Consider the following 142578-nt stretch of genomic DNA (forward strand, 5'->3'; position numbering starts at 1 on the left):
GTAACCTCTGAGCAATGCTGGGTGTGGCCCAAAAAAACAAAAAACAAAACAAAAACAAAAACTACTACATTATCTCATGGCTATGAGAATCAGGATATCAGGAGAATAACAAAGGGCTAGAGAAATAGTACAGCAGATAGGTATTTGCCTTGCAAACAGCTGACCTGGATTCAATCCCCAGTATCCCATATAGTTCCTCCCCCACCCCAAATATCACCAAGAGTAATTCCTGAGTATAGAGTCAGGAGTAACTCCTTAATGTTGTCAAATGTGTTGCCACCCACAACCAAATAAAACACAAGAGAATCACAGGGACCTAATTATAAACATCTTTGAGTTCCTCAACCATTGCTAACAACTACCTTCAGGTTTCTAATTTGACAAATTATATGAGAAGGTAAACCTAATTTAGTGGGAACTTCTTTTGGAGGATGGGAGGGTCACAATCAAAATGTAAAAATTTAAATCATCTATTTCAGTTTCCTCTAATGAGTATTTTGTTCGGTTTTGGGGCCAATGTGTTATTCCTGCTGGTATCTGGAAAACCAGGTGATGTCGGGGATCAAACCTGAGCCTCCTCCATGTAAAGCATGTGCTCCAGTCCACTAAGTTATCTCTCTAGTCTCATAGAAGCATTTTTACCAGGTAAGATTCAATAAATAAGACAAGTGGAGAGGTTGTAACAATACATTACAGGTAGGGTGTTTGCTTTGCATGGGTGGACACAAGTTCGATCCCCAGCAACCCAAGTGGTCCTCTGACCACCACCACCAATAATTCCTGAGTGTAGAGTCAGGGGTAACCCCTGAGTGTTCTCAGATGTAAACAAACAAACAAAAAAGTGCTAAGTATTAATTTGCATATAGTAAGATAATTTAATGTTTGAAGAACCTTGATGGAAACAAAAAGCATTTTTTTAATTTTTTTAATTTTTATTTTGACCAAAGTGGATTACAAATCTTTTCATAGTAATATTTTAGGTACATACTGACATTGAATCAGGGGCATTCCCACCACCAATGTTGTCCTCCCTACAACCTTGTTCCCAGCATGCATCCCATATCCCCCTCTTTTACCCCCAGGCTGCTAGTATAAGTGGTCCCTCTGTGTCTAGCATGTTGTAGATTGGTATCAATTCTGTTGTCACTAACTTTGGATTTGGTGTTTAAGTCTGATCATTTTTTTATTTCTACATAATGTTCATATGACTGTTTGGTCTTAGTACCTTCCATTATTTCCTCCTCAATTTGTGAGGCAGAACAAGATGATTCAAGTTATGTGGTTCTGTTTGAAGGAAAGAAAAATGAGAGAAGTTCTTTTAGAGGCTATAAATATCAATTTAAGAGAAGAAAGGGGAAAAAGAAGAAAAACATAACAATACTAAAAAAAAAAAATTAAAAAAAAAAATCAAACAAAAACTCGAAAAGCACCACAGCAATAAAGACAACAACCACACAATAACCACGGTCCTGAAATAAAAACAAAACAAAGCACAAAAAAAAACCCATGGAAAAACAAACAACAACAAAACTAAAAAAAAAAATTTTTTTTTTGTGCTTCTCTTTTTTTGCATAGGTAAATATTAGGGAGATGAGAAAGGGATGCCCTTGACAAGAGATACAGGGTTTCTCCACCCTTGAAGTATACAGTTATGGGAATAACTACAGGCTCTGTACATGTTCTTTTTCTCTCCCCTTGTTCCTTTTGTGGTGTCTGGAAACTTTCCGCTCCAACAAAAAGCATTTCGTAACTGAGTAAGATGGAAGGTTGAGTTCCCACTCACTACCATACAATTTACCCATTGTATAGCCTTTTCCTCTATACACACCCCTGAAAAGTAAAAATAAAATAAACATAATGAAAAAGGTAAATACTCTAGAGAATTTGTTAATTAGGATATGTAATGTAAACTGCTATTAACACTCCAGAAACTTACTAACCTAATACAACGGTTTACTTTGAATTCAAAGCCCGATGTATATGTTCTTGGCCAAGCAGTGACTCAGATGCCTCAAATTCCTCTATGCTGACCCTATCAGCTACCAAAAATGTGCTTCCAGGTCACCAAGGCAGGTAGAATAGGATAATATGGTAGAGTGCATTATTTTTAATGTCTTGGCCTACTAATAAAATATCATTTCTGACTTTCCAGGAATGAGGACTCCTTTCCCAACCCTACATGGAGCTGGAAAGCAGTTTAACTGTATGTCTAGTTTGTTGTTTCTGTTTTTGTTTTATTGGGCCACACTTGGTGAAGCTCAGGGGTTACTCCTGGCTAAGTGCTCAGAAATTGTTCCTGGCTTGAGGGGACATAAGGAATGCCAGAGGATCGAACCTCTAGCACCACTGCTCGAGCCCCATTTGTTATTTCTAATCACTTTTTTTTTTTTTTTTTTTTTGTGGTTTTTGGGTCACACCCGGCAGTGCTCAGGGGTTACTCCTGACTTCATGCTCAGAAATTGCTCCTGGCAGGCACGGGGGACCATATGGGATGCCGGGATTTGAACCGATGACCTTCTGCATGAAAGGCAAACGCCTTACCTCCATGCTATCTCTCCGGCCCCATCTAATCACTTTCTTACACACACACACACACACACACACACACACACACACACACGCACGCACACACGCACGCACGCACGCACACACGCACGCATGCACGGACGCACGCACGGTGTTGGTGTGTGGCGATTTGGAGATGAAGCAGCACATAGATACATCCAGAAATAGAAATAACTTGGAATACTTATGGGGTGAAAAGAAAGCCTATGATAGGTATTTCCTGATAAAAGGAATCAAATCAGTTAATATATAGTTGATGGGAGGGGCAAAGAACAAGTTTGTCTCTATTCTGAGGAATGAGAATCCATTGAAGGATTTTAACCAGAGAAGTGACATTTGATTTACTTTTTTTTTTTGGGGGGGGGGGGTTGGGCCACAATCAACAGTGCTCAGGGTTACTCCTAGCTCTGTGCTCAAAAATTGCTCCTTGAAAGCTCGGGGGACCACATGGGATGCCGGGGATCAAACCCGGGTTGACACAAAAAACCATGCATTGACACCATGCAAGGCAAACAGCCTACCTGCTGTGCTATTGCTCCAGCCCTGATTTACATTTTAATAACAGGTGCTTCATTTTATAAAAAAAAAAAAATTAACTGTTTTGAGGGGCCGGAGCGATAGCACAGTGGGAGGGTGTAAGTGCCTTGCACGCAGTTGATCCAGGACGGACCTCCATTCGATCCCCAGCGTCCCATATAATCCCTCAAGCCAGCAGCGATTTCTGAGCACATAGCCAGGAGTAACCCCTGAGCATCATTGGGTGTGCCCCTCCCCAAACAAACAAAAAATCCAAAACTGTTTTGAGGGTAAGAGTGGAAGCAATTAGATCAGTTGAGGTAGTTAATGCAGTAGCTAAAAATCCAAGAACCAGGTGGTCAATCTGAAATTGTCCTGGGATGGAGAACCTGGAGGTAACAATCTCTAATTATGGGATTCTGTCTACGAAAAGCTGTAAAGGGCTTTGTACAATTATGTAAATGGTGTAGGGTGTTGGGAACTGAATTGTCTCTGCCAAGAGCAGGCTGTTTCTTTTGGAACTGCTCCCTCTGGACTATGTTATTGAAACAAAAGCAAGAACACACCATTAACTACAGAGGCACTAAGCATCTAAAAGAGATGACGAACAAGCCTGAAGCACATTGCTCTCCAAACTCAACTTTATTCTGTCTCTCACCATCAATCTATGCATTTTTCTTTGAGGATACTCTAGTTGCTGTGAAGTTTGCAGCAATTCTATAATTTTTCACTTTTAGTTAATAGTTTTATGATCACAAACAGAATCTCAATTAATTAGAATGTCTAATTTTGCCTGTTGTAGCTTTGACTATTTCCTTCTTCCTAGCTCTGCCCCACTTAACAAGCCTGCATTGGGAGGGGGGTGGGGGTGATTTGTATGCTCTAAAGCTCTTCTCCACCCAATAGCTACTGGTACAAAACAGTTTTTGTAGAGTAGGCAGATTCATGCTCAATGAACCTCGGAGATATTTAAAAAGGGCATCTCCACTGCTGCCCTAACACTGGGAGATTGTTTTACTTTCGTCACTTTCCTACAACTCCCTTTTCACACATGTAGCAGACTTCTAGCTTCTTCATACTGAATTTTCCTTGCCTATTCAAATGATCCCACTGGACAGAACCTTAAGCACCCCCATCCTCACACCAGTTCCCAGAATGCAATCTCTCTTGCAAGGGACACAGGAAACACTTATGAATTATGTTTCATGCAAATACTAGGAAAACAGGCCAATGGCAAAGTATGGAACAGCATTGCCCCAGCTCTGCCACAGAAACAGTAGGTGCTTGTTTGCTTCTATAGGTCTAGGACAAGATTTAGACTCCAAAATCATCACTTCCCTTGCTCTAGTAACAAATATTACAAGCCTTCCAAATGGTTCCATTAGAGTTTCAATTATAACTGAGGTAAGAAAAGGAGAGGAACCAGTCCCACAAAAGGGTTGAATTCTGAGAATTTAGTTGTACTGTCTTGCAAGAATAGGCTCTTTATAAAACAATCTTATGAGTCTCCTCTCCTCTTTCTTTCTGACCTCAAATCAATTTGTGCTACTAATAAGAGCAATCAGACTCCTTCTCAAGTTTATTCATTCCCCTGCATATTCTTCTGTTTTATTATTTTTGTTTTGGTTTTTGGGCCACATCCGGTGACGCTCAGGAGTTACTCCTGACTCTGCGCTCAGAAATTGCTCGTGGCTTGGGGAACCATATGGGACACCGGAAGATTGAACCACTGTCCTAGATCAGCCGTGTGCAAGGCAAATGTCCTACTGCTGAGCCACCACTCTGGCCCCTCTTCTCCATTTCTTAAACAACCGTTTATTGGTCTTTTAGGAAATACATACTCTGACCTCTTTAGAAAAGACTCTCAACATTGGACAATGAAGCCCAGTCATATACTTAAACAAGAGCTTGTTCTGAAGTTAATGATTGAGCAGGGAGGATCAGTTCAGACTCAGAAGAACCCTGTTTTCAGAATCAGTGTGGCTGAGTTAGGAGGAATCTAAGGCTTGAGAGAGATCTAGAGAAATTATTCAGGTAGCTGGAAACCTAATAGTTAAACTGAGAATCTAACTTGTAAGGAAAGAAGCCCCACTGTTCTGCTGAGCACGCTAAGAAAATGAGAGGCTCGGGCAGATAGTACAGTGTTTAAGGGTCTTACCTTGCACATGGCAAACCTAGGTTTGATACCTGGCATCTCATATGGTCCCTGTGTACTGTCAGGAGTGATTCTGAGTACAGAGTCAAAATAACCCCTGAGCACCACTGGGTGTGGCCCACAAAGCAAAGGAAAAAGGCAAAAGAAAAAAATCAAGAAAGGCCAGGGAGGGAGCTCAAAGTGCCAGGTCACATGCTCTGCATGCTGGAACCTCAGGCTTCAGAGCAGGTGCTGCACAATACTTTGAGGATCAACATAATGCCCCTTCCCCTCAGCTTCCCCTTAACAAAGAAAACAGGGATGATCAATCAAAATTTAGAAATACAAGTAACATTTAAAGAACATGGACAGAGATACAAAAGATGATATATATCACACAGTGAGAAGCCTTGTTCCTCTCATAAATTCCTTGAATTTTGCAGTTTGCCTCTTTATTCCATTAGTAAGCTCTAGCCCCATGGACCTACAATAGCCATTTCCCCCCAAAACCAGAATACTGATAAGCTAGGAAAAATTATCTGGATATTTTATCTTGGCTGTGTGGTAGCAAACTTCACTTACAAGCCTACATCATCCCCCAAAAGAAGTCTAATTAATAGGCTATGCCATCCACTCTTCTTTTTCAACTTATGCCATCTAGTCTTTTTCTCTGCCTATTTACCTTCCTGGATTTATTACTATACTTAGGGTTCATACCTGCTTCACTGCCAATTTTTATATCATCATCCTATATAATTTTAGAGTCTATGCAGACCACCCTCGCCTTTATATCTGAGCCCTCAACCTATCAACCAATATTGAGGAATCCTTTCTTTTTTTTTTTTTTTTTTTGGTTTTTGGGCCACACCCATTTGACGCTCAGGGGTTACTCCTGGCTATGTGCTCAGAAATCGCCCCTGGCTTGGGGGGACCATATGGGACGCCGGGGGATCGAACCGCGGTCCTTCCTTGGCTAGCGCTTGCAAGGCAGACACCTTACCTCCAGCGCCACCTACCCGGCCCCATGGTGATTTCTTTTTTCTTTTTCTTTTTTTTTTTTTGTTTTTTTTTGGGCCACACCCGTTTGATGCTCAGGGGTTACTCCTGGCTAAGTGCTCAGAAATTGCCCCTGGCTTGGGGGGACCATATGGGACGCCGGGGGATCGAACCACAGTCCGTTCCTTGGCTAGCGCTTACAAGGCAGACACCTTATCTCTAGCGCCACCTTCCCGGCCCCGGAATCCTTTCTTATACATCTCTCATGATCCCATTTTGGCTACACTCTGGACTTTGCTAACACTTGGAAATACCCTGCTTCCAATATTAATAATTAAACATTCCAGTTTTTTTTTTTTTTTTTTTTGGTTTTTGGGCCACACCCGGTGGTGCTCTGGGGTTACTCCTGGCTGTCTGCTCAGAAATAGCTCCTGGCAGGCACAGGGGACCATATGGGACACCAGGATTCGAACCAACCACCTTTGGTCCTGGATCGGCTGCTTGCAAGGCAAATGCCACTGTGCTATCTCTCCGGGTCCACATTCCAGTTTCTGACTATGGTCCTCTACCCTCTCAGGTCCTTAGTTCAATTAATGTTTTTTTTTTAATTTAAAGAAAATGCATCATGGGGCCGGCGAGGTGGCGCTAGAGGTAAGGTGTCTGCCTTGAAAGTGCTAGCCAAGGAAAGATCTCGACAGTGGTTCAATCCCCTGGCGTCCCATATGGTCCCCCCAAGCCAGGGGCAATTTCTGAGCACTTAGCCAGGAGTAACCCCTGAGCATCAAATGGGTGTGGCCCAAAAAACCAAAAAAAAAAAAAAAAAAGCATCACATAGTTGACATAGTTGATCATAATACATTTGTTTCCAGATAAGTGAAAGTAAAGTTATTGAAAATATTTTTAAAAATGAGAGAAGAAAAAAAAATAAAGAAAAAGAGAAAAAAAAAACTGAGAGAAGAAAAAAACGTACAGTAGCAAGCATGCATGCAAATCTGTGAGTTATTTATTTCCAAGGAAGTCATTAACACAATGGCAGAAGTTCTATTTGTTAGCTGTTCATTCTGTTAAATTGGAGATTCTTTTAGGGATGATAGCATCAAACAAATAAAGTTGTCCAGAAATTCAAAGCGTTATTACTGATACTACAACTTTTAAGGGTATGTACTCATCTGCCAGATCTCTCAAAAGGAGGGAGATTTGGGGGAAGGGTGCCCACACTAACCCCAAAAAACCTGGGTGATATCATCCCCAAAATCAGCATACCCCAAGTGTGTTCAGATTGAAGATAATTATAGAGGGCCAGTGATGCAGCAAGGCCATCAGGGAAATGGTGATTCTGGAAGATGAAGGCAAAAGCATGGCTTTGGCAAGGCGGAGGGTTGGCCTACTCTTTCCTCCTGAGATGATCAGCTTTCTGCTGCATGGGCCCGTGCACCCATAATCTTTCAAAGCTTGTTTTACATCTTGTTCAAGAAAAGATTAAGTCTATAGAGTTGGCCCAGTTCAAACATGGTGACTGCCTCAATTAACTGTTAAGTGCAACAATCTACTATCTTCACCTTACCTGTTATAAAAAATTCCACACTACAGTACAGCAATCACTTATTTGTGAATAGTCTGAAATCCCTTTGAGCACTTTTGTTTTGATTGCAAGGTTCAATTGTTTTGTTGTTGTTGTTATTTTGGGTCACATCCTTCGGCACTCAGAGGTTACTCCTGGCTTTGAGCTCAGAAATCACTTCTGGCAAGTACGGGGAACCATATGGGATGCTGGGATTTGAGCCCTCTGTCCTGAATTGGCTTCGTGGAAGGCAAAAGCCCTACTACTGTGCTATCTCTCCAGCCCCAGCAAGGTTCAATTCTGGATGTTTCCTAACTCCTTTTCCACATCTAAGTCTAGATTTCAGAGCAGACAGATAACCACATACTTGGCTATTAAGCCTAACAATAAACCTATGAATAACACCATTGTAACTCAAATAGGTACTCAACATTATTCAGCAATCTATACCCTACTGACTGCAAGGTGACTTATCTGTCTTCTCAGACCTCTCAACAGTTGCCAGCTGACCACCTCCCCATTCCTTCCATGTTCAACTTCCTTTCCTGGTTTAACTTTTTATCTTTGGCAAATATTTGTCATTTTATAACCTTTATAGGCTCACTTTCCACTACTTTGGTCTTCTGTACTAATCCACTGTTTTCATTATGTTTACCTTACTATTTTTCTTTATAAAAGAGTAAGGGTTGAACAACAACTCAAGAGCTAGCTAGAAGACTATGGGGAAACTAGGGTGGACTACATGCAAATGTCTTTAACCTCTGTAGTATTTCTGGCTTATCTCTACTCTTGCCTCTTAAGGCTTCTAGATTCTGATTCTCAAATTCCTAGCACAGATCTCTCTGAGTCTTTTTAAACTCCACTTTCAAATGAGCATCTAAATAGGCACCTAAAATCCAATGTTTTGAACAGCATCACCAGTTTATCTAATTGCTTAAGCCAGAAACAAGAGACTTCATATTCCTCTCACTAACAGTCAACATTCTAATTCTACCTATTAAAATTCTGCTATCCTCCTTCTCCATTATCATTATTCTACAGTGCCTGGGTTCCTGCAACACCCCTCCTCTCATCAATCCCATTCAGCTAGACCCAGTCACTCCTTATCAAAGGAAGATATATAAAGAATAAGGCTTACAATATATATTAGCCATGGCCAAGTTTATTGAGCACCATCTATATTCCCAGCCTTGGCAGAGATATACCCAGTTAATATGCATAATTTCAAGGCAAAAAATTCACCATTTTTCTAAAGGAGGAGTGTGATATTAAATGATAGCATACCCTAGGAAAACAAAAACAATGCAAAAATGCCTTCTGCACACCTATATTCATTGCAGCACTATTTATAATAGCCAGAATCTGGAAACAACCCAGATGTTCTTCAACAGATGAATGGCTAAACTGTGGTACATATACACAGTGGCATACTATGCAGCTGTCAGGAGAGATGAAGTTATGAAATTTTTCTATACATGGACAGACATGGAAATTATTATGCTGAGTGAAATAAGTCAGAGGGAGAGAAAAACAGAATAGTCCCACTCATCTATGGTATTTAAAAAAATAAAAGACATTAAAAAAAAAAAACACAGCAGTAAGTGGCAGGTCAAGAATTAAATCCAGGTCTACTTGATTCCAGAATCTGTGATCTTAGCCATACACATACCAAAGGCCTACAAGTCAAGAGGTAATAAGTGGGAGTGGTGTAGGCCACAAGGCTCATAAGAAAATGAAAATAGGGGCTGGAGTGGTAGCATAGTGGTAGGGCATTTGCCTTGCACATATCTGACCCAAGATGGACATGGGTTCAATCCCCAGCATTCCATATGGTCCACTAAGATAGGAGTGATTTTTGAGCGCAGAGTCTGAAGTAACCCCTGAGCACCACCAGATGTGGCCCCCAAAAAATCACACACAAAAAAAAAAGGGAAAAAGAAAATAAAAATAGAAGAAAATAAGAGGTCAATACCGGGAGAATGCAGAATATATGATCCAAGACATTAATTAGCAAACTACCAGATACTATACAGGCAAGAAGCAAGAGCTACGTATCTGAGGCCTTGAAGGCCTAGAGAGGACAAAGTTAAAAAGCAAAATCTGGGACCAGAGAGATAGTACAGTGGGCAAGGTGCTTGCTTTGTATGTGCAGACCCAGGTTCAATCCCCGACATCCCATAGAGACCCCTGAGCATGCCAGGAATAATTCCTGAGCGTAGAGCCAGGAGTCTTCCATTGGCACAGCCTATTAGGTATGGCAAAAAAAAAAGGGGGGGGGGGAGCGGAACTATGGGAAGCTCATTTCTAGACAGGATCAGAAAAGGGTTATGAAGAGGTTATGATAGAAAGCCCATGTGGCCAGTAACATAGAGATACCAAATCTAGAGGTACCTTAAATTCCAACCATCACATTCCCATAACACCTAAAGGAATGTAAGATCCCAAGACACCCTTCCTATGTTCTTAGAATAAACTCCTTTTTCTTTATCTAGCTTAAATGTTCTTGTGAAGAAAGGTGATGGTAGGTCCTGCTTCCGCTTGCCTGGATAGATTTCAATGTTCTGAGACTCAAGTTCAATATGTGCTTCCCCTTTCACAGGGGTTCTAGAGGTCACCTACGCTTGTAGAGACACGGCTGAAGCTTTAGGCCTGCGAGTTGAGCCTTGGGTCCTACCCGAGGGGGTCCAGTCTTTTGAAAATCAAACAAGAAGAAGTAACTGTTGGTCAGATCCTAGGGACAGAAAAGACCCAATGAGTTCTAATATTTATTCCAGCTCCTTAAAATTATCATCAGAACACTTTCTAGAGCTCTTACCTGAGTTGTGTCTTCAAGGATCATATCACTATACTTATGCTAAGATCTCCTTCCTGAACACACCATCATCATATATTACATATAAGACAAAAATAGGGACAAATGTCTTGAACCCTCACCTTGAAGATGATCTTGAAACCCAATTTGGTTACAGCCCCAAGAAAAGATCGAACATCTTCAAAGCGGCTGCTGACCTCAGCCACTTTAAGGAGACCCCTAAAAAGGTTAAAAATTCTGTGTAAAGAAAAACATTTGCATGTGCACATAAACATGAACTGTATGTTAAGGGCACTTACCCTAGCTTCAGTACTCGATTTGCCTCCTCTAGGAAATCCCTGATATTGGTTCCCATCAGTGAAAGACAGAACACAGCCACATCTATAGACTCATCCTCCAGAGGCACCTGTTGAAGGTGGAAGGAAAATGAAAGAAAAAGGTTTTTTGTTTTGATTTGTTTTTGGGTCACACCCGGCAGTACTCAGGGGTTACTCCTGGCTCTATGCTCAGAAATAGCCCCTGGCAGGCACAGGGGAGCATATGGAATGCCGGGATTCGAACCACCATTCTTCTGTATGAAAGGCAAACACCTTACCTCCATGCTGTATCTCTGGCCCTGAAAAAAATTTTTTTAAGGAGAAACCAATCCTAAGTGTGAGGTCTGGACATCAGAATGGCAGACGGGAAGGGAGGATAGAGTGTTAAGATATAAGAGCATGGAGGTTGGAACTAAAACTCAAGTCAGATACAAAATCAAGAGGGACATACCTCAGCCATGTCACACACAGTAACCCTGGGGTCTAGAGCAGCCAAGTCAAAACAGTGAACAGGATTCCGGACACTAGAAGCCAGACGACAGTCTCCGCAGCCAAAGTCAGCCACCACCAGGGATGCAGGCCTAGTAGTAGAAAAGAAGGGTCATTCATTATCTTCTCTAAATCCCACAATTGACCTATGATCGATGCTTTTCATAGTGCCCAATTCCCATTTACCGTTGGCGAAGATCCCTAGCAATGCGGTCCACAGGATGTAGTGGCCACTTCTTGACTTGGTTCTGAAAGCCTCGGTGGTAGAGAAGAAAAGCTTCAGGGTCTTCCTGAAAGAGGCTTTGGGCAGCACTACTGGGTGTTGAATAGAGCTGTTCATTGAGGTAGCGAAATCGGGCACCATCCAGCCGCTGTGTCATGCGGGCTCGCAAAGCCCCTGCCCGAGCATCATGGTTATCTGAACTGGGGACAGGAGGGACCTCTGTCTGCTCTGCGGAAGCTGTGGCTGAAGCCTGGTCAGTTGACTGTGGCAGTCGAAACTTGTTTTTCTGTCTCCGCTTATTCTTCTGTCGGTTCCGCCACTGTTTTCTACTCAAAGTGTGAGGCGTATCAGGGGAAGTGGTCTCAGAATTTGGTTTGGATGTGGATGGGTCACTTGTAGCACTATTCTTCAAAGTTTTGGGTCCTGCAGAGAAGAAAACAGAATTTCTTATTTTATTTTATTCCCCCCCACCCCACCCCTGAAAAGGGATTTCTTATCTCCCAAATTCAGAGGCAAATCAACTAGGTAATAACCTAGTACATGACACAGAAACTGTGTCTTGGATGAAAGTATTTCTTATTGCTTAATTTCATTCCAAGGTTGATAGGTAACCTGTTAAATTTAAAATGTGCCACCCAACTTCCTGTCCCCATATAAATATACCTGTTTGGTTAACATTATTCAGGGGCTGAACTGAATCTGACAGGGGCTGTTTCTTGTATCTCTTCTCTTTTTTCTCTTCAGCAGAATCACTGATAAGAGCACTTTTTCGACACCTCTTCCTTTCCCCTTCCTCTTCCTCAGTGACCCTGTCAGGTGGACCCAGTTTCTGACGTTTCTTTTTTTTCTTCCTCTCAACTGCAGTGGAAGGGCTGGCACACTGGGAGCTTTTATGGTGTTTCTTCTTGCCTACCTCCTCTTCTTCCTCAGAGTCACTGCAAGATAGGCCGGGGGACTGCTGGGGAAGAGATGCTGCCTTTAGGGCCTGTAATGTAGCCAAGAGTTGCCGTCGCCTGGCGCCCTAAGGAGAAAAAAAAAAAAAAAAGAATGAGAACACAAAGAGAATGGATGGGACTTTGGGGTCTAAGGGGGTGACTCTGGACAGTGATGGGATGACAGACATAAAAGGGGTCACTGAGTATCAGTTCTACCATTTGAACCATATCGGGGGCACCTTGCTCCAGTTGGCTTTCTCTAGAAGGGGGAAAATAATGGACAATAAGACCGACAGGATCACAGGATCAGTGTGTGTTCACACTCTCTACTGTAGAACAAATCGAAGGACATGAACTTCAGAGGGGCCAGAGGCTTGGGTGGTAGTCAGAGCTGAGAAAATGAACAGAAGGGAAGAAGAAAGCAGATACGTTCCAAGTGAGAGGTTGGGGTAGGGAGAGTCTGAGAAAGCATCAGCAAGGGCTTAAAATAAAGTTTACATTCTGGGAAATTCTCCAGCGCGGTCTTAGCTCTGCCATTCACCTTGGAAGTGCTCAGGTGGACCTGAGCACCTGCTTGCACCCATTACCTTCCGTGGTCACTCTTCTTCCCTTCAATCCCATTTCCACACAAGCAACCACAGACGTTTGCAAAATGCAAGTTTAGTTGAACATGTCCCAGTCTCTCACACGTTTTAAAAACATTGAAAAACCCCTGTCCACCTTGCAGGCGATTCTCTGCAGAACTTCCTCCTTACTCCTCCACGATCTCTCCCCGACAAGCGTTCCGCGTGCAACTCACCTTGACGGGCCGCGCTGCCGCGATCTGAGGCCGCGAGGCGACGGAGCCGAGGCGCGCGGCTTCGGGGACCTCCTCGGCCCATTCCGGCTCCTCAAACATGCGAGCCCGGCGGAGGCTCCCACTCGCCGCTGCACGTGCGAGACTCTCGTCTGATGGGGAACCGCCAGCTCCGAGGCAGCTGGAAACCCGAAACCAACGAGTAAAAATATTCCGGATGGCTAGAGCGGCCCGCGCGGTGCCGGAAGAACCATCGAGTTGAGCCACTGGCGGGCTAGACGAGCCGGGGAGGAGGGCGGGGGGAGCGAAGGAGGCCCGCGGCGGCCGGAGACGGCCAGGGGCGGGGCGGGGCCGGGCAGCGGGGCGCGGCCGGACGGGAGTTCCCCGGAGAAGGCTCCTGCAGCCCGAGTCCCGGTGAGTGCTCGGAGGACCCGCGCCCCCTCCCCGTAATTCAAAGCAGCTGTTCCGTCAATCTTCTGCGGGAGTTTGGGGAGGGACGGCGGGCTTCCCTAGCCAAGGATCCCCCAGTTCCCTCTTCCAGGCTTTGGGGCGCGGGAACTTTCCCCTCCCCCAGCTCTCTTCTTGGTTTGGGGTTCCTGTATTTGCTCTCTGGCATCCCTCCCTTCTGGAGCTGTATGCAACCCCCTAACTTACCTGGGCCACCTTTCCCTCGCACCTCGAACCCCAGGCGGGATCCCCATCCCGCTATCTCCAACTCCTTCCTTCCCGGCGTCCAGTCCCCGTTATAACCCCAATAGAAACACTTCTCAAGGTGCCAGAGCTTGGGACTCCAACCCCCTTCCCTGGTGCCCCCCTCCCCGTCCCCAAGTCTAGGGGACCCAGTCTGGGACGCTGCTATGGACGACATTTTCACTCAGTGCCGAGAGGGCAATGCGGTTGCCGTTCGCTTGTGGCTGGACAACACCGAGAACGACCTCAACCAGGGGTGAGCCGCGGGGGTAGTTTGCTAGCTGGGGGTTAAGAGGAAGAAGGGTGAACACTTGCCCCCCTCCTCTTTGCTGGACACTCAAGTCTGATGATGGGGCGGCTGACTTTTCCTATACTATAGACGTGGGAGGCAGAGGGTCTCCACCGAGCAAACTGGCTGGAAGTCTCACGACAGGAGGCTGTAGGGAGCTTCCCAGACTTAGTATATTAGTTGCATGGGTGAAAAGGGGAGAAAGCTAGTGGAGGAAATTGTTCAAGAGTTCCATATGGCCGGAGGATAAGAAAAAAGAAAAGACTTTGAGCTTTTGTGGGTTGAAGCATTACATGCAAGTGCAGGAAATCAGACTGGAAAGTTCAGCTAGTGTCAGCCGGATTATGCATGGATATTTAGGCTCTAATGCGATCTTTATTCTAAGAACAAGAGTTTAAAACCCCAAGTAAAGAGATGTTGTTATTGTCCATTTTTAAGTGTCATCTTGGATGTTTTGTGAAGAGCAGGTGGTGATGTGAAGAGAGGCAATTGCCCGATGCATTCCAGAAATGTCAATGATTTGGACTAGAATAGAAGCAGGACTAGAAAGAAAATATTGATCTGATTCAGAACTCTTTAGAATGAAAAATTAGTGACATATTGCTTCTAAAAGATGTTTGGGGGAAAAATAGAGGATAATGACTGTGTTTCTGGCTTCAGCACTTGGCTAGATGCTGATTCGTTTCACTGAGATAGACAAGAGTTTAGTCTTTAGATGATGAGTTCAACTCTGTTTTGTTTTTATTTGGGGGCCACACCCAGCAGTGCTCAGGGATTACTTCTGACTATTCACTCAGAAATTACTCCTGTCAGCTCAGGGAACAATATGGAATGCCTGGGATCAAACCAGGTCAACCATGTGCAGGGCAAGCACCTTATCTGCTGTACTATCACTCTGGACACTTTGAAGTGACAGTACTTCATTTCAGTGAGATGGAAATGTCAGTAGGTTATTCAGATGCCAAATTGAATTTCAGGAGAAATTTCAGGAGAAAACAGACTTAGAGGGATATTAATATACAGACGATACCTGAAGATGCGTAAAATATAGGAAAATGAAAGAGAAGGGCAGGAGAGGAGAAGGCTGTAAGACCTAAGAAAAGCAAGTGAAGATTGAAGGAGAAACAGGAAAATGAGTTTAGTAAAGCATAGAGTAGTAAACAGAAGGGAGTGGCCAACAATAGCATATGTTGTTGAGAGGCCTTGGATCTACAATTAAGGATATATTTGATCTCTGTGAAGGCCTTTTCAGAGAAAACTGGCAAAGAAACCAGCTTATCCAAGGTTTCATTTACAGAACGATATTGAGCACCAGAGGTCCAGAATCAGACAGAATGTCTCCCCTCAAGGCAGCGGAACTGTGGCAGATTAAATGAAAGATGAGAAAAAAGAGTGAATGTTGACAAGTTTCTTAAGGCTGCTTGAGACAAAAAACAATCAAAATGATAGTAATACTGATTTAGGACGAATTTTAATATATTTTATTTTTGTAAGACTGGGAGAGTCGAAAAGGGTTTTGGGGGAAGGGTCACCTCATTTTTGTCCAGGATTCACTGGTTCCCATTAAGCTCTCTACTACATTTCTTTTAGAACTTGGGTCCTTCGTTCTATTTTTCATGTTGTTAAAACTGTTCTCTGATAAAGACAGTGAGAAACATTATAATGTGGGAGTAGATAACCTGTTGGCCTCATGGGATTAAAGTTTTGGCTCTGAGATGACCAGTAACCAGACTGGGCAGAGCTCTCCTGCCTACACTTGGGCCCTCAGGACTGCTTTGCAGAGTTATATGGACTGCATTTGCTGGTTAGTCAGGGTATAAATTAAAAAAACAGAAAGGCAAAACTGACTGATGAGCAGGGGAGAGGGAAACCCAATCCCCAAAAAAGCTGCTGGCTATCTCTGAAAGTAGATGAGGGCAACTGGAGGGAAATCATTCATTCATTAAAGGTTACACACCCGCAGCTTTCAACTGCTGTGGGGGCATATGGGTGGCCAAATCCCAGATTAGTTAGTTCTAGGTCCCTGCCTAGAACCCCCACACGGAAATGACCACAGCACTAAGGCATCCGGAGACTGCCAGTGGAGACTGTGGCCCGCCCTATGCTCCGCCCCTTGGATCTGTAGCCCTGGTCTTGGAGGGAATTTCCTTTTATGGCCCCAGGCAGTCAGGCAGGCCTTGCTCCTATCAAAGTGTTTTAGTTTTTTTTTTTAACCCTTTTTGTAATATTGGGAGAAGAAAAAAGGTAGTGTTCTTTCTAAAGAAACAACCTTTTATTTTTTGTTTTGTTAGATGCTCCGGGTTTCTGAATAGAAAAAAAAGCCTGTTTATGTGGTGATTTTTATTTATCTTAACGCTGACTTACCAAGTTTTTCATTATTATAAATATGTCTAAACCATGTTAGTTCCCTTCCATTTATTAATATTTTTGTAATATAACCAATCAATAGCTTACTCCTTCTACCATACCTCTCCCCCAAATACTCTCACATACACATTAAATACCTTGAACACTTGTCAGTACATTCTCTCTAGAAGCTTAAAATCTAATAGACAATAAATAGTCCATAGACAGTTTTACAGAGTGACAATTATTGTTAGAAGAGGGATGTACAAGATGCTCAAAAAAACCGGAAAGGACGGGGCCGGGTAGGTGGCGCTGGAGGTAAGGTGTCTGCCTTGCAAGCGCTAGCCAAGGAAGGACCGCGGTTCGATCCCCCGGCGTCCCATATGGTCCCCCCAAGCCAGGGGCGATTTCTGAGCACATAGCCAGGAGTAACCCCTGAGCGTCAAACGGGTGTGGCCCAAAAAACAAAACAAAACAAAAAAAACCGGAAAGGACCAACAAATCGACAGATGGTGCAAAGAAAGTACAGGGCTACAAGATAAAGAATGCTATCGTTTAATGACAGGGCATGTCAGGGAAGAAAGGCTAGTGGGAAATCAAGACAGGAATCATGGAGTTATTGGGATTTCAGATATAAGATGGTTGATTTGGAGCTCCTGGAGGTTCAAAAATTAGAAATATGTTGGAGTTGCTGGCATAAATAAGGAAACTCTGGAGATTTCCTGAGGAGAGCCATTACCTCACAATTGTCAGTTTTGTTGCACCAAACCCTTTGCCCCCTTCCCATCTTCAGCTCAGTGACCATTACCCTTTCCTCTAAGGGATGATCATGGTTTCTCCCCTTTGCACTGGGCCTGCCGAGAGGGACGCTCAGCTGTGGTTGAGATGCTGATCATGCGAGGGGCACGAATCAATGTGATGAACCGTGGGGATGACACTCCTCTGCATCTGGCAGCCAGTCATGGACACCGTGATATTGTACAGAAGGTATGTATCATACCTCCTCCCGTTCCTAACAAATAGATCCTTGTGAATGAATTGCTGGCATTGTAATATACTGACTTACAATGCTATATAGAAATAAGTTATCGTATATGTTGTGTTATACAGTACATTATTGTACCATATATTATATATGAAATTATATCATTGAATACACTTCTAATGTATTATAGAAAAGTATGTGTACTAGTCTCCCTTTGTGCTTCAATACCTAGTTTTCATTTGGAACTTACTGTACTTCTGTCTCTTCTCTTTGCCTATGTGAACCAGCTGCTACAGTACAAAGCTGATATCAATGCAGTGAATGAACATGGAAATGTGCCTTTACATTATGCCTGTTTTTGGGGTCAAGATCAAGTAGCAGAGGTGAGAACTCAGTATGGATGGGAAACACCTCAGTGACATTATTTTGGAACTTTTAAGTCAACCCAACGTGTGAGTTTTTGAGTGTATATGACACAGTAAGTGAACTGTGCCCATATGACAATCAAGCGGAGAGCTCATCGTGGCTACCTTTTCATTCCAGGACCTGGTGGCTAATGGGGCCCTCGTCAGCATCTGTAACAAATATGGAGAAATGCCTGTAGACAAAGCTAAGGCACCCTTGAGAGAGCTTCTCCGAGGTCTGTTCCCTACAACTTAAGTCGTCTTATTTTGTCCCCTTCCCCCTTTCTTCTCTTCATACCACAACTCAGGCTAAGACAGTGTCTTTCTTTCATAGAGCGGGCAGAGAAGATGGGCCAGAATCTCAATCGTATTCCATATAAGGACACATTTTGGAAGGGGACCACCCGCACTAGGCCTCGTGAGTCAGTCGTGAGAAGGGTGATATGGGAGCAATCTGGGGGCTCCTGGGCTGGTTTGGAGATGCTAGGTACCTGACCTGCCCACACTCTCAGGAAATGGGACTCTGAACAAACATTCCGGAATTGACTTCAAACAGCTCAACTTTGTGGCGAAACTCAACGAAAATCACTCTGGAGAGGTGACCCCTGCTTTTTGTACCCCTCCTGCCCCTAATCCCCAAGTATTCACTTGCCTGCTCTCATTTTAACTTTCTCCTCCAGTTAGTGGCAAAAGAGTGGTGGCCGAAATTAGACCTTCCTAACCCTTACCTATTTCCTCAGCTATGGAAGGGCCGCTGGCAGGGCAATGACATCGTGGTAAAGATGCTGAAGGTTCGAGACTGGAGTACAAGGAAGAGTAGAGATTTCAATGAGGAGTGTCCTCGGCTCAGGTGGGTAGTCTAACTTAGAACCTAGCTGCTGGATCCTAGAAACTAGCAACTAGTGGGAGTACTTTTATTTGGGGGTAGGCAAGTACTGGCTCCTAAAGTGTAAATCAGGCTACGGCAGTTCTCAACCAGTTGGGCTAATGATTTAGAGTGAGGGCCCAACATAGTGGTGATCCTTGGTTCCTGCACCCCAATTTTATCCAGGCAGTGCTGAGGGCTGCCAGGGTTACACCTAGTGGTGCTGGGAGGGGCATCTCCAGGACTGTACCTAATGGTGCTTGGGAAACTAATGATGCTGGGAATTTGAACCAGGGTCAGGTGCATGCTCCCAGTTCTTTTACACCATTACTCCCTTTCTCAGGATTTTCTCGCATCCAAATGTGCTTCCAGTGCTAGGTGCCTGTCAGTCTCCACCTGCTCCTCACCCTACCCTCATCACACACTGGATGCCATATGGATCCCTGTACAATGTGCTACATGAAGGCACCAGTGAGTAAAGTAAAATAAGTCTCATGGGAGTGGGGGTAATATAAGTATCTCCAAACTCTCTTTTGCCTCCTTTAGATTTTGTTGTGGACCAAAGCCAGGCTGTGAAATTTGCATTAGATATGGCAAGGGGAATGGCCTTCCTACACACCCTAGAGCCCCTCATCCCAAGACATGCACTCAACAGCCGCAGTGTAATGGTGAGGTCACAACTTAACTCCTGGCCCAGGTCCCCAGAAGCTCTTTCCCTATCTATAATGGTATTATATCCTTGCACCTATCTACCTTCTCAGATTGACGAGGACATGACTGCTCGAATCAGCATGGCTGATGTCAAGTTCTCCTTCCAGTGCCCTGGTCGCATGTATGCCCCTGCTTGGGTGGCTCCAGAAGGTGAGTGAGGGCATAGTATTGGGAATGAAGAAAGATAAGCTAAAGGTGATGGAAGGGGCCATAGGAGAGGAAACTGGAACAGATAAGTTTTATCTCTTCAGCTCTGCAGAAGAAGCCTGAAGACACAAACAGACGCTCAGCAGACATGTGGAGTTTTGCAGTGCTTCTGTGGGAACTTGTGACACGGGAGGTGCCCTTTGCTGACCTCTCCAACATGGAGATTGGAATGAAGGTGAAATCACAACTTCATACATGTGTTGGTGGAGGGCCAATAAATGTAGTATGCCTGGATCCTCCCTTGTGAAATATCCCATCCTTGAGGGCTGAAGGCCTCTTCCAACATGAAAACCAAATTCTGAGGCCCACCTTCTCTTCCTCTGTATTTGCAGGTAGCACTGGAAGGCCTTCGGCCTACTATCCCACCAGGCATTTCCCCACATGTTTGTAAGCTCATGAAGATCTGCATGAATGAAGACCCAGCTAAGCGACCCAAGTTTGACATGATAGTGCCTATCCTCGAGAAGATGCAGGACAAATAGGGCCTGTTCTCCAGAGGTGTCAGGACATGGTTAGGGGACTGTGCATCCCCAAAGCAGCAGTTCTCTGGTTGCATCCCCTGCCTCCAGTCATGGTACTACCCCAGCAATGGGGCCCATCCCCTGCCCCCATCTCTGCCACTGTGGCCCCAAGAGGGGCTGGGCTCAGAGCTTTGTCACTTGCCGCAAGGTGTCTCCCAGCATGGGAGGGATCAGCCCTGCCTGTCACAATAAAGTTTATTATAAAAACAGGCTTGTGTGGGAACAAGGAGACAAACAAGTACATTTAGGAAGCTAAATATTGGTGGCTCAGGTGAAGTAGTGCGGCTTCTTCACATTGATGCCGTACTCGCTGAGGGCAGGAGTCAAATCCTCCATAGTTAAAGTGTACTTGCGGTCCTGAGGGGAGAGGGGGAGAAAATCGGTTGAGCAGAAACCCAGCTTCCAATCCCAAGTGGGTGACTGAATGAATAGACCCTTCACCTCCCCCGCAGGGGGAAGGTAATGAGGGAGAGCCAACAAGCCTTCAGGCACACCTTGCTCTTGCTTCGGGAGCTGCCAGAGGCCGTGCCCTTCATTTTGCAGTGCTGCAGGGCATCGTTGGCAATATCGGAGATGAATTTCTGGGCAGCGAGGGAGATGAGCCGAATTCTAGAGAGGACAAAACCGGCATGAGGGAGGGAGAGGTAGACCCCCCCCCCCCCGAAAACTAGATCAGCCCCACACCAGCTCCGTGTTGATGACTTACATGCGCGGGTCTGAGGCTTCGAAGCCGGCTCTGTTCAGATAGTAACCGGTCACGGCGTCTGGGATCTGAAAAATGGAACGGGGGCGTCAGTTGGGGATGGGGGGCCGGGAAACGGAGCCGATTGGGCCGGCCCATCCTTGGGGCTCCGGATGGGCCCCGAGACCCAGGCGGCCAAGAGGAGGCGGGGAAAAGCCGGAGGAAGCCCACCGTCGGCGTGTAGTCCTCCAGCTGCATGAGGAAGTCCACGAGAGGGGTGCTGGAGACCACCGGCTTCACGTCTCCGTTGGCCGCGCTCGGCAGCACGTAAACCCCGTTCGACATGGCCCCCTCCGGGGGCGCCGCGCCTCCCGCCGCCACTGGAGCTGGAGGAGAAGCAGCGGAGCCGGGTGTGGGCGACGGGGCCGGGCCACGGGGAGCCCCACCTGCACGCCCAGTCGCCCTCGGCCCCTCACCCGCCCGGCCCGGCCCGGCCCTCACCCGCCCCGCGCCGCTCGGCCGGCTCTCCGGCACGCGCAGCCACGGCGCCCGCGCCCACGGCCGCGGCTCCGGCTCCGGGTCCCCCCGCAGTGCCCGCCGGACTGGCCTTGTTCTCCGCGGGCAAGGCGGAGCCGGCGGGCAGAGCGGCGGGGGCCGACACCAGGGGCGCAGAGACCGGGACCGAGGCGGCGGCAGCAGCGGAGGCCGGCGCCGCCTCGGGGTCCGCGCCGGAGCCGCTGCAGCTCATCGGACCGGTGGGCGAGGCGGCGAGCGGAGCCGCTTCCGCTTCCGCCCACGTTACGCACGCCGCGCTGACGTCACGCGCCCGACCACGGCCCGTCCCGGCCTAACCCGGGGCCTGCAGCCTCCTTTGGGGAACCAGGCGCCCAATGACAGGACTCAGATCAAGAGGGGTGGAGACGCGGTTCGATGGACCCTATAAATAGCGGACATTCCACTTCCCACGCCTCCATATTGCTAGGTTGAAAGATAATTAAGTATTTACTTTAATACTTTAAGTCATTTAAATTAGTATCTTTATTTAAACACCTTGATTACAAATATGAGGTAGTTGGGTTTCGCTCATGTGAAGAACACCCCCTTCACCGGTGCAACATTCCCATCTCCAATGTCCCAAATCTCCCTCCTCCCACCCCACCCCCGCCTATACTCTAGACAGGCTTTCTACTTCCCTCATTCATTCACATTGTTATGATAGTTTTTGGTTTGGGGACACCTGTGATGCTCAGGGGTTCTTTCCGGCTCTGCGTTCAGAATCATTCCTGACCTTTTGGAATGCTGCGTTCAAGTAACCTTCCCGCTGTATTCTCTGTCCTGTGTCGTTTAGGCAGTTCTGCCAGCAATGGAACCTTGAAAGCGGAGAACACTCTTCTGCTGTCCCGGACCCACTCATCCGAACGATTTAGTATATTGCATTAGGCCAGAGCGATAGTAGCGCCGGGGATCTGATTATAATCTTGCACCATTTATTGTTCCTGAGCACAGCGGGGTGTGGCCATAATTATTCAACCCTCAACCACCCACTCACCCACCCCCAAAAGATTTTTCTTTGGTGCCTGGGATTAAATTTAGGCTAGGACTCTTCCCTACCTAGCAAATCAAGGTAGGTCTAACACCACAGGTTTGGATGGGTCTAACAGCTCAGGGCTCCCAGAGCCTGTCCCAAGCTGTCTAGGTTCCCTCAGACAACTTCAGATACTCTGGAACACCAGTTGCCTACTCTGCATTTCTAGTTCTTTTTTTAGCCTTTTTAATGGTTTCTTGCAGCGTTGGAAAGTCCCTTTCCCTGCCAGCTGTCCATAAAAGCTAGGACAGCAGGAGGATTCACTCACAGTGTGTTATTATTACTGGGCAGCGATTTCAGTTCGGATAATAAACAACAGACACAAAAATTCAACGAATACAGAAATGCGTTTTCAATAAAACAAATATTTAATTGCTATTTGCTAATTCTGAACTAGACTATGGCCTGAAAACACAAAGTTTTTAGGAGGGCAGGATCCAGTATTATAGGCACCAATGGTCTTGGAAAGGGAGGTAAACAGTAAACATGTTATTTTAATATGTGAACAGAAGTAGAGGTGGAATGTCAGTGCAAAGGGATGTCAGGAACTAAAATTTTTCACCTACTTATGTTGTCAAACATATGAAAAAAAATAAAGAGATGGGATTGGAACGATCAATTGTACAGGAGATGCAGCCAACCCCTAGTTCGAACCATGGAATCCTATATGGTTCCTTCAGCCCACTAGGAGTGATTTCTGAGTGCTGAGTAACGACTAAGAACTGCCGGATGCGACACCAAAAATTAACTAAATAAAAAGATGATCAGCAGCTTACTTGCCCAGATTCTCTTAGTCTACAAGAACCAAAATCATTGACATATTTCAGAGTTCAATTATTTTTAGCTTTAGGAAATTAAGATTCACAAAAGGAAGTGCTATGTGAGCTAAGTAACTGAACATTAGGAATCAGGAACAGGGGTGTGGATAGTGTTAAGAGGACCCATCTTGAGCAAAGGAAAATGTAGACTGAGGGGAGGCAGAAAGTAGGAGGGTAAAGAATTTGGTACTTCAGCATATATAGTAAGGAAGGAAGCAGGTTATGAGTCATAATAAAAATCCAGAACATTATCAATAGTCTTTGAAGAGTCATAAGCAAATGACCCTATAACATTTTTATTTTATTATGAAAGTTAGGGAAGTAAAAAGTAGGAAGTTAGGAGACATTTTGCAAAGTCCTTCTACATTTCAGTGGAGAGAAAATAATATTGGAAATATTAAAAAGTAGGTAAATTTTAGGTATATTTATTGTGGATCAAGATAATATTTAAAAGGTAAAACCAGTAGAAATTGCTGATTAAAGATGTGGGTTGAGGGTGGGTGGGGAGGGAAGGAAATAAAAGTAGAGAATGACAGGCATAATCTGTCTTGATTAGAAGAAACGTTATAACTTTTACCAAGAAGAAACTATAAAGAACTCTTTGAAGTTACATAGGAGTTTTGAGACTGAGGATGCAGTTCAGTGGTAGAGCATTTAGCTTGCATGTATGAAGTCCTGGGTCTTACCCCTGATACTGCCACCCACCCTCTACTAAAAAAAGAAAAAGGAAAAAAGAAAAAAAGGAAGAAAAGGGAAGTGCTGAATATCACACATCTTGCATTTCTATTAGAAAGTCTAATTTCATGAGATGGTGATGGCTGGTGGATAGCAGCAATTGGTTTATTAGAGGGACAATGGGTAGAATGAAGAGGAACTTACTAAGGACAGAACACTAGAATAATATACACCAACATTCAACGATGCATTCAATGATAAAGCAGAGAAAGAGGAGAATTTAAGGTGGGGAGTTAGGCCTTGGAAAACAGGAAATAGACAGCTGATAGAATCCATATAACAAATATGGGAAGTATGGGGCTGGACTGGAGAGATAGCATGGAGGTAAGGTGTTTGCCTTTCATGCAGAAGGATGGTGGTTCGAATCCTGGCATTCCATATGGCTCCCTGTGCCTGCCAGGGCGATTTCTGAGCCTAGAGCCAGGAGTAACCCCTGAGTGCTGCCGGGTGTGACCCAAAAACCAAAACAAAAATAAAAAACAAATATGGGAAGTATAAGTATGTACTGGTGACTGAAAGGCTATTGTTTCTTAGAGGCAGGGGAAGAAAAATGGGGAAAGTGAGAGAGCAGAGTTATCAGTGCAATACAGTAATGAGCAGACATGAGGTGAAACAAAGAGATTGTAGACAAGCCTTGGGGGAAGTCTAGTTGAAATGAGAGAGGATAAATGAGGGAGAAGAATTGGAAGCTGTGGGCTCTCAAACAATATTGGTTAAAGCAGCTGCCAAAGATGAAGCAAGGATAGAGAAAGACCTGAGCATATGATGGAAAGATTGGCAGTCACATCAAATTTACAGCATTTTAGGGTATAGGATAGAAGCAATCAGCGGCAGTTACATTGAGGGATCTGTAGGGATTCAAACAGTGCAGATTCAGATACCAAGTCACTAGCTGTGGGGCAGGAGAGAGGCTCATTATCTCCTACCAAGACAGGATCAAGGGTTGACCAATGTTTTCAGCAGGGCTGGGAAATTGGGTGTTCCCCAGCCTGTCACAGGATCCCACCCAGGACCAGAGCAGAAGCCTTCACCTTGCACCTCTTCATTCAGACAGGACTGATGGCAGCCAATGGTTACCTAGGAAGAAGGAGGGCATTACAACTGGATCTGTTGGTAAAAGTGTTAACAGATTACACATCCGGTCTTGTAGTCCTACCCAATAGGTATTGTCCCATAACTGTCCTCAAGTTCGTCTTAGCACTCCCCAGAGTCATGAAAGCATCTTTATACACCAGCCACACTCACATCAAAGAGTCCTGCCCCATGCTGCTGGTAGAGCCTTGGGTTGAGGAAGCCAAGAGGGGGACGGCCACTGAGGAGTCTATGTTCATTTATCAGGGACAGCAATCCCCCAAACACTGGTGTAGAGGCCTGCAAAGAAGAAGCAGAAGAGGTAAGAGGCTCAGTCGGGCGTACTGACATTAAAAGGAATACCTAAAAGTAGCAGAGGTCTTTGAGGAGTTAGGTTTAGAGTTGTGCTAGGCTGATTCTCACCGAGGTGCCAGATACCCATGGAATGGGCACACCATTGCTGACCACCCAATAGCCATCAGAGAGCGCTGCCACATCTGGGTAAGCACGGCCACTGGCATTGAAGTAAGAGGATGGTGGCAAGTGGGGACTGGAACTCAGGAACTTGTTTACAGCTTCCTCCTAAAAGGTATTGTGGAGTATTCACTTGTAGACTGCTCAGCAAGCAGTCTGGAAGCCTATTAGCTCCCCAGCACTCATCATTTAATCTGCATAAACATATGCATACCTGGTATGAAGGACGTGGAAACACATTGCTGAAGCCACCACCGCTGATATAGTCAACAACCTCTTTTGTGACTAGGAAAGGATTCCCGAAGGCTGTGCCTCCCACTGTGGTGACATAGGGGCTGGGTGTGGAAGAAAATATTATGACTGCAGGGGGATCTCAGAAAACTTTCAACATGTGTGGGGGTGAATGAGTATGACTTGGATCTCACTGAAATAGACATATTCTATGTGAGAGATAGTACTTCGAGTGACAGAGAGGTTTGAGCACTCACAGCACAAACTGAGTTAATTGTGACAACTTTGCCCTGATGAATATCCACCAAATCTCTCCCCAAAAATGCCTGGGTCCTACTCATAAGACCTAGGATCTGATCTAAGGGAAGAAGAGGAGAATGCAGAAAACAGGGCAGGTTGCTGAGGGCTGAGCGGTGGAAGCATCTTGTGGATTGAAATCAAAAGTTCTAAACATTGAGTTCTCTGATGACTGCTGGTAGTCACAGGTAAGTGGTAAGGTAGGGTGCATACCTGGAAGCAGGGAAGGAGGGACGGAACTGTTGTCTTCCAGAGACAGACCAACATCCAGCTCCACTGTCACCTGCAAGAAGACCAATTTTAGCTCTCTGTTTAGTCAGCAGACCTCACGGTTCTGATATCAAAGAGGAAATTTCAGGACTAGTTTTATGACCAGAGTTCAGAATTTGGGAGGCCAGGTTAGCACATCCCTGATGAATTTGAATTTTGAGTTAGAAGTTGTGCTCAGGGGACTTTGGGAGTCAAAGCTCCCAAGATAAATGAGTGATGGTGTTTAGAGCAAAAAGTCACACCTGAGGCGAAGAGGAGGGTAAGGCCCCGAGCAGCAGCTTTCTGGAACTCGGTATTGACACGCTGGATGTAGACGCTGCTGAGTGAATCCTCATCATCACCGTAGCTCACAGTGTGCACATGTGGCAGAGAAGATTGGTTACTGAGCAGCAGGAGCCACTGCAGGAAGGGTTCCTGTGATTCATGACGGCCTGGATAGTTTTTGAAGGGGGAAACAGTGCCATCATTTGGGGGTTCCTGGAGCTTTTGGAGCTCCCTTCAGGAAGCAGGGCTCAACACTCATCCCATCTCAGCCTCCTCCACCAGTTCCTAGGCAGTACCAGGGCTACTGTAGACCCAGGTGGAGATGTTGGCACCAGCACTCATCAGGTACTCCACGTCAAGACTGGCCTCGATTCCAGCATGGCCCTGACCCTGTTTCCCGACCACACGGTCTACAGACGCCTGGTGTTCAAATTTCCCACCAAAGAGGCGCATGAACTCAGCCAGGTCTGACTCATGAAAATACTGTTCCAGGAACTGTGGAGAGAATCAGAGTGGATATAAGGAGTTGAAAGTCATGGTCCGAAAGGTCAGAGCAGGGGAAACCAAGGAAGCTCATATGCTAAGGTATAAGAGCCCAGGTGTTAGGTAGAGTCCAGAACTTTGGATAGAATGTGAGGCCCCTGAACTTGGGACTCACCTGGGCACAGGCTTGACTGTTGTTGGTTGTGCCAGAACCCACATCTTGTGCTGTCAAGTTGTATCGCTCACGAATCACAGATGGAGTGACCCCCAGGTGCAGGCCAAAATTCCCTGCCACCTGTGGCTTAGGGCGTTGCTTCAGTGATGATATGGGAGGAAAGCGATGCAACCCCCCCACTGTAGAAAGGGAGCAAGATTTGAGGAAGAGAACTTTGGGGCTCCAGTCTCCATTTTACCATTGCCACTGCCCTGTCCCAGGTTCTTCTCACTTTCCCCACCACCCTACCTCTCCTATCCCAACTTTCAACAACCCTGAGAATGTTACCAAAGTCCACATGGGAGGCCAAGGCCTTCGGGAGCTGATAGGGACTAGAGGATCGTAAAGCACGAGTCTCTGCAGGACCTCCCACATAGTGATGAAATTCAGCCCCAGACAGCAACAGCTCTGCCTGTCTGTAGGTAAAACATCCAAGAATGGGGGTCAGAAAGCATTGGCCTAAGCAGGAGGCTGCCAAAACATCTCTAAGCATCTCATTATGGTCTCCCATAGGCATAAGGCATAAGCTCTTCACCCAAAAAGCTCTTGGCTCCCTCACATTGGTGCATTTATCTCCTGGATGAATGATTGATTCCCTCAACAGGGCCATCATTCCCTCTCACCGGACACTCAGCTGGCAAGTTAGAAAGTCCTCTGTGGTCACTGAGTGGCAGTTTCGAGCTCCAGCCGCCAAGAGCCATTTTTGGACTGTGCGGAGAGTCAGTGATGATGGCCGCACTAGTTCAGCCACATCCTCCAGGGTCAGGTATTTTCCTGCAGAGATTCGGGAGATGCTCTTGCCTTCATTCATTCATTCTTTTTCCAAGTGGCCCTCTTTGAACCTTAACCCAGAGATATGAAGAATTCCCGGGGAGAGATGAAGTACTAGCACAAGGATTAAGGCTGCTCAGTTAAGGGCCCCCTATGTGAGGCTTCACTTGGGAGGACACATAAATCTCTCTAAAAAGATTTCCTAGGGTGCTTGGAGCAGGGTCTTGAAGGATCACTAGGACTTTTCTAACAAAAAGACAAGCTGTGCAGGTACAGGCTATATTTGGGAGGCCACAGAACAAAATCTCAAAGGTTTTGGAAATCTATGGCCAGGAATATAGATTTACTCTAACAACTAATAAACCAATAAACCACAGTATGCATCGCCATGGTAGTAAAAAAGATTGATAAATTTTCTATTTTGAGTATCTTCAGTCAGAACTTTCAGACCTTAAAAAGATAACCTCTAATTTGCTCATTTTTTTTCATACTTTGGGGTTTTGAACTTTATTTGATTTTATTTTTTGGCAGTGTTTCGGGTTTATTCCTACTTCTGTGCTCAGAAATCACTCTTGGTGGTCCTAAGGAACTGTTGGGGATTGAAATGGGGTCAGATGCATACAAGTGTCCTAACCCCATCCTATCACTTCAGCCCCAATTTTGAACTTTAAATATAGTAAAATATATAGTACAAAGGTTAAGATGCTTGCTTTGTGTTGTATATGTAAACATTTCAATGGGATTATTATGTTACTGACCCTACCCTGATTGGTGATTGTGCCCTGCCCTAGGGTGTGACCTGGCATTCTGCTCCCACCCCTTAAAGGGCAGTATTGCAACAGCTTTGTACATAGCTGATGCCTGTTTAATCGCCAGCACTGCAAATGGTCCCCAGAATAGCTTGGAGTGATCCCTGAGAAGAGCGAGGAGAAAGTTCTGAGTACATCCTGATGTGGCCCAACTCTCCTTCCCAAACTTTTATTTAAAGCCAAAACCAAAAACAATTGAGTTGGTAACAATAAGGGATAGTTGGACACTGAAAATAACTTCTAGGGTTATTTTCAGATTTAGAACCGAAAACTACAGGGCTGGAGAGATGGTATAGTGGGTAGCATGCTTGCCTACCATACAGCAGATTGGGGTCCAAAATCCCGCACCTCATACAGTTTCCTGATCCCTTAAAGGAATGACGCCTGAGTACAGAGCCAAGATTAAGTTCATTGTAGGGATTGACTTTGAATGGAATCCCAGGAGTTAAGGCTCAGAGGAGGCACATGAGAGGAACTGAGATGGGGAAGACTTACAGCTTGGGTACTGCAGCTAGCGAGGGTCTGGGGGAGGATAGTCAGTGGGTATGAGGCAGAATATCAGAGCATAAATCATTGGAAACTTTAATGCCAATATGAAGGAGGAAAAGGGAGTGGACTTGAGGTGGAGGTCCTCTGAAGACAAGGTGCTAGGTCCCCATTTGCTTGCTGGCTGCTAGGCTACAGTCATAATATGACTCTAGATCTGATTAATTACATACACATTTTTGGTTTCTACCTTGATGAATACAGATGGAAAGTTTCAGGGTAAAGAATGTGAATTAATTTTGGGTATTTTCATTCCAATTCACTTTATTTGGGGAGAGGGGTTCCTAACAATGCTCGGGAAATCTGGAGCAACTCCCAATGATATCTGGCCAACAAGGCTGGTTGCAGTGCTTGGGACTCCCCAGGGCTATTAACGGGGACTCTCCAGGCCGCAGGGGTCCTCAAACTTTTTAAACAGGGGGCCAGTTCACTGTCCCTCAGACCATTGGAGGGTCTGACTATAGTAAAAACAAAACTTATGAACGAATTCTTATGCACACTGCATATATCTTATTTTGCAATGAAGAAACAAAACAGATACAAATACAATATGTGGCCTGCGGGCCATAGTTTGAGAACCACTGCTCCAGGGCTATTATCAGGCAGTGTTCAAGACAACATGTGCTGCTGATTCTGAGTCCCTGTTCACTTTTCCATTCAGAGCCATTTTCACTCATCTGCCCTGACATCACCCCTTCCAGGAGCACTAAAGCACCACCTGACAGAATCTCCCAGCCCATGCCCAGTTGTGTCCCTCAACTGCAACCCACATGCCTCCTCCAGCCCTCCCCACCCCCAAGAGGCACCGTATTGAGGAGAGGCAGGGTCCGACACAGCCTGCACCAGTTCAGCAAGTCTCTCCAGGTTCTGTTGCCTCAAGGCAAATGTGAGACTCAGCTCTTCCTCCGGGGCTGCACGGCCCAAGCGCACCCAACCTGGGGGTATCCTGCGGACGGGGTTCAGGAACATGTGTTTCATTAAGGTGGTGGGATGGGAAATACTAGCCATGAAAATTCGGGGGAAGGACTGACTTTGGGGTCTGAGAAGGGGTGAAGGAACTGAGATGGAGAACTCGATTAGAGACTACAGCGTGAGTACAGCAGCTGGCGAGGGGCGAGAGGAGGCTAGGACTAAGCCAGTGGGTGCAGGGCAGAATACCGCAAAAAGGACAGTCAACTCACATCCACCACTGGTCAGGCTCTGGGCTGTAACTGCATTTGCAGGCCACCACGAGGGCAAGGAGCCCCAGAAAGCTGCGGGGGGAATTAGGGAGGCTTCAACGAGAGCGGATATATCCTTGTGATCCCACCCTCCAACCAGTGATCCCTCCAACGGGACCTCCTAAGACCCTCTTCTCACCACGCGCGGAGCCTCATGTCTCCTTCCTGCAGCTGAGATGTCATGTGAATGATCACGAGGCTTCCCTTTCACCTCCCCCGCTTCTGCTTAGAAACCGGAGCCGGCGCTGGCTCCTCCCTCCAGTGGGTGGTCCTGCCTGCTGGAGGCCTGAGGACTCTACCACTTGGGTCTCTGGGGCCTGCCAAATGGCACACAAGACGCTGGGGAAGGAGAGTGCCTGAAGGGCTCTGACACTCAGATTCGGGCTCATCCAGCTGTGTGCTAGCCGGACAGCACCCGTACTCAGAGCCTAGGCTTTTCCCATGTGTTCTGCCTAACAGAAAGTTGCTCAGGGAAGAGCCTAATCTGCCAAGGGAGCTTTGATTAAATATTCCGCTTGGCTGCCCTGGTATACATCCACACTCTACCTTTAAGATCTCAGGTGTTGAACTGGTTACTCCAAGATCTCTTCCCAGTAATCAACACCTTCCCTCCCCCACACACACTTGGACATTGCCACCAGTCTGCTTTCTCCCTCACTAAGGCAGAGAAGCCAAATGACAGTCATAGGGCAGAGAAAGACAATCCCATTCTGGATGCCTCCATGCCTACCACCACTCAGTGTCTGCTGAGGTTTCTGCAACATGCCAGGTTCCTCCCAATTATTCCCCCATCCCTAAGCCCACCCCCCCCCCCCATAAAACAAAGCTGGACGCTAGATACAAACTGCAGTTTATTAAGGCTCCAGAGTGAGAATTGGCACTTGGTTCTGGACAAGGGCAGGGGTATCAGTGGAACCCAAGGGAGCTGGGCGCCAACAGGCTGGAGGACTTTCCCCAACCCCCTACCCCCAATAAATAAAGTTTCAGCTCCATCTCAGGGTGCTGGTGCAGGGCAAGAAGCCCTTACTGAGGAGGACCCAGGGCTGCTGCCTCCATATTTCTCACCACACTGAACCTGGCCACAGGGCAGTGCCTGATTGAGGACTGTAGTGCTGGTGCTCTGGAGGGGCCAGGGTGAGCTGTGGGACCTGCCCCTAATGGAGGGACGGGGCACCGGCCTCCCCCATGGTCAATCATGGTCCGAAGCTGCCCGGGACAGGCTCAGATGGGGCCTGCATTGGGGACGCTGTGCACATCCCAGGTCAGGGCCCAGCCTGGGCCACAGCTAGATGTGTAGCTCTGTGTCGTCAGGGGGCTCCAGGCCAGACTCTGTGCTGAGTGCTGAGGCTGTGGGGCCCTGGGCTACCCCAAATGGTGAGACAACAGGAGAACGAGCAGCCAGCGGAGACAGTGATGGGGAGAAGCTGGGGGACATGGCTGCTGAGGACAGGGACCCTTCATGGCTGATAGGGGAGCGGTGGGAGGCTGGCGGGAAGATGGCCCGAGTGACAGCTGTGCTGGCTGGCTTGGGGGGCACAGATTTAGCTCCTGGGTGAGCCACGGCAGTGATGAGGGGTGGTGGATCAATACGGGGAGCCGGGGGACATGGACGCGCTTCATCCTTGAGACGGGCAATCTCAGTGAAAACGCTGGCCAGAGGCTGGAACTGAGGGCACCAGCTTAGCAGGTAGTCCCAGTTGTAGCTGCCACGAAGCTCCTCCTCTCCAGCCACAATGGCTGTCAGTGCACCTGCCACGCATGGCTTGCCATCTGCTGGGAAGCCATAGTCCCCAGAAGGTGCAGGGCTGAGGCCACAGCCCCCCAGGAAGGTGGTAGCTGTGGTTGGGGGCCCCTCTTCTCGGTAGAGAGTGGCTCCTGCTCCTGGCAGCAACAGCCCTGCCTTGCGGCCCTTATACCAGGTGTCAGGAGCAGCTGGCTCACAGGATGTATCACTTAGTCCATCTGCATCCTGCTGGATGCCCGAGTCGGGACCACGAGCAGCCAACGAGGAGGCTACGCTTGCCACTCGGGGAAACTCATTGATCATGCGAATCTCGTCATCCTCTGCAGCCTCTGCTGAGCCTCGGCCACTTGAATGTGAAGGGTCCAGGGAGCCACCCCGGGGATAGGGACCCCCAGCTCCTGGCCCGCCGTAGCTGGGGAGAGTCTGGTGATATAGGTGTTCTGAGGGTGGTGGGCTGGGTGGCTCTCGGCCCAGCTTTTGCAGAGTTCCACTAGCCAGAGGTGCTGCCTGTGACATTGGGCCAGGTGCTGCCTCAGCCTTACGGCTGCGGGCCCTCACCAGCCCAAGAACCAGGGCTGCCAGTGCAAGTACCACTACAACTCCTAGGGAGGCTGCTACGGCTCCCACCAAGAGCAGGTTGAGGTCAGGTGCCAAGCCCAGTGCGGTGTGGGTGATGTCCACAGTCACAGGCACTGTGGCACTCCGGGAGCCAGGGAGAGGCCCCCGTGCCATCACCTCTAACCTCAACTCCCGTGGTGCTTCACGGCGAGTCCGGCTCCCAGTCCCCGAGCTACCTGTTCCACTGCCTGGTGCCCGGCTGTCTACCCGTAGGTACAGGACACCTGTAGTCTGGTTGATTCCAAAATAGGGGGAAGAGGTGGCAAGGGAATAGAGTACCAGACCATCGGCACCTCCATCTTCATCTGTGGCCTGCACATGACCCAGGCTGTGACCACGTCGGGCACCTTCTGGCACCTGGAAGTGAAATGCTGGAGCCAGGAAAATGGGGTCATACTCATCCTCTCCGGTCACCAGCACTGACACAGTGACTGAGGCTGAGAGATTCCCAGCATCAGCAGCACCTACCAGTAGCTGGAAGTTTCCCGTGTGTTCATAGTCAAAGGCCACTCGGGCCCGCAGCTCCCCTGTTGAGCTGTTCAGTGCAAATGCCTCACGACCCTCAGGCCCTGGGCCAGCCTCTAGCAGGCTGTAACGAAGCTTCCCAAAAGAACCAGCATCCCTATCAATTGCATGCAGTGTGGTTACAAGAGTGCCTGGAGGCTGGTTCTCTGCCAGGCTGGTGCTGAGCAAGCTCAGGGGGAAGGTTGGGCCATGATCATTCACATCCTGAACCTCAACTGTCACTGGGACTAGAGCAAAGTGTGCCCCTGTAGGGTCAGCTGCCTGCACTACAAGCTGATGTCGAGCCTGAACCTCACAATCTAAGGAATGGGCCAGTCGCAGGGCACCTGAGCTCTCATCCAGCTCAAAGAGCCCCAGAGGGTCACCTGAGGTAAGTGTAAAACGTATGAGACCATGAGGGCCTGGGTCAGCATCTGAGGCCTCCACATGCAGCAGCTCAGCTCCAGTGGGTGTGTCCTCAGGCACTATCACATGGTAGGATGCTTGGGAGAAGATGGGTGGATTGTCATTGACATCTAATACGGTGATCATGATAGGCACTGCTGAGCTGCGAGGAGGCTGCCCCCGATCAGCTGCAGCCACTGTTAGGTTGTACTGGGTCAAGCTTTCAAAATCCAGAGGCTCAAGCAATACCAGGCAGCCCAGAACCCGGGGACCTAGTCCACTATCTTCCCCTGACTCGGCCAGCCTGGGTTCCAGTTGGAAGACTTTGCCCCTGTTGCCGCTAATGATGCTGTAGTCCACAATTGCATGGGTACGGCTCCCGTCAGCATCTGTGGCCTCCAGGGTGAGCAGGGTAGAACCTGGGGGCAGATCCTCAGTCACAGCCACCTGGTAGTTTGGCAATGTGAAGCTTGGGGCATGGTCGTTCTGGTCTTGTAGCTGCACGTGCACTGTGGCTCGAGATGCCCGGCCTGGCATCCCGTGATCTCGTGCTTCTAGCACCACATCCACCACTCCTGGCCCCTCCTGGCCCCAAATCATTGCTCCCACTGTTGTGAATAGAGTTCCTAAGAAGAGAATGGAGAGAAGCGTGCATTCAGCAAAGACTGTGGGTGAGCACAAGAAGGATCCTTTGTGGCCATGGAAATGGTCTCAAAGTTTAGGCCCCTAGGGAAGGGTTTGGTTCTGGGAAATGGTCTCCAGGATTCAGACAATGGCTTCCAGACATGCAGTGGTAACAGGAATAAAAAGGAGACAGAAGAAGGAAAGATCTTCCCTTGATCAGAGATCCAGTTCAGAGATCAGATAAGAGAGTTCAAAGTAGGTCAGAATCTAGAGCCCAATACGGAAAAGAGGAGGTCAGAGCACAAGAAGGACGCACCGTTGTTGGGGTCAACACTGAAGCCCTCAGTAGGGGAGGCCAGGTGGTAGGAGATGTGACCATTGGCCCCTGAGTCCTTGTCGGTGGCAGAGACAGAGAGAATGGCGCTGCCTGGGGGTGTGTGTTCAACCAGCATCACCTAAGATGGGAGGATAAGCAATTATGGCCAAATTTCCTGGAGGCCCCCTCAGACTATGTTCTGGAGTTTGAACTCTTAAACTCTATTTGCCATCCATTCCAGCCTGAAACTCATATTCACTATTAGAATTTCCCACCTTCCCCCATTTCCATCTTTCTATCCCCCTTTACACATCTCCAGGACATTCCCCCTAGTAGAGCTCTCTGTGATCGGTCTGACATCTAGCCCACACAGACCTCAAGCCTCACTGCTTCCCTCCAATGTGAACAATCCAAAGTTCAGATGTGGGGTTCTCAGTACCTGGTAGAGACTCTGAGAGAATACAGGTACATTGTCATTGACATCTTCCACAAGCACTGTGAGATTGGCATGGCCTTGGTGAGGCCCATCATGTGCCAATAGCTGCAGGTGGTAACGGTCATGTTGCTCAAAGTCCAAAGGGCCTGTGAGTGAGACACGGCCTCCATAGCGGCCTACACTGAAGGGATCCTGGGGTCCGGAGGGGCTCAGCACATACCACAACACTGGTCCAGAGTCCACATCATTCCCCGTTACCTGCGCAATCTCTGAGCCAAGGAGTGCATCTGCATCAGAGGGGACAAGTGTATTAAGAATGATCCCAGACCTACCAACCTTTGTATCTCTCACTTTACCCAGCTTTTACCTTCAGATACTCGGAGCTCCCAGGGCTGGGGGATGGTGGGACGATTGTCATTGGTATCGATGACCATCACTGTAAGGGTAGCTGAGCCCACCAGGGCTGGACTTCCTCTGTCTGTGGCCATCAATACTAACCTAGACACAAAGTACTATCAGTGGGTGGGTCCAGGGCTAAGCGGGGTTTGGAGGATTCATGACGGTGTGCATGACTTGGTGTGTATAAGATAGATGGAGGGGAGGAGGGATTCAAGGCAGGGCTTGAAAATAGGATGGACCCAAATGGGATCTATAGAGCTGGCCTCACCGTGTTTCAGCCCAGATCTCACGGTCCAGAATGGCTGTGGTGGTAATCGTGCCTGTAGTTGGGTCTATGTGGAACAATCCCCGGGCTGGCTGGGATGCAGCCAGACTATAGGAGATCTGTCCACTGGGACCTTGATCCAGGTCATCTGCCTCCACCTGGTGAGAAGAGAGGGCTGCTGCCACTAGCCTGGGCAGACAAATTTGACCAGCCCTTGTCCCCCATTTTCCTACCACATCTCATACCTGTAGCAGAGACCCCTCCAAGGGCCTGGACTCAGGCAGGAAGGCAACATAGTGGGGCTGCAGGAAGCGGGGAGCATTATCATTGGCATCTTGCAGGGTGAGTGTCAGCACGGAGAATGCAAAAGTGCCTCCACTTTCTGCCTGTAATACTAGTCGCAACCGTGGACTTGCCTCAAAGTCCAATCCCTCTGCGGAGCGAACTGTGATGACTCCTGGTGGAAATTAAAGTGCACTGATAGTGTCCTCTACTTCCCTTACTCAAGAGCAATCCTTTCCCTTCCAAAATATCCTCCAGTCCAAAGAGACTGTCCCCCTTACAGCCTGTCCCTTTACAAACCCCTACCCCTTACCAGTACTAGGCTGGATAGAGAATGTTCCTTTCTCGTTTCCACTGAGAATGCTGTAGGTGATTGGGCCACTGGAACCCCCAGCATGGGTGGCTTTGGGAGAGACAATAGGAGTGCCTGCACAGAGGATAGCATTAGTTGGACTGTGAGCACTAGTCCGAGGAAGTGTGGAACACCAGCCCATTCAGAAACCAAAGCTGAGATACGGTTGGGAACCCACCTGGGGGTGCATTCTCACGGAGCACAGCTTCGCTACTAGTCCGAGGAAAGCGGGGTCCACGTTCAGACTCCCCTTGCAGCCCAACAATGACCACGCCAGTAGCAGAGCGAGCTGGACGGCCCAGGTCAGTGGCCACAATGAAGAGAACACGATCCCGAGGGCCCAGGGCTGCAGGAGAGCGGGCCAAGCGAATTTCACCAGTGTAAGAGTCCACAGTGGTACCAGGTGGTGGCGTGCCTGCCAGACGGTAGAGGATTGATGCATTGGCACCAGCATCACGGTCTTCAGCTCGCAGAGTAGCCAGAGCCAGAGGTGGGGTACTGAGGCTGGGGCCTGGACGGGGCAGGCGCAGCCGCAAAGGACTGGTGGGGAAAGCAGGGGCATGATCATTGACATCTCGCACTGTGATGGTGACAGGCACTGTGGTGCTCAGAGGCCCAGCAGCCGCATTGTCCACTGCGCTCACAGAAAAGGCATAGCTGGGACACTGCTCTCTGTCCAGGGCTGTGGTCGTGCGCAGTTCCCCAGAGCTGGGTTCCAGCAGGAAGGCACCTGCAGCACCTGCACCCAGATAGTAGGTTACAAGACCATTGGCCCCAGCATCAGGGTCATGAGCCTTTAACTGCAGCAGCACGGTCCCTGCAGGTGCATCTTCAGATACCTCCACAGCGTAGGCAGGCACAGGGAAAGCTGGGGCATGATCATTGGCATCCAGCACTGTCACTGTCACAAGCAGAGTGGCACTGAGAGCTGGCTGGCCTCCATCCCGGGCCTCTATTCGCAGCTGGAATGCTGACTCCACCTCGCGGTCTAAAGGCCTCATGGTGCCAAACTCTCCAGAGGCAGAATCAAGAACAAAGGCTCCAGATGGATCTCCATCTGTAGAGAAGGCATGCACACATAAACAAATATGCATATTTGTGGGAGTGGGTGACTTACTGGCAACAGCAAAAATCGTGTGTGTTCTTTGTGGCAGAGCAGGAGGGGGGGCATAAGAGAAGCAAAATGAAGGTAAAGATGGTAGAAGGACCGTTGGGAGTCCCTGGAGATCCTTTTAGAGTCTTTAAATAAGATTAAAGCTGTTTTTGTGGCAATACTAAACCATCACACGCCCTTTGCATCCTCATTATCTCACAAATGTTCTATCTAGCCTAACACATGTGATAACATAAGCACTTGGTTGATGGAATGTGTGATAATGTATATATGTGCCTACTATTCTAGGTATAGAAAGTATACAACATAAATAGGTATTTTCAGAGATTCACTCAATTTTTGCTGACTTACCTTTAATAATTTCTGATACTATTTTGCACCCTCATTATCATATAGTGATTACTAAACAATAATAAATAACTTTATTTTAAACAATAACATTTCTTTGTGCTTAGCAATAGGGAAATATGAACTGTTCATACGAAAAGAATATATTTTGTAATATGGCTTATTTTATAGTATTAGATTCTCATCTAATCTAATACAATATTGTATTCTTGCCTAATCTAATATTGTATTAACTAAAACAATATTGTGTTTCTAAAAACTATGTAGTATCATTGATATTATATTAAACAGTGATATCATAAAAAGAAAAGCTTCTATAGTGTTCTTAAAAATTAAGAATTTGGGGCCGGGCGGTGGCGCTAAAGGTAAGGTGCCTGCCTTGCCTGCGCTAGCCTAGGACGGACCACGGTTCGATCCCCCGGCGTCCCATATGGTCCCCCAAGCCAGGAGCGACTTCTGAGCGCATAGCCAGGAGTAACCCCTGAGCGTCAAATGGGTGTGGCCCAAAAACCAAAAAAAAAAAAAAAAAAAAAAAAAAGAAATAAGAATATTAAGAATTCTTGGGGCCAAACAGTTTGAGGACAACTTCTCTGATGTAGAAAGCCAAACGTGAAAGAAAAGGAAAGTAAATGGGAAGATAGAAATAAATATAGAGGGGGGGCTGGAGAGATAGCATGGAGGTAAGGCGTTTGCCTTTCATGCAGGAGGTCATCGGTTCGAATCCTGGCGTCCCATATGGTCCCCCGTGCCTGCCAGGAGCAATTTCTGAGCCTGGAGCCAGGAATAATCCCTGAGCACTGCCGGGTGTGACCCAAAAACCAAAAAAAAAAAAAAAAAAAAGAAATAAATATAGAGGGAAATAAAAAATGGGGGTGACACAGTTTACCTGAAACACTGATATATGCATAAAGAGAAACTATGAATAACACAAAGTTCAGGAAAGAGGAGCAGACATATTAACTGAGTTTGACACAGGCCAACAGGAAATAAGAAATAGGCAAATAAGTCTGGCTTAGTGGATCCAGGTGGGTTCTTACCCAGGATGTGGTACTGTAGCTGCCCATTTGCTCCTTCATCTGGGTCAGAGGCCCGCAGTTTGGTAAGAATTTGAGGGTCTTGGCCCTCAGGTACCTCTAGGGTGAGGTGGGTGCTCCCAAAGGCTGGGGCATGGTCATTCTCATCCTCCACTGCCACTCGTACTGTGACATGCGTCAACAATGGGGGTGAGCCCCTGTCCCGGGCATACACTGTAAAGAAATACAACCAATGACATTCAGTCTGTTCCATGTTCATGGAGAAAAGCACTGAATGCTTACAAATATTCCCCCACAATCCACAAACACACATGTACCCACATAAAGATTCAAAGAAGACAAGTGTTGTCTCTCCACATGTTTGGTGCACATGAGAGATACTGTGTATTAGTAGTAGTATAATGGGAAGAAGTGAAATGAGGTAGCATAGGATTGGGCAAGACTTCCAATGCTGCCATCTGCAGTCTGTCAGCTTGAACAAATCAACTGATCTTTCTGGTACTCAATATCAAGGCACTACACTGTGAAAACTACTAGCTACAGATCAATACAGCTGTGGCACTGTGCATTTGAGTTTGGGGGGATCTGGCAGTTCAGTTTGCACTTTGCCAACTCTTGACTTTCCAAATATATGACAGAAGATAACTGTAATAGGCGGAAGTTTTTGGAAGGTACCTTGAGGGTTCTGCCTTATAACGCTGGTTTTTACCAAACACCAGATTTGAGGAGTCCAGTTTACACCTGCATACCTGTCAAGTTGATCTCCTCCTGTTCCTCCCGATCCAGGGCCTGAAGAGTTGTGAGAACTCCAGTGTCTGGGTCCAGGGTAAAGCTTTCTCCAGAGATGCCCCCATAAGTCACATGCCCATTGGGCCCTGAGGTACATTGAGTGTAAAAGAGCTCTTTCTAGCCCCAGTCCAAATCTCTCCCCTCCCAAACATCCCCACCCACAAGGTCTTACCCAGGTCAGGGTCAGTGGCCTGCAGAGTGAGGAGAGAAGTACCAGGAGGGCTATTCTCACGCAAAAGGACGCTGTATTCCTGCTGCTGGAAAGTGGGGGCCTCGTCATTCACGTCGGCGATACTGATAGTCAGCAGCTGTGTGGCTGAGCGAGGCGGGGAGCCATGGTCGGAGGCCACCACCGTCAGCACATGCTCAGCCTTCTGTTCACGGTCCAGAGGTCGCACCACGGACAGCGCTCCTAGGCGAAGCAGAGAGGGGTCAGATCATACCAGAGAGATAGCACGGAGGTAGAGCGTTTGCCTTGCATGCTGGACGGTGATTCGAATCCTGGCATCCCATAGGGTCCCCCGAGCCTGCCAGGAGCGATTTCTGAAGTAGAGCCAGGAGTAACCCCTGAGCACTGCCGGGTGTAATCTCCCACCCCCCACCCCCCAAAAAAGAGGTCAGATTGGCAAGAAATAACCAAGAGTCCCTTTACATCCCACTCCCCCGGGGGGGGGGGGCAGCTTCTCACCAGTACTGGAGTGTAATCGAAAGTAGCCGTCGCCTCCAGCTGCCAGGCGATAGGACACGCGCGCAGCCTCCCCCAGGTCGGGGTCCCGGGCCACCACATGCAGCGCCGCGGGCCCAGGCAGCTGGTCCTCCGGGAGGCGCACGCGAGAGGGCGAGGCGAAGACGGGCGCGTTGTCATTCTCGTCCGTGACAAAGACGCGCGCAGACACGCGCGCCGTGCGGCGGCGGCTGGCGTTGGTGGGCCGGTCGGTGGCTTCTACGAGCAGCAGCAGAGCGGGAGTGGTCTCCCGGTCCAGGCCTCGCGGGGCGCTCAGGGCCCCGGTGCGTGCATCCAGGCGAAGGGCGGGCACGGGCGGCTCCTGGCGCAGCAGGCGGTAGCGCACGTCGCTGTTGGGGCCCGGGCCGTCGGCGTCCGAGGCTCGGAAAGTGTAGAGCGCAGCGCCGGGCTCTGGGTTCTCGGGCAGCGCCAGTGCCAGCGGGTCGCGGGCGAAGGTGGGCGCGTGTTCGTTTTCGTCTTGCACACGCACCTGCACGCGCAGCAGCCGTGCGCCCGCGCCTCCCGGCCCCTCGGCGCGAACCGTGAGAGCGCGCCACGGCGGGCCCGCCTCGAAGTCCAGGGGCCGCGCCAAGTACAAGCGGCCCGAGGCCGCGTCGAGCGCGAAGGTGCCTTCGGGGTCCGCGCCACCCACCAGCGTGTAGGTGAGGGTGCCCGCCGCCGCTGACTCCGGGGGTGCCACCGAGCCCAGCAGGGAGCCCGGTTGCAGCCCTTCGGCGGCGGTCACCGTCAGCACCACGGGCACCGGCGTCGCCGGGTCCGGCTCGGAAGGATCGTGCGGAGTCTCCGGAGACCGAATGGAGGGCAGCACCTGTTGTGAATAGGGTGGGAGCTCAGAATCGGGGAGAACCGTTGGCCCCTCCAGGTATTGAGACAAGTAATCAGGAGTCTGCCTAGAGGGCGCCAGAACCCCATAGATATGCTGCTTCTCAAGCCCATCCCAGGGTGGCCCATGTTAAGTGCACAGATTGGAGGCATGGGTCGGGGGAGGAAGGGCAAGGGCGGCCAAACCTGCACCAGCAGCTGGAGGCTGGAGCTCCGAGGAGGGGTGCCTTGATCGCGAGCGCTCAGCGTCAGCACGTAATGGGGCCGCTCTGCTCTGATCAGGGGCGCCGCTGTGAACAGCTCCCCAGAGTGAGAGTGCAGAGAGAAGAGCTCTGAGCCAGGTCCTGAGGGCAGACACAGGAAGGGTGAGGACTTGGGGTTCAGGAGCTGAGGCGGGCAGAACTTCATGGCAGCACCCTCTTCCTCCCTTCTCTCCACCCCATACCAGTTAGAGAATAGAGAATGGTCCCATTCTCCCCCTCATCCGGATCCTTGGCTTGGAGCGTTGTCACTAGGGTTCCTGGAGGTACCCGATCTGGCACCTGTTGGGGCGAGAACACAACTCCTATTCTTGCAACAACTTAGGATTGAAATTCCTTCACCATGTGCAAGTAGGGTCCCTCTTTTTCCAACTCTTGCTTCAAAAAGTGCACTTAGCTTCACTTACAGGTCTCTGGGAAGACACCCCACCACCACCACCACCATTTGCCACTCTGCAGAGCAAGGGCCTGATGCTTCCATACCTGGATCGGAAGACCACCGCCAGCAGCCCCTGAGGCCTGCACGAAGGTGGGGCTGTGGTCGTTGAGGTCTAGCACTGCAATGTGCACAGTGCCTGTGGTACTTCGGGAAGGGCTCCCCCCATCCTGCACTTGCACTAGGAGCTGGTAGCTGCTCTGCCGCTCACGATCGAGGCTTTGGAGCGTGGTCACCTCACCTAGGATTGTAGGACAGGGACTATGTGTGAGGTAGCTAGAGGTGTTGACCTGAGGCCTGCAGATTGGGTTTGGGAGCATGAGAGTAAATGTCAGGGTGAACAATTCTAGACTCAGTCCTGATCCTCAAAGATAAGACTTTGGTGGGGTCTGGTCTGGGTGATCAATGATCTGAGGATAAAACTATAGGGTCTCAGAACATAGGTCCCAGTGCTCACCAGTCTGAGGGTGGATGCGGAAGGCCTTGCTGTCTTCAGAGAGATGTCGCAGACTGTAGGTCAGTCGTCCATTGGGTCCTGGGTCTCGGTCAGTGGCAAATATTCGGCCCACACTGGTCCCTGGTGGCTGGTTCTCAGCCACAGTCAGGAAGGTGGGTTCCTCAGATAAGCGGGGACTGTGGTCATTCTGGTTGAGGATGCTGACCCTGACGGTGGCTGTCCCTGTCTGTTGCCCTAGCTCAACTTTAGACCCAGACACAGCCATTACCTTCAGAGTATACAGTTCCTGGTCCAGGGCTGCCCGTACCCACAGCCACCCACTTTGTGTTTCCAGGCTAAAGGGGCTACTTAGCCCATCTGCTGCAAGGTGGTAGATAACAGGGATCCCATCTGGTGCTCGAGCTTGTACTTGCAGGACCCGAGTCCCAGGGGTAGTGCCTGAAGGCAAATCTATGTGGTACGTAGGGCTGCTGAAGTGGGGAGCCAGTCCACGAGTCCCCATATCCTGTACCACCACCCTCAAGCGAAAATGGCTGGTGCGGGGTGGGGAGCCCCCATCTCTAGCCTCCACTTCCAATTCATAGGCTGGTCCGCCTGGGGGACCTAGAGGTCCCATAAGTCGTATTTGGCCTGTAGTTGGATCCACAGTGAAAGTCCCAACATCCCCTGCAAGCAGTGTAAAGGTGACTCGACTATTAACGCCTGAGTCAGGATCTAGAGCCCTAAGTGTGTAGATGAGGGTTCCTGGGGCAGTGCTGGGTGGCAGCAACACCGTGTCTTCGGGTGCTGGGAAGGCAGGGGAATTGTCATTTACATCATCCAGCAGCACACGTACACGGGCTACTGCAAAAGCTGGGGGTATGCCACTGCCTGCCCGCACCTCCAGCTCCAATACTGGTCCCAAAAGCTCCCGGTCTAGAGGGCGAAGTGTTTTTAATAGCCCTGAGACCCCATCTATGGAGAAGAGTCCTCGGGGATCCCCATCTGACAGAGCAAGAGTCACAGGCCCCAAGCGACCTATAGAGAAAGAGAGAGGGGTCAAGAAAAAGAGAGGTGTTACTGAGTTGGGGCCAAGCTTCTGTTCCCAATGAGTAATCAATGCTCAGGCCTGAGACTTTCAAGGTACTAGGGGTAAGCAATGTGGGAGGATGACTGGGTGGCAGCAGAATGATATCCACATGCCTGGGAAAGAGCAAAGGGCTAGTGTCATGTCCAGATGTTGGGAATGAAACCGAAGTGTTTCATATATGCATATCTGAAAGTGTTTGACACTTTAGGGTAGTGTTTCTTGAACTTTTTTCTATGGTGGCTTTCTTTCAACTTTGTTTCCTTTCTATAGCATTCTTGTCCTACCAGCTGGCCTCCTAGTCTCATGCCATGGCACCCCATTTATGTTAATTTTGTTGTGTCCCCCTTGGAATATCCTGAGGGTTCCAAATTGAGAAATGCTGTTGCCTAGTACTTGTATATAGAGCTAAAGCACCTTACTGAGGCCTTTGGATATGGCATCAAGTGGCGAAATGCTCAGCAATACCTGGTGGGTTGTGTGCCTGGACCTTGCCCACACTGGTGCCTGGTGCTGCATCCTCTAGCACAGAAAAGACGTACTGCAGCTGCTCAAATACAGGTGGTATGGGAGTTCCAGGCACAATACTGATGTTGACTCTGGCTCTGGGCTCTGCCTGCAGACCACCACCATCCTGAGCCCCAATCTCCAGCTGTACCACAGAATTGGCTCGTCTGGCTAAAGGCCAGGCTACTGTCAGCAGCCCTGGGAAGAAGCACAAAAGCAAAGATGTCTCAGGAAGCATAATAGAGCTGAAAGGGCTCTGGGAAAAGGAGTACATCATTTATATGGATAGGGAAAGAGTCTGAGGGTAAGCCCCAGGAAAGGAAGATTCCTTACCTGAGTGTTCATCCAAGGCAAAGAGAGGGGGACTATTGCCAGCCAGGATGTGGTAGGAGAGTTGCCCATGGAGCCCCTGATCAGGGTCACGGGCACGGACCTTCAGCACAGCTGTGCCAGGTGTGCTCTGGACACTCAGACTGGCTGCATACTCTCTTGGATAAAACTGAGGTGGGTTGTCATTTTCGTCTGACACAAACACCTTCACATACACAATGGACTTGAGGCCTCCCTATTAAGAGATGCAACCATTAGTCAGGTGAGTTTTACCTAGTCATAGTGAGTTCTCTACCCCCGAACCCCAGCCTGGCCAGGGTCTGTGCACTCACTCCATCCACAGCAGTCACTGTGAAGTCGAAACTTGAAGGCCCATGGTCTCGATCCAGAGTTCGGGTTGTACACACATCACCGGTGAGAGCATCAATGCGGAATGGGGGAGACCCTGAGGCTCCGAGTCCAGCACCCAAGGAGTAGGATAGGACGCCAAATGTGCCACTGTCTGCATCTGTGGCTGTCACCTGGAGGAAAGCTTGGTTCAGTGATGCTTCACACTCTTGACCAAAAAAAGCCAAAGCTAAGAGGCGATGAAAAGGAGCAGCCCTGGGTCAGCTGCTCTGATGATCTCTGGACTGTAGCACATAGTAGGGACTAATAGGGCATGTACCAGAACCCCATTACAGCCTACACCTCACCATCCATGCTAACATTTTTGTTAGTTGCTCAATATATAAGTTCATTTTAAGCCTTTCTGTTTAATACATCTTACTTAATATAAGTGGTTAATTCACAATGAAATCATAGCACTATAATGTGCCTATAATGAAGCTTATCTAATATACACATGTATTTCTCCATATGGCCCACCATAGACTTGCTCTGCTTAATTAAGAATACCAGAGAGCTCTTTGACATGGTGAATTATTTTATTATTGCTTTTTTGGGGGGCCACTCACTCCTGGCTGTGTTCAAGGGCCATATCCGGCAGTGCTGGGGATCACATATGGTACTAGAATTTGAGCCAGGCCCTAGAAAAGGGCCTCTCAGCTCCAGCTCCAGCTGCAGTGCTAGGCAAGCTTCTTAACCTTTATACTATATTTGACTGCCTTGGAAGCCATTTTAAGTAATAATGTAACCAAGAAAAAGAACAGTGTGGAAAACATGGCACTAAATAGACTACAAGAAAACAAAACAAAACAAAACAAAACTATAGCTCACAGTATAGACAGTTTGAATGCAAATTGTGCAAACTCAGAACGGACTGGTATCATTGGTTAGCTTAATTTTTCATCACCCATCACATCTCTGGGAGTACCACACAAGTTATATGAGGATGTTGAAGTTTTAAGTAAATTTCAGAGCTGGTGAGTTCATAAATATAGAATCTTTCCAAATAAGGATAACTGTATTTACAAAGAAAGAGTGCTAGGGGCTATGACTGAATTTTAGATGGTTCACAAGGAGTTAAAATGATCTAAGGGATCCACCTAAGGGACGGATCTACAAGACATAAGGTAAGGTACTTGACTTGTATAAGACTGACCCAATCCCTGGCACCGCATATGGTTTCCTGAGTCCCAAGAGGACATGAGCAGAGTCAGGAGCATCATCAGGTGTGACTACAAACCAAGAAAAAAGAAAGAAAGAAAAGGAAGGAAGGAAGGAAGGAAGGAAGGAAGGAAGGAAGGAAGGAAGGAAGGAAGGAAGGAAGGAAGGAGAAAGAAGAAAGAAAGAGAAAGAAATAAAGGAAGAAAGAGAGAGAAAGAAAGAAAAAGAAGAAAGAAGAAAGAAAAAAAGAAAGAAAGGAAGGAAGGAAGGAAGGAAGGAAGGAAGAAAGAAAGAAAGAAAGAAAGAAAGAAAGAAAGAAAGAAAGAAAGAAAGAAAGAAAGAAAGAAAGAAAGAAAGAAAGAAAGAAAGAAAGAAAGAAAAGAAAAATATATCACCAAGTCTTATAATAATAATAATACTAAGTAGAGAACTTGCTAACAGAATTATAGAATGAACTTACATGTCTTCTCTTGACTGAGTCACTCAAGTAGGGTCTGACTGGTAATAAGATCTGATCACCTGACTCATTGGGATCTGCTCTGTTGATTTATGGATGTGTGGGTTATGAGCCTTTAACTTCCCTTCACCTCTCAAGTCAACCTCACCAGAAAAAAGGGAGAACTGTAAGTTTATAGTACAGTATTAAAGTCATTAAATCATTTGGACTCCCTCTCCAACTCCCCCCTCTAAAAAGGAGGAAAAGGCTTTCCTGGTTAATTCTTGGCTCTCTTCCAGATTGCTCAGGAAAAGCTGAGTGGCAGGACACCCCTCAGAAGTTTCTGAATGTTTTTGAGCCAGATCAGTAGGAGGCGCCATCTGGAGAGATCCTCTGCCTCATATGGCCAGGCACACAGTAGGTCCTCTATATCTATTTAATCCTTGAGTAAATGGACATTCTGAGTCTCCTGCCTTGCACAGAAATTTCTTTCACACTATGTTTTATACACAGAGTGCATAATGGGCTCTCAATGGCTAGTTAGCTGGTACCCACTACTGCAGCCCGTGACAAAGTACTCTTTGTGCACAGAGACTTCAAGGTCATGATACACTGTAAAAGGAAGCTGGAGAGTTTCCCCTTTCCAAGCCAGAAAATGTTGCTCGGAGAGAAGGCTGGCCAAAGACTTCTGATTGTTGCCCAGGCCCTTGACAGAGTGATTTGTACCACTGTTTACCCTCCCAAGAGACACTCAGACCCCTCCCAGATGAACCCTGGAAACGGTTCCTGCTGCAACTCTTTACTATGGCTATGGGCCCAGATATCCCAGGAGACAAACTTCCCCCTGCATCAATCTGGGCGGGCTGCAGCACAGCTGTGGCACCGTCTCCAGAAGCTGTTAAAGACCTTTGCCCTCTGACTTGCTGCAGGAAGAGGGCAATAAATAGTGGTCAGGGGAAGTTGTCAGTAAGTGACCCCAAAAGGCGCAGAGATCATTGACTGGAAATGGCCAAGGAGTGGTGAATTTCCTGACCTGTGCAGCCCCAGCTCAAAGATTCCAGCAGGCTCTCTCCCTAACTTCACAGCTCAAATTCCACTCCTACTCTGCCCCAAAGCTGACATTAGCCACACTTCTCACTTCTGTTTCCTCACACTCATCAGGTGCACTATTTAAGAGAAAATAAAGACCTTATCTGTGAACTCTTTAAATTCCTACCAGACCACAAACCTACCACATCCGCCCTTTCCAGATCACTTCCCAGGTGTCTCCCAGCTTCTCCTCCCACTGCTTACACCACCTACGCCCCTTCTTACCCACTATACTTCTGTGAATCTCTTCTTGGCCTCTGCTCACTCTCCATACTCTCTCAGGGCCTTCTCTTCCACTTCCGTGGTTTTGACCATCATCTATACCTTGACCTGGGCTACCTCCTCTGAGCTCCAGACATGTACATCCAGATGCCAGATCAGTATCTCCATTTGGATATCCCACAGGAAGTTGTCAGGAACCTTAAATCCAACCTGTCCAAAGCTAAGCTCATGGTCATTCCAAACCCCTCTCTAATGACTCTTCCATTCATGCACTTACTCAAGCCAGAAATTCGTTCTTCCCTTTTCCTTTCTCAGCATATCAATCAACCAGAGAATAAGTAAGCCCTGTTATCCCTTCTACTTATCTAGTCCTCTGTATTACCATTATAACTTTTCTAACAGGCTAAAATGATCTCTCTTCTGAACTATTATAATCCTCCATTGGCCACCTCCTATTCATCTTTTATACCAAGGTTTCTCAACCACTGCACAGCTAACATTTTAGGACATGTAATTTCTCGTTGTGGTGCTTCCATATACATTACTTATTTGTTTGTTTTTGGGTCACACCTAGTAGTCTGGATGTTTACTCACTAGATACCATAGCATCTCACACTTGCAGCAACCAAGTATCTTTAGATATTTCCCAAATATCCTTTCTAGGGGACAAAAATCATCTCTATGTGTGAATCATTTTTCTAGCTAACTCCTAAAAGCATCTATTTTAACTTGTTTGTTTTTGATTACTTTGTTTGATTTGTGGCTATAGCTCAACATTTAATCCTGGCTCTGAGTTCAGGGATCCCCTGGGCTCAGCGGTCCATATGGGGTGCTGGGGATCAAAATAGGTCATCTGTGTGCAAGGCAAGCACCCTAAACTCTCTATTAATGCTCCACCCCCTAAAAGCATCTCTCAAGAAAACAAATATGTTCATATTATCCCAGTACTCAAAAAAACTTCAATTTTCTTTATAGAAAAAGGCTCAAGTCCTTACCTCATCTTTCACACACCACCTTATTATTTTGGGAGGAGGCCCATATCTAACACTGCTCAGGACTTACTCTAGGCTCTGTGCTGAAGTAACACTCTTGAGGGGCTGAAGGAATCATACATGGTGCCAGGGATTGAACCCAGGTCATCTGTATAAGGCAAGAGCCTAAACCTCTTCTACTATCATAGTTCCAGCTACATTTTGGGAAAACTTGTTTTGTACCTCTCTACACCTCAAATATAGCCAGATGCACTACAGAAAACTTTTTACTGCAGTCAAATTATTTAGCCCTCCAGTTTATAAACCCCATGAAGCAGGGAAGTGATCCATTCATTACTGTATTCTACATCACTCTAGAGCCGCAATGGTGAACCTATGGCACGCGTGGCATGTGAAGGCCTTGCAGTGAGTACGCGGGAAGGTCCGCAATTAAGATATGCGGCGCATGCTGAATAGTTTTTAGATACTACAATCTTAATCGACGTGCTGGCACTTTTGAGGAAATTATTTGTGTGCGGCAGTTTGGGCACGCGGGCTCAAAAGGGTTAGCCATCACTGCTAGAGTGACTAGTACTGGCAGATATGTAATAAATGTAAATATTAAGATTTTAAAAACAGGGCCTGGAGAGATAGCACAGTGGTGTTTTCCTTGCAAGCAGCCAATCCAGGACCAAAGGTGGTTGTTTCGAATCCCGGTGTCCCATATGGTCCCCCGTGCCTGCCAGGAGCTAAGCTATTTCTGAGCAGACAGCCAGGAGTAACCCCTGAGCACCTCCAGGTGTGGCCCAAAATCCAAAAATAAAAAAATAAAAAAAAATTTAAAAAATAATTATAAATATTTAATGGTCATTTGAACCCCATTTCTTCTGGTTACTAATGGTTTAAAAACAAACAAGCAAACAAAATAAGCCTTCAGGAAATCACCTAGAGCACTGCCCTCTAACCGCAGGCATTTTTGAGGAGGGAAGAAGCCAGAAACTGTTGGTCCAGGGCCAAGAGGGAGACTAAATACATGAAGAGCCAATGTGAACTATACAGGAGACAGATATATACCTACCTAATGTGGCTATGAGAAAGAGAACAGCTAGGCTCAGACATTGTCCTGAAGTCTATGTCACAGGCAGCCCCTAAAATGATGCTTGGGAATATGGAGGATTTATGAGACTTAAAGACTTGAAGCATTAAACTTCTATAAGGAGTTAGTGACTCAGTCTCCTCTCCTGCTTCCCGATGCAGTTAAAACAATCTTTCTAAAAGATATCAGATTTGCTGAGAGCTCCTAATTGACTCCTTATGGCTTTTAAGATAAACTCAGCAGTGGAATTCTTTTTGTTTGTTTGTTTGTTTTGGGGCCACACCTGGCAGTGCTCAGGGGTTACTCCTGGCTATCTGCTCAGAAAGCTCCTGGCAGGCACGGGGGACCATATGGGAAGTGGGGATTCGAACCAATCACCTTAGGTCCTAGATCAGCTGCTTGCAAGGCAAACGCTGCTGTGCTATCTCTCCAGCCCCCTCTTTTTTTGTTTTGTTTTTTTTTGTTTTTGTTTGGGGGCACACCCAGAGATGCTCAGAGATTACTCTTGGGTCTGTACTCAGAAATTATTCCTGTAGGCTCAGGGGACCATGTGGGATGCCAGGAATTGTACCCAGATTGGCTGCTTGCTACCCACTGTGTTATTGCTCCAGCCCCAAGATAAAATCAAGGCTTGTAATCTGGTCCCTGTCTATTATCTTGTCTGTTCTGTACCCAATTTTCTGGTGAGTACTGTTGAGGCCAACCTGAGAAATATAGTCATCTAAATATAAAATGGTTTTCTTCAGCAATTTCTGTAGGCTAGAATGCCTGTCTTGATACCTTTTCATTGTCCAGGCGGCAAAAATTCCATTGTTTCTTCAAAGGCTCTTTCTCTGGACTTCCACAGCATTTTCTGCATCACATCTACTGATGTGTCTTCCTGTATGTCCTAGAACCTTCACAGAAACTCGATTTTTCTTTCTTCATCCCCAGGACCCAGCTCAGTGCTGGGCTTATGATAAACTTTTAAATGCACCACTTATTTGTCAATCTAATCCATTCTTCATCCTCAAAGCAATTTAGTGTTTTTGGTTTTTCTTTTGTTTTGTTTTGTTTTTTGTCTTTTTGGGTCACACCCAGCAGTGCTCAGGGGCTACTCCTGGCTCCACGCTCAGAAATCGCTCCTGGCAGGCTCGGGGGGACCATATAGGATGCCAGGATTCGAACCATCTTTCCACATGCAAAGCAACCACCTTAGCTCCATGCTATCTCTCCAGCCCCCAAGTGTTTTTGTTTTTTAATTTATTTTTATTTTGCTGTTGTTTATTAATTTTAAATATTTTTTTAAATCAATCTGTAGTGAGGAAGGGAGGAGGTGTATAGAGGACTTTTGGGGCAGTGAAATAATACATATATATATATATATATATATATATATATATATAATACTACAATGTATGTCATTAGTCCATTACACATAAACATTGTGTAACTCATTATACAGTTGTTCAACCTCACAGACTGTACAAAACCAGGAGTGAGCTCTAAATAAACTGTGAATTCGGGGTGATAACTGTGTCAATGTAAACAAAGAACTTTGATGGGGGATGTTGAAAATGAGAGTCTGTGATTGGGGACAGAGGATATATGAGATGTCTCTGTAACTTCCACTCAATTTTGCTTTGAATTTAAAACTGCTCTACAAATGTAAAATCTCTAACGAAATAAAATCAAAACCATCTGAATATACCTTCCCCTATCCACACTCTACCCCACACTTTTCCAACACTGATCCAAGTAAAATTCTATCTTTGAAGTCCAATGTAAAACCATCTTTGCAAGCTATCTTCATACTGCCTCTCTAGTTTCAGGCTTCCTCCATTTTCTCCAGGTTAACATGCAGAAAAGTTATGGCCTGAACCTGCTTAGGGCTCCCACCTCTTTGTTTTTGAGGCCTTCATACTTTGGGCAGTGGAATCTCATTGACTATTTTTTGAGGGTGGGGGCACACCCAGCAGTGCTCAGAAGTTACTCTTGGATCTGTGCTCAGAAAGCTCTCCTGGAAGAGAATCTGGAAGCAGCCCAGTGCTGACAACAGATGAGTAGCTAAAGAAACAGCGGTACATCTACACAAAGGAATACTATGTAGCTGTTAGGAAAAATGAGGTAATGAAATTTGCTTATACATGGATGGATATGGGGATTATTATGCTGAATAAAATGAGTCAGAAGGAGAGGGATAGACAGAACAATCTTACTCATCTGAGGGATATGAGGAAAATAAAAGACAGTGTTGGGATGTTACCCTGAGACAATAGAGACAAGGATTAGGAGGACCAGTTGATGGTAGGAAGGAAGCTTGCCACAAAGAGAAGAGAGAGCTGTTAGAGTAGAAAAAGGTCTACTATGAAAGGGACATGCATGACACCCCTTCATAAACAGTAATGAAAACCACAGTATCAAAAAAGAAAAGAAAAAGCAAGGCAGGAGGGAGAGGGGAGGGAGGGTAAGAGGAAGGGAGAGAGAGAAAGAGAGGGAGAGAGAGAGAAAGAATAAAGTAAAATGCCTGACCCAGAAGCAGGTGGGGGAGGAGGGGAGAGAGGGTATCAGTATCAGGGAGGGTGAGAGGAAGATGGTTGATACTGGTGACGGGAAATGCACACTAGTGAAGGTATGTCCTATGACTGTAACTTAGCCACGAACAACTTAATCTGTTAAAAAAAAAAAGTAGTATGGACAACCTTGTAACCATGGTTGTTTAAATAAAAATAGTTAAGTTGAATTAAGAGAAAAGGAAAAAATATCACTCCTGGCAAACTCAGGGGATGTTGGAGATCAAACCTGGGTTGGCCACAGCAAGGTAAATGCCCTCCCGTCTGTGCTACGGCTCCGACTTCTCACTGGCCATTTTTGTTGTAGTTATTTTTGTTTTGGGAACACCGCTGATGATGCTCAGGGGTTATTCCTGGCTCTGCTCTCAGAGATTATTCCTGGCGGTGCTTGGGGAACCATGGGTTGCCAGAGATCAAACTCAGGTCAGATATGCCCAACACAAATGCCCTACTTGCTGTACAATCACTCTGGTCCCATACCAGACATTTCTTATCTCTTATTCTATGTTGCAACCCAAGTGTCCCATAAAGATTCAGGTCCTAGGACAAGATGAGGTTTCTTCCAATAAAACCCAGCCCCAGAACTTTGAAAATGCTGGTGTCTCCTTTGAAGAACAGGAACCTCCTGGGTTACATGTAGTATCTCTACATGCATGCTACTTTACAGACTCATTTTTGGACACCACAGCTATTCTATTCCTCAACTGCCAAAATTAACTAAGCTCTTCCTTCCTTCTCTTTTCTTTCTTTCCTCCCTTTTCTCTGTTTTCTTTCTTTCTTTTGGAGAAGCATGTATCCAAGAGAAAACAAAAGCTTCTTCATGAAGAAGGGGAGAAAAAGCTTCTTCAAAGTGTAATAAGCAAAGAAACATCAAGATTAGCAAGAGAGGGCCGAAGAGATAGCACAGCGGTGGGACATTTGTCTTGCATGCAGAAGGGCAGTGGTTTGAATCCCAGCATCCCATATCTTTACCTGAGCCTGCCGGGTGGGTGTGTGTGTGTGTGTGTGTGTGTGTGTGTGTGTGTGTGTGTGTGTGTGTGTGTGTGATTTCTGAGCATAGAGCCAGGAGTAGCCCCTGAGCACTGCCGGGTGTGACCCAAAAAATAAAAACAAAAACAAAAATCAAGATAAGCAAGAGAGATACATATTGAAGGGAAATATGGCGTGAAGAGCAAATCTAGTATCCAGCTTTTCATCCTCTCACTAATCTACACCCCTGCACAGAACTAACTTGAACCATCTGGCATAAAGTATCAACAGAGGCACCTGCAGGATTGATTCTTTCCCTGAGGAAAAGACCCACTCCTGCCCACAGTAGAATCCTGCTACTTAGTGAGTGTGAGGACTTACTCACCTGCAGGAAGCAGGTTCCAGGCTGGGTGCCTTCCAGCAGGGAGGCGTTATAGAAAGTCCTCTGGAACTGGGGCTCATTATCATTCACATCTTGCAGGGCTACACTGACTGTGGCAGAAGAGGTGAGAGGAGGCAAGCCCCCATCTGTGGCTACCACAATTAGCTGTGGTTGAGGTTCCAACTCGTAGTCCAACAAGGTAGCTGTGGTGATGATGCCCGAGGTGGGGTCAATGGAGAACCAGTGGGTGTGGGTGCCTGGAGCCAGGCTATAAGTGACCTGCCCATTGGCTCCTTGGTCAGGATCTCGGGCCTTCACTCGCACCACAAAGCTGCCAGGCAGTGCCACCTCAGGCAGGGGCTCAGGTCTGTAGAGCTGACGGTCAAAGACAGGTACATTATCATTGACATCAGTGACATGAAGCACAAAGGTGGCCTCGGCCCGCAGCGGGGGTGAGCCTGAATCTGTGGCAGTAACCCGCAAGTTATAGGCGTCACGTTCCTCCCGATCCAGTCGCCGAGCCACACACACCAGGTAGATGACACTGTCCTGGGTGCTTAGGGCAAAGTGGCCCTCTCCACCCTCCAGAGACACATTGACATGGGCAAAGTCGCCATCATCTGGGTCTGACACTGAGATACGAGCAACAAGCTGGCCTGGTGGGGCAGCTTCAGACACTCGTGGGGAGCCATCAGAACTCAGGAAGATGACTGTCATGGAAGGCTGGTTGTCGTTGGCATCTCGTACATGTACAGTCACAAAGGCTGAGCCCAGCTCTGGGTGAGCCCCACCATCCCAGGCCTGCACCACCAACTCATGGACCCGCCGTTGCTCAAAGTCTAGTGGTCGCTCCAGCCGCAGCAGTCCTGTGTGTGCATCAATGGAGAAGGGCCCATCCCCGTCGCTCTGCCTCCGGTTGATCTCATAAGTTACATCCCCATTGGCACCAGCATCAGCGTCAGATGCATATACTTGCAAAACAGCACTTCCAGGAGCCAGGCTCTCAGACACCTCAGCGTGATAGCGGCTCTGATTGAAAGCAGGGGCGTGATCATTGATGTCCAGCAGTGTCACATCCAGCAGAGCCTGGGCTCTGCGAGGGGGTGAGCCACCATCATAAGCCTCCAGTTGCAGCATGTAGTGTGAGCGGTTCTCTCGGTCCAGCTCCCCGGAAATCACCAGCTCGGGCATTGGTGCACCATCTGGACCTGGCCGTGTCTCCAGCCGGAAGGTGTCTCCAGCCCCATCACCAGAGAGGGCATAGCCTTGGGTTCCTAGGCGGCCAGCGTCTGCATCACGAGCAGGCTCCAGTGGGTAGCGGGTGCCAAGAGCCGTATGTTCAGGGATCTGGAGGGCAGCCTGAGCCTGTGGGAAGGCTGGAGCATGGTCATTGATATCAGCCACTCGCACAGTAACTTCCACCGTGGCTCCATCAGGAGTGACTGCAGTGAAGCGGTAGCGATCCCGTCGCTCTCGGTCTAAGATTCGGGCTGTACGGACGACTCCAGTGTGCTCATCGATGGCCAGGTCTGTGCCCACACCGCTGCCCTCTTGAGCAGAGATGAAGTACATTGGAGGTGCTACCGTGCCTGCCGGAAGCCCTGCACTGATGTCCCCGATCAGAGTGCCTGCTGGCTGTTCCTCATCAATCTGCAGGTCCAAACTTCCAGCCTGACCCCAGACACCAGGCACACTGGCACCGAGCAGCAACAGCAATGGCAACAGAGGGAAGGGCCTGGAGAACTGCATGCCAGTGCAGGAAGGCACAGTGCCTGTATCCTTCTGCATGGCAGGGGCAGTCCAGTTGTGGTTTGGGCTCCAGCTCCAGACCAGGCTCTGTGCCCAGCTTGATCTCAGGCTTTGGATCAGATCCAACTTGGGCCCTCAAGCAATTTGGCCTAGGAATAAAGAATAGGGGAAAAGGTCATGATCAGGGGAATCAACAGTGCATAGAGACTAAGGTCTAGGTCACACCTCAAATCAGGCATTCTTTTACCCCAACCTACGCTGCCTTATACCTCACTTGAGCTGCAAAGCTCCTGGAATGCAGGTCCCAGTTCATTCCAACTCCACATCCCACCCTTTTCAGCAGAATGTTTTTCAGCTTCCTATTGTTCAAATCTGAATGCCCTCAGGCTCCCTTTCTTTCCATCTCTAGTCTTAAAAACATGGTCAGTCCTTTTTCATTTTTTTCTCATCCAGGACTAATACTCATGTGAATAACTGTGGGACTTGGATCATCAACTGTTCCTCTTGTCTGGTGCTTTTCATTAGTATTGAAATATGCTCAAGCATTCATGTTAGGCATTTGTATTATGTATTACATATTCTCCTAGCCTATACTTTGCTCTTTGTTCTACAAAAGACTGTAGCTGCTATGAGGAGGTATTGGAGCTACAAAAGTCAATAGCAAATAGGTCCTGGCTGCTTGGGGCTTACAGTCAGGAACTGACCAGAAATTGAATCAGTAAGCACAAGTTGATGAAGAGTATGAAAGAGAAATCCAGAGAACTGTGAGGGCCGAGAAGAGGGAATCAGAGGGGATGTCTCTGAGGAGGTTATATTAAACATTAGGATCTACTGAGTAGTTTGGCCCTTGGTGTAGTGTGCACACAAAGAGATAAAGGATTGAAATGATTAGGAAGAGTAAACAGAATGTGTGAAAACTGAGTCTAGAATAAAAAAACAAAGGGCTGAGTGTTTGGAAGTAAGGTAGGGTCATGAAGTGTAGAGTAGTAAGAATAAAGGATATGAAATAAGATATGACAGGTCTCATAAGCCACATTGAAGATTTTGACTTAGAAGGGCAGATGGAAGCCTTCTTTTTTTTTTTTTTTTTTTTTTTTTTTTGGCTTTTGGGTCACACCTGGCAGTGCTCAGGGGTTACTCTTGGCTGTCTGCTCAGAAATAGCTCCTGGCAGGCACAGGGAACCTTATGGGACACCGGGATTCAAACCAACCACCTTTGGTCCTGGATTGGCTGCTTGCAAGGCAAACGCCGCTGTGCTATCTCTCCAAGCCCAGATGGAAGCCTTCTAAGGTGTGGCACAATATGATTGAACATTTTGTGAAGATAATTGGTGTACCTTTTTGGAAAACAAGAGGTGTGAAAATAAGAGTGTAATCTTAGGACAGTCCTTACCACACACACAGGAGTCTAGATGATGACACTGTTCTGATAGGACTTGTATGACTGTTAATAATAAAAATGGCAATAAGTGGAGAGCTCTGAGGAGGTCTCAGGAGACAGACTGGGGAGGGCTTGATGACTGCTTCATGGTAGGATCAAGGAGTGGAAGGAGTCAATGGATGATGGGTAAAATTCTGGCCAGAGCTATCAGCAGATAAAGGGTATCTTTACTGGTGCCAGAGCAGGTAGGGCATTTGCCTTGCACACTGCTAGCCTAGGTTCACTCCTCAGTATTCCATATGCCCACCTCCCAAGCACTGCCAGGAATAATTCTTGAGCACAGAGCCAGGAGTAACCCCTGAGCACAGCCAGGTGTAACTCAAAAACAAAACATAACAAAACAAAAAATTTCTTTACTAACTGGCCAGAGAGAGAGAGAGAGAGAGAAATAATCAGAGAGGGGTGCTCAGGATTCAGCTGCTATCAAAGTTCACGAAGGAAGGTTCATGTGAGAAGAGAATCAGGACTGATCTCTGAAGGGCTGGCTCATTTCCTGCAGTCACTCACTTTTCATACTATCATCCCTCTGTGAGTAAGGCTTTGTCTCCCATGGCAGTGCTCATTGAGCTTCTTGTAGGCCCTTTAGTTTACATCCAATCATACTTATTTAATTTTTCTCTACATGGATTATTCTGAAATATGCAATCTCTGATCATTGGCTTCTTGAAGCCAACTCCTCTTGTCCTCATAAGGTGACATCCCATTTCTTTATTTCACTGCAATTTTCTGTCCAATCATTCCTCAATCTTTTCCAGAAATTATTTCTATAAAAAAGAGTGCTCTCAAAAAAACCCTAAGCCACAACTTTCCCACACTCCATATTCTGGATGATCTTATCCTTTAATTAAAATACATCAGTCAGGAGCCAGAAAGATAGTACGGAAGTTAAGGTGCTTGCTTCACATGCAGTGGATCCTGGTTTGCATCATCAGTACCACATATGGTCTCGCAAGAACTGCCAGAAGTCATCCTGAACATAGCACCATATGGTGTGGTTAAGCCCCTTCCCCCCAATAATAAAATGTGTCAATGTTTTTCCATGGCCGTCAATGAATCCATGACCTTCACCTCAAGCTGATTTTCTTTCTTCATCCTATTTTCTATGAGAAGCACTACTACTCAGAACCTCATGTGGCTGCCATATTTCTTCAATTCTCATTTCCAATTAATACATAGAACCCAGCTGTTTTAACCTAAAGTCTCAAGTCTGTTCTTTCCCCCTCTTTTCAGATTTCTACTGGATTACTCCAAGCACTGTCATCTCCCTTTCAGTTCCTGAAAAAGCTCCTTATTAGCCCTTTGTCTCCTTGCTTGAACTCTCTAATTCATCTCTGGTGAACCAAACAGCTCTCACAAAATCAATCGTACTACGAAGAAAAAAATGCAGATACACGTACACACAAACTCCAAGATACACGTACACACAAGCTCATGGGTACGACATATAGAACCCCTAGCCTATAAGAAAAATTTCAGCCTTATTAATTAATCTTTCTGATCCAAGCCCTGCCAATTTTTCCAGTTTACTCTGCCCTATTTTACTCTTTTTTTTATTCCACACTTTGTAGTCTAATACTATCTGCTTTCTCCTAACTCCTTTTCTTACCAGACCCTTTTTTGTCCTAAATATCCCCTAAAAATCCTCTCCCAATTGGTCATTTCCTACTCAAACTTCAAGATCCAATTTAAATGTTCAGTCTTCTGTGGACTTTTGTTTTTTGTTTTTGGGCCATACCAGGTGACACTCAGGGGTGGCTTGGGGGACCGTATGGGACACCTGGGGATCGAACTGCGGTCCATCCTAGGCTAGCGCGGGCAAGGCAAATGCCTTACCACTTGCACCACTGCTCTGGCTCCTATTCTGTGGACTTTTATATGGCACCTCCCTTATGCCACTACAGAGCAGCCACAATTGTATACCCTTTAGTGGGCTTCCGCTGCTATTCTTGTTCTCTAACAATAAATTACTCAGCAGCTCTGAAGTGAGCAGCAAGTTCCTTAAAGAGCTGAGTCTGATTCTCCAGCAATTAGTAGAGGCATAGTATCAGCAGGCAGTTATTGATGAATGATAGAACTGCTGAATTCCAATTACCAGGTCACCATGACAGAGAAAGGCCACAAATTTTCTCAGACCACGTACATAACTCAGACCTTAGAGATAAACCCATGGCCCTGAGGCACCAATTGCTACAGAATTGAACACAGAAGTGCATTTTCGAGTTTTTACAGGTTTTCTCCATTTTAAAAAATCCTGTCCTTTTAAAGAGAACAGTATTTTATCCTCCATTTACACTTCTAGTTCACACCATCCTGATCGAAAAAGCAGGGATCTTAGACATTGAGTTGAGGTTGAGTCGTGGTCTAAGTAGTATAAAACCTATATAATGTCAATAGTACCATCTACTACTCATCATGTTTTGTGAGAATTAGAGGCCAGGGGAGAAAGGACTCTAAAGTTGAGCATATGGTAGATACTTTTTTCATCAGTTCCCAACATCACTCCTGATGGGCCACCTCATATCAGAGTAGAGTTCTATTAATATAAATGTGCATTAGACCCATATCTTTGAAGATCAACTTGAAGAATCCATGGAACTGTCACCTGGAGGAAGAGGCCAGAGGAATTCAGAACAAAGAGGTCAGAAAGGATAAGCACAGGCTTGACTCAGGACAGAAAGAAGCTGAGTATATAGAGATGACATAGACTACCCTATCAGAGACCTAGGCCCAGGGATTGGATGAAAGGTTAAAAGTTAGTTCTAAATGGATACCATCTATGGAAACAACCACAATTGTCTTTAACATTACCAGGATCCAAGCCTCTACCAGAGAAGACCTACCACTGCTTTGGCATTGACTTATTCCAAAGAGTGCTCCCAACACCCAGACGACTCAGCAACAGTCTGCATGCAGGGCAGATCGCTCTGCATTTAATGGTATGCTGAAACTAGAGGATGCTCCACATCAGCCTGACATCGATTAAAGAAATGCACAGAATCCAGAGTCTTTAAATATAAGAATCTGATACCAACAATAGCTAAAGTGTGAAAAAGTTTCACTGGGACCTTGAGAATGACTGGAGTTGGACGAACTGGTATGCCTGGAACCCAGAGTCTTACGCCAATAAACTTCTAGGGTGAGGCCTTTTTGTAATCAGTTCAACGAGTTTTTCTCCATTTTCCCATTTTTCTGGACCTATGCAAACAATGGCGATTCCCACTATCACACCTTTAATATATTTTTTTACTCTTATCCTTTAAGGAAAAAAAAATGCAACTTACTGAACTTAAAAACAAATAACTGTAGTAGAATGCCTGTCTCAAATACAGGCAGGGGATGGGAAGGGGGAGGGGGTAATGTTACACTGGTGAAGGGAGGTGTTCTGGTTATGACTGTAACCCAAATATGATCATGTTACTTAAATAAAAATATATTTTAAAAAAAGTTAGTTCTAGAGGTATACACAAAGAATTATCCATAGATATGTGGGATTTTAATAAAAAAGAATAATATGGTATTAATATTGAAAGACAATAGTGATCAATACAGTCCATGGTAGGAATTTTGCCACAAATAGCAGGGGAGTGCACTTAGGGCAGAGAAGGGAAATGATCACTCTGGACAAGAACTGGGTGCCAAAAGAAATAAAGTGATATGCATGATTGCCACATATTGCAAAGCACAGTGTCTAAAGGGAAAAAAATGAAGAGAAAAAAGAAGAAAAATGTACCTTCAAAATGCAGGCAGGCGAGAGGGTAAAGGAGAAGGTGGGAAGAAAACTGGGGACATTGGTGGTGGGAAATGTGCACTGGTCAAGGGTGTCGTATACTATATGACTAAAACTCAATCATAAACAACTTTATAATAATATATCTCACAGTGATTTGAATAAAAATTTATTATAAAAATGTTAGTTTTATTTGTTAATCAATTAAGAAAAGAATTATAGATGGGGTGGGATAATGGATAGTGAGGTTAACGTACTCACTATATTCAATATTAAAATTATTTATCATTTTATTCAGAGACAGGATGTCAGATGTTTGAGGGCCAGACATATCTTTTCTAAATTGTGTATAGCACAAAACATGACACATAATACATGCTCAATTTTTTTTGTTTTGTTTTTGGGCCACACCAAAAAACTCCTGGCTATGTGCTCAGAAATTGCTACTGGCTTGGGGGATCATATGGGATGCCAAGGGATCAAACCGCGGTCCGTCCGAGATTAGCATGGGCAGGCAGACACCTTACTGCTTGTGCCACCACTCCAGCCCTCAAATTCTTCTTTTTTTTTTTTTTAATGAAAGTATTTGTGAATCTCATGGCATTAAACAGAAATGCTATTCTATGAAATAAAGGGATTCAGGAGTAGGTAAATGTTCCTTATTCTACCAACCAACATCCATACCAAGTGAAATATACCCTTAATACACTCTCACAGTGGACACACAATGGTGCAAAATCACAAAGCCAAAGACCTACAAGGAGTCAGCACATAAACACAGATTCAAATGCAGATAGATATACTGAACAAACATTTGCTTTTTTTTCTTCTTTTGGTTTTTGGGCCACACCTGGCGGCACTCAGGGGTTACTCCTGGCTATCTACTCAGAAATAGCTCCTGGCAGGCACAGGGGACCATATGGGATGTCGGGATTCGAGCCAACCACCTTAGATCCTGGGTCGGCTGCTTGCAAGGCAAACACCCTACTGCTGTGCTATCTCTCTGGCCCCAACAAACATTTACTTTTACAGATTCATACAGGTATATAGAAACAAAAGAAAAGTATGCTTTCCCATACTCAGATGAGTACATTCAAGCATATGGAACACTTACATATACATACCTCACACTGTCTTTCTTACAGACACTATATAGACAGTACATTCACAGACACAGACACCACTCTACAACATACAGACAGGGACAACTATCACATTCTCCACCACCCACTCTCCCCCCCACACACACAACTCCCCAACCACTAGCCTTGCTTTATGCATGCTCACCTCACTCACACAGGCAAGCAGGCACTCACACACTTGCAGACCCACCCACACACAGGCGTGCTCTCACACATGCTGCCAGGGCACTCGTGGTCAGAGCTACAGCTGCAGCTGTGACCTCTCGGTCCCTGGGGGCTCTGTCTGGACTTCGCTCATTACTTCCTGCTCCAGGGCTTCCAGTTCCAAACTCGAACTCCAGACTCTCTCCGGAGACTGTCTCATCCTCTCTCCAATTCTCTGCTCAGCACCAGCTCCCTGCAACATCTGTCCAGTGTTTCACCCTGCTTCTTCCCCCCCCCCCCAAAAGACTTCCTCCTCTTCTCTGTTCCTGGCTCTCCAGGTCTGTCCTAAGCCCTTCCCTCAGATCCAGCCTAAATCATCCTTTTTTTTTTTAAATCATCCATTTTTTTTGTCTCTTTCCTCACTCTATCCTGCCTCTTGCTCAGATATATCTGAGTTCTTCCCCAGGTCTGTCACATCTTTTCTTCCTCCCTGTTCAGCCTCATTACATGCCCCCACTCTGTCCTGGTCCTGTTATTCTGTCCTCTGGCTCCATCCCGCTCTCCCCTCTAAGCCCCACATCTGGGCCTCTGGAATCACAGCTGGTTCTCATTAGGAGGGGGAGGGGCAAGACTGCTCATTGGGGCCTGAAATGTGATGTCAATCCTCCCCCACCCCTCACCAGCAGCCTGTGTATAGAAACAGGGTGCAAGGGGGAATATGGGAGAGAAAAAGAGATGGGGGGGGAGACGGGAAGGCATTGTAAGAAAAGGGGTGCCCAGAAAAGGGAGGATGAAATATATGGGAAAGGCGTACTCTACGAAGAAGCAGAGGAGTGGCCCAAGGTAGAGAGGGAAAATGGGCTGGGGGGTGCTGGCACCATCTAGGCCTTCTCCCTAAACTTCCTGTCCCAGGGCCAGGGAGGGGCAGGGACCAAAAAGACAACAGGGTAAAAAGGCAGAGAGAAAGGCAGACTGACAAAGAAGTGGATGATGAACAAGGGAAGAAAAGGGGGACTAGCTTCAGTAAGCAAAGTGGGATGAAGATTCAAGCCCAGGCAGGAAGGAGAGAGAACAGGAGAGAAGAGTTCTGGTAGGGGTGTAGGTGAAAAGGAGCAAGAGAGGGGTGAGGATATTTAAAGTGAAGGAAGGAGTGAATGGGGCTAAAAGAAAGGGGAGGTAAGTCAGAGACAGGAAAAATTAACCTGGAAAAGTGGGGAGAGACATTGAGAGTTGAGAAAAGGGAGGCAGGAGTGGGGAGAAGGCTAACAAACTATCTGCTCTGGCTATCCCTGAAATAACCCCTGGCACAGGCTGGTGGCCTAGGCAGTGCCTGGCTCACTCCCAATCACTGGTGTCTAAGAAGCACCTTGGCATGGCTATGGATGGAAATGAACAGAGGTGGCAGAGATTTCCTGGTGTGGAGCTCTATGCCAGACCATTTCACCTGCAGTACCTCAGTCATCATAAGAGCCCTATGAGTAAGGTGCGTCTGCCTTCCATTAAGGAAATTGAAACTCAGAATAAAAACAACTTTCCTGGATAATCTAGCCTTGATTTAATCCTAGAACTATGAACACCATGCTGCATAGGATGCAGGCAGAAGGGAAAGATAAGAAAGACATTACAAGGAAATTGAGGCTGGAGAAATGGTACAGTACATAGGATATTTGCCTTGCATGTGTCTAACCCAGGTTCAATCCTTGGCATCCTATATGGTCCCTCAAGCCCACCCTTGAGTGCTTGAGTGCAGAGCCAGAAGTAATAAGTCCTGAGCACCACTGGATGTGCCCCCCCCAATAAACAATTACAAGGGAATCAATCAATGGAGCAGCCCTAGAAAGACAATGGAGACATAAAGAGAACCTATGGGAAAAGGGAAACTGTCATGGGGCATCTATTACCATCCAGATCTGGGGCCAGAGAGATAGTACAGAGGATAAGGTGCTTTCCTTGCATGTGGCTGACCTGATTTATCCTCAGTATCTCATATGGTTCTCCAGGCCCACCAAGAGTAATTCCTGAGTGCAGAGCCAGGAGTAACCCCCAGAACTGATGGCTGTGGCTAAAAGAAAAAAATCACACTAAAAATATTCTCTAAAACGAATAAACACAAAAACACTCAGAATAGTAGCAGTGGCACTAGGAGGATACAGATGAGAAAGATGAGAGGAAGTCAAGTTGACAAGACTTGAAATATGGCAATTGTCTTTTCAGAAAAGGGCCTGACCTTGTTACTAAACCAATTCCATTAGAATACCACTGAGCAGAAGCCATTGTTTGGATTGGGATTCCCACATAGAATTGTTCTTCAAAAAGTTAGATGTTCAGACCCGGAGTCTAGGAGACATGTCTAGGTTGAAGATATAGAGGGAGATAAATCAGGGGCATAACCAAAAGCAATGAGTTTGGTGACCCAGGACAGAAAATATGTCAAGTGAAGAGAGACTGGACAAAACTCAAAGGAAATCACAATTAGGGAGCAAACTAAGCAGATAGGAAGAGGAGGAGGAGGCAGCAGCAATATCACAGAAGTTAAGGAGGAAACATTTCAATAAAGAAGGAGAGGGGCCGGGCGGTGGCGCTAAAGGTAAGGTGCCTGCCTTGCCTGCGCTAGCCTTGGACGGACCGCGGTTAGATCCCCCGGTGTCCCATATGGTCCCCCAAGCCAGGAGCAACTTCTGAGCACATAGCCAGGAGTAACCCCTGAGCATTACCGGGTGTGGCCCAAAAATCAAAAAAAAAAAAAAAAAAAAAAAAAAAGAAGGAGAGATCAATAGTGCCCATTGCTATTATGCACTGAACTAGATATAGCCTTTGAGTTTAGTAGTGAGAGTTCACTAGTGTTCTTAGGGTGAAGTTTCAGGAAAGTCATACTGAAGCAAGCCTCCTGAAATGGAAGGTAAGTGAGAATAGTGGACCAACAGTCAGATATGGACCAATAGCTAACTAGAGGCCAGATTGATTTTTGTCCATCAATACACACTTAATGCACTCCTAGAATAGGGAGGCAATATATCAGGGTGAGGCAGAAAAATATGGCATTTAATAGATTCTTGGGCCACACTATCTATTTTCATTCCCAGTCAAACTCAGTAGCTGTTTGATAAGGGGCAAGTCCCTTAATCTCCATTTCCCAGTATTTCCATGTCCTTGTTTAGAGAAAAGGGAAAATAATTCTACACTATATAACAGCATCTGATGACTGTGTATTGCATACATAATAAATATTCAAACATTAACTATTATTTGTGGGATGGCACAACTGGCTTTGATAAGAGGCTATTCTTGGCTCTGTGCTCTGGAATTACTTCTTGTGGGGCTCAGAGACCATATGGGTTGCCAGTGATTGAACCTGGGTCGGGCACCCACTCACTATTGCTCCAGCCCCATATAATCTATAATTCTGGTGGCTAAGTAATGGGTTATTAAAAAGATTTTTCAAATCCTATTTCTGCCACTTAAAATGTAACTTTTAATTTCTTCTTCTGTACAATAAAGATTAAAGTTCCTCCTTTATATGATTGATACAAGTGTCAATTGAGATTGCCACAAAACTTAGCAGTATCTGGCACACATGAAGACTTAATAAATGACAGCTGCTATTAGGCTATAGCAGATAAATCCAGTAACCTTGAGATAATTATATTTTTACAGATGTGGAAACCAAGGGCCTCAGAGCAAGCAGCAGAAAGACATCAAGAAGGCAGCTTTGACAGCTTCCAAGTCTGTGCTTTCTCTCAGGACATACTGCTTTTATAGTAGAGTCTTGTAATGCCCTGATAAAGGGCCAGACAATCAATGAACATTGGAGACCAAACAATGTTCTGTTTCAGAAGAATCATTTTGATAGTGTGCAACACTGGGTTAGAGGAAGAATAAGATCTGTGAGAAGGCAATTATTTATCCAGGCAAAGGATCAGTGAACTGGGGTCAGTAACTGAGAAAAGTGACTGAGAAAAGTGACTAGGTGACTAGTGAATGCTTAGGGAGTTCCAGGAAACAACAACACAGAGTAGGGAAAGGCAGGTCCAAAGCATGGGATGAAATGGTATATTAACAGATATTTTTTCAACAACAGTTTATTGAAGGTCTACATATTATGAACATAATACTGAACTACACCAGTAAGCTTGATGAGTGGAATCACTGCCTTAAAATTTTTCACAAACCAGATGATCTAAGCAGGGATAGTAGGGCAAGGTAAGGGAGCAAAGAGCGAGTGATAATGATAAAGGGCCTGGTCCTAAGGCCTGACCCTGAGCACTGAGTCTAGGCTGCAGAGAAAATCAGTGAAGATGAAGTTAGGAGAGAAGTTGGAGTTGTAGCAATTAGAAGTGCATAAGGGAAAATACAAGTTCTGGGGAGCAGAATGAATAGGGAATGAAAGTATATTAGAACCATTGAGTTCTAATGATAAAATTAATTAATTTGTGGTTGAACATTTACAAGTTGCCTTTTCTGTTTATTTTGGGTTTTGTTTATTTGGGGAGCCACATTGAGCAATGCTCAGGATTTATTACTAGTTTTTCACTCAGAAGTTATTCTTGGAAGCCTAGGGGGGACCATATAGAATACAAGTAATTGAACCCAGATTGGTGAGGTGCAAGGAAAATGCCCTACCCACTGTGCTATCACTCCTGCCCCAATAGTTGCTTATTTTCTAAATTCTCAACTCTCCTCTTTCTGAAAGGATGGGTATTCGAGGGATATGGAGGCTACAACTCCTGGCAATTACCAGACAACTGGACCAGCATTTCAATGCCAAGGTCTTAGAACTAAATTGCTGTCCTGGGGAGTCTGGGACCACTGGGTCCACACCTTTTGGAGCTCAGAGTCTCTAGGGGCCATATGGGCTGGGGACTGAACTAGGGTTGCATGCACCATAATCCCTATATTATTTCCCAGCCCAAAACAATCCTCTTCATGTTATCTCTATTTCCACTCCATCCCACACTCTATTTTTTCTGAAAATAAGACAGCCAGAGAAGCTAAGGTCACTCATATGGCAAAAAGTGCAGCTGGAAGGTCTGAAGTAAAGCCAATTCTTTTTACTACCCTCTAATTCCTTTCTCCTCACCAACATTATAGGAGGTAAAGTCTAGACTCTGAAAGGGAATGAAGGATGGTGACGCTGTTCTGTGGTAGAATGCTTGTCTTGTATTCATGAAACCTTGGGTTTGATACCCAGCACCACAAAACAAACAAAATAAAAACAAAACTGAAATGGAATGAGTTTCTTTACAGAGAGCTCAGAGAGAAAAACATACACATGGACATTCTGGTATGCTAAGGAACATGAAGTGGCCTTCTGATCCAGGCTTGGGAGTTTCAAGGGGGTTGCTAGGATGAAGACAGAGAAACTGCCAGAAGCCTTCCTAGGAAGCAGAGGTAGAAAATGCTGAGATATCAGAGAGTTACCCAGGAGACACAAACAATGGAGGTGAGGGATGGGACAGGCAGTGGGAAACTAGGAATAAGAAGGGACCTAAGAAATGAGTCCCTGAGGAGGGGGTGAGTAGAGAGTCTACTGCTTTAAGTAACAGAGCACCAAGAGCTCAGTTCTCTTTCTATTATCATTGTCAGGCAGGAGATGGATGAGGAGAAGGGCATAGGTATCTGGGATGGTGATTTAGGATGGAGATTTTAAGGTGCCTTAAGTAGGAAGGCAAAAGCAGGCATGGGGGAGGTGATGTCAGAATAGACTAATCTCTGACATCTCCTGGAAAGGGGCCCATAGGCTGAGTGCTATGCAGTCTGCTGGTATCATATCTTCCCTTTTCATTTCCACTGAGAGCCCCAACCAACAACTGCCCAAATAGAGGTATGCAGATTCCTGGTTCCCTTTAAGTATTTAATGCTTGACCTGGTAATACAATGCTGTTTTGGCCCAGTGGTACTAAGGGGTCCACCAGGACCACACTTAGTGAAGTGGGAATAGATATCGAAGAATGTGCTTTACTTCTTTGATACCGGCACTCCATCATGTTAATTTCTGGATTTTGATTTTGAGAACTGAGTAGTTGAGGGAGGAAGAAAGGATGAATTCAGTTTTATACATACTGCATTATGAGCTATCTATATTGTAAAGATCAGGTAAGGAATAGAGATGTAACTCAGCGGTACAGCACATGTCTCGCATATGTAAGGTCCCAGGTTCATCTTTTCAACACACACACATGCACACAAATACACTCACAAACACTCACACACATACACAGAGGCCAGATATGCAGGTCTGAAGAGCAAGATAGGTCAGCAGTAGAGTACTTGCCTTGAGTGTGTGGGAGGCCTTCAGTTTGATTCCCAGTATCTCCTAGAAAAAGAAAGAAGAAACAGAAGAAAGATTTGGAAGAGTCATTGGCCTATGGAGATAAAAGTAAAGCCTGGGAAATGAGTAAGATGGATCACACAGAGGAGTAAATACGAGGGGATCCAAACCTAAGGAATAACATTTAGGAATCCAATGTAAACTGAGAATGGAATGCCAAGAGGAGCTTTGAGAGAGTGAGAGAAAGAACGAGAGAGAGAGAGAGAGAGAGAGAGAGAGAGAGAGAGAGAGGGAGAGGGAGAGAGAGAAGTGAAGCAGACACACTACTAGATTGTAATAATCTGTTAAGGTGTTGTTGATTTAAGATTGAAACTTCTCTAAGCTAGAACTGTTTCTTTAAGTAGTGTGGCTGGTGAAATGTTGTCAAAATAAAATTGTAGCTCAGAAGCTGAAAGACAAGAATGATTCAAAGAGTAAAAAAGACCATGGTTGTCAATCCTACCAGGCCATGCCAAGAGGTCAAGCAGTTGAGTAGTTTCAAAAAGAACCCCTAGGTTTGGCAAATGAGAGTATTTTCTTGCACGGGGGAGAGAAGGTGGTGGCAGTTACATGACAAAGGCAGTAGTAATTAAGAGATGGGACTACCTCCATGCAGAAAACACTCATATAATGTGGTAGTGAAGCAAAGTGTGCTAACCAGGTAATGTAGGGTTAAGGAAGGCTCTTCATGTGCTCAAAGATCAGAGGACAAGCCTATATAGGGATAATAAGCGACAAGATGAGACATCAGTTAACAGATTTCCTGTGGAGGCAGGAGAGTAGTGGTCTTAAAAGGACAGGACAAGCTTGCTCTTCATGTCCATGTTATCCCTCAAACCTGTATCTTGCTTGCTTATTTTTATTTGCTTGCTATTTCCATGCTTAGAGAAGTCTGTATTCTCTCTTGAACATGTACTTCTCCTTTTTCTCCGCTCAAATCTTTCTAAATAAATTTCAATAAAAGAATCTTGCTTCATCAAAAAATAAAAGAAAGGAAGAAAGAAAGGAAGAGAGAAAGGAAGGGAAGGAACAAACGAAAGGAAGAAAGGAAGGAAGGAAGGAACAAACAAAAGGAAGAAAGGAAGAAAGGAAGGAAGGAAGGAAGGAAGGAAGGAAGGAAGGAAGGAAGGAAGGAAGGAAGAACAGGAAAAAATGAGAATAGACACTTTCAGGAACATATAAAGAAAAGATTAAGGAATATGCAGGTAGTTTGAAGGAGGAGGAAGGAGGCTACATGAATTCAAATTTCCCAATGAAGGAGTAGACCAGGTTGTTACTCTTAATTCTTCCCCTCTTCCAACCTCCACGTCCTTTCTGTCATTGAGCCCTGCTGAGCCACACTAAAGAATTCTTGAAACCATCTGCTTTCTCCTTCCTCACAGTCAACAGTCAGTTCAGGCTGGTCTTACCCTCCTGGGTACTTATAAAAGGAGCATCTATCCATCTCCTTTTCAGACTGTTATCTCCATGCTGCAGTCATATCTGATCACAACACACCATGGTTTCAAACTTTTTGATGACTTTACTATTCTTGTGTTATATAAGTTTTTCATGAGACTGAGAGAACTTCATGATCTAACTAGCCCTCTTATTTAATCTTTCTCTTTCATATTCTCACTACCTTCTCATGCTACGACCTTGGCTTGGCTTGGAATAGTCTCCACTGAACCCAGTTCACTTCCATCCCTACATTGCCTGGATGGCTCCCACCACTTTTAAGCTTAAATGCCACTTCCTCCAGATCACCTCCTTTGACCTCTCTTGATATACATCAAAAACACTACTGAAATTTCCCTGCTGTGATGCCACATCATAACACTCACCCCATATAGCCTGCAAGCTTCATATAAGCAAGGGTCCCCTCTTTCAGCACACTGCACAGCACAAAGGTGCTTAATATGTATTTAATAATATATGAGTGAACCAGTATTGGATTAATTAATCTGCTGAAAACACTAAATCAAGGGATGTGAGGTTAATGGGTGTGAAGAAAAAGAATTTAATGCCTATTTTTAATGTCCTCTATCTATGGAGGGTCAAGTAGAGGGTGGAATTTATAAAAGCAGGAACTTATTTATAGAAGCTTTGTGTGGATGAAAAAAATCACTCTGTTTAGGGTGAGATTCTGTAGGATGAGTGGGAATGGTCTCAAGATAATGGATCAAATAGTGACAGAGAAGAGGATCAAACAACTGTCCTTGATCTGTAAGTAGGAGGAAGAGTCCAAAGCAAGGAAAGGAAGACTAGGAGAAAGTCAAAAGATCAGGAAAGAGAGCCGGAGCGATAGCACAGAGGTAGGACATTTGCCTTGCACGTGGCCAACCTGGGACAGATCCAGGTTTGATCCCTGGTATCCCATATAGTTCCCCGTGCCTGCCAGAGGTGATTTCTGAGCACAGAGCCAAGAGTCACTCTTGAGCACCACTGGGTGTGGCCCTAAACAAACAAACAAAAAGATCAGGAAAGACAAAACATTATGCAGGTAGTGGTGTCCAAAAAAGATGGGGAACATAGAGGGGAATGCAGGAGTTTAAAATTTAATGTTCTACAAAATGGTCAGGAGCAGGCAGGTGCAAACAGTTCAAGAATCTGTGGGGCTGTGGTATTGACAGGACACTTAAAACCACACCAAAGCTCAAAGTGAAGGAATAGTGATCCAGGTTTCCAGGGATCCAGAGAGAAAGCCAGTGAATTCTGTGGATGAGGAGGAATGGTGTGGGCACAGAAGGACTTTATTAAACTGTCAGGATAGTTGATTCTCTGGTGTGAGAATATCTGTGTCTTTCTGAGTTAAAATAAGTGACTGTGATAGGAGTAACTGCAGAACAGCCTCTTGCTAGTATCTGATCCCTGGGACACCTGCTCTGTATGAGCAGCTCCAAAAAAGTCTGGCCTAGATGATGTGATACTTGGCCATAAAAGGATTTCCACTGGGTGTGGATGGCTATGACAGTGTCCCCGGAAAGGATCTGGTAGTAATAATATCTTATATGTATGTGTTGGCCAGGGATCCTGTAGGAATGTGTTGGCTGTCCTATGCTGCCCTGGATTTTGGCCTGAGAGCATCTTTGTTGGTGCATGTGGGTTCTGACAGCAATTCCCAGAGGGGTGGGGTAGCTGTGAAGGCATGTCTTGTGGATGTGTCTTGCCTGGGACCACGTCCCCTGTGGCTTGAGTAGGTCTAGGACTGTGTCCCTTGTGGGTATTCAAAGAGTTGACATAAGTGACAATATTTTTCTGGCCTCTGACCTTGTGGCCGCAGGCCCAGCCCAAGCCACACTGAGTTCATTGTGTGTCTAGACCTTACTGTCCCCTCCCCTTCGAGAGGGCGAGGGTGGGGACCAGGTCTGGGGACCTCTTTCAGACCCTGTTCAGGATTTTGATCACAAACACTCCGCTAGGTAACCCATCTTCATCCACATCAAGCTGGGCCTGCCTCTCTCCTTGTCTTCACTCAGACCTCTCCTCCATTTCTTTGTTTCTCTCTGTCACACACCCATCCTGCGTTCGTTCGACACATAGCTCCCACAGGGGTAGGCGACACGACACGGGGGCCATCAACACACCACTGCAACACACGCTCTCAAGGATGGGCTCGACCAGGACACACACATACAAACACACACACACACACACACACACACACACACACACATCCTTCGGACGCACACACCACCGGTGTGACACGCGCGCACACAGGCAGCCAGCCGCACACGATGACACCTCCTCCCGGGGCCACGCACGGACTCGCGTGCGCACACTTACACACACACACGCGCACACAACACACACACACACATCGGCCCGCACCCCGGGGTCCCTCTCGCAGGCCACACACGCACCCCAACTCGGTGACACGCCGACACAAAGACCCCCAGGCCCTGCCCCACGCTCACGCTCACGTTCGCCCTCCCTCGTCCCGCAGGCCCGGGCCCCCCACCTCCCTCCCCATTGTTTCGGGCTCAGAACAAAGCCCCCGGCGAGCTCCAGCGCCGCTGCCACCGCCCGCAGAGCCCCGCGCGGGGCCGGGCGGGCGGGCGCGGCCGACGGGAAGGGTGGGCAGCCGCGGGCACTGACCTCGGCGCGCGGCGCGGGCTCCCGGCCCGGTCCTGGGGCGCCCTCCGGCCGCGGTCAGCCCCCTGGGCAGCGCCCGCCCGTGCGGGGCCTGGGGCCGCGCATCGCCCGTCGCCGCGCTCGAGGGACCAACTCGCAGCTCCGGGCTGCAGCCGTCGGTCCGCGCCTGTCGGTCCGTCCGCCCGTCGGTCTGTCCGCCGCCTCTTCGCAGCCGTCCGGCGGAGGATGCGAGCGAGCTTCGCCACCGCGGCCCCGCGCCCCCTCCCCTCCTTCCACTCCCCTCCCCCGCCCTCCGCGCGGTAACCCGAACCCCCGCCCCCCGCCGGGCCTCCCTCCCTCCCTCCCTCCGCCCCTCCACTTCCCGGACCCGGACCCCGGCGCCGGATCCCGCCCCACGTCCCCGCTCCCGGTCACCTCGCCCGTCCGTCCGTCCCCGCCTCGCGTCCCGCTCTCTGCGCCCGCTCTCCCTCTCCTCCTCGGCCTTCTTCTCCTCCTCCTCCTCCGCCGCCGCCTGCTCCTCCTCACCCACTCCCCTCGTCCGCCGTCGTCCCCTTTGCTCCCCCAGGTCCTAGTCTCCCTCCAGACCCTCCTTAGCAGACCCCCCTTTCGCTCCTTCCCCCTCGCCCTCTCTCTCCAATCTCCCCAACCCTTTCTTTTCCAACCCCTCTCCCACTTTTCTTCTCTTTGTCCGCAGTCTCTTTCTCTCCCACACCAGATTCTTTGCTGCTTTTCCCCCTTCTCCAGTCACCCTAACTCTTCTCTTCTTTCTTACCAACCTTTTCTCCCTTTTCTTCATCCCTTCATCCCCCTCATCCTCCTTCTTCGCCTCCCTTCCCATCTGCCTTGCCTCTTTTCCCTATCTGCCCTTACTTCATCCTCTTCTATCTTAAGCTCCTATTCCTCCCTCTCAGTCACTGCTACTTATCTCTTGCTCTTTATCCCTCACTCCTTCTTCACCACCGCCTAGTTTTCTTTTCCTCGCCTTCCTGTGCCACCCCAAATCTTGAGGCTAGAGATTACGAGGAAAAGTTAAGAGACTAGATTATTCAAAACAAGATTTGAGAATGGTGATCTAACTCTAGGAAACATTCTAGAAAGGAAAAGTGAGATGGAAACTGGGCGGGAATGTCGGAAAAGAAAGTGAATCAATGAAATCAGGAGAGTTTTAAGGAACTGGAAGAGTTTTGAGGCCTTCCCTTCTCTTTCTTAATATGGTGATTAAGTGCTTTGAATTCAATGGTATTTTGTTCTTGAGATTTGTACCAAGCTCTACAAAGAAATGAAGAGCTGTGGCCAGAGAGAACAAGGTCTCAAAGCAGAGTTAGTGTGATTTTGAAAGAAGAATAAAGGAGAGTCTGGAGTCCTGACAACATCAGGTTTCTGGCTTGGGCAGTTGGGTGGATGGTGCAGCATTCATTGCGCTAGAAAAGCTAGCTTGCAAGGAGTTGATGTAGAAAGATGATGGCTTGGGCTGTTGACTTTGAAGTATTGGCTAGATAGATCTGCAGCTTAGAAGAGCGGTCTGAGATGGACATAAATATTTAGGAATCATCTGCAAATACCGTATAAGCTTGAATACAGGGTGAGGTTTTCGCTTTTTTGTTTTTCCAAAATCATCCCTCAGGAAAGAGGGAGTAACCTTACATTTGAATCCTTATAAAGTCTCTCATATTACAGGGTTTGCTCTCATTTACTTTATTTTGAACAACAAACCACTGGATAGGGCAGTGTGCTATGGTGACTAAGCTTGTAGACTCTGGAGCCAGACGGCCTGGCTTAGGATCCAGACTGCCATTTACAAGCCGTGTGGTACTCAAGAAGTTTCTTAACTTGTCTCTGCTTCAATTTTCTTATCTGTAAAATGGGATTGACAATTCATTAATTTAATATAGGTACAGTACTAAATATCTGATACATAGTAAATGAGCAATAAATATCCACTAATTTTTTTGTAAAACAAATAAAATTAATCTGCAATATTCTTAACAATGCTATTGGGATTGCTAGGTTAACCTAAAGCCACAGAAATCATAGTAAAAGAAATTTAACACAACTTTGATAAGTATTTCTAGTGTATTACCTCATATTAAATGTTGGGTATTTCTAATATGCTTTTTTTTACATATTGTATTAAAAAGTAATTAAGTCTGACTGGAGAGATAATACAGTGGGTAGAGTGATTGCCGTGCACATGACTGACCCAGTTTCAATTCCTGATACCTCATATGGTCCCCCAGACTCTTCAAAGAATAAAACTGAACACAGAAACTGGACATGCAGATGTAGCCAAGCATGCATCTCTACCCTCACTCCAAAGTAAGAATGTTGGCTTGGAGGGAGCTACAGTAGGGCTGGATCTGTTCTATTTTTGACCCAAAAGATACTATAGAAGTATATTATTGTGTGAAAATGAACTGAGTGTAAAGCTATGATTCATTCCCTTTCTATATAAATGTTATACTTAAAAATTTAACAATTTGGGGCTAGATAGTACAGGGTTAAAATTCTTACTCTGTACACAACTCAATGTACAATGCCAGTTCAATGTCCCAGCATCACATATTATCCTTTGAGGACCATTAAGAGTGACCCCTGGGGACCAGAGAGATAGCATGGACGTCTGCCTTTCATGCAGAAGGACGGTGGTTCAAATCCGGGCTTCCCATATGGTCCCCTGTGCCTGCCAGGGGCAATTTCTGAGCATAGAGCCTGGAGTAACCCCTGAGCGATGCCGGGTGTGACCCAAAAAACAGAAGAAAAAAAAAAGAGTGACCCCTAGGCATAGAGCCAGGAGTAAATCTGAGCTCAACTGGGTGTGGCCTAAAAGTAACAATTAAAAATGATTCTAAATGGGATTGGAGCGATAGCACAGCAGTAGGGTGTTTGCCTTGCATGGTGCTGACCCAGGATGGACCTGGGTTCGATACCTGGTGTCCCATACGGGCCCCTGAGTCAAGAGCAACTTCTGAGCACATAGACAAGAGTAACCCCTGGGCATCACAGGGTGTAGCCCCAAAATTATTCTAAAAGGCTATATATTTCGTGCTTTTTAAAGGCCATGAATATGCTCTTTGCAGGGTACATGACAAAACCAACTGCCCTACAGTGAGGCAAATGGAGTTTATATCTTGTAAAGTTTTTGATGATTGCACCATATATGGATTCAAATTGAACTGTTCTGCCTCAGAGTTTTTGCTTAGACTGAACTGAAAATGAAGATCTTTCATTCTGGAAAATATCTAAGATGGTTGGAAAAGGGAACCCCAGTAACAGAAGGCACTGCCTTGTAGGTACAAATCTTAACAAGAGGACAACAAAGTTCTTCATTGAATGGAAAAACAAGAACATTTATTAATTAACATATCATTTGATGACATATGAACTTAAATGTTCACATATAGTAAAGTTCATTAACTAAGAGAAGTAAATTTTTGGTTGTTCACTTTCATCTTTATAAACATGCACTTTTTTTGTTTGTTTGTTTTTGTTTTTGGGCCACACCCGGCAGTGCTCAGGGGTTACTCCTGGCTGTCTGCTTAGAAATAGCTCCTGGCAGGCACGGGGGGGGGGGGGGGGGAGTGGGGGGGGGGACCATATGGGACACCGGGATTCGAACCAACCACCTTTGGTCCTGGATCGGCTGCTTGCAAGGCAAACGCCACTGTGCTATCTCTTCGAGCCCAAACATGCACTTTTTAATTTTTTTTTTTTTTATGGTTTTGGACCCACACCTGATTGGTGCTCAGCACTCAGGAACCGCTCCAGGCCCTCTCAGGGACCATATGGGACACAGGGGATAAATCTGAGTCAGCTGTATGCAAAACAAATACTTTGCCCTCTGTACTATCTCTCAGGTCCTAGGAATGTATTTCCAGCTTGAGCAGAAAAAATTTGAAATTCCTTATTGTGAAAATGAGGAACAGCCTTTGGAGTTGGGTTGCATTAAACAGAAAAGGTGACAAATGATAATTAAAGATAAGAAAGATTGCTCATGGATATCATGTTCATTGGCAAGTGAAAGGCACTTGTGACAGACCCTGAAAAGCTTCCCCATTTAAAAGTCTGGAAGACAGTGGGGCCCCAGGGATAGCACAGCGGGAGGGCCTCAGATCCCTGGCATCCCATAATGTCCCCGAGCCTGCCAGGAGCGATTTCTGAGTGCAGAGCCATGAGTGTCTCCTGGTGTGACCCTAAAAACAACAACAACAAAAGAGTTAAGAAGAAAAAGCAACTTTTTTTTTGGGGGGGGCACACCTGGCAGTGCTCAGGGGTCACTCCTGGCTGTCTGCTCAGAAATAGCTCCTGGCAGGCACGGGGAACCATATGGGACACCGGGATTTGAACCAACTACCTTTGGTCCTGGATCGGCTGCTTACAAGGCAAACGCCGCTCTGCTATCTCTCTGGGCCCGAAAAAGCAACTTTTAAAGGAAAATGAGAGTAATGAGAGAGAAGAAAATAAGTAGAGGGGTAGTGTTACTGAAGTTAAGAGGAAAATCTAAAGGAGAAACCTATGAAATATGGAGTAGTCATCAGGGTTAAAACACACAGAGGCAGGGCAGGGAGAAAAGGACTGCAAAGTTTTTAGTGGGTTTGTCCAGAGGGAAGTCACTGGTGACTTTGTGGATGTTGTAGGTGAAATGGTAGGGGTTGAACTATCCAGGACTCAGTAAAGGATTGTAGGATAACTGAGGAAGCCTGTTCCTTAAAGAGGCATAGAGGCTTAAGATTTAATAGCTCTGGAGCCGGAGAGATAGCATGGAGGTAAGGTGTTTGCCTTGCAATCAGAAGGTCGGTGGTTCAAATCCTGGCATCCCATATGGTTCCCTGAGCCTGCTAGGAGCAATTTTTGAGCATAGAGCCAGGAGTAACCCCTGAGTGCTACCAGGTGTGACCCCTCCCACCCAAAAAAAAAAGCAAAAAAGATTTAATAGCTCCAGACACAGCACTGAGGGGAATTGGAAGTGAGGGCCAGGGGAGAAGAGACTTGATTATAGGAAAGGACAGAGATCTAAGCACTGCAACAAGGTAAATGTCTTAGGAGGTCAAACAATTTTTCAAACAGGAGAACTTAAATGTATTTTCTTTATAACAGTCACAGGCAAGTGGCTAATATGCAATGTGTGGCACTTTTATATTTAGGTATATAGTTAAGGGCTGAAGTGATAGCACAACAGTAAGACATTTGCCTTGCACGTGGCCGAATTGGGACTGACCCCGGTTCCATCCCCGGCATCACATATGGTACCCCAAGCCTGCCAGGAGTGACTTCTGAGTGCAGAGCCAGGAGTAACCCCTAAGCACCATTGGGTGTGGCCCCAAAAAACAAAAACAAAACAAGTTACATAGTTAAGCTTTGACTACGAAACAGAAGATGAGAGAATAAATCTACATGTTCCTACTGAGAACGAAACATGTAATTGTGGGCATAGATGAGATTTCAGGGTTGAAATATAGATTATATCACAAAAAGTGTCTCAAAGGTGGTACTGAAACTGGATCCTGAAAAATGAGTAGAAGTATAACAGAGCAAAATGCTTTTAGGAAGAATAAACAGTACCAAGTTCAAAATCACTATGGTGGGGCCGGGCGGTGGCGCTAAAGGTAAGGTGTCTGCCTTGCCAGCACTAGCCTAGGATGGACCGCGGTTCGATCCCCCGGTGTCCCATATGGTCCCCCAAGCCAGGAGCGACTTCTGAGCGCATAGCCAGGAGTAACCCCTGAGCGTCAAATGGGTGTGGCCCAAAAACAAAAAAAAAAAAATCACTATGGTATTAAAAAAAAATAGCTTCTGTCTATAAATGTTGGTGTATAGATTTAAGATAAATTAGTATGACTGAAATGGGAGACATATGAACTAATGTGAGAAGAGAAAGTGGAAAAGAATGGGGGTCAAATTATGATTGACATTATTAAAGGCCCAGGATACATTTAAAAGTTTAAGGGGAGGGTGGCTGGAGCAATAGCACAGGGTGTTTGCCTTGCACAAAGCCAACCCAAGGTGAACCCAGGTTTAATTCCCAGCATCCCTTATGGTCCCGGAGCCTGCCAGGAGTGATTTCTGAACGTAGAGTCAGGAGTAACCCCTGATCACCACCGAGTGTGACCCAAAAACAAAAGAAAAAAAAAAAAAGAAAAGAACAGTTTAAGGGAAGAAAAATTATTAGGTTATATGATATTAACATCATTTGGTAACAATATTGAAGTTCAGAGAAGTTAAAAATAATTTTTAATTTCTCAGCTTATAATGTGGTTCTAAATTAAGTTAATGATGAACCGAAGAGCATTGGTAAATGCACTTGCCTGGCATGTCCTCAGCCCTGGTTCGATCCCCAGTGCCACATATGTGCTCCCACAAACCACAAGGAGTGATCCTGAGCACTGCCATGTGTGTTCCATAAAACCTAACAACAACAATAATAATAAAAGTGGTGAAGTATTAGAAAAGATAAAGTTATATGATGAGTGTACAATACTGAAAGTAAGGCATGATAAGATAGGAGGAATCTAAGATGTCTTTTGTGTTTGTTGTCATTCATATATGATGTTACTCATAAATTTGTGGGAACAAAAGAAAGACAGATTGTGCAGAGAGAAAAACAATCTATGTTTTGGATATAAGTTTAAGGTGCATGTGATTTGTCCAAATGGATATATATATATATAGCAGATAACTGAGTATAATATTAGGAACTCAGAAGAGATAGTTGAACTAAAGATTAGATATTTCAGTCATAAGTCTGTAGGTATTTAAATGGACCCAGGAGAATTAGTATGACCATCTAGGAAGAACAAGTAATGAAAAGAGAATGTAAGCAACTTTTAAAGAGAAGATAAAAGAAGAGACATGAAGGGGAATTGGAACAAATAGTCTATAAAGTAGAAATTGAATAAGACAGTAGTGTTTATGTATCATCATAAAAGTCAAGAAAATAAAAAGCTATAAAAATGAGAATTGCCAACAAAGTAGATGAATCACAGTAAAATGAGGTTTGACAAATATTCTATTTTGTTTTGTTTTGGGGTCACCCCCGGAGGCACTCAGGAGTTACTCCTGGCTCAGAAATCCTTCCTGGCAGGCTCAGAGGACCATATGGACGCCGGGATTCAAACCACCATCTGTCCTAGATCGGCTGCATGCAAAGCAAATGCCCTACTGCTCTGCTATCTCTCTGGCCCCGGTTTTCTCTTAGATTTTGCTATTACTAACTAGAAGATGATGATCTCAGTGATCAAGAGAAGATAGTGGGTCTTGAGATAGATATAGTATAGTTCATAGGGTCTTTTGTGCACTGCCAGGAATGATCACTAAACACAGAGCCAATAGTAAACCCTGAGCTAGCCCCAAAACCAAAAACTAAATTAAACTAAAATAATAAAAATAACAGAGGAGAGTGAAGGAAGAGAGAGAGGAAAGGAAGAAAAAACTGAAAGCATCAGATTTCCTGATTTCAAAACAAATTACAAAGACAGCAAACAAAACCATTTACTATTGATATAAAAGCAAACACATAGAATAGAACAGCACAGAGGATCTATAAATTAACCAATCATATATAATCAATGATTTTTTTAACCAAGGAGTCAATATATATTAATGAAACATAGGTGCTCTGATAAATTACATTGTGAAAACTGGATATAACCATGCAAAAGAATAAGATGAATCTCCTATCTTAATCCATACACAAATATCAACTCTAATAGATTAAGAATTGAATGAAAAAATGAAACTATAAACTGTTAGAACTTCAACATAAGAGATAAGCTTCTTGACATTGGTACTAGCTATTTTTTTAGCTATTTTTTTTAACTTGATATCTTTATTAACTAAATTCAAGATTTTATTCTGATATCATTGACTCCTTCATGAATAATTTTCCAGATTTAGAATTTGGGATTGTCTTCTTCATTTTAGTTATTCTTCTCTCTTATGATAGTTTCTCTTTCCATGGTTTTCAATGATTTTGACAGTTTTAAAGAGTACTACCAGTCATTTATAGAATGTTTCTCAATTTAGATTTATCTAATATTTCCATCTAATTAGACTGGAAGAAAGGAGTGCCACAGAGGTGTTGTTCACTCTCTATCATTACAATGTATCAGGGGTACCTGTTATTTATAAGATTTATTAAATGATGAGGTTCATTTAATCACCTTATTAAAGTTGTATCTGCCAGGTGTTTCCACTGTAAGACATTTTTTTCTTCTTTCCATATCACTTTCTTTGAAAGAGAGTCACTAACTTGCATGATGTGGGGGTAGTGGAGAATTAAGTTTTGCCTCCTGGAGAAACTTTTGATATATATTATAATGAAATATATAACTTATATTTGGAATTATTCTATTTAAAACTTATGTTTTATCCTTTCTGATATACACATAGCTCATCATATATGTATTTGGTTAAGTAAATAGTTACATAGATCTTACACATTCAGATCCTAAGGAAAGACTAAATGGGCTGGATTGACTCAAATATGCATTCAGCTAAGTTTTGGGAGCAGTGGGTAAGATCACTTAAGATGGCACCTACCATTTAAACTATAATAAAGCCACCTTTAGCAGTATTAGAAATCATAGCATCTCAATACAAATTAAAAATAGAAAGATAATGGCAAAAACTTTTCTAAAATAATTTTCTCCTTTTACCCAGATAATGGTTTGATTCGTTTTGCTATTTAATGACTACTAAATTAATCATCTGATCACAGCACAAGTATCATTTCATTACAGACATTTTTCTGACTTATTTGATGATGCCAAATCCCCAATATCAAGTCTTGTTCCTCCCCATCTCTCTCTCTCTCTCTCTCTCTCTCTCTCTCTCTCTCTCTCTCTCTCTCTCTCTCTCTCTCTCGGTGGAAGGACAATCTTCAGGACTGCTCCTGGATCTGAGTTCCTGGTCATTCCTAAATGGTGTTAGGAATTTAATTGACACTGCTTGCATGCACAGAAAATGCCCTACACTATCTCTCTGACCCAGAATGAGTTCTAATAGTGCCTAGGAAAAGCCAATGAAAAGAAGAGATGACTTAAATGTTCATCCTGAATGACAAGATAAAAAGCTGATCATTCTTGCCTATATTGTTCATTTATTCCTTCTTCATGGAAAAAGGCAGGGTGTGACATCAATGCTTGGTTTTAGGTAGCACCAAACCATAAGCTTCTGTTCAGATGCTCATGAGAAGTCACAATCATTAGAGCTCTTTAAAGAGTCTAGTCCTAGGGAAAGTGAATAGGAATATTTAAATTGTGGCTAGGGTCCAGCACTTGTGTTGAGAGACCTTCCAAGAACAAGTATGGTTTCCAGCCTCCGAAGGACTTCAATTCCCAGTAGAGACTCTAGGAAATAAGAAAGGAGACTCCTGACTCTTTCCCACAGAGCAAAAGCCAGAAACATCGGAAGGGGGATGGAACTATAACACAGGTGGAAGGATTAAATGGAGAAGAGGAAAGACTTCTATCCTTTGGGATGGGAAGTTGGGAAAGCCCTTCAGAGTGTTCAGTCTTTAGAAATTAACCAAATCTGTTGATTTGCCAAATTTTTATTGATTTAATTTGTGTAAAATCTACAACTTTTTGCGTGGTTCAACAGACTTTGGCTACTTTTGAAGATTTTTACAAAATATTAGTTGACTAATTTGAAATCTAGTTTAAATTAGTTTTAGTGTTATTTGCAGCTGTTTCACTGAATCATTTTGTGATGACTGGCCAAAGTTATGTGTATTCTATGTTTTCACTTACTTTGAACCTGTGACTTCTGGGAATGATAATTTCCTGTGTGGGCTTTTTTTTTTTTTTTTTTTTTTTTTTTGGTTTTGGACTACATCTGGGAGTTCTCAAGTTTTACTTGAGTCTGGGTACTATATGTTGCTGTGGATTAAACCCAGACTATTGAGCTATCCTCCTGGCCCTTATTTATTTTCTTCTTATTTTTTAGAAGTAAAAATACTTTTTAATTTTTAATGTTAGGGACTAAACCCACGACCTCACACATACAAGGCAAAGACTCTACCATTTATAATAATTTTTATTGTTTTCTATATTTATGTGCTTTTATAGCTTTAAATATAGGTAAGTATGAGTTAAAATATGGCCAGACATTATAGTTATACTTACTGATAAATTAGTATTAGTAATCAGTACAATAAATGTGAAAATTTATTTTTAAATTTCCATTATAAGTTTAAGATAATTTTTCTTAGATGTCATCATTGACAAATGCATCTACTGTCATAGTAATATCATATAAATATTGATAGAAATATTTTTGTTCAATTCATATCCAAAAAAAGACTACATTTATATCTCTATTTCTTTTTATTCTTGGATTACATAATTATTGCTTCTAAATAGTTCAGTAGTTTCATGTCAATTTTTGTTTTAATCAGTCTTTATTATAAATTATTCTACAAGGATCTCTCTCTCTCTCTCTCTCTCTCTCTCTCTCTCTCTCTCTCTCTCTCGTTTGCTTTTTTGGGACACACCCAGCTGCCCTCAGGGTTTACTCCTAATTGAGCTCAGAAATCATTCCTAGGATACAATCCAGTCAGGACTGTGCAAGGCCTCCTTGCTGTGCTATTGCTCTGGCCCCAAGGATCTCTTTTTAAAGTAAATAATTAGCAATGAATTTTAGAATATTTACAGTTATGTATCTATAACCACAACCAGATTCCAGAATATTTTTATTTCCCCAAAGAAATCCTTCTATCCCTTCCAGCACTTATTCCCAGTTTTTTTTCCCATTTAGTCCCTGGTAACCAATAATCTATTTTCTGTCTCTATGATCAGTCTTTCCTGAAATCACACAGTATATGATTTTTGTGTTTTAAATTTTGTCAATTTAGCATTTTTGAATATTAATCTATGCTTATTTACATTATATGAATACATGATATTTAATTTGTTCATTTGTTAGTTGATGAATGGTTGTTTGGTTTATTTCTACCTTTGGCTATTTACAGTAATGCTGCTATGAACATTTGTATACAAATTGCTGTGTGTATGTATATATATCCTTATTTTTGGGGTATATGGAGAAGTGGAATTGCTGATATTTCTAACATTATAACTACAAATTTAACATTTTTAGGAAACATTTGAAGAACTATTGCTAAGCTTCTCTACTTCTCTGTAGCAGTTTTTACCAGTTTACTCAGGCTTCCAATGACCTTGCCAAACTTTATTATTGTTCTTTTCTTCCTTCTTATAACCATTGCAGTGGATATAAAGTGGTATCTCACTGTGGTTTCAGTTAGTACTTTTCCAATAACTGCTAATGTTCAGCCCCTTTTTACATGGTTATTGGCCAGTTGTATATCTTCTTTGGCTTCTTTTAAGATTTTTCCTTTGATTTTCTATGGTTTGAATATTTTTCTGTGGTTAAAGTATTTCTTGGTTTTCTACAGTCAGGTGTAGATTTTTTTCTTTTTCTTTCTTTTTTATCCTTCTTTCTTTCCTTTTTTCCTTCTTTCCTTATTTTTTCTTTATTTTAATTCTCCCTCCCTCCTAGCTCTCTCTTCCTCCCTCCTTCCTTCCCTTCTACCCTCTCTCTCCCTCCCTCCTTCCTTATCTCCTACATTCTCTTTCCCTCCCTCCTTCCTTCCTACCCTCTCTTTCCCTCCCTCCTTTCTTTCCTCCTACCCTCTCTCCCTCCCTCCTTCCTTTTCTCCTACCCTCTTTCTTCCTCTCTCCTTCCTTCCTACCCTTTCCCTCCCTCCCTCCCTCCTTCCCTCCTACACTCTCTCTCCCTCCCTCCTTCCTTCCCTCCTACCTTCTCCTTTCTCACTCCTTCCCTCCCTTCTACCCACTATCCTTCCCTCCCTCCCTCCCTTATCTCTCTCTTCTACCCTCTCTCCTTTCTCACTCCTTCCCTCCCTCCCTCCCTCCCTCCCTTATCTCTCTCTTCTACCCTCTCTCATTCCTTCCCTCTCTTATCCTTCCCTTCTTTTCTCCTCTCCCTTCCTCCCTCACTCCTTTTCTCCTTCCCTCCCTCCCTCCCTTATCTCTCTCTCTTCTACCCTCTCTCATTCTTTCCCTCTCTTAACCCTTCCTTCTTTTCTCCTCTCCCTCCCTTCCTCCCTCACTCCTTTTCTCCTTTGCTCCCTCCCTCGATTCCTCCCTCTATCTTTCCCTCATTCCCTCCCTCGCTACCTCCCTTTTCCCCTCCCTTCCTCCCTCCCTCCTTTTTTCCTTCCCTCCCTCCCTTCCTCCCTCTCTCCTTCCTTCCCTCGCTACCTCCATCCCTCCCTTCCTCCCTCCCTCCCTTTCTTTCTTCCCTCCCTCCCTCTCTTCCTCCCTCTCTTCCTCCCTCTCTTCCTTCCTCCCTCTCTTCCTTCCTTCCTTCCTTCCTTCCTTCCTTCCTTCCTTCCTTCCTTCCTTCCTTCCTTCCTTCCTTCCTTCCTTCCTTCCTTCCTTCCTTCCTTCCTTCCTTCCTTCCTCTCTTCCTCACTTCATTTCCTAGCCACACACAATGATGCTCAGAATTCCTGACTCTTCATTTAAGCATCACTCCTGGTGATGTTTCAGAATTGAATCTGATTTGGCCACATGAAAGGCAATCACCTTACCCACTCTACCTATCTCTGCAGTCTTATGTTATTCTTTTTTTTATATATTGCTTGGTTTTCTCTGAGCTTCCTGAATTTGTGATTTAGTATATACCACTTACTGCAGAAAATTTTCATTGACTCATCAAGTATTTCTTTTCTAACTTACTTCTCACCTGGTATTTCTATTACATGTAGTTTTTATTATAATTCAAGATATAATTGTTCATAATACAGTCATTTTAGGTTTAAAATGTTTAAGCTCCAATCCTACTAGAACTGTGACTTTTCTTCACCAATCTCCAATTTCCTACCCACACCATACTCTACTTCCATGCAGTTGCCAACAAATTTACTTCATATTGCTTGTTGCAACACAAAGATAAATGGAATTATCAAAACTTAGATCAGTGCAGGACAATTTGAAATGATTGTTATATCTTGCCATGGTACAATGAAGTCAGTGTTTAAAGATTTACTGGACTATGGTTGGTGCTAGTTTAGTCTTCTCTGTTACCTTTTAGGCTCACTGAGCTTGGGTAGAACTTTTAATGTAAGTCTCCCATCAGATTTCCTATGATACTACTGGGCTGACAGTATTATAAAATATTGAGGTATCTGTGTGGTTGCATGGTACAGGATTTATATATCTGAAACACATTTTAAATGGCTTGCAAATTTGATAATATTAAGTTGCAGACCTGTGCTGTTTCTGTTGGAAGGTGTAGGGTGGGCTATTTGACTACATGTAGTTCATGCAGAAAGGGGAATCTGCCCACATCTACCCTTTTCTGAAAATGCCATAGAGCTAGGATCAGGCTCCCTGTGAGGGATCAGCTGCCATTATTTTCTTTTGGAGCTTGATGGAGAGGCAAGGCCATTTTGTCCTGTAGTTTGCTATTGACTTCACACTTTTTATGTACCTCATCACCATCAAAATACCAAACACTCGCCTCCACCACTGTCTTTATTTTGTTTTATAATCTCTTGTGGGATTAGGATATGACCCATTGGTAAAAAGAAACTAAGACAGGTTGACTCCCCCCCCAATTAAAAATAAATTAAGTGGTATGGTTACAATAATAAAGTTTATGGTTTTGTAATACTTTACTTCACTTTCAATGCTACCAAAGTGAAAAACATTTTTGTTTATTTTTGAACCACAGTAGTGTTCAGAACCATATGGGGTGCTGAGGATTGAACATGATTGGCCGCATGCAAGGCAAACTCCTACTAGCAAATCTCCTATTGTTCCAGCATCCACATAAAATTTAAAAAATGTTTATCTTTACTAGTTTGGCCATCAGGTTATATCCCTGAGGTGCTGAGGTGCTTGGGTGGCCATGTATTGCCAAAAATTGAGCCTGAAACACGGAAACACCAGCATACACTACAACCCGTTGATTTATCTTCCTAGACTCATCGTATAAACTTTGACTGTGAATTTAGGTTGAAGGAGTCATAGGTGCAGTGCTCAGGAACCTCCAATGGTGGTAATTTAAGAAGGTCCATGTTGTGCAAGAGACCAAACCTAGGTCTGTTGCATATAAAGCATGGACTCCAGTTCTTTGAGCCATCTCTTTGGTCTCTTAACAAGAAGTTTTCTTTATCTAAGAGGTGATGTTTGTAATTTACTGCAGCTGTGATATCAGAGGCTAAAAATTCTTCTAAGGTCCTTGTTTTTGTCTGCCCAGTTGGCCTCACATTTTCCTAGAGACCCATCTTAAAACTTAAAACTAACAGCTCTTTTCAGCTATGATTTTCTATTAAAAAGGAGCCCTACAATGAGATGATAAAGAGTGGGGGAGAAGGGAGTACATTCTATAACCCTAAGATCAAGTCCCATTTCTTTTTTTTTGCCCCTCATGAAAGAGATAGATTGACAGAGAGGGAGTGGAAAAAAAGAGGGAAAGGAGAATGAGAAAGGGGGGAATGGGAGGGCATGCGGAGGGGAGGGGAGAAAGGGAAGAGAGAAAAAGAGGAAGAGAAAAGAAAAAGGGATAAGGGGAAGAATATGGAGGGGAGAGAGAAGGGAAAGGGAACACAGAAAATGAGAGAGAAGAGGATGGGACCAGAGGGAAGAAAGGGGAGAGAAGGGAGATGGAAAGAAGACCAAGTCCCATTTCTTTAGTGAGTTTGGGTCCTTGAGTTGTAACAATAAAATGTAACACATCTGAGTTTCTCTTTCCTTTTCCCTACCTTAAGGACACCCCATTCTTAGAGAAGTAGGGTTGAAGAGGCTGAAGTGAGCTATTTTCAGTCTTCTGTGATAGCCTCTGGTAAAATGCAAGTTAATTAGTCTCTAGTAGAATAGTTTCCCTGGGCAGACCTTAGTAAGGGGATCAGAAATCTGCATATTTCAAAATTGTTATGATTCCTAGTCCCCTTTGGAGCAAGAGAAACTTATCTTTGATAGTCACAGTGAAAACCTGATGGATCTTCCAGTTATTTATTCCAAATGTTTCCTATTTTAAAATTGAATTCTTTCTTTATTATTGATTAGTTAATACTCTGTATTCTGAATACAAGTTTCTTATCAAATATGGGAACTGCAATTATTTCTTCTTATTATATAGGCTGCCTTTTTATTTTCTTGATAGTATTCTTCAAATCATGAAAGTCTTACATTTTGATGAACTCTTATTTATCTAATTTTTCTTTCATTCTTTTTGTTTTTATTGTATCATATCTAAGAAATCATTGTTTAATCCTACGTCACTATTTATAGTTATTTTCTTCTGAGCTTTGGGATTTTTTTTGTTTGTTTGTTTTGTTTTGGGGCTGGTGATGCTCAGGGGTTATTCCTAGCTATGTGCTTAGAAATTACTCCTGGCTTGGGGGACCATATGGGACACTGAGGATTGACCGAGGTCAATTGTCCTGGGTCAGTCACATGCAAGGCACATTTGCCTTGCTGCACTACCGCTCCGGCCCTTTTTCTGAGCTTTGTATAATAATCAAATGATGTTGTGATTCATCTGAGTTACATTTTTATATGGTTATGAGATAGAGGTAAAATTTTTGTAGAAAATTTCACAAACATAATCATATTATATGTAGAGTAATATTTATGCTTTGTTTAACAATAAGAGATACATTCTATGAAAAACAAATTGGGTGATTTAGTGACTATGAACTTTTACCCAAAGTAAAAAATTAATGATGCATTTTATTTTATTTAAACACTATGGTTACAAGATTATTCAGATTACAAATTTTTCAGAGATAAAGTTGTTCATGATAGAGTTACAGTCATAGGATGTACAATAAATAACCTTCACTAGAGCCCATTTCCTGTCACCAGTATCCCCGTTTTTTCTCTCACCCTTCCTAATGCCCTTTTCCTTCCCTCCCACCGTCCCTTCTTGCTTCTGGGGCAGGAATTTTACTTCACACGCACCCTCTCTCTGTCTCTCTTTCTGTCTCTCTCTGTCTCTGTCTGTCTCTCTCTCTCTCCTAACACTGTGGTTTGCACTCTGTTAATGAAGGGGTTTCATACATGTCCATTTCATAATAGACCCTTTTCTTCTCTAACTGCACTCTCCCCTCTTTGTGGCAAGCTTCCTACCATAGATTGGTCCTCCTAATTCTCATCTCTATTATTTCTGGATATCATCCCCACAAAGTCTTTTACTTTCCTTATATCCCATAGATGAGTGAGATTATTCTATATGTATCCCTCGCCCTCTGACTAAATGATGCATTTTAAATTAAAATTATTTTTATTAAAATGTTTTGTATTGTTATAAGGGCAGGTCCCAGCAGAGATCAAAGTGCATACAGTGTCAGGGGCTGAAATCTGCTCTACTGAAATGCATACCATGTGCTCTATCATTTGAGTCATAACTCAATCCTATAATTAATAGTTCTTGAATAATTTACATCACCCGAGCCTACAGTAAATTCCACACCATAGTCAGGACCAGGTTTTTTCCACATGTCACAGACATTTTGCTGTGGTCATGAAGGACATTGTGCAGAAAAGGTTATGCTTTTGTATCTGGTCTTCAATACAGGCCATTATGAGTTTCTCCATCTCTGACACGGCCTTTATACAATTTTGCTAGTATTATTGATTTCAATGAAACAGATCCATTGGTAGCTATTTTGTTCTTGTTCTTAAATATCATAGCTATGATAAATCAAAAGTATTGATTGGTGAGTAATACTCACCACTAATTTTACACTTCTGTTTTTCCTTTATCACTTTTTTTTCAGGTTAGTAATTTTTTTGGGGGGTCACACCCAGCAGAACTCAGGGGTTACTCCTGGCTCTATGCTCAGAAATCGTCCCTGGCAGGCCTGGGGGACCATATGGGATGCTGGGATTCGAACCACCATTCTTCTGCATGAAAGGCAACCACCTTACCTTCATGCTATCTCTCCGGCCCCTCAGGTTAGTAATTTGATGTGACATTTATTAGCAACAATCAACACTGGGTTCTGCATCTGGTCAAGATGAAGAAAATAACATTAGATTAAATCAAGTGCGATGGAAAATGATACCTTCAAGAGATGGCAAACACTAGATTTATGAGGCAATAATGTGTAAAATGTTCTGACATTAGGATGGGAATAAAAGGCAATGTGTAATAGAAATTTTGAGAGCATCTGGCTAGTCATTAATTGAAGCGTCATTATGTGGCCCATGATAAAAATTTCCTACAGGAGTCTTTTATTTTATAATATTGCCTAATTTTAAACTCTTCTCTAATTGTATATGGTGGGATCTTCAATACAATGTTGAAGTGGGATCTTCAATACAGAGTTGACTAGAAGTAGTGGATATAAACATTCATATCATCTGATGTAAGGGGAAATCATTCAGTTTTTTAATATTAACCAAAATTTTAAATTCAAAAAAAATTTTAAATGGTAAGTTTGACTAATTTTGTGAATTAATTTTCTGGTAACTTGGCTTCGGTGAGTGTCTTCTATAGATTGTGAACTGACTTGGTTCCTTAATGCAAATAAAATTAGGACAGTAAAAAAATTAGACCATTGGGGCCGGAGATATAGCACGGAGGTAAGGTGTTTGCCTCTCATGCAGAAGGTCAGTGGTTCGAATCCCGGTGTCCCATATGGTCCCCTGAGCCTGCCAGGAGCGATTTCTGAGCGTAGAGCCAGGAGTAACCCCTGAGCACTGCCAGGTGTGACCCAAAAACCAAAAACCAAAAAAAAAAAAAAAAAAAAAAAAAGTTAGACCATAATAAGAGCATACTTTTCTTGAGATGTGGGATTGTTGTGTATGTAAATATTTTAGGGGATTATTATGTTACTGACACTACCCTGATCGGTGTTTGTGCCCTACCCTAGGGTGTGACCTGGCATTCTGACCCCACCCTAGGGTGGTACCCGATTCTGCTTCCACCATTGGGTGGTATCTGATCCCACCATTGGGTGGTACCTGATTCTGGGGGATAAAAACAAGGGTCTGTGGAAGGCGAGAGGCTTTTGGCTGGAACTAAGGCTGAGACCTAGGACTTCAGTCTTAACCACCAAATAAAGCCAATATTTCCACAAGCCTGACTTGTTTGCAAGCTGTTTACCCGCCGTTTCACCTCAGAACCATCGGCTGGATGAGGTGGCAGACGCGTGCTCCGAGCTGGAGGAGAAAGACCTCATCCTCCATCCCTTCATCAGTCAACCTCTTCAGGGGCTTACTTGCAACATGAGATGAGGGGTTAATTGGTATAGTAAGAGCTAAAAATGATAGAATGTTTAAAAAAGAGTAGAAAGATTGTAGGAAAAAGGAGCAAATAGGGAAGAATCATGTTTGTTATGAGTTGTGTTCATGGCCAGCTTCTGTTGATATCAATTGTAATGGCTCTGTTATTGTTGTTAGAATGTGCTGCTATATATGAATATATATATGAATGTGATTCATAACAACTTCTTTTTTTTTTTTTTTTTGGTTTTTGGGCCACACCCGGTAACACTCAGGGGTTACTCCTGGCTATGTGCTCAGAAGTTGCTCCTGGCTTGGGGACCATATGGGACGCCGGGGGATCGAACTGTGGTCTGTTCAAGGCTAGCGCAGGCAAGGCAGGCACCTTACCTCTTGCGCCACTGCCCGGCCCTCATAACAACTTCTAACAAGGTATGCATAGAAGTAAAGAAAACTGGTGAGTAATAAGTAGCTGGGAGGGAAAGGCAAAAAAATATAGAAAATATGGGGTCTGTAGAGATAGCATCGAGGTGGGGCATTTGCCATGCATGTAGAAAGATGGTGGTTCGAAACCTGGCATCCCATATGGTCCCTCGAGCCTGCTGGGAGTGATTTCTGAGCATAGAGCCAGGAGTAGCCCCTGAGTGCTGCCAGGTGTGACCCAAAAACAAACAAAGATAGAAAAGGTGATGGTATGAGAATGAAAGAAGTGTTGGAATTGTGACATAAAAACTGGGTTAAAAAGGAAGAAACTACTTACTGATACATTTGGGGATGGGGTGAATTTTAAGGACTGGAGTTGAAAGACTGACATGTCTGAAAGAAGATAAAAGTCAGAGACAAGAATCTGGTTTAGAAAGTGATGTTCTGGTGAGGAAAAGCAGATCTGGTCATGAAAGGATTACATGTCTGGTAACCCCCTTGGAAGAGATGGATGTATTATAGAAGAGAGAATAATAAAGGGATGTAGAGTTAGAGTCTTGGGTGAAACATCCACATGACAGGAATGGTAACAAGGTCTGAGTTAATGAGCAAGGCCTGGGCCCAAGACTGCACTGAATGTGTGAGAAATCAAAAGTAATCTTCAAGCATCTACTTGACAAACCTGAAGCAGTTTGTTAATCTGCTGACAAGGTTTCCCCTAAAGATACACGGGGTAAAAAAAAGCCTTAGTATTCTCACAATCTACTGGGAGAGACATAAATGTCTTACCCTGGATTTTGAGATATCAGTATCCTATTTTGGTCATACTTCTCTCTCTCTCCAGAGAATTTTTCTTATCTTGTTTTTGAATATTGAAAAAGACTTCTTTTTCTTTTACTTTACATACTATTTTGGGTGCAAGGATTGGGGAAATCTTAGTCCAATTGCTTAGTCCATGTATGACTTTTGTGTATGTACTTTTACATCTGTGTTGCTAACTGACATATAGTCAGAGTTCTGGAAGGATAACTGTATTTACCATGTGAATGTGTTTACCACAATGTTCATCACTGTAATCTCAGATCTGCTTCTCGTTATCTTTATTCTTTGTGAAGGCATGAATTATTTCACCTAACTACTCAAGTAGAAACTTGGTGCCATTCTTTTTTGTTCGTTTGTTTGGTTTTTGCTTTTTTGGGTCACACCTGGCAGCGCTCAGGGGTTACTCCTGGCTCTATGCTTAGAAATTGCTCCTGGCAGGCTCGGGGGACCATATGGGATGCCGGGATTTGAACCACCAACCTTCTGCATGCAAGGCAAACGCTATACCTCCATGCTATCTCTCCGGCCCCACTTGGTGCCATTCTTGACTCTTCTTCCACCTCATTCCATAACTTATAATGTCTATTCTATCATGTCTTCTTTAGATATCTGATCTGTCCATTGCTCTCCATCACCACACCACACCACACCACAAGCCTTGTCTAGTAAAGACTTCTTTTTATCAGCTCCCTGTGGATCCCTTAAAAAGCTTCCTATTTGCTTCCCTTGCTCCTAGATTTGCCCCTTTAACCCATTTTCCAGTCTGCTGCAAGAATGATCTTTCTGAAAAGCAAATTTGATCTTTTTCTCTCTACTTAAAATCCTCTAGTGATTTCCCTAGTTTTCAGAATGAAATCCAAGCACTTTATCACGTCTTTCGGGGTCTTTTGTAACCTGATCTTGCCTGACTTTCCTGCTTCATTTCCTCTACTTCTTCCTCAAATACAAAATTCCAGCTGCACCAAATTATTTCTCTGGAATTTCTCAAGTACTCCAAACTGTTTATAATTCAGTGCATTTATACCTGCAGATCTTGCTGACTGGAATGTCCTCCCAGTTCATATCCCTCTTATATGCTGAATATTGACTTATTTATCAGGGTTCAACCCCTAGTACTGTTTCTCCTCTGACAAATACCTCAATGACTTTCTTTCATGGTAACCCAGTATACCTTGTGAACCACTGTGCCACCACACTTATTTATAATCTGTCCCTCCAATTTTTACCTTTTGGGTTAATGAGCAGACATACTTTTTTTGGGAGGAAAGAGAAGGGCCACATCTGCAGTGCTTAGGGGTTATTCCTGACTCTCTGTGGAGCTCAGGGAACCATATGGAAAGCTGGGGATCAAACCTGACTCAGCCTCATATAAGGCAAAAACGTCTTACCTGCTGTACTATATTGTTCTTGCCACACAGCCTTGTATTTTTATACTAACAAAGTACTTTGAAAAGAGAGGGAATATACTTACTGAAATAATGTGATACATTTTTTTAATGTATCCCATGAAATAGGAAGTCACTCTTCTAGATACTGCAATGGATTTTGCAGGCCTTTTGTTTTCTTAAAGGCAATTTATCAATCTCCTCTTCATAGACTCTGTATTCTATCTATCCCTCAATATATGACCTCAGTCTCCTTTCCATCTGCATATACACTGAGTCACTCCATCCATTTCCTTAGCTTTAATTACTGACAACTCCCAAATCTGTTCTCCTAACAAATAACTCTCCCAAACTCCAGATGCTCACAGGCATTTAAAAATCAGCACACATTGAACTGAATTATTTTTCATTTATTTTATTCCTGTGGGATAGACGAAAGTGATAGTCATAAGATTTTCTGAGACTATTTTCCCCCATCTCTTTTATAAGGTTCCCCCGTGGTGTATGATGGCACAAGCAGGCAAACACTCCAGCCCCTTGTGCTTTCTTTTGGTTCCTAAAACCACTTTAAGAAACAGCAAAAAAAATTAAGATAGGATAACAGGTTACTCCTGGCTCCATGCTCAGAAATTGCTCCTGGCAGGCACGGGGGACCATATGGGACGCCGGGATTTGAACCAATGACCTCCTGCATGAAAGGCAAACACCTTACCTCCATGCTATCTCTCCGGCCCCAGGATAACAGCTTTAAGTTTTCAATACATACCTAGATACAATTTGTATTTCCATTTTGAATCGGATGATAGTAAAACTTCAACACTGTGCTTATTGTGTCAAACTACTCATCAATCTGTCAGTTTCTACAGAGCTGCAGTGTAAACAAGGCTCACCTTCAGTTATGACAAAAGTGTGTGTGTGTGCTGTATATAATATTTCATTTCTAAAAGTTTAAAACAATCTTTTTTGAAAAAAAGATACTGTGAAAAAAAATGTAAGGTTAGAAAAGTTCAACTTCAGGCCAGAGCGATAGCACAGCTGTAGGGTGTTTGCCTTGCATGCGACTGACCCAGGAAGGACCTGGTTCCATCTCCAAGTTCCTTCTGGTCCCTGGAGCCAGCAGTGATTTTTGAGTGTACTGCGCATAGCCAGGAGTAAACCCTGAGCGTCACAGGGTGTGGTCCAAAAACCCAACCAACCATACAAACAAACAAACAAAAGTTTAACTTCCTTTCTTCAAAATAGAAACATACTAATCTATTATTCCTATTACTATTCCTATTATTAGAACATCTCAAATTTAACTACCATGTTGACAACCCAGAATAAGAGGAGAGCTACAAATATTGTAGTATTCAGGGTATGGAGGAGGAAAGCCTGAATAAAGGTACAGCAGCTAAACAGTAACAGACAATAGGCAATCAGCTTTGCAGGAAGTTCTTTTCAGATAAAGCAGAAGGAAACCATGGACGGGAGAAATTAAGCCCAAAATGAAGAGCAAGTTTGTAGAACTTAGTACAATACACTAATCAGCTAATAGATATTCTTCATGTCTATTACTGACCCACGGTTTCTGCTCAGTGGAGTGAGAATGAATTAGCTGTTTTCCACAACTCAGGGAGTTCACTACCTAGGGAAGGAAGGGTGCCAAAGCATGTAATTATGCTATTGCTACAATGAAGGATGTGTAGTGTGAAACTAGACCACTGGAAAAGTGCTTTTTCCCCCACTGGGGAATTCAGGATAATTGGAGAATATTTCACAAATGAAGCATCATTTTAACTTAGGGCTAAATCTTGGAAGATGTATAGTTTTTGATCTATCAGTTGGCTTGAAATATTTCAGGAAACTGGAATATAAAATGTGCAGGAAATGAATTAGACACATGCTTACATTCTTATATTCAGGAACACTCAAGTCCCTGGAGAGGAAGAAATGCTCATCTTTAGCTTTGGTTTACTCATAGTGTAAGTCATTTAACTCCTGTCCCTGTACAGTGTTACATTCACTGCTTTTAAAGTCAGAATTAAATATGTCAAGGATAAGGAGCTTACACCTTGTCATTTAATGAACATATATTGAGTATTACAGTGAGACACCATATGCCTTTATTAGGCATCTGCCCAAGAACTAACCATTTAGAGAGTGATATGGTCTGGAGGCCTCAGAAAAAAGCCTTCTGAGCAGAAATTTGGATGTCAGATAGAAGGTAACTCAAAACAGAGCGAGCAGTATAGTAAACATCATGCACAAAAGTATGATGTATTTGAAGAATAACAAGTAGTTTTTGATGAAGGGTGGCAGTAGATAATGGGAGATGAGAATAAGGAGTTACCCACACTGAGCCACAGGAGACTTTTGTATTATGATATGTCTGGATTTTATTCAGCAAAGGCAACTGTGAGTCATTGTAATGATAGTTGAGATCAGTGTTTTTTGAAGAGCAAATTGAAATCCATAGTTGAGCTGTAAATCTGATTTAGTAAATTGGGACCAACATTTAAAAAGTGAACTTGAATAGTAGAGAAAAAAATTAGTGTGCTTAAAAGTAATGTTATTTGTAATGTTTTATGATGCTTTTGCTTCAATTATATGTATACAGAAATATAGCACTCTGATGTAAAATACTTTTTGATTTACAAGTAAAAAAATTGGGGAAGGGGAATTTCAAAGTTTCAACACTGCAAAAGCAAAATTAACACATAACTATTGTTGTTAGTTATTAACATAAAAGTGAGATTCAAATGGTAATGACTGCTATCATTACCATGTTGTTTCTGTAAATGATGGATTTGCACTTCCAAGTGTCACCTTCAGCCTAAAATAATTGCTGATACTCAAAATAACTTGGTGCCTTACTGCAGTATAGATCACAGATTTGTATCAAATTATTTGAGGTCTATAGATCTTGATTCCATCAATATTAAGGTGATGTCAATACTACAACTACCTCATGTCAATCTGGGGTTGTTTGGGAACCAGCCCATTCATTGATGGAAACTGTCATTATCAAGAAGTAAACTTAATGAATTATGAATATATTATGATGGCACCTACATTTACAAAGAAATTAATTTAAGTAGGATGGTCAGAGATGCCCAAAGTTGATAACAAGTTAGGAAGAAAAAAAGGGTTCTCTTAATGGGACAATAGCCTGAAGAAAAGTTGTACAGAGGAAGCAAACTTTTGTTTCTTAAAGACTTTTTGCCCTGAAAAAAAAAAATTAAAGTAAAAGAAAAGGGGCTGGAGTAATGAACAGATCTCTAGTTACAAAGTCATGGTAAGAAATTTACTCTATCCCAGAGGAAAGAAGCGACTAGAGATTATCCAGAAGGAAATAAAGCATCAGGCTTGTTAGTGTGGCCAGTGTAAGGAAGATCAGTCAAGAAGATGTAATCATTCAGGGTAGATAAAACTGCAATTCAAGGGGACAGATGGCAATTTAGAGAAACATTGTGGAAATGAAAATTGGTACATTTAAGTTTGACTTTAGATGAGTATAAGGAAATCATTTTTAGTTATTGTTGTTTTTTCTAGATATATTGGGTTTACATTATGTTGTTGCTCTTTGAGAATAGACCAAGTTTAGCATCTTTTTAAGGGTAAGCTGAACTTCACCAAACTTAAAAAAACTGCAGTTTATTACAGAGAATCTTGAAAACGAAGAATTCCTGTGTAGATACTTTATTAGTGTCCCTCTCTTGTTTAGAATTAGTATTGCCTAGGTAGATGTAAGGGCATATTCCATCACATGAGATAGTCATAATTTATTGATAAGATTTGTAAACTAGTATATTGTTCATATCTGCTGGTAGCTTTGCACCTTTAGTTCTAAGATTTCATATATATTTTGACTCATATATGGGTCAAAATATCAAAGAGGGGCATTTTGTTAAGATGATTTTGTTAAGACTGAACTGTTGTGAGAATGCTGTCTACCTAGAAGAGCAGTTGACTTCTCCATATAGAACCCAGAAATAGGAGATTCATAATAGAATTGCTTCTTCCTTTGCCCCTAGTGAGATTTTTTTTTTATCTTCAGCTGCATCCTCTTTGACATGTGGAACTGAATCATCAAAGATAGTGGCTATTAATGTTACCAACAAGACACTCCATGAACTCCTGTGAATTTACTGGGAATACAAACAGGCTATTGGTCAAGAATTCTGATATGGAGGCAATCCTCTCAAAATGTAACAAAACTATGGCCTGCTCTGTTCATTTAAGGGATTTGCCTTTGTCCAACTGATAAATGAGTGTGATGAGCTGCTGTGGCAGGTGAGGGTGGATGGGTGTAGACCATTAATCTGGCTGCAGAGCTAAAAGTGAACCCAGGAAAAGCAAGTGTGAAACTATTGGCAGCAGAGATGTATGGGTTAGTACCAGAACACTTCGTTGTTGTTTTTGAGCTATAACCAGTGGCTTCAGGGCTTACTCCTGACCCTGTGCTCAGAAATCACTCCTGGTAGGCTCGGGGAACCATATAGGATGCCAGGGATTGAACCTGGGTCTGCCGCATGCAAGGCAAATTACCTACCTGCTGTGCTATTGCTCCGGCCCCCATTTTCTTGCCTCCTCAGATGCTCTTTAGATTTGGAATATTACTGTAAACAGGATTATGATAGGATGTATAGTTATCCAGCATGTGTTAATCCTCCCACCCTTACTGCCTGGGTTCAAATACAACATGTACCAGTATAGTACTGTGGTACATGTGGTTTAAATTCTAAGAGTAGACATTGAGGAATTTTGAAGTCTGGAAAGTTGAAAGATGATAGGCTACTAGTTGACCACGTAAAACAAAAATTAGATCCTCTACTGGAAAACATGGAAAAAAATAAAAAGGAACAAACAAATAGGGAAGATGACTGTCAGAAGAGCAGCAGCTCCCTGAAGAATGGGAACAATTTGAAGATGAAGTTGGAAAGGAGTCTAAGTGATTCTGCTGAGGGGGACCTACTCAATAATGAAGATAACTGGAAAGACCAGCTGAAGTTGATGAAGGACGATGAAAAAAAGGTGGAGGAAAATGACATAGTGACAATGGTGAGGACTTGTAAGCACATAGTGGGGCTTAGAAATCTTGTGCCTACAGACAATGACTTGGATTGAATAAACAAGTTTGCCTGGAGCCTAGAGTTGGTCTTATGCCAGGAAACTTCAGGTGTAGGGGTCTCCTTGTATTTAGACCAAGGCTTTTCCTTTCCATGTCCCCCATATTTTGGTGGGTCTATGCAAACAATATTTGCCACTCTAACACTGTTTTTACTGTGCCCTTTTGACTAACCCTTAAAAAAAAACCTCTTAAACTGTTAACTTAAACTAATATGTATGCACATGAAAATATAAAAAAATACTATGCCTTCAATCTTTAAGGAGTCACATAAATCACATGGCTTTAGGTTGCTTTGTGTACTGCTAAGAAATGTTATAATGTACTAATCTGGGGACTTGTGGACAAAGTAATTGTACATGGGTTCTGTCTTATTTTTCTTAATGTTCTTTGACTGTAAGTTCAATATTTAGGCATCAGCAAGGGGATTTCTTCTGAGAACTCTGTTTATGGGCGATTGTCCTTTCACTGTAACTTTACCTTGTCCTCTTTGCATCATTTTTCTCATAATTAAAAATAAAAAAATTAAAAAAAAAAGAAATCTTGTGCCATTTATTTAGGCATTGTTTAAGATCAAAATTTTCATAGATCCTCTCTTCAGCACATGCTCACTTTTCTTCCCATCATTATTATTCCCATGTTTTATTCATATTACCTTGTATCTAGTCCTATTTTCACTTCCTTCGGGTCTCCCTGTGTTGTCTTATAATTTTTGCTTGATACTCATAATTTTATGACAATAAAAAGGATGTATGACTTTTATCAACTGTCTCCAAAACAATCTCTTGTTATGCAGGGAGTTCATACAGTTTCTCCTGTTCTTAAATGAGTTCAAGTTACCTCCCTAACTGCAAAGAAAATCTATGTGTTAAGTTTTTCTTGAGAGCAGCTTTGAGTTAGCAACACAAGAGTGAAATGTGGGGCTGTTCAACACAACTGTAACAATGTATTTTTGTGAATAAGAGTTGGCATGCTAAATACATCCTTTAAAAAAATTAGTTTGGGGCTAGAATGATAGCACAGTAGTAGGGCATTCGCCTTGCACGAGGCTGACCTAGGTTTTGACCTCTGGCATCTCATATGGTCCTCTGAGCCAGGAGTGATTTCTGAGCTCAGAGCCAGAAGTAATCTGAGTGCCGCCACCGGGTGTGGTCCAAAAATCCAAAAAGAAAAAATTTAAGATTTGTTTTCTAATTTGATACTATGGGCTATTTTTAATAGTCTAATGCTTGGGACCTTTTTTTTCCTCCTCAAAATAAGTGATTAAACTAGGAATTTTGAGAAAAAAAAAAAACACTAAAGGATACTAGATACTCTAAAATGCTAGATACTCTTAATTCACTGTGGCTCTAGAAGTGACACATTAGAATGTTTGCTCCTTGTTGGCAAAGGCTGTTTCTTCTCACTCCTATATTACTAGATTCTAGCTGTGTTTTGAAACATATGGCAAATGCTTTGTAAGTTTATCTCTAGAGCCTAAAACAATGTGTCCTAGCAGTTGTTTAATACCTACTTAGGGAACTGCTGAAAGCACCAGAGGGAGGCATATTTCTGGGGACTAAGGAAAAGCTTTGGTAGTACAGCCAGAAACCACTTAAACCAATACTTAAAGATGTGGTTGTTTTTTAAAAAGCACTTTCACCGGATTAAGAAATGACTAAAGTATCTTCCTCATGTGATTGCTCTTCCAAGATAAGAAATGAACTTTTTGGGAAAGCATTTAAAGGTACATGCCATTAAGTATTTTCAGTATATACAATATGCCACTCAAAAAATATCAGAAAGTTTTTGGTATAAATGACAAATTTTAAGACAAGGAAAACAAGACAAAAAAATTGTAGTAAAGAACAAATGAAGTACAAGAAAAAAGATGTGCAATTTTATTAGACAATTTCTGAAAATAGAATAGCCATAATGAAATAGATACCAGGTCACTAGCGTTATCTTTCAGTGACTCTTCCATTCTTATGCTTAGTATCCATGGTACTGAATGAGTTTTGGGACCAAATCTCTTCCCCCTGTACTAGGAATGAGACTGTTTGATCTTGCTAACAAGTGTTCAGGCCAGGGATCATAATTTCATGTTTTAAAATGATAACTACCTTAGTCAAATGTATGAGTGTGAGGAACAGACATTCTGGCTGTGGCACTGCCTTCACAGTAATTTTTGGATATAAAAGAACTTCCTATTTCTCACGCCTGGCCATTCTAAAGGCGGATTTCCTTTTTTCTGAGTTCCCAAGGAGGCCAACTTTGACAATAAAAACTTCCAGGAAATTCCCAACACTCTAACTTCCTAATTCTTCTCCCAATTCAATTCTTTCCTCCTTCTCCCCCAGCATAAATGAAGGTGCTTATGCAAGATTATAACAAAATGCATAATGGCATAAACCTATCTAAATGAACTTCTTACCTAAACCTACCTAAATGAACTATGAAAAAGTTCATTTTTCTATCATCTTGTTCAGTATGTGGTACATATAGATTTCAGATCCTGTCCTCTGAGGCCCATTGAGGGCTTGAGGGGAGTTTATGTAGATCTTAAGTAATCCTAAAAGCAGTAGGATGGTTGTAGTATTCTTCAGAGGAATGTTTTAGTGTTCCTGAAAGGTTCCTAATTTAAGGTAATTCACTTCTAAATGTGAACCTGATCTACTGCAGAAGTAATGTCTCTCCACTTTTCTTTTTTCTCTCTCAAAACTCAGGAGCTCAGTTTCTATGTTACTGTCAAAACTCACTTACCTCTGGGAACTGCTCTGAAATTTTAGGCTAATGCCCCATACAAATTGTTATTAAGGACAATCAAACTCTGATAACCAAATACAATCTATATCTGAGCCAAAACATTCATTGTGAGTTTACTATCGCATGTCCAGTGATCATTTTGATAGTTTTCATTCTCCAGAAATCCAAAGGGATGGTTGGATGGTGGTGAGAAGTACAATTTGCATATATTCTTACAAAGAATTTTATTTGTGCAGATAGAGGGTCAGGGTCATTTGGCTCCTCAGAAGGGTTCTGGACCCAATTAAGATGGGCATTTACAAATCTAGCTCAAGTTCTTCTTAGAGATGAAGAGCTTTCAAGGCCTGAGATCACCTTCAGCAATGAGGTAGGGTCATATACCCTTAGCAGCTTCAGTTATAATCCTGTTGTCTGAGGAGTGTTGGAGGCGTGGACACACCTTTCCTGATCCTGCCTCAGGCCCTGTAGCAGCTGGTTTAGTAGGGTGAAGTTGCTGTCTCTTCGAGGAAGGGGTAGTGGTGGGAGACAGTTCCCTTTAAACTCGATCACTGCCATCTTGGCTCGATCTTGCTCATTCCGATTTGGGATCTGTAGCATTCTCGTATAGCCGCCATTCTGGCCTTGGTATCGAGGTGCCAGTACTTGAAATAGCTTTGGGATCAAATCTTTCTCCTAATGGGTAAGAGTTATACAGGAGAGAGAAGAATCAGGAACCATAACACTATACTAAATATATATTTTTTGGTTTGTGGGCTCCTGGCTTAGGGGCCATATGGGGCACTGGGGGATTGAACCATGGTCCTCATAAGCTAGCACAGGCAAGGCAGACGCTTTATCACATGCCCCACCATTTTTGTTTTTTGGGTTACATCCAGTGACACTCAGGGGTTACTCCTGGCTATGCGCTCAGAAATTGCTCCTGGCTCGGGGGACCATATGGGACACCAGGGATTGAACCCAGGTCCATCCTGGTTAGCCACGTGCAAGGCAAAAGGCCTACTGCTGTGCTATTACTCCGACTCCAAATAATACATGTTTTGTTTTTAGACCATACTCGTGGATGCTCAGAGGTTATTACTGGCTCTATATTTAGTAATTATTCCTGGAGATACTATATGGGATGCCAGGGATCTAAGTTAGTTTTATTGTGTGCAAAGCAAATGTTCTACTCATTGTACTATTTATTGCTCAAGCCCCAATATGCATTTAATTTCCAGCACTTCCTATAGGAAGGTTCAACCATGCACTGACACCCCATTCACTAAAATGGGACTGCACCAACATTATAGAGATGAAAGTTAATTGGCACTTGCATGGGTTCTGATTCTCTTGCTCCTCAACTAAGGCATACCTTTCTAATTTGGTTTACACCATAAGTAAACCTTATGAGACCTACTGGGACTTCATTTTGCTCCTGACCCTGCTTCTTCTAACAACTCTCAGAAGCAGAGTGTGAGACTTGGGGTGGGGTGCTGTCTTTAGATGAACTCACCGTTAGCCAGAAGTCAGCCATACGCATGGCCCGTTCGTTGGTGTCTCCCAGCTTCCCATAATCGATGAGCTGTGGGGGGGAAATACTATTAATGACCCACCGAGTCATTAAAAAAACTATGTGCCTTTTTATTCCTTTAATATGGAAAACTGCAGGAAAGCATCTCTAGCTGGGTCGATCCTAAACCCACAGTCCCCACCAAGGTTCCATTTGGGAAGCTTGAGGACGAGACTCAGCTAAGATGATTAGGATGCAGCATTTACACTACTACAGTGTCACTCCAACTCCATCCCCAAGACCCCACCCCAAGCCACGCCCCGAGCGGAAGTCCCGCCCACGCGGCCCTATCCTTCCCCTCACCTTCTCCGCGTAACCCCTCATCTCGTCCACGCGCGCCCAGGTCGCCTCGATGCGTTCGTGTCGAACCAGAGCCGTTAATAAGTTCCGCAACAGGTGGATGCGAGACTCGGGGCCCAGGCCCAGACGGCGGAATACGCGGCCATGGGAGATGGCGGCGGCTACTGTCAGCCGCATGTCGGCCCGCGCCTCCCGGCTCCTGACCAACCGGAAGTGGAAGCTCGGGCGGACTCTGGGCCCGAGGGGCGGGTCCAAGATCACGCATGCGCCGTCCTGAATGCGTGGGGGACGTGTCTGCGCAGGACAATCGGAGCCTGCCTCGTTGGCAGGTTAGGGGAGGGTGGAGAGGGAGGGGTTGACCTTCTTCCTGGAGGCGAACGGGGCGGGATTCAGGGATCAGGCGCCCTCTAGTGTTGAATGAGCGAGCTTGAGGTTTTTTTTTTGTTTTCGTTTTGTTTTGTTTTTGCTGGCTCTGTTTGTCCGCTGTGCATGTCAGTGGGCTGGGAAAAGTGAGGATCTGAGGGGAAGGGGTCGGGGTCTTCCTAGATGCCTCCTTGTAGTTATGCCTTCTGTAGTCATGGTGGTGCGAACGATCAAGATTCTCAGAAGGGGAAGGCAGAAGGGATTGAATCAAGGCCCTGTTGAAGTATGCACATTACAGGATCCATACACACCTTTTTCGTTTAAAGAAAAATGACAGCTTGTTTTGTTCTGCTGTGGCCTTCAATTAAAAAAAATTAAAAATTACAGCTCTCAAGATAAATTGATGAATTTATATATATGTACTACTAGAACTAGTGGTTTCTGCTTGTGAATCTGATATATGCATCTATGCTGACTTTGTAAATTTAATGGTTCACTCTTTCTCCCTTGCACCCAAGCCAAAAAGAAAAAGAAAAAAAAAAAAAAAAGAAAAGAAAAGCTTTGTTAAGTACCTCCCCACCTTCCTTTTTTTTTTTCTTTCTAGGCTACCCCCAGCAGTGCTCAGGAATTACTACTGGTTCTGAGCTCAAAAATCACTCCTGATTTATTATGCTGAGTGAAATAAGTCAGAGAGATAAAGAGATGGACATAGACACAGAATAGTCTCAGTCATCTGTGAGTTTTAAGAAAAATAAAAGACATTTTTGTAATAATGCCCAGAGGCAATAGAGATGAGGGTTGGAAGAACTGGTTCATGATATGGCTCAGGATAAGAAGAGTGGTGAGTGTAATTAGAGGAATAACTACACTGAGAACTCTCATAACAATGTCAATAAGTGAGGGAAGCAGAAAGCCTGTCTCGAATACAGTCGGGGATGGTGGAAGAGGGAGATTGGGGACATTAGTGATGGGAATGTTGCACTGGTGAAGGGGTGGTCTTTTTTATGACCGAAACCCAAGTAATCAAGGTGCTTATAGACACTTAAGGTCCCCATGTGACTGAAAGGCAGAGATCAAAGTTTTACAGTTGCAAACTAAGAATCTCCAAAGAATTCAGGACACAAGATGTTAAGAGCATGGTTTGGAGCAGAATCTTGCTGAGAACCTTCAGAGAAAGCATTGGTCCAACTGACACAGTGATTTTGAACTTATACAAGACAAAAACTGCTTTTATTTTATAACACTTTATAACTTAAACTAGTGTTTTTTTCAACCCTTTTTGTGCAAAGGCACACTTTTTTTGGTGAAAAAACAAAAAACAAAAAATGAGGCACATCATCATTAGAAAATGTTAAAATAATTTAACTTTGTGCCTATATTGACTATATATAAAGTAATTCTCTTGACTAGGAATCAAATAAACAAATTATTTTATAACTACTTTATTATGAAATAATAATAATAATAATATAATGATTGGTCTATTTGTGAGCCAAAGCCACATATTATGGATGAAATTGGAATTTTTCCCACAGCAGACCAGACAATAGTGGTTGAAAAATGCTGACTTAGGGGCCGGCGAGGTGGCGCTAGAGGTAAGGTGTCTGCCTTGCAAGTGCTAGCCAAGGAAGGACCGCGGTTCTATCCCCGGCGTCCCATATTGTCCCCCAAGCCAGGGGCAATTTCTGAGCGCTTAGCCAGGAGTAACCCCTGAGCATCAAACGGGTGTGGCCTAAGCTTTAGGCAATGAAGATACTTTTCTTGACATGTTCAGTAAAGTGTGTGTTTAGGTTTGTTGTTCTCCTTTTGCATGTAAGTGATTAGAGGTATCTTTATCTATTTTTTGGAGTTATTTCCCCCTTAAATTGATCATTTTTCATTAGTAACGTAGTTAACGACAATGTTAACATTCATAGATTTCCTATTTAAAATCACTGTATCTTCACCACCAAAGTATTCACACCTTGACAATTGTCTTTGATCACACTTATTCCACCCATTCTTGTTAATTTTTATCTCAATAATTATATTCTGATGCAATAGGTATACAAATAATTTGGAAAAGTCTTAGGCAAATAGATACATAGACAAATTAATACAAATAGCCCTGGTCAATCAATTACAGAAATTATGATGTTATTTGTATCTTGTATTTTTGGGATCAATTCTTATAGCTCTCAGTAATTTGCATAATTGAACATTTTACTTAGCTATCATTATCAGAAAAGCTGGAGTACATGCCTTTCATGTAGTGACCCAGGGTTCAAGCCCTTAAACACGCTCCATTCCTACCCCCTAACATCATCGGGGTGACCTGTGGCCCATCACTTGCTTCAAGCAGCGTTACATCTTAAGTGTTGAGTTGTTGGATTTATACAGCTGACTATGTTTTGTCAGAGTCGTTTCTGGATCGCTTGAGCATTGCTTGAGAAAACCCATCCCTCACCCCAACAACAAAAGATAGGTAAAACTGATTTCCACTGACGATTTTCTTCTTTACAAATATATTGGCCCTGATATTACTTGATCCATTGATTTAGAAGGATTATCTATTTGATGCAAGTATATAGTGTCAATCATTGATTTTTATTATTTTGACCTTATAAGGTCATCTTTTCTGTTTTTAGCAGTCCTCAAAAATTATTTTTCCTATATCTATTTACTTATATTTTATTGCGTATCATTTATGAATAACCTTCACATTTTCTGCGGGTAAGTATTTAAGGAACAATTAATTTGGTTTTGATGCCATACCCCTATGTGTCCAGAGTTTACTTATGGCTTAGTTCTGAGGGAATCACTTCTTGTGGGACCATATGCAATGCTGGAGACCAAAGTTAGGTTATTTGTATGCAAGACAACCTGGGTTGATGTACTATCTCTCCAACCCTTTAAGGAACAATTTTAAGCCTAGAGTAGCCCCTGAGCATCACCACCTGAGGCCCCAAAATTCAAATGCTTCCCTCCTTACATTCACAAAAATAGTATAGCATTTCTCAATGGAACTATTTACTAGCCCTTATGTGGGACCATCGTATATTATGTGGGACTAGGAATATTCCAATTTTATAGGTGAAATTGCATAAACGTGGGACCATGGTATGAAATTAGGTGGGATGCAACTAGGAAGGAAACAAACTGGAAAGGGAGTCTTAGAAAATGGTTGAGAAATATTAGACCATTGATCAATACAAAGATTTAGTGCATGTATTATTAATATTGTTGGCTTTGTGCAGAGTAAAAAAAAAACAAATTGATTTTTTATTTGTCTAACTATTATTTAAAAATCTTTATAGGATGGGGCTGGAGTAGTGGTGCAGGGCGTAAGGCATCTATCTGCCTTGTGCATGCTAGCCTACGATGGATCATGGTTCTATCCCCTGGCATTCCATATGGTCCCCCATGCCAGGGGCGATTTCTGAGTGCATAGCCAAAAGTAACCCCTGAGCGTCACCAGGTGTAACTGAAAAACAAAAACAAACAAAATCTTTATAGGAAGTATATCTTCTTATTCACTGTAGAATGCTCCCACCTCCTGCTGTCTGTTGTAGAATGTTCCCACTTCCTGCCCTTTAGTACCAAGTGGCTCATATTTTTTAGCTGAGCACATGGGGAAAGTAGCTCAAGGAAAGTAGAAAAAATGGATTGGAGTTTGGAACCAGCTAAGATTTTTAGTAACTAGTAAGAGTATAGGTTGCAGCCTTGAGGAATTTTAGTAGTGATTATATTAGTTTGCAGATGTAAGGGAATGATACAAACAATATTCTAGAAGGCAACTGAAGAAGATGGCAACCTGCAAAGAAAAATTTTATACAAATAGCAGTATTTTTGCTGGAAAAAAAGCAGTTGAAAAAAGAATGTTCACTGCAGAGATCTGTGTGACAGAATAATAAATACATACTTGACCTCCCAGGATTTCTTTTCTTTTTTTCTTTTTTTTTTTCTTTTTGGTTTCTAGGCCACACCTGGTGGTTTTCAGGGGCTACTTCTGGCTCTCTGCTCAGAAATTGCTTCTGTTAGGCAAGGGGGACCACATGGGGTGCTGGGATTTGAACCACCATTGGTCCTGGGTCCGCTGTTTGCAAGGCAAAAACACCCTACCTCTATGGTATCTCTCCAGGGCTCTCCCAGGATTTTTTACACAGGGTTCCTGAAACTCTTGATATTTTCTTGTCATTTGTAGCAAGTCTCAATCATACCTGAGTTTAAATAGGTCAGAAAACTTTTGGAGAATAGACCCTACCTGGCTATCAGAGAAATCAACCTTACAATTAGAGGATTGGAAGCTTTATCTCTATTCTATCTTTCCCCATTTCCCATGCTCCCAGTCCTTGCCTCTGAGAAGGGAGGGTGACAATTGATATGATCACAAAATGAGAAGTAATTTATTCAGTCATACATATGTTATAAGACATTTAAAACAAGGAGGTTTACAGAACTCTAAACTGGTGAATTATTTATGCACTAGGAATCTTAGTAGACAGAACAATCTTAATGTGTCTTCTTATGTATATTGCCTTTAGCAGCTCTTTCATTTGGCTATTCCAAAACTTGATCCTTTATTTAAAAAAATTTATAGTGGGCCAGAGAGATAGTATGGAGGTAAGGCCTTTGCCTTGCATGCAGAACGTTGGTTCGAGTCCCGTCATCCCATATGGTCCCCTGAGCCTGCTAGGAGCAATTTCTGAGTGTAGAACGAGGAGTAACTCCTGAGCGCTGCCGGGTGTGACCCAAATACCAAACCCCCCCCCAAAATTTATAGTGAGACTGGAGAGATAGTACAGTGGTGAAGCACTTGCCTTACATGAGGCTGGTCTGGGCTGAATTAGAGTGTCACTTATAGTCCCTGAGCCCCACCAGGAGTGATACATGAACATGGAGCAAGGAGTAGGCCCTAAGCACTGCTAGGTATAGTCCCTAAACAAAAAACCTGTTGCAATTATATAGTTAAGTGTTTATCTTGGTTTCTGATGTCTTACAGCATATGGACAAACCAGAGGTGAGATGGATCATGGGAACCCTTTGTATTTGATTCGTTAGAAGCACAGGTCTAGGACTTTTAATTGGCATCTAAAATGGGGAACTGAACTGTTAACCTGTGGGGTGTGTGCTAATGTCGTGTGATGAATGCCATAATTGTATTGTAGGACACTTAGTTGGTATCTACAGATAACTACAGAATTATTTGGTGTGGAACTCCCATTAAGATAGTGCCAGAATTACCCGAAAATGGCTGTACTCTAGTTTTTGTAAACCTCAATGAAGCAATATTCTAAGATCCAGTATATGGAGTTGCAGGCAAATGTTCAGTAAGGGAGTTTGTGGTGAACATGGGAAGCATTTGTCAGTTGGACCCCTGACAAACTTTTGGTTTGATTTCTTGAATCCCTGAAGTTCTAGAAGTGTCTCAGAGACTTGTCCTTTTTTGATTTTTTCTTTTGTTCTCTTTTTCTTATAGGTCAGAGTTTCAACACTTCTTTGGATCCAGTTTTCTTAAAAGAAATGGGCAAAGACAGTTTGTCTCTATTATCATATAGAATTGTGACCATATTAGACTCAACGTGAATTTTCCACAGTTGGAGCTCCTAGTATTGAAGATAAAACTATATCAAACATGTCCCAATAAAACAAGAAACTTTGTAAACATTTGGATTTAATGAAATAAGTTTCTGTTGAGTTATGTAATTAGGCTGAGGTGGTTCAAGGCTGAGTTTGGGTAGAAATCAGCATAACCCTCAGTGGTTTATTTTTTTTCTGGAAATGATGACTAGCTGTTTGCACTTGGCTAACTCTCTTCATGTGGTGTTCTTTCCTCTCCTGGCTTCATTTCCTTGCATTATTAGTGAGGTTGTCTGCTTCTGAGATTATAAGGTCCATTAAGGTCAGATAAAAACTCTGACTCACATGTCTCATCTCTTCTGTTCCTTTTACCTGCAACCCAGTGCTTTTTATTTGTTTGTTTGCTCCTAAAGTCTTTAAATATATGTGTATAAGAAAAGAGAATTTTGAGTTTTTGACTTTGTGTCCATTGATGATTTCACTCTTATTTAAAACAACTGTTTATCCTTCCCATTTGGTTTCAAAGCTATTTATTCTGAACTGTGTAGCAGGTACAAGCTTATTATTTGACTTTTATCACACCAAACAAATATTTTGCTGATTTTATCTTTGCACAGTATATTTCATTCTCTGTGACCTTTCACTGCTGAGTCTAAAAAAACTGAAAAAGATTTCTCTAGCTCTAAGATTGTGGCTGAAGTGGCAAGACATGTTGTTCCTTTCCCTCCCCCCAGTACAGTCATGAGTGACCCCAGGCCCTACACTCACAGCACTTGGGTGTGTGTGGTCTTACTGAGGAAATAAACAATTTCTGGAGACTTGATATTAACTAGTTATTCCAAGTTCTGTGAAGACAAAAGAAATGTAGACAAAGGAATCAGGGAGATAAATAGCGTCTTGGTCTTCCTGGCCAGGGTGCATGACCTCTGGATCCTAATGGTGAACAGTATTTTTGGAAATGGCCCCAGGCTCTCTGAGCAGTGCTTGAGAAGCAACATAAGAAGAAGGAGAATGAGAGTGAGAAACTTCAGGAAAATGGAGTACATTAGGTTAGTAACCCTCTCCTGATGATGATGATGATGATGATGATGATGATATATATATATATACATATTTTTTTAAATATGGAACGCTTCACGAATTTGCGTGTCATCCTTGCACAGGGGCTATGCTAATCTTCTCTGTATCGTTCCAATTTTAGTATATGTGCTGCTGAAGCGAGCACTATATATACATGTTTAAGGAAATCCAGAACCAAAGGGAGCCCACAATTGTTCCAGGCATCTGATATTCCTTAATCTTATCTTGGAAATCAAAGGAAATAATGTGGAGAGAGATAGACACAGAATAGTCTCTTTCATCTATGGGTTTTAAGAAAAGTAAAAAAAAATATTGTAATAATACACAGAGACAATAGAGATGAGGAGGACTGGAAGGTCTGGCTCACAATGAAGCTTGCCACAAAGAGTGGTGAATTCAGTTGGAGAAATGACTACACTGACAACTACCATGACATTGGTAGTGATTGAGAGAAATAGAATGCCTGTCTTGAATGTAGGTCAGGGGTGGGGGAGGAGGGAAATGGAGGGCATTGATAGTGGAATGTTGCACTGGTGAAGGGGGTGTTCTTTTTATTTATATAATTGAAACCCAACTACACACATGTTTGTAATCATAGTTTTAAATAAAGATATATATTAAAAAAAGGAAAAAAAAGTAAAATCCTATATAAGAGAAGCTTAGATTCCTGCAGGAACCCTTTTTAGGAGTCCCTTCCTTTGGCAGCTTTACTTTCAAAAGGCAAGTTTCTTGTCTTGTACTTGCAGTAAAATTTCCCCTTGAATTCTAATCTTCTTTGTTGGACACCAGAATCTGGAAACATGCTAATAATAATAGTCTTTGATATACCAAGTGAATTTTGTCATATATCATCTTTAGGACACAGTCACAGAAAGGAAATAGCACATACTACTTAGAAGAAGGCCTGAGCTGTAATTTTAGATGTCCTGAATTTTTGTGTGCTGTGCATATTCAACTGAAACTTAGCAAACTGCTATAAGCATACCCAGGGCTGAATGAATGACTCACCCATTCAGTGAGGGAAATTGCCAGGTTCATTTTTAGGGTGAAATATATAATAAACTCAAGAGTTCTGCGGTCATTTATGTCCTCTGTACAACAAGCATCAGCTACTGTCTGTAGGATCTAAGAAGAATCTAGATTCTGTATTAATTAGCAAATTCAGCAGAGGTTTCTTGCTAGTTAGTTAATTCAACAAAGGTGTACTCGAACAAAAGTGTTTGGGGCCAGCAAATGACAGCCATGACAAGAAAAAGCAACACAAAATCCTTTTCAGTGTCTGGAGATTGTAGGGGCAGATTCCCTCACACACACACATTGAGGTGAGACAGGGGGAAGAGATGCTCTCTGACTATTTGATATTTTATCCACAGAGAGTTACTGAAAGTACATTTACAACATCAGAAACAGTTCAGTTTGAATTAGTTTAAAACTCTAAGTTTATCCTCCTGTTAAGCAGTGATGGGATTTTGAGAGGAAAATTACATGCTAAAATAAGCAGGATAAAATATTTTTGTACATTCTCTGTATTATAAACTGTGGAATTTATCATCAGTTGCCCTTTGCAAAGTCATTTATGTTTCTTCTTTGATAGTCTTTTCAGAAGAGATGATGTTACAGACACCTGGATTCTTTGGCTCTCAAGAAACAGAAATTTATGAGGACAGAATTTTTTCCCCCCAAATTTATTGAGAAACAGTATTTGTAGATAACAAAGGGAGAATTTCTGCCTGAGCAGAGGAAACCAGCATAGGACATAGTATCATGACTGGCTCTTGGAAGGGACCATTGTCACAGGTTTTAAGCTCTAGGGCTCAGGATTTGAAAGCAATCCATTCTGTCCGGCATCCCCTTTGTTGCCAGGAAATGTTACATTTGGCATGAAGAACTGCACATGTGATAATCAGAGCTGGTCTACGCGTTTCTACTTGGAGTCTGCTAAAGCACAAAGCATTATAGGCAGTGCATATCTAGTGGGAATTAAGGTCACATGGTCTAAGATGATGGATGTACTCATTACTGATACCCCCCAAAAACGTAATAGTGCAGGCTATGTAAGTGTCAGGAGTAGTAGTGCTCTACTTTGCTAGAATGAAGAGGCCTTATTCTATCTCAGAAAGATGGGACCACCTTTTGTTTCACCCCTTTTGTCTCACCCCATCCTTTGTCTCCCCCACCTGTTAGATATTTCAGAAATTGGGAGAAGTTCACACTTGTATTTATAGCTTATGCGCTTCTATGTTATTTCCCCGTTTCTTTTTAGCAGTCTCTGTTTCAGTCTCTGTCTCTGTCCACGTCTCTGCCTGTCTCTGTCTCTCTCTGTTTCTTTCTCTCTTTCTCTGTCTCTGTCTGTCTCTCTGTCTCTGTCTCTCTGTCTGTCTCTGTCTCTGTCTCTCTGTCTCTCTCTCTGTCTCTCTCTCTGTCTCTCTCTCTGTCTCTCTGTCTCTGTCTCTCTCTCTCTCTCTCTCTCTCTCTCTCTCTCTCTCTCTCTCTCTCTCTCTCTCTCTCTCTCTCTCTCTCTCTCTCCCCTCACCAATATTCTTCCTTGTATAGGCTTATTCTCTATTTCTGAAGGGAAGTTTCAATAAATACCCCTATTCAGTCAGTAGTAGACTTGTGATAAACAGGGCTTTTAAAAATATACTCTGGCAGGTTGGAGAGATAGCACAGTGGTAGGTTGTTTGTCTTGCACACAGCCGATCCAGGACGGATGGTGGTTCAATCCCGGCATCCCATAAGATCTCCATTGCCTGCCAAGAGTGATTTCTGAGTGCAGACCCAGGAATAATCCTGGATCACCGCTGGGTGTGACCCCAAAACAAAACAAAAAATACTTTGGCACTGCCTGTGTATAGAAACCAGAGGAAATATGTATTTATTTTTTCGTAATTTTAATTATAACACTGTGATTTACCAACTTATACATAATACAATCATTTCAGGCATTAAATATTCAAAAACTAACCCCACCACCAGTATGACCTCCCTTCACCAATTGGTACCACCATCAGAGGCTTCTTCCTTGCAGGCAGAAACAGATTTACTTCATGTTGTTCATTATAAAACAAAGACAAATAGAATTATCAAAACATAGATCAGGGCCCAGAGAGATAGCACAGAGGCGTTTGCCTTGCAAGCAGCCGATCCAGGACCAAAGGTGGTTGGTTTGAATCCCGGTGTCCCATATGGTGTCCCGTGCCTGCCAGGAGCTATTTCTGAGCAGACAGCCAGGAGTCACCCCTGAGCACTGCCGGGTGTGGCCCAAAAACCAAAAACTAAAAAAACAACAACAAAAAAACAAAAAACAAAAACCAGATCAACACAAGTCAATTAGAAATGATTGTTATATCTATCCATGGTGCTACTTAAGTCATTATCTTGAAATTTACTGCGTGTGGTTGGTGCTAATTTAGACTTCTGTTTTACTGTTTAAGCTCAGTGAGATTGGTAGATAACTATATATGTAACTTTACCATAAAAGATTCTGTGAGCTTACTGCTGATACTACTATAAACTGTTGAGGTCTCCATGTGGCTGTACATTCCAGGATTTATCTGAAACAAATTATGTGGCTTGGAAGTTTGATAAGGTAAAGTTGCAGAATTGGGCCATTTCTATTGGAGGATGCAGGGGGTGGCATTTAGCTGCTGTAGTTCATGCAGAAAGAGGATCTGTCGCCTCCCTCCACCATACACACATCTTTCTGGGTATTCCACAGAGATATCATCCAGGACCTAACTACCTGGGAAGTATCAGTGATCATTGTTTTCTTTTGGAGCTTAGTGGAGAAATGGGGCAGTATTTCTGCTAGGAAGATGGTGGTAGTGGGTGGTGCAGTTGGGTTTTCCAACATTAGGGAGGGTGCAGGGTGGTGGAAATAGATATTTAAATAAATTGGTTAGGAGAAATATTTAAGTGTATCAGAACACAAGCTTTGCAAGTTCAACCTTGCAAAATCAAGAGGACAATACCTGGTGGTGCCACATTGTCCATCATCTTGGATTCTAGTAGCTCTGCAATCTGTGATCTCATGTGCCAAACTAAAATAAGGGTATGACCCTGAGCATGTATGTGCAATCACTGCAGTACTCTCATTGTGCAGTTCAACCAGAATGTAGATGAATATCACAGTAAAGTGACGAACATGTGTGCAAGATTATAACTATAGGAGGACAGCCCTTGGACAGCACCTCAGTCTAATGTGTGAGCACCACAGCTAAGCAAAACCTCTATCATTTCAACAGCATCATCAGTAATGTTGTAGATACAGAAGTAAAGTTTAAAATCAATAAATAAATGATCATTCCTCTCCCCCCCCTTTTTTTTTATAAATAACCATTTGAAGGAAAAGGAGCTGAGATTAATTTCTTTATTCTTTCTAGCATCATGCCTATGATGTTGTCTCTGACTCCATTATATTCTTATCTTTGGCCAATATTTCATGCCACTTCTCACATTTAATTTTGTACTCTGTTAATTTTCTCTTATCAATATTTGTACATTTTCAGACCAAGAATATAAGTTTTGTATTCTAGTAAAATTCCAGTTAAACATAAATGTTCAGTGTGAAGCAGTATTAGTCATGGCTGTGCAAAGATACTTATGCACAATGTTTCTTTAAATACTATTGATCATAGTGAAAATTTAGAGGGTCCTGAAAATAACTGAGATTTATTTTATTTTAATTTTTAAATAATAATTTATTTTCTTTTTAAAAATAATATCTTTATTTAAACACTGCGATTACAAACATGATTGTAGTTAGTTTCAGTCATAAAAAGAACATCCCCTCTTCACCAGAACAACATTCCCATCTCCAATGCTCCACATCTGCATCCTCCTCATCGTGGCTGTATTCAAGACAGACTTTCTACTTCTCTCACTCATGAAATGAGGCAAGAATGAAGGAGGGGAAAAGGAAGGAAACTTAGGAAGTAAGGAAGAAGAAAATTAAGGAAGGGGAGAAGGAAAGGGGGAAGGAGGGAGGGAAGTTAAGAAAGGGGAGAGAAGGAAGGAAGCAGGAGAAACTACTTCTCTCACTTTTTAACATTGTCATGCTAGTTGTTAGTGTAGTTATTTCCCTAACAGCATTCACCACTCTTTTTGGTGATCTTCAAGTTGTGAGCTGGTCCTCTGTCCCTTCCTGAGTGAAATAAGTCAGAGGGAGAGAAATAGACACAGAATAGTCTCACTCATCTATGGGTTTTAAGAAAAAATAAAGACATTATTGTAATAAGGCTCAGAGACAATAGAGTTAAGGGCTGGAAAGAATGGTCCAAAGTATTTTTTTGTTTTTGTTTTTGGGTCACACCCGGCAGTGCTCAGGGGTTACTCCTGGCTGTCTGCTCAGAAATAGCTCCTGGCAGGCACGGGGGACCACATGGGACACCGGGATTCGAAACAACCACCTTTGGTCCCAGATCGGCTGCTTGCAAGGCAAATGCTGCTGTACTATCTCTCTGGGCCTGGTCCAAAGTATTAACACAGAAGATTATCTGTTTAACAGAATGATCTTTAGATGGCACTTTATCTCCATCTGGTGGTGAAATAGGGCACATAATTTCAACGGGAAGTCAGATGACTGAACTCAAATAAGGGAGGTGACAAAATGATAGGTGTGAAGGAAAAACAAGAAAAAATCATTACCAAGTGGGTGTTATTTTTCCTCCCTCCCTCCCTCCCTCCCTCCCTCCCTCCCTCCCTCCCTCCCTCCCTCCCTCCTTCTTTCTTTCTTTCTTTCTTTCTTTCTTTCTTTCTTTCTTTCTTTCTTTCTTTCTTTCTTTCTTTCTTTCTTTCTTTCTTTCTTTCTTTCTTTCTTTCTTTCTTTCTTTCTCTTCCTTCCTTCCTTCCTTCCTTCCTTCCTTCCTTCCTTCCTTCCTTCCTTCCTTCCTTCCTTCCTTCCTTCCTTCCTTCCTTCCTTCCTTCCTTCCTTCCTTCCTTCCTACCTTCCTTTCTTACTTTCTTTCTTTCTTTCTTCTGCTTCTTTCCTTTGCTTTCCACAAATTGGCAGTGCTAATTTTTTTTTGTCCTGGTTTTGCACTCAGGAATTATTCTTGGTAGTGCTCTGGGGACTATATGGGATGCTGGGGATCAAACCCAGGTAGACCTGTGTAAGGCAAACGCCCTACTCACTATACTATCACTCTGGCCCGAGAGTAGATTGTTCTAATACAATCACTTGTTTGTGAGTATCATTTTGTATCTTTAACTCCTATATTAAGAGTCTCCTTTTCTCTTTACATTTTGATTTTAGAGCCCTAGATTTACTAAGGTTGAAGCAAAAAGCTTCAGTTAAACTTTAAATACTTAATTCGGCTAGTAGAAGGTTGTGTATATTGGGAGGGGGTCTGCAATGAAACCCATATGTGCCTCCCAGAGTTCTGGCTCTTTAAGGAATAATTCTATCTTCAGACACCTGGAACTGACATAGGGCTCCTTGGTTTGGCTTAATTTAACCAGTATCTTGTCTCATCTGTCTAGGAAACCATTTTCAAGCCCTAAACATTTCATTTGACCTTGCCCTTCTCACTCTCTTCCATCCAAGACAATGTGGGAGATCATTATTTTTTTTTTGTGCTCATCATGCTTCTCTATCTTGTTACTCTTTAGTTTCTTGTTTTCTAGTAATTATTTGCTCTTCTGCTCAGCAGCTCTCTCTTCCTCTCCTCTTACAACTCTGGAATGGACTGTGGACTCTGCTCTACTGTCTACTTGATGATCTTTTCTGAAAGCCTGAATTCTCTCATCCTTGAACAAATGCTTTTTTCATTTACCAATGTAGAAATGTCTTATTTCTTTGGTGTTGGGTCACACCTGGCAGTGCTCAGAGCTTTCTTCTGGCTCTGTGCTCAAGAATTACTCCTGGAGGTGCTGGCAAGACTATGTAGGGTGTCCAGGATAGAACCAAGGCATAACATGCATATCACTTTGCATCCTTTCAACACCCAGTTCTTGTCCAGAGTGATAATTTTCAACTATCGTTGTCATAATGATAGGGTATATTCTTAGGAGTGGTATTGCTAGGTCATATGGGAGCTCAATTTTTAGGTTTTTTCCCCCCCCCAAAAGACGGAACCAGTCGGAATTCCCACCAGCAGTGAATTAATTAGAGTCCCTTCTTCCCCACATCTGTGCCAGCACTGGTTGTTCTTGTTCTTTTTGTTGTGTGCCAGTCTCCATGGTGTGATATGATAATTTTTTGTTGTTTTGAGTTCCATTTCCCTGATGTTTAATGATATGGGGAAGTTTTTCTTTTCTTTTCTTTTTCTTTTTTTCTTTTTTTGATTTTTGGGCCACACTCGGCGGTGCTCAGGGGTTACTCCTGGCTGTCTGCTCAGAAATAGCTCCTGGCAGGCACAGGGGACCATATGGGACACCGGGATTCGAACCAACCACCCATGGTCATGGATGGGCTGCTTGCAAGGCAAACACCGCTGTGCTATCTCTCCGGGCCCGGGAAGTTTTTCATATGCCTTTTAGTCATCTGTATTTCTTTATGGAAGTCATTGTTAATCTCTTTTCCTATTATGGAAATGAATTATTTTTTTCATGTTAAGCTCTACCTTAGATATCTTAGATATTAACCCCTTATCAGATGGGTATTGGTTGAATAGTTTCTCCCAATCCATGGACACTCTTTGTATCTAGGTCTATTTCTTTGAAATAAAGAATTTTTTCTAGTTTATTTATTTATTTACTTATTTTTTGCTTTTTTGGGCCAAACATGGCAGTGCTCAGGGGTTACTCCAGGCACTCTGCTCAGAAATTACTCCTGGCAAGTTCGGGGGACCATATGAGATGCCAGGGATTGACCTAGTTTAGCAGTGTGCAAGGCAAATGCCCTACTTGCTGCTATCCATTGGCCTGGTTTCATAGTTTAATGTAGACCCATGATATATTTTTTTTAACATTTGTTTCCACTTGCTTGGTCAGGGTGGTGGGCTAAACATTTTTCAGGGAGAACAAGAACTGGAAGTTAATTTTATTTTTGTCTTTACTATTTTAGTGATAGTACTCCAGACCTGAACTGAAAACAGGAAAACTAACATTTTAGGTCATTTGATTAAGGTATCCACCTGAGGACTTGAGCCAAGGAACATATTCCATTTTCTCAAGGTCTTTAGAAATTTTATACATTTGCAGGTGAGGGAAGTTTATAGTGAATATTTTAGCAACTCTACAAAACAGTGTGAGGCTAAGTAGAATCACACTTTCTCCCTTATTTTTCCTATTAATCCTGATAATATGGGCATCATAGACTGGTTGTTGATGTTCTTTTCTGTTTTCTTTTTTTGGTTTTTGGGCCACACCCGGCAGTGCTCAGGGGTTACTCCTGGCTGTCTGCTCAGAAATAGCTCCTGGCAGGCACGGGGGACCATATGGGACACCGGATTCAAACCTTTGGTCCTGGATTGGCTGCTTGCAAGGCAAACGCCGCTGTGCTATCTCTCCGGGCCCATTTTTTTCTTTTTCCTTTGCAAGTTCATGCTTGGTGGATAACGGCAAATCAATCTTTTTTTTTTTTTTTTTACATGTGACCCTTTTATGTTTTAAAAAGAAAAAAAAAGAAAGAAAACAAGGGTATTTGAAGACAACAGGTGATAGTTGAGTTTGAGACATGTTTTGCGGCATTACGGAACCCTATATTGTCCTTGAACTAGGGGTTTTGCTGAAGCTGATTCCAGTATCATGCAACAGTCCATAGTTTGATGGGGGCAAGGGGGGCCACCAAGCATGGGTCAACAGGCGTGTTGGTTGTAGTTATTTGTAGAGGCATGAGCTGGGGACCGAGAGGGTGTCTTTCAATGAAGAGCTGGATGGTGGTGTTGGGGCAGAAGGTCAATCTTGGTGTCTACTCAGTTAGGAACTGAGGATAAAGAGGGTTGAATAGGGAAAAGATAATGGTTTGGGAAAAGATAATGGATAAGGGTTTGGGTATGAGGAGGTAGGAGAGACACAGGGGAGAAGGGAGAGGTAATACATAAAAGACTAGACAATAAAGGTCTATTTGAGTGTTTTATCCAAATCTTGGGCATCCTGATTCCATTCCTAGGAACAATCTAGGATCAGGAATGTTTTTGGATAATGCTTAAAAAGTATATTTGTTGTGCACGCACCCGCGGGGTTTTGAAAAGTAGTATTACTAGCAAACAATACAGGGGGTCCAGTATACATAGGGGAGGGGTTTCCCTCTTCCACCCGCCCCCCAGGGCCCGAGTTGCCAGGGCCGGCCATGAAAACCCGCCTGGCGTGGGGGGTCCCAGTCTCCTGGACCAAGTGTTCAGTTCAGGAGATCTGTGGCCCACTGTCTGACCAGTGACCCTGACATACCAGAAAAAAGAGGAACGGCTTTCCTGGCATGTGCGCTCTGCTGGGTCCAACTGCGAGCTCCCTCTCCAGTTTGAAATTTGAAAGAGGAGGGGTTTCCCTCCTCCGCCCGCCCCCCAGGGCCCGAGTTGCCAGGGCGGGCCATGAAGACCCGCCTGGCGTGGGGGGTCCCAGTCTCCTGGACCAAGTGTTCAGTCCAGGAGATCTGTGACGGCAAATCAATCTTATGTGATGTTTTCCTTTTCACAGATATAGCTTCTTCACAGGTCCAGACCTACTGCATCCTGAATTCTGACTTTCACATATGTTTAGAAAGAAGGTGATATTTGGTTGTTTTCTTGTACAATTTATTGTCTTTGACAACATACACTGGGAAACAGAATATATACTTCACCATAAGGAGGATAGTGCAATAATAAATCTTAGTAGCTAGTGTATTAATTATGAAGGAGGTATAATCCTGTCTCAAATTAAATTTATTAAGAAGCTCATGTTGGGCCAGGAGAGATAGCACAGCGGTGTTTGCCTTGCAAGCAGCCGATCCAGGACCAAAGGTGGTTGGTTTGAATCCCGGTGTCCCATATGGTCCCCCATGCCTGCCAGGAGCTATTTCTGAGCAGACAGCTAGGAGTAACCCCTGAGCACTGCCGGGTGTGGCCCAAAAACCAAAAACCAAAAAAAAAAAAAAAAAAAAAAAAAAGAAGCTCATGTTATCACATAGCTGCCTCATGTCACTCAGGTCAATATTTTCGTTTTCATTTCCTGTCCTGCCTTTGTGATTCCCAGAAATGTTTGTGTTTACAAAGCAAATTATCTTTATTTTTATTTACTTAGTATCTTGACTTAAAGCTGTAGATAATTGAGGTTCAGGATTAAGGGAATAAGTCTTTTTTGTATGTAGTTTCCTTTTGAATTTTCTTCTGAACGTTTCTTAAGTTTTTGTGAAAAATTCCCTATTTTGAAGAAATTGAGAGAGAAGAAACTCACACAAATCGTCCCAGTATATTAGAGAAAATCAATAACCCAGGTTTGGAACTAGAGTGATAGAAGAGGGCAGAGGAACCCAAGAATGAGTGATGCTTAAGTACTGAACCAGAGACGTGATTTAACATAGTCTGTGGAGAAATGTGGATATCAGGTTCATGTTTGTGTTCCTAGCAAGTCTTAATATGCCTTATGTTTTTGTCTGTTTCCTACTGACATAGATATCCCTAGGTTTTCCCTTTGCCTGTTGCTCTTATGCTAGATGTCAAGAGACACTCCATCTTATAATACCACCACCTCAAGTCTCCATTAACTGCAGTTCTCAAAGTTTTCTCCTGGTACCCCAAACTGCAAAAAATGTTAAGATCTCATTCTTGACCTGGGTAGTTATCATTTCTAAGCAAATCTGTCTCAGAGAGTGTTCAGAAACAAGCCTGAGATAATGGTCTGTGCCAAACCAGATTACCAGCAGAATACTGTAATGCTAGGTGGCAGTAGAAACCAGAAATAAAGCCCTAAATTTAGTGCAAGTCTATGGACAGCACAGACAGTTTTCCTATTGTAAGAATCTTTCAAACAGGTTTCTCAGTTTGTGTTCTTACATATTTTCATAGAGGGCACCTTATAGGAACTTCCTGAGCCACTTCTTGTGACATGAGGCTGACGAACAGGCTTGACAATTTTGTCTAGGTTAGCAATGCAGTCTCCTCAGGCCCTGCCAGTGAACCAGGCTTTACTTGCTGGTATTTGGGGGATTATTAAGTCCCAGGTATTATGCATGCTAGGTATATTCTCTATTTTATCTCTCTCCTTGGTTTATGAGTTTGTTTTTAACTACAATTCCAGGTTGTTCCTCCTGAACACCAAAATCTTAATACCTGCTAACTATAACTTACCATAAAATATCTTTTTTTTTTTTTTGGTCTTATTCATTTAGATAAAACTTTTCTAAGAAACCCCTTGTTTTTGTCTTAGGCCTGTCTCCACGTCATCTCTGTATGGCTTATGCCTGTAAAAGACACATTAACTTCCACACTTCTTTGGAATCTAAGTAGTCATTAGTGGAGAGAAATGGGCACTCTTTTAGTGGATATACTATCAAAATCATGAAGCATGAAGATGATAATGAACAGCATTGTAAATCACAGTGCCTCAATAAAAATAATAAATAAAAATAAGCCAATTCTTTTTTTTAAGGAAGTAACTTCTCTGATTTTGATATTTAAATAGTGTTTAAAATAACTAAGTATAAATAAAGTATCAAAGAATATTGATATGAATTTTGAGCTATTAGTTATACTAACATTCTCTAAGAACTAACTGTATTTTCAACTGATTACCTATGGTGTTCTTTAAATTTTAGATACAGTTTTTTTGTCTGTTTGTTTTTTGATTTTCGGGTCACACGTGATGGTGCTCAGGGGTCATTCCTGGCTATCTGCTCAGAGATAGCTCCTGGCAAGCACGGAGGACCATATGGGACACCAGGAGTCGAACCAACCACCTTAGGTCCTGACCGACTGCTTGCAAGGCAAATGCCACTGTGCTATCTCTCTGGCTCCAGATACAGTTCTTATAAAATATTTTCCTCTAAAGAAAAGGAATATAAATGTTGGAAGTTTCAGTATCATTATAATAATATATAGAATACTTAGTCTATGAATGACACTATTCCAAATGTTCTCCAAATAGCAATTCTTTTCTTTACTTCTTAGAAAAGTTTTATCTAAATGATACTGTGAGAAATGGCTAATTTTCATATAGGACACTTGATAATGCAGTATTTAATTACATGTACAATTTCCCACAGCTATTACTGCTCAAGAGTTAGAAATATCACAATAGAATCATAGGTATTGTGTATAGTTATTTCCAAGTCTTGTCCACCTATTAACTATAACACTTCCTTTTTTTTTAATATAATAATTTTTATTTTGACCAAAGTGGATTTAACCTTTGCTCCCCAGGCTGCTAGTATAACACTTCCTTAAAGGGATGAGTGACCATAATGCAGTGTTAGGATTATTAGGATTACTGAAGCAGGAATAAAAATGGTATATTTCATATTTCTTTTTTCATAGTCCAATAAGAGAGCATGCCAGAACTCAAGGGAATCAAATTTTAGATTTTAAATTTATTTTATTTTTTATTATTTTTTATTATTATTATTTTTTGTTTTTGGGCCTCACCCGGCGGTGCTCAGGGGTTACTCCTAGCTGTCTGCTCAGAAATAGCTCCTGGCAGGCACCGGGGACCATATGGGACACTGGGATTCGAACCAACCACCTTTGGTCCTGGATCGGCTGCTTGCAAGGCAAGCTGTGCTATCTCTCCGGGCCCAATTTATTTTTATTTTTAAAGATTTTGGACCATATCCTGAATTCTTGCTTATGTAACAGTGATCAGGGCTCTTTTCTGCTCAGGGAACTAACTGTATGTGATGCTGGAAATTGAAGTTGGGTCAGCCAAATGCAAGACAAACATCTTACCCAGTGTACTATCTATCCAGTCGTTCAGACACAGTGTCTTAGGCAGAGCAGTTATGGTACGTGAATCAGCCTGCTCTGTGGCTGGTTCTACTCACCCTACTGGTCATTTTTTTTTGTGCCTAGTTTACCTCACCCAAGTAATTTTTGATTGCTGCTTTTGTAAGTAAAATAGATTACTTCCAATTCTCCAACCACTGATCATCTAAATGCTTTATTTGAGAGCTAATGAAAATTACATTCAAGCTCTCAATAGCCTGGATTGGCAGCTCTATAGTCAGCTTAACCTTCCCTAACAATACACAGTAGATTGGGTTTTCTAGAAAGTGGACACATACTGCCCACAGTTTTTGAGCATCTAAGATCATAGAGCTAGTTGTTTTGGTGTTTGGTAAATAATTCTTTTTTGCTTTGCAGATGGACATTTTCTGATTGATTCTCACATGTCATCTTCTTTACTCACTATCATGTTAGAGGGATCTCTGTTGTTCTCTTTCAGGATTTAAAAGGCCTAGGAGTCACTAGGCCACGTAACTTATGGCCCTGTGCATACCAGGCATGGGCTCTAGAGCTCTGAATTATCTTCCTACCCTCTTGTGAATCTTCTTAAAATCTTACTAATCCTTTATCAAAGGACTGTTGAACTGTCTATATGCACTCCTTTTACTGTGATCATTTTCCTCTCTTTTTAAATTACTTTGGGTGTTATGACTTGAATGAATGATTGTTGTTGTGTTGTGGTGGGAGAGATGTAAACACTGAGCTCATACAATGCTCTATACACTAGACTCTCATATTTATATCCTCTCTGAAAGAGGTATTTCAGAATTTCTCTAGGAAGAGTTTCCTCTTTACTCAATTAATTCACATCTGTGTATGACTTGATCTTTTCTTACAACTCATTACCCTAAAAATTCCAACCTTATAGATCTTAGAACTTTCTTTTCTATTGCACTTGGGATAATATTCTAAACATTTTTGTAATATTTGATATAGTGAATTCCACTTTTTGTATTTCTTTGATCTTTATTTTTAGTAACTCTAAGAAACACAATACATTGACCATGTAAACTATATTCTGCTGTCCTTGCAATTTGGCAACCTCTAATCTTATGATCTTTTCCTGTTCCACTGCCTATTCTTAATAATCATATGATTCTAAATGGCTATTAATTTTATTAACTTTATTTATTTATTTATTTATTTATTGGTTCTTGGGCCACACCCAGTGGCGCTCAGGGGTCACTCCTGGCTTTGTACTCAGAAATTGCTCTCAGCAGGCTGGGGGATCCATATGGTATGCTGGGAATTGAACTGGGTCCCTCCAGGGTCAGCCGCATGTAAGGTAAACTCCCTACTGCTGTGCTATTTCTCCGGGCCTTAATAGATATTAATTTAATTTCTCACGTTTCCATTGTTTCTGAGGAGTTCTAGCTTAGCTGTCCTTATCCATTACACTGTAACCTCCTTGTCCTGTCTTGCTGAGAGATTTACTCTCTTTATTACTTACATGGCAATGCCCTCCTTAAATAGTTATCTTTTAAATACTATGTACTTCTTAATAGATTATTTTGGTTCTCTTGAGCACTATTTTTGAATCTTACTCAAAGATCATATTGTTTAAATAGACACACAGTTTATCAAACATTTTTTCTTTAGCAATTTTATTTGAAAATTAACTTTAATATTTAATATAATTTTTTACTTATGGACCATTATTAATTCATTAAATCAAAATCATCCAAAATAATAAATCATAACTGGAGTTTTCAGGGATATAGTGATGTGAGACAGGCAATGCAGGGTTTTGCTTCTTTTATTCTTGAAGTTTAACATCTCATATCCTCCCAACTTTTATTAAGACAGTTTTCCCAGCAACAATAATAATATTATTATTATTATTATTTTATTATTTTGTATTTTAAGATAATAGGCCTAATACTGATAATGTTTTATTAAGACAGTTTTCCCAGCAACAATAATAATATTATTATTATTATTATTTTATTATTTTGTATTTTAAGATAATAGGCCTAATACTGATAATGTTCCTAAAGTTCTTTGTTGACAAATATAGTAAAGTTAGTCCTACTTAGCTTAATCTATGAAGACTCAAATACTTTGAAGTGAGTATACTAGCAAAATAAGCTAAAGAATGAGTGAGAAAATGAATAGTTTAAGTTACATGTGAATAACAGATAATTCAAACTAACTGAAAAAGATAACCACAACACAATTCAGACTTATTGAAAAACATATTGGATACTAGAAGATAAGGGGAAGGGAGGTAAGAGAATTGGGCAAAGAGTCTAATTTTGATAGTATGCTGATACTAGAATTTTGTCAGTGAATGTAGAGACATGCATATATACAGATATTAAATTGTACTCCTAAAATACTTAACATTGAAATCTCGAGGAAATCAATAAAATTTGTTTACAATTATTAATATTTATTTTTCTATTATTATTTCTTTTTAAAGTCCTTTGTGCTATGTAAAAGTCTTGTGTTAATACTGGTTTTCATATTTTTACATAGAACTTGGCTTTAAATATCTAAATTATTTTGGTATATATTCTTAAACATTCTTGCACAGGTTACTGCAACAAACAAGGTAGAAAAGGTTGATCACTAGATAAGAACAGGTATTAGATAAGAAATGTTTTTCTATTTAATATTATTATTTTATTCTTGTCCAGAACAGTGATTCATAAAAGTATTTCTCAGATATATTAAAATAAATGTAGTATGAAGATCAATAACTTGCCTTAAAAAAACCTATATTAAATTGTCTTGCTTATTAGATCATATTCAGAGTAATTGTTTTATACTACAAGGATTGAATAAAATGGGAAAGAGGTTCTTTAAAAGAATATTCAACTTTTGAAATGTAATTTCAAATTGATTTTCAATTGAAACATGTAGATAACAAGGATTGATATTGCATATTGCTGTTCTTTTTGGACCACACAGACTATACTCCAGGGTGAGTCCTGGCTTTGCACTCAGGTATTACTACTGGTGGGGTTTTGGGAAGCATAATGATACAGCAGGCATTGAACCAAGTTGGCTAGGTACAGCAGAAGCTTCCTACCTATTATACTATTTTTCTATCTCCTGAGATCACTATCATGAGGTGAAGTTATTTGGAATTTGATTGGTGACTGTAAAATTTTGTGACACTATGAAAACTCTTGTGATGTCTGAGTATTATTGTTTTCTCAACTCATCTAGCACAGTCTCTTTTGTGATAGTGTACCATGCATCAGGGATTTGGCCCTTACTTTCAAATTTTAAATGGTATCTTTCTTCTAGCTCTGATTTGAAGTGACAGAGAAACCATTTCCAGTATGACTGGGCAGAGGAGTCTGGAGTGATTTTCCATGTGCGATAAATCCCTCCTGCAACTCTATAGATCTTATATGGAATTACTGTAGTCTCACTAAGATGAAAACCACAGTCACTTGCTACTGAAGTTGCACAGCAATCAATAGAAAACTGATCTGTTTTATGCCATCTTCTCCCAGTGACAGCTTTTGAACGATGGAAGGGCACACTGTGGTCTCCATCATGATTGGGGATTGTGTTTGTACAAATTGCATTACAGAAGGGACACTGCACCCAGCAACCACAGAGATGTTCAAAAAGAATTTCACTGACTTCAAACATCTCTTTTTCCTTACTCATACTTAAACATTTCTGTTCCAACTTTTTCATTGCAGGATCCAAAGCACCACTCATGGCATCTTTCAGAAAATAAATATCTTTTATCTCCTGGTGTTCAATGTTTATTAGATCATTTCTTGGGAAGGCAAAATTATTCCCTAGTTTATCACAGAACACATTTAACCACTCAGATGCTGTCTCATTGCTGTTTTTATCTTTAGCAATTTCTGTGGAATCATGAATAACTGATCGGATTATTTGCTTGATGTCTTCTAAGTTTACTTTTATAAAAGACTTTATTTTCTCACTTCCTTCACCTGAATAATATTTTTGAACATATCTCAGGATGAAACTTTTAAAAAAAGATTGCGGATCATGTATATATCGCCAGTAATTCTCAAAATTTTCTTCTTCTGCCAGAGAGATGAGGATATATTTCTCCAGATTTGACCTGTTTGCATTGAATTCAGAGCAGTTTCCTCGAATGTATGCAGCCATCTGAGAAACCAAATTTCTCCGCAAGGTTGTAGAGATAGCAGGAGTGAGTTTGTTCCAGAGAAAATCAACAGAGGTCTTGATATTGGTTGCTCCTTCACAAGATATCTTAAAACTCATAAAGAACTCATCTTTCTTTCTTTCCAGATAGTTTACAGGATCATTTGCTTCCTTGAATGCCCTGTGCATCTCTCTAAAAGTCTTTGCTGCCTCTTTGAATAAACTAAAAGACAAATCAATTTTATATTCGGTTTTAAATGTATATCTTTCCTGTGTGAGTGCAGATTTTATCTCCTCTTCTATTATTCTTAATATTTCATAGAAATAATGGGAATTGTAATCTTGCTGCTGCTTCTGAATTTTGTCAATAGTGTTATAAAATTTTAAAAAAATGCGTTCTGTAGTCATATCAATGGACTCCTTATCTTGTACTTCTAACTTTAGAGTCTTGAAATAATATTTTTTGTTCATTTGGACATGCTGGTCATATTTGATTTGAAAATTTTTCCCAAATTTATTGTTAATTATATCCGCTATGTTATTCTCTTTGTTGAAGTAACGAAAAAGGATATCTTCAATATCCTTATCAATATTGGGCTCTGGAACAGGTTGATGATTTGAGGTTACATTACAGACCCATTTTTTCCAAAGTTTATCAAATCTTTGATAAAGCTCTTTAGTACTTAGCTTTCGGCGCTTGACAGTTAAAGCCAATTGTTGACTTTTTTTCACTATTTCCTTTTCATAAGCTGATTTTTTGTCATCCAGTGTTTTTTGACTCTTTTTCAAATTGATCATTGCTTGAACTTTTCTTTGGACTTCTGAAATAAGTGCCTCCTTCAATATTCTTAGCTTATTTTCAAAGTTGGCTTTCCACTGAATCAATATTTCACTATCTGGGTCATCCTCAAAATATTTTTCCATTTTTTGTTTGATAAGTTCATAATTTTGTGAAACTTGAGTCTCTAGCATGCTTGTCTGAAGAGTCTGTAAATTTCCATTCTGAATTTGATTCATTAGCTGGTCCTGCAAGCCTAATACATGACTCCTTATATCCCAAGTCCAGCTATTATACATGCTTTCCAGTTTGCTCAAGACCATGACCTCTTGTGTGTTTCTGAAGCTAAAAATAAAGTTCTCACTAACCAGGGCTTTCCATAGATCTTGAATTCTCATTTTCACATCTGATATCTTCATGATGCTTCCTCTGGCTTGTTGTTTGGCTGTTTCCAGAATCTGATGTTTTAGTTCCTGAACATTGTGGCTGTAACGAGGATTGGGAGGGGCCATGGGAGGATTGCCATCCCAGAGGTGAGCAAAATAGTGGACCTGACTGTTCACATCAAACTTAATGACATCACTAAAAAATGTTATGTCTGAACATTGTTCTTGCTCAGCTGCTGCTGCTGTCATTTCATCTAGTTTCTGCTCTAATCTCCTCCGTCCTTCCAAGGTTTGATCTTGGGCCATAACTTCCCCAACATTCTGATGGACAAACAAGCAACTTGGAGAGATTTTTACTTGCTTCATTCTCAGAAAGGCTTGGACAACTATTTGTAGGATGTCTTGCATTTCTGATGGATTTTCCCCAAAAATGTTGATAAGAGTCAAGTTTCCAAGTCCAATGACAAAGGTGGCCAACTCATTGTCATGCTTTTGAGATTTGTTATTTAGTTCTGGGGCCCGAAGTCCTTCTGTGTCCACAACAAGTATAAAGTCAAATCCAAGTTCCTCTGCAAATGTCTCCTCCACCTTTAAGAGTTGCATGTAGGCCCCTTGGGTACACCTTCCAGCACTGACAGTGAATTGGAGCCCAAAAAGAGCATTAAGGAGGGTGGATTTTCCTGAACTCTGTATGCCCAGGATAGAGAGGACAAACAACCTTTTTTTACCAAGTTTCTCAGTGACCTTGTCAAAAACAGCTGCCACCCACTTTAGAGGTACATAAGAAGCTTCCCCATCCATCAGCTCAATGGGAACTCCAGATATCAGAAGATCAGCAGCGATCTGTGGAAGGGAGTGACAAAGGTTTCCTGTATATTTTATGAAGGAACTTTCCTCTAGAGCTTCATAGATTTGACCAACTTCTCTGAGAATATGTTCAATTGCTAAGTTACTGTCATTAATCTTTTTGACAATAGCACTGATCTCATTTTCTATATATTTTGGGACATTAGTCTTTGCTGTCTTTTGCTTTTCTGTTTGTATTTGTGACCACAGAGTCTTTTTCTTTTCCTTCAGTTTTTCCAGGTGTGGTGCTATCAGATTGTCCAAAAACACAGCTAGCCATTGCAAGAAGTATAATTTTGTGTGAGTTTGAGAAAAAGTCCATAGAATTTGCAGGAAATGTTTCATTAAATGATTGAGTGGAAAGGCCCTCTTGAACTGTTCAAGCCTTATTTTCTGTTTCTCTGTCTCTGTTTCACTTTTGTGTTGTTCAATGCTTCGGTTTCCCTTTTCTTTCAGATGATAAAGTTCTTTGTCTTTTTTGCACCAGTTGTGCCATAGTTGGCCCTGAAGGGGTAGCAAGTGTTCTTTCATCTGGGATATGTCCATTTTTTGAAGTAGGCTCTTTAAACCTGCTGCTTTTTCTTTGGCTTCCTTGCAGTCTCTCTGGTCTTCATCAACAAGGAATCCTTGCTTGCGGGCAACCTGGGCACAGTCTTCTAAACTATGAATATTGCCTGATAATTTTAGCAAATTTTTAATAGTAGTTGTGAGCTCCTCTGTTAATTCTGCTTCATTTCTGTTTTGAACTCCAATTTTTACTCTTTGGCCAGAAGTTTTGGCTATTTTCTCTTTATCATCATACAATAAGATGAAAGGTTTTGATGACTGACACAACTGAAGGACACATTTTCGGTTATCTTCATTGTCATCAGTAGTTGACATAAGGATTATAAGAAGAGAAGAGACCTCCTGTAGGAATACGAGTTGCTGTTGGTATTCCTTTGCATTTCCATGAAGATTGGCAAAGGTCAAACAGTTGTCAAATCTGTCTTCTTCCCCTCCAGGACAGAACCAGCAGATTTCTACCACACCCCCCATCAAGAGACAGTTTTTGCTGCTCCCTTTACAATGTCTGTGAAAAAAGGTATCATGTTTCCGTTTACTGAGAAGACAGTTCATGATCTGAGATTTGGAAGCAGACAAGCCATCTCCAACTCTAATAAAAGACACAATGGGAGTAGGGACCCGGCACATCTGTTGATTATTGTAATTGTGGTTTTCATTTGGCGAAATTTTTCTCTCTTGCCAGCTTCTCCGAATTTGATTGAGAGACCAAAGGTAAAATTCAATCTGCGCATTGCAGGGATTAGGTACAAGAAGTGGGAGGGCAAACTGACAAGTGGCAAGTTTCCCCAAAATATACTGTCTGGCAAAATCATCTGTACAGTGAAGGATAGCCATCTGAATATCCATAGGGTGAATATGGGACTTGGAAAAAGATGCTGAATTATTATTCACATCGTCTTCCAAATTGTCTTCAAATGGATCAAAAGCCTCATTTTCCTTATTTAATCTGTCTGGAGAGACTTGACTATCTGTCTTTTTATCATCTTTAGAAACAAGGTATCTTAATCCATAATCTAGTACTAGTAATTTCTGCAAGAAATAGAAGGGAAGCTCTTGTTCAGAGTTGGGATTGTTATTATGCACTGAAGTCTTGTAAATCAAATGGAAGTCAGATCTGGCCATCCTTTTGGGGAACTTATCTTTTAGGCCTAGACGCTGGAGTAATTCTATAAAAGTTGTATTTTTTTCAACCTCACACTTGTAGTTATCAGTGTCACGTATTTCTTTAGATGGTTTGTTTTCGTGAAGTAGACTTTGCAACTCTTTCTTCACATCCATTTGCAGTGAAAGCATGGTGGCCTCAATTTCACCATTCATAAGGAATCTCAAATCTTTCTCTAAGTTTTCCCAATCAGGATATGCTCTATGTGTTTTGAGGACCTGGACAACTTCTGTAGTCAATAACCTCCCCATGTGCTGTGTAGTCAATGCCAAACGTTTTGCTTTATCCTCTGGAGAAACAGCTCTGACTCCAAAAGTAGTCGTCAACACGGTGAGCAATAGAAATGCCTGAGCCCTGTAACTGCAAATATTTTGGAGCTCCTGGTATTTATCATGGGCAGTTTTCATTTCATGCAGTAGGAAATTTAATTCTTCACCCCTCAGAAGATATTGAAAAGTATTATTAACTACATTATATCCTACATTAGCTGCAATGGAAAGCAACAAGTGCTGTCTGTCAGGCTGCTCTGTTACTTGGAGGTAATTCAAGAAGCATCCAAGAGATACACTGATTTCATAGGTGGCCTTTCTTTGAGCTTCTTCTACTGCTTCTGGGGACTGAGATTTGGCCTTTACTTCAATGAGTTCACTTTGTGTCTGTGTTAACATTTTCACTAGTTCAGAAAATTGGGTGATATTGATGTCCTCTTTTTGTGATTCTGACTGAAATATCCACTTCATGATGAAATCTTTCTGTGGAAAGTTTTTCACACTGTAGATATGAGGATCCAGAAGGCTGCACAACTGAGACTTAATAAATTGACTGTTACACATGGATGAATTTTTGCAAAAATTTACAACACTTATCAGAAATTTCTGAAGACTGCAATCTGTAAGGCATATTTTAATCCAAATGTCATAGTTTTTTACTCTTTCACTCAACTCTTGCATGAAATCTATCAATTGCTTAAGATGTTCTTCTGGGTCAGACACCTCCCATGATTTCACAGTTTCTAGGAAAGCCCTAGCCTCCCTCTCAGCACTCAACATATCTTCTCCTGCTGGTAGCTGGGCACTGAGTCCAGTCAGATCATTATAGTTTTCTCTCAGGCAGTTAGCTATCTGAAAAGGATCATTAAAATCACTTTTGTGGTTGGAGAGGATGATTTCCCAAATGGGTAACAGCTGAAGTCCCCTGTCGATGACACACCAGGTTCGATTACTGGCAACTAGACCAGTTTTCCATTGAACAAGGCTATTTGCTTCTAGAGGGCCACCAGTCTGGGTTATAAATAATTGTACCCTGGTCTGGAGGGTTTTGAAGGTTGTATTCTGAGAGGCTATGTTAGACTGAGAGGATGACACATCTAGCCCTGCAGCAGCCGTCAAGCCGAAGCCACTGTAGCTGCCTCTGATGTGATATTCTAGCATTTCTACTGACTGCTGTTTTACTTCTGTCAGCTGCTCACTTTGGAAGCCTTCTGATACGGCTTTCCACCAGTAGATTCCTCCAAAGTGCAGAGGGCCCTGGTTAGCATGAGAGCCAAACTTCTGGAAGAAGTTTTCAGTCCTTTGTCTCAGAACAGTGACTTTATCTGGGCCTGCAGCCAAGCTAAGAATATCTTCAATGCTTTTCAGTTCCTGGAGTGCTGCCTTTGATAACTTTAGTTGATGAAGAGGAAAATGGCAAGAGACCAGTGGCACATACATGAACTTGGTTGAGCAGAAATAAGAGTGTTCATTATGCGATTGCTTTGTTTTCTTGGATTCTGAATGTTTGTTGTGATCTATTCCAATTTCTAAATTAAATCCCCAACCACTGCCTTTGGCTAAGGCAGATACACTGAAGCCCAGTTTTTCTATCGTCTGAGTGAATTCGGATTCTGCTTGAGAAGATGTAAATTCCTTTGTTTCCATTCGTGTGCCCTGCTCTGGTCCAGAAAATAAGAATTCGTTGGGGACACTGAGTAACTCCTCTCTCTTTTCTAGCAGTTCTTGTTGGGATCTAGTTTTATAAATCCCCTGCAGGCTGAGTCCTCCAGATGCCCATCTCACTAATTCTCTATCTGGTAGGTTTTGACTCTGGGACAGTGTTTGTTCTGTAAAATTGATTTGTTTATGCATATTTTCCATGACTTCTTTTAGGGACTTGTTTAGAGGTGGCCAATACTCTTTGGGGATTTCCATTGCTTGCCTCAGTTCTGCCTCGATTTTCCTTACTGCCTCTTCCTGTTGTTGCTTCCCTTTATCCAGCAATTCTGCTAAATTTTGTAGTATTTGGTCTGCCCTCTTCTGCCTTCTCTTAATCTCTTTCAATTGAAACTCCTGTAAATCTGAAAGACTATTTGAGTGAGACATGTTCACCAAAGTCTCCTGATACCTTTCCTCTAAGGAATGTTGTTACAGAGATTTCAGCTTCCTATGGTCTTTTTCTTCTAGATGTTGTGAGGCATGGCAACAGTGTCACATGTTGCAGAATCTTGGGGAACCTCTCAGTACATTTTAGACCTCTTGCTTTCTTTCACTTTTGAGCTTGGACTCATGAGATGTTGTTTTTTATTGTGCCAACACTGTAGAAGAAAAAAACACTCAGTTACCTTGTGTCATGACATCCAGATATGTCAGGAAAATGACCCCAAGTATAGTTTACTAAAGATTCATTTTGACTAGCATTTTTAAATCTTTGTTTTCATGATGTTTTATCAACACTTAAATTTTTTTTTCTGTTGGAAATCTGTTTCTTAATATTGATATCCAGGCAGAATGTTACTTTATAACACTATTTATTTTAAATACTATTATATAGATTAATTGCATGAAGAGTATTAGAATTTGAAAATATGCATGAATTAGACCTATACTGACTTAAAAACCTAAACTTATTTTCTTTCCTTTATTTTACATAAATTGCTATTAATGGTTTCATGCTGTATCTTTGTGACTTTTCAAGTTGTTTCATTACTCTGGCAAGTATATTAATTTTCTGTTATTAGTATTGCACTGTCAGGGAATGTCCCTCCTTTGTCCCCTTGTTACATTTAAACCAATTTTAGGCATTCCTCCTGCCAAATGTGGTTATTTTTCATTGTGAGTCTTTTGCTATATCCACGGGACTGGAGTTGTTTTAGTCACCTGGGCATCTGTAAAAAAGTTGAATATGTCTGCATGGATAAATGGTACCAGAAAACACAAAGAAAAAGTCCAAATTCCTTTGTATTTTTATGTTTGATTAAAAAACATGAAAAGTTCTGACCTGTTCAGAGAGAGCCACAGATGAGATGGAACTTGTAAATTTCCAGTCTTCCTGACTGTAGATTCCATAGGAGTTTGGTGGGATGATATGATGTTGAACTATTTTAGTCAAACCCCTCTCCTATAGGAAAAAACAAGAATGTTACCTGAGAGTATGGCTATGATTTCTGTATGTCATGGTTGGAGAAGTAGATTTTTCTCCCATGGCTCCCAGAATTTTGAGTTAGGATAGCTATTACTAGTAGAAGCAAAAAGTTGGAAACAGAATATATAAGAATAGAAATATAGAAAATAAAGATATCACAGTTAATTAAAAGGTAGTGATTCCTTGTGATTCTTCTTATGACTTCAGCAGGAATCTCTCCCACAAAGCTTTAGGAGAGTCTTCCCAAGATGCATCCTCACATAGACTATGGAAGCCTCTAAATTTCTGAATGCTTTGTCTCACTACTCCATTTTATGTGTAAATACTTTAGTTTGCTGCTGATTTCTAGTTAGAGAGGACATGGCTAATGAGTACTATCAAAACCAAATGACATGTTGGCAAGAGATAAATTGCATACTTGAGCCATTGTATTAATTTTTGAAGAGTAAAGTGTAAGTTCTCAGTAGTCAGCTGCTAAGTTATAGAACTGAGAGTACATTTAAAAACTGAAAATTTTTCCACTAGAGAATAGGTAGAGAATTTGTATCACACTTATAAAATATCCAGACATAATTGTGCTGACACAATCCATGTGAAGATAAATTTTAGAGATTTAAAGATGTATTTGACACTATAGTGAGTGAAAACAAGCATTGCATAGCTAAAAGGATATTAAAAATAAATAAACATGACATTGCCCCCCAAATAATAGGAATTCATCATAAGTCCCTACTTAACACCTTCCAAACACCTTGCACATTGAGGATATTTTCTGGACTTTCCTAGAGACTGATGCCTGACTGATATCAGACCCAAAACCATAAGATATATAGAATAACACGTACGTAAAACACTTCAGGACATTGAGACTAAAGGCATCTTTAAAGAGGAAACTGCACTCTCCAAGCAAGTGAAAGCAGAGATTAACAGATGGGAATATATTAAACTGAGAAGCGTCTCCACCTCAAAAGAAATAGCACCCAGAATACAAGAGCCCCCCCCCCCTGAATGGGAGAAACTATTCACCCAATACCCATTAGACAAGGAGCTAATCTCCAAAATATACAAGGCACTGACCGAAATTTACAAGAAAAAAACATCTAATTCCATCAAAAAATGGGGAGAAGAAATGAACAGGCACTTTGACAAAGAAGAAATATAAATGACCAAAAGACACATGAAAAAATGCTCTACATCACTAATCATCAGGGAGATGCAAATCAAAGCAACTATGAGGTACCACCTCCCACCCCAGAGATTGGCACACATCACAAAGAATGAGAACAAGCAGTGTTGGCAGGGATGTGGAGAGAAAGGAGCTCTTATCCACTGCTGGTGGGAATGCTGTCTAGTTCAACCTTTATGGAAAGTGATATGGAGATTCCTCCCAAAACTGGAAATTGAGCTCCCATACGACCCAGCTATACCACTCCTAGGAATATACCCTAGGACACAAAAATACAATACAAAAACCCCTTCCTTACACCTATATTCATTGCAGCACTATTTACCATAGCAAGACTCTGGAAACAACCAAGATGCCCTTCAACAGACGAATGGCTAAAGAAACTGTGGTACATATACACAATGGAATATTATGCAGCTGTCAGGAGAGATGAAGTCATGAAATTTTCCTATATATGGATGTACACGGAATCTATTATGCTGAGTGAAATAAGTCTCAGAGAGAGAGAGAGAGAGAGAGAGAGAGAGAGAGAGAGAGAGAGAGAGAGAGAGAGAGAAACGCAGAATGGTATCACTCATCTATGGGTTTTAAGAAAAATGAAAGCCCTTGAAATAATATCTTTTAGACACAAAAGAGAAAAGAGCTGAAAGTTACAGTTCACCTCATGAAGCTCACCACAAACAGGGATGAGTTTATTTAGAGAAATAACTACGTTTTGAACTATCCTAATAATGAGAATGTACGAGGGAAATAGAAAGCCTGTCTAGAGTACAGGCAGGGGTTGGGTGGGGAGGAGGGAGATTTGGGACATTGGTGATGGGAATGTTGCACTGGTGATGGGTGGTGTTCTTTACATGACTGAAACCCAAACACAATCATGTATGTAATAAAGTTAAAAAAAGAAAAGAAAAAATATATACAAATGGTATAAAGCAGTATAAAAAACTTTCTGTTTGGTAAAAGAAACATTGCCTAAAATTAAAGGATAGCCTACTAAATGGGAGAAAATAGTTACCACCCTGTGTCAGATAAAAGTTAATACCATAAAATAAAGCAAAAAATTGTACAATAACCCTATTAAAAATGGGAAGAGGATTGTCTTGAAGAAATAAATAAAAGACATGGGCCCAGCATGCATAGAACTCCCTTCCTTATCAAGACATTGTGCACACATTATTCTCTATTGTAAATGGCATATTCTCAAAGATATACCACATACTGAATTAATATATATCTCTATTAAATCATAAAGATAGAAATAATATCAACTCTTCTCTAGATCATGAGGTTTTAAAGTGAAAATTAATTGTACACAAAAAGTAAAAACAGAAACACTTGGAAATTAAACAACGCACTACTGAACAACTAGTGGAACAAATTTGAAATCAGAGAGGAAATCAGAAGATTTCTGGAAGCAAAGAGGAATGAAGATTTTGGGTCTCCCCACCCCAACTTCTTATTTATCCCACCTGAATGATCAGAATTGCCCACACCTGGAATGAGTGGGGAGAGAGAAGGGATAAGGAGAGTTAGAGAAGTGTAGGAGAGGCATCATCATCAGAGATTCAGCATCAGATTCAGCATTAGCAATTGAGCATCATCAAAGAAGCAGCATTAGTAGCATCACCAAAAGGATTTAGGTATCCTGGAAGCCAGTTAGGAAGCCTGGAAAAAACAGCTGAAAGGGAGACAGAGGCCGAGAGACAGCCAGAGGAAGTAGAGAAGTAGCTGCTAGGAAAAGGCTTAGAATAGAGGCCATGTGAGGAGGTGTATATGGCGGTAGGGGCAGTAAAATAGAGCTGGCTGACTACTGAAACTTCATCTGACTGCTTTGTGAATTTCTCCGCTTTCACCCTGCAATCTTCAGACCCGCCAGACCATAGGAACTGTGGGAGCCGGGTTGAACCCAGAAAGGCCTCGCTATCCACAAACCAACTCTAGGATTAATTATTTTATATTAAGACAACAACGATATGATTTACCAAGGCATATGAAATACAGAAAATGCAGTATTAAGGAGAACCTTCATAATAATGCAAGTAAGCACTAAGAATCATGAAAGAACTCACATAAACTACTTAACAGCACAGCTGAAGCTGCTAGAAAAAGGTGAAAAAGGAATGCAAAGCAAGCAGAAGGAAGAAAATAGTAAGACTTTGTGGTAAATTAATGAAATAGAAAGTAAAATTTTTTCAAAAAACTTTCCAAAGATAAATGAGTTCAAGTTCTAATTTTCTGAAAGAATAAACATGATTAACAAAACATTGGCAAGTCTCAGAAAGAACCTAGAGAAAACTGTAGTCAATTAGAAATGAAAGGGGGAGGGAGCTGTTTGCTGCTGTGTGTTCTGAAACATGGCAGGCAGACATTCTGGACTACCTTCTCTACTTCCTGTGTCCTGAACCTTCCCTCCAATCTTTCCTTGGAGGAACTTCTTCAGAGGTAAGTTGTCCTTCCTACAAAGGGTGGAGCTGTTTGCTGCTGTGTGCTATGAAGCATGGCAGGCAAACTTTCTGAATAACATCTCTACTCTCCTGTGTCCTGCACCTTGAACCTCCCTGCCCATTATTCCCTGAGGACACTCTTCAGAGGTGAGCTGTCACACCCACAAAGGGTGGAGCCAGAAGAGTGCGACCTATCTACTTTGCTTTATGGCCTATTGCATATTCTATCTAATGAACCCCACCATAATACGTAGAAAACACCACTCTAAAGCATGACAATGAGGAAACAACACAGGCCAACACCATGTATAGAAAATGAAGATGGCAGCTCTGATGACCCAAAAAGTCCCAATCAACTAGTTAGCCTTGCAGATAAGAAGTTTAGAGAAGAAATATGGAGGAGGTTAATAGAACTCAAAGAAAGCATAGATTGAGCTAAACAGACCACAAAGATAGAAATCAGAAAACTCCAAATTGAAATAACATGGCTTAAAAACTCTGTAGATGAAATTATGAAAACCTAAAAAAAAAGCTTCTCCAACAGAGTAATAGCACCTGAGAGCAGAATCAGTGAGCTGGAAGGTGAGATGCAGAATAACTCCATACAGCAGAAAAGTTTGGAAAAAACCTTAAAGCAAATTATCAAACAATGAAAAAATACTCAAAAAGTGTGAACAGATGAAAATAGAAGTCTTTGAGAAATACAACAGAAACAGCATAAGAATCATTGGAATTCCAGAAACCCAGGAAGAAAATTCCCAGGTAGAATCAACAGACAAGTAAATCATTACAGAGAAACTCTCGAGCAAAAGATGGCATGCAAACAAATTCTGCATGCCCAAAGAGTACCAGCTAAAATAGACTTGAAGAAAAACACCCCAAGGCAGATCCTAGTCAAAATGACAAATCCCACAGATAGGGATAGAATACTGAAAGTAGCAAGATCAAAAAGGGAAATTACATTCAAAGGAGCATCATTAATATTTATAGCAGACTTGTCACAAGAAACCTTCAAGGCCAAAAGGTATGGTGGGATATAGTGACAAATCTCAAGGAAGTTAATGTTTCTCCTAGAATACTGCACCCAGCCAGACTCATTTTCAGGTTTGAAAGAAGTATACATAGCATCATGGGTAAACAACAGGTCAGAAACTTAACAGGCTCAAAACGAGCCTTAAAAGAAATATGGAAAGGTCTACTTTCAGACAAGACAGATCAACAGACATACCAAAGCTTTACACCAAGATGACACTAAATCCCATGACAATTATCTCTCTCAATATCAATGGATTAAATGAACCTGTTAAAAGACACAGTGTGGCAAAATGGAGCAAAAAGCTGTTCCAACCAATTTTCTGCCTAAAAGAATCACATCTGAATAGTCAGAACAAAAATAGACTCAAAATCATAAGGTAGAGGAAAATCATCCAAGCAAGCAACTTCCTTAAAGAAGCTGGAATGGCCATATTAATATCAGATGAGGCAAACTTTAGACTAAGAAAAGTTGTAAGGGACAAAGATGGACATTTTGTACTAATCATAAGATATGGAAAACAGGAAGAAATTACACTCCTAAACATATATGCACCCAGTAAGGGATCAGCAGAATATTTAATACAATTATTGACTAATGTGTAAGAAGATACCAATAGCAGCACAATAATAGTGTGAGACATCAATACTGTCCTGTCACACCTTAATAGGTCAACTAGGCTGAAACCCAACAAGAATATACTAGCTCTGAAAAGAGAAATGGAAGAAAGTGGATTAGTATATATATATATATATATATATATATATATATATATATATATATATATATATAGAGAGAGAGAGAGAGAGAGAGAGCGAGAGAGAGAGAGAGAGAGAGAGCACTCTATCCCCAGAAAAATGAATACTCATTCTTCTCCAATGCATATGGGTCATTCTCGAGGACAGACTACATGCTGAACATAAAACATATCTCCATAAAGTCAAGAGGACAGAAATTTTACAGAATTCCTTCTCAGATCACAAGGCTCTGAAATTAGGGGCCAGAGTGGTGGCAAAGTGGTAGGGCATTTGCCTTGCATATGGCCGACTTAGTCTGGACTGCAGTTTGATCCTTCTGAGTCTCATATGGTCCCTCAAGCCAGGAGTGATTTCTGAGCACATAGCCAGGAGAAACTCCTAAGCATCACCAGGTGTGGCCCCCAAACTAAAAACAAACAAATAAACAAACACAAGGCACTGAAATTAGAAGTGATCCACAAAAAGACACAGAAGAAATAAATTTAACATTTGGAAATAAAACAGTTCATTACTGAACAACCAGTTGGTCAGAGAGGAAACCAAAGAAGAGATCTGTAGGGAGCTTCTTAGAACAGGCAGAATATTTAGTTAAAAGATCTTCTTAGATCAGGCAGAATACTTAGTTAAAATGAAGGACCTTGTGATTTTGTTCAAAGCAGGTAACCTCAGGAATTAAATGTAAAACATTTAAGGTCACCTTATATCCCACCTGCAGGCAGCCTTGAGAAATTGAATGTTAACCATTAAAGACTTAAGAGCACCAAACAGAGAGCCATAATCAAAACAGGTAGCCTCAAGGATTAAACATTTAAGGTCAGCTTACTTGTATACCCCATTACCCCATACTTGTTTCATTATCAGTTTATCCTGACCTAGTAGAGACAGATCTCATTATCTGCATATTATCTCATTTGCTAATGAAACCTGTTATGCCTGTTTTATAGGTACGAGCAGAACTATGCCCACAAAAAATATATATAAGCTGGGCCTTGAGTTTCAATAAATTGGAATTGGGTTCAGTCTTGGCTGAAATCCTTTTCCCACTTTTGTCTGTCTCCGTGTCTGTCTTTGTCTGTCTGTCTGTCTGTCTGTCTGTCTGTCTGTCTTTGTGTCTTTATGTTTGCATCTCCCTCCAAGAAAGAACAACCACATCTTAACTGGGGTGTCGCTGCAGGAAGGGCACCCACAGAGATCAAAATATTCCTGGAAACAAATGACAATAAATACACACACACACACACATACACAAAACAATCTGAAAGATCAACGAAAGCAGAAGTTGGTTTTTTGAAAAAAATAAACAAGATTGATTAACCACTAGCAAAACTCTCAAAGAAACGAAGAGAGAGAAACTTAAAATTGAATTAGAAATGAAAAGGGAAGATTACTACAGATACTGTAGTGATTCAAAGGGCAATGAGAGACCACTTTGAAAAACTCTATGAACAAAACATGAGAATCTGGATTAATTGGGTAAATTCTTCGACTATTATAATCTTTCATGGTTAAACCAGAATGATCTAACATATCTAAACAGACCCATCACTCCTGATAAAATTAAAATGGTAATCAAAAGTCTTCCCCAAAACAAAAGCCCATGCCTAGATGGGTTCACTAACAAATTCTCTCAAACCTTTTTAGAGGAACTACTACCAATCAACATAATATACCATATCAATAACAACAAAAAATAAAAACCATATGATCATATCAATAGATGAAGAGTTAGCATTTGATAAGATCCAACACCCATTCTTGATAAAAACTCTCATCAAGATGGGTATGGAAGAAAAATTTTTCTCAATAGAGTCAAGGCCATCTACCACAAGCCAATGACAAATTTTATTCTCAATGGAGATAAAACCAAAAGCATTTTCTCTAAAATTTGATTCAAGATATGGCTGCCCTCTCTCACCAATCTTATTCAACACATTGCTGGAATTTTTTGTTATACCATTAGGCAAGAAAATGATATCAAGGGGCCGGGCGGTGGCACTGGAGGTAAGGTGCCTGCCTTGCCTGCGCTAGCCTAGGACGGACCGCGGTTCGATCCCCCGGCGTCCCATATGGTCCCCCAAGAAGCCAGGAGCAACTTCTGAGCGCATAGCCAGGAGTAACCCCTGAGCGTCACAGGGTGTGGCCCATAAATTGAAAAAGAAGAAAATAAAAAAAAAATAAAAAAAAGAAAATGATATCAAGGGCATCCATATAGCAAAGGAAGAAGTCAAGCTCAGTGTTTGCAGATGACATGCTTATATATTTAGAGAAGACTAAAGACTACCAAAACTAGAAACAATAAATTTATATAGCAAAGTGGCAGGCTACAAAATTAACACGCAAAAATCAATGGCCTTCTTGTACACCAAAAATGATAGAGAAGAAACAGGCATTAAAAACAATCCCATTCACATTACTGTCACACAAACTCAAATATCTTGGAGTCAACTTAACTAAAGACGTGAAGGACCTATACAAAGAAAACTGCAAACTCCTGCTTCAATAAATAAAAGAGGATATAAGAAAATGGAGACACATACCCTGCTCATGGATTGGCAGGCTTAACATCATTAAAATGTCAATACTCCCAAAGCATTGTACATATTTAATGCAATTCCTCTATGGATACCCAGGACATTCTTTAAAGAAGTGAGTCAAACACTCTTGAAATTCATCTGGAAAAAAAACCACCTATGAATAGCTAGAGCAACTCTTGGAAAAAGGAATAAGGGGAGGCATCACTTTCCCCAACTTTATATTATATTACAAAGCTATAGTCATTTAAAAAGCATGTTAATTGGAATGAAGACAGACCCTCAGATCAGTGAAATAGACTTGAGTTTTCAGAGAATATTCCACAGACATGCAATCAATTAATCTTTGGTAAAGAGTCAACAAATGCAAAATGGAGCAAGAAAAGCCACTTCAACAAGTGGTGCTGAGACCACTGGTCAGCCACTTGCAAAAAAGTGAACCTCC

General features: G+C 42.9%; 7 protein-coding genes and 1 non-coding gene across 9 annotated transcripts; 1 reads left to right on the forward strand and 7 right to left on the reverse strand.

Moving 5' to 3' along the window:
* Positions 1-10300: 10300 nt before the first annotated feature.
* RRP8 (ribosomal RNA processing 8) lies at positions 10301-13449 on the reverse strand. Its single transcript, XM_049780301.1, has 7 exons — positions 13348-13449; positions 12277-12634; positions 11577-12036; positions 11353-11482; positions 10884-10990; positions 10707-10803; positions 10301-10503 (listed from the first exon to the last, which is right to left on the reverse strand). Exons 1-7 carry the CDS (start codon positions 13444-13446, stop codon positions 10384-10386), a joined length of 1371 nt encoding a protein of 456 aa, XP_049636258.1. The 5' UTR covers positions 13447-13449; the 3' UTR covers positions 10301-10383.
* A 248-nt stretch (positions 13450-13697) lies between these two features.
* ILK (integrin linked kinase) lies at positions 13698-20569 on the forward strand. Its single transcript, XM_049780303.1, has 13 exons — positions 13698-13754; positions 14162-14290; positions 17491-17656; positions 17942-18037; positions 18198-18294; positions 18393-18476; positions 18571-18656; positions 18799-18908; positions 19267-19394; positions 19470-19591; positions 19685-19784; positions 19886-20016; positions 20174-20569. Exons 2-13 carry the CDS (start codon positions 14202-14204, stop codon positions 20321-20323), a joined length of 1359 nt encoding a protein of 452 aa, XP_049636260.1. The 5' UTR covers positions 13698-13754; positions 14162-14201; the 3' UTR covers positions 20324-20569.
* On the reverse strand, positions 20540-21825 carry TAF10 (TATA-box binding protein associated factor 10). The gene is made up of 5 exons (XM_049780444.1): positions 21546-21825; positions 21276-21430; positions 21069-21133; positions 20857-20971; positions 20540-20719 (listed from the first exon to the last, which is right to left on the reverse strand). The coding sequence occupies exons 1-5, from the start codon at positions 21790-21792 to the stop codon at positions 20630-20632; spliced, it is 672 nt and encodes a 223-aa protein (XP_049636401.1). The 5' UTR covers positions 21793-21825; the 3' UTR covers positions 20540-20629.
* A 2905-nt stretch (positions 21826-24730) lies between these two features.
* TPP1 (tripeptidyl peptidase 1) lies at positions 24731-30931 on the reverse strand. Its single transcript, XM_049780287.1, has 12 exons — positions 30794-30931; positions 30419-30558; positions 28110-28260; positions 27775-27902; positions 27448-27626; positions 27086-27284; positions 26768-26956; positions 26469-26538; positions 25942-26062; positions 25677-25835; positions 25428-25553; positions 24731-25259 (listed from the first exon to the last, which is right to left on the reverse strand). Coding segments are annotated over exons 1-12 (1605 nt in total). The 5' UTR covers positions 30796-30931; the 3' UTR covers positions 24731-25118.
* A 739-nt stretch (positions 30932-31670) lies between these two features.
* On the reverse strand, positions 31671-72610 carry DCHS1 (dachsous cadherin-related 1). Its single transcript, XM_049780495.1, has 21 exons — positions 72538-72610; positions 53954-55848; positions 45018-45206; positions 44689-44920; positions 44317-44553; positions 42783-43799; positions 42373-42566; positions 42075-42171; positions 41816-41973; positions 40751-41615; positions 40235-40474; positions 40023-40148; positions 39277-39486; positions 36956-37834; positions 36739-36852; positions 36389-36600; positions 36147-36301; positions 35847-35977; positions 35483-35766; positions 35044-35182; positions 31671-34729 (listed from the first exon to the last, which is right to left on the reverse strand). Exons 2-21 carry the CDS (start codon positions 55736-55738, stop codon positions 32118-32120), a joined length of 9876 nt encoding a protein of 3291 aa, XP_049636452.1. The 5' UTR covers positions 55739-55848; positions 72538-72610; the 3' UTR covers positions 31671-32117.
* A 28836-nt stretch (positions 72611-101446) lies between these two features.
* MRPL17 (mitochondrial ribosomal protein L17) lies at positions 101447-103304 on the reverse strand. 2 transcript variants are annotated; one of them, XM_049780453.1, is made up of 3 exons: positions 103090-103304; positions 102730-102798; positions 101447-101909 (listed from the first exon to the last, which is right to left on the reverse strand). In XM_049780453.1, the coding sequence occupies exons 1-3, from the start codon at positions 103261-103263 to the stop codon at positions 101634-101636; spliced, it is 519 nt and encodes a 172-aa protein (XP_049636410.1). In that variant the 5' UTR covers positions 103264-103304; the 3' UTR covers positions 101447-101633. The 2 variants fall into 2 exon arrangements, with proteins under 2 accessions (XP_049636410.1, XP_049636411.1); XM_049780454.1 differs by lacking the exon at positions 102730-102798.
* A 6822-nt stretch (positions 103305-110126) lies between these two features.
* On the reverse strand, positions 110127-110233 carry LOC126019715 (U6 spliceosomal RNA). Its single transcript, XR_007499342.1, has one exon. It is a non-coding gene; the product is annotated as a U6 spliceosomal RNA (small nuclear RNA).
* A 15719-nt stretch (positions 110234-125952) lies between these two features.
* LOC126018507 (interferon-induced very large GTPase 1-like) lies at positions 125953-133241 on the reverse strand (the record flags this gene model as incomplete). Its single annotated transcript, XM_049780638.1, is given in 1 exon segment — positions 125953-133241. A coding segment is annotated over 1 exon segment (7146 nt), but the record flags the coding sequence as incomplete, so codon positions are not given.
* Positions 133242-142578: the final 9337 nt, after the last annotated feature.

The sequence above is a fragment of the Suncus etruscus genome, chromosome 9 (assembly GCF_024139225.1).
Source record: "Suncus etruscus isolate mSunEtr1 chromosome 9, mSunEtr1.pri.cur, whole genome shotgun sequence".
Classification (NCBI taxonomy): Eukaryota; Metazoa; Chordata; class Mammalia; order Eulipotyphla; family Soricidae; genus Suncus; species Suncus etruscus.

Excerpts from the sequence above, each read along its gene's own strand:
- DCHS1 (XM_049780495.1), bottom strand. The coding sequence starts at position 55,738 with ATGCAGAAGGATACAGGCACTGTGCCTTCCTGCACTGGCATGCAGTTC. Across the intron at positions 42,567-42,782 it reads CCGCATCCACCCTCAGACTG|GTGAGGTGACCACGCTCCAA; the intron begins GTGAGCACTGGG and ends CTACAATCCTAG. Across the intron at positions 36,853-36,955 it reads CCGTGAGAATGCACCCCCAG|GCACTCCTATTGTCTCTCCC; the intron begins GTGGGTTCCCAA and ends TCCTCTGTGCAG.
- RRP8 (XM_049780301.1), bottom strand. The coding sequence starts at position 13,446 with ATGTTTGAGGAGCCGGAATGGGCCGAGGAGGTCCCCGAAGCCGCGCGC. Across the intron at positions 12,037-12,276 it reads GAATAATGTTAACCAAACAG|GACCCAAAACTTTGAAGAAT; the intron begins GTATATTTATAT and ends TCTTCTCTGCAG. Across the intron at positions 11,483-11,576 it reads GCTAGGGATCTTCGCCAACG|GCCTGCATCCCTGGTGGTGG; the intron begins GTAAATGGGAAT and ends TTCTACTACTAG.
- ILK (XM_049780303.1), top strand. The coding sequence starts at position 14,202 with ATGGACGACATTTTCACTCAGTGCCGAGAGGGCAATGCGGTTGCCGTT. Across the intron at positions 17,657-17,941 it reads ACCGTGATATTGTACAGAAG|CTGCTACAGTACAAAGCTGA; the intron begins GTATGTATCATA and ends TATGTGAACCAG. Across the intron at positions 20,017-20,173 it reads ACATGGAGATTGGAATGAAG|GTAGCACTGGAAGGCCTTCG; the intron begins GTGAAATCACAA and ends CTGTATTTGCAG.
- TAF10 (XM_049780444.1), bottom strand. The coding sequence starts at position 21,792 with ATGAGCTGCAGCGGCTCCGGCGCGGACCCCGAGGCGGCGCCGGCCTCC. Across the intron at positions 21,134-21,275 it reads TGGAGGACTACACGCCGACG|ATCCCAGACGCCGTGACCGG; the intron begins GTGGGCTTCCTC and ends TCCATTTTTCAG. Across the intron at positions 20,720-20,856 it reads GCTCCCGAAGCAAGAGCAAG|GACCGCAAGTACACTTTAAC; the intron begins GTGTGCCTGAAG and ends CTCTCCCCTCAG.
- TPP1 (XM_049780287.1), bottom strand. Across the intron at positions 26,957-27,085 it reads CTGGGTCTACAGTAGCCCTG|GCCGTCATGAATCACAGGAA; the intron begins GTACTGCCTAGG and ends AAAACTATCCAG. Across the intron at positions 26,063-26,468 it reads CCCTCCTTCCCTGCTTCCAG|CCCCTATGTCACCACAGTGG; the intron begins GTATGCACCCTA and ends TTCCACACCCAG.
- MRPL17 (XM_049780453.1), bottom strand. The coding sequence starts at position 103,263 with ATGCGGCTGACAGTAGCCGCCGCCATCTCCCATGGCCGCGTATTCCGC. Across the intron at positions 102,799-103,089 it reads TGAGGGGTTACGCGGAGAAG|CTCATCGATTATGGGAAGCT; the intron begins GTGAGGGGAAGG and ends TCCCCCCCACAG. Across the intron at positions 101,910-102,729 it reads TGGCTGACTTCTGGCTAACG|GAGAAAGATTTGATCCCAAA; the intron begins GTGAGTTCATCT and ends CTTACCCATTAG.